This window comes from Zonotrichia leucophrys, chromosome 6 (assembly GCF_028769735.1).
Source record: "Zonotrichia leucophrys gambelii isolate GWCS_2022_RI chromosome 6, RI_Zleu_2.0, whole genome shotgun sequence".
Classification (NCBI taxonomy): domain Eukaryota; kingdom Metazoa; phylum Chordata; class Aves; order Passeriformes; family Passerellidae; genus Zonotrichia; species Zonotrichia leucophrys.
In genome coordinates this window covers 15,416,510-15,545,299 of record NC_088176.1, presented here as the reverse complement: position 1 = coordinate 15,545,299, position 128,790 = coordinate 15,416,510, and the positions used below count along the sequence as shown (strand labels likewise).

The following is a 128,790-nucleotide window of genomic DNA, read 5'->3' as shown; positions in this document are numbered from 1 at the left end:
AATTCCAACAGCCCGCCTGGAAAATGACTTGTCCCAACACCAGGGCTTTGTCCACTCCCAGTTCTTAGGGGTTGGTGCAAATCTTGACTTACTGACTTTACTGTCTTTTAAAAAATCAAGTTATCCAAATCTACTTTAACTAATAGTATTAGCCAGAAAAGAATGCTTGAGCTTGTTCTGATTAAGTGCTTGGATGTGAGCAGCCCTTATTGATAACACATTCCACAGTGTAATCACAGCATCTGGAAAAGTGTTACACACCTTTTTAACTAAATTTATTATTACCTAGCTCTTGTTTTAAAACAGGATCAGCAGAATTTTACCTTTTCTTGTCTGCTTAACTGCTTAGTGTGCTTTTACTGTAGGTCTGCTGTAAAGTGAAAAACCATTATCTTTTACGTTTTTGTACATTTTTCCCATGTTCTTTCAGTAGGTGACCATTGAGCTGACATGGTCATCCACAGTGACACTGGGGCCTTTGCTTGAGCTCATACCTAACGTGATATTCAAATCCAACTCTGAAATATGTGGTTTGCAAGTCAATTTTAAATATTGTTGCTAGTACAAGGCACCTCTGGGTATTTTAAAGCCAGAAGAGATCAGAAAGTCAGGCCCCTTTTGTACCTTGGAATTTTAAAAGAAGCCTGACTTACATAGATTCTGCTGAAAGGCTTTTATTTGAAACGTTTCTATTTACCATTCAAAGAATAAAAGTTACAGTATGTGTTGTGGGTGGAATATAATGGTAATAGTGGGTGAAATTTGAGTTGCAGTTCAAAGGAGCAAAGTGTATAAGGCCTAAGGCCCAGAAGATTGTCACAATTAAATCAACTTACTTGAACTAGCATCTAAAGAGAATTTAAGAAAAATATTTATGGCTTTCTAAATTAACATTTCTAAGCCCCAGTGCAGCATTAAAGGATGTAGACATCACATTGATGAGCATTTGTCGCTGTTAACTTTTAAGACTCTGTCTTTGGTGGTGCAGTGCAGAATTCCCCATTAAATCCCTTGACTGTGCAGTGGGTGGGGAAGATACAATGGATGGGATTGCTCCAAGTGCAAGGAGTGGCCAGGCTTAGCCTTTGGGAAACTCCAGAGAGAGGCATCCAAGTTTAAATCCTACATCTTTCTGGGGATTTGCCACCACTTTACTGGGTGTTAGATGTGCTTCCTTCTGCATCAGATTTCCATTACAGATTTTCACTGTCTGCTCAGCTTCCTTTTCAAAAAGGGAAGCAAGGAATTGTGGTACTTCTGCAGTGACTACCAAAGACATGTAAAATTTTACTGGGGCAGCAGCTGGAACTCAGGACCCTTTCCAGCCCTCTCCCCCACCCATACCCAGAGCTGGGTGTCCTGTGGTTTGTGTGGGCTCAAACACACATCTGCTCTGGTGGGGAACACGTACAGAATCAGCTCAGGTTCCACACAGGGGAGCGAGGCAGTCCTCTGTTAGTAACCTGGAAAGTGGGAAGAACAGGCTGGGGAAGAAGCTAATAGAGAATGGAAATGAGGGTGATGCTTTGGTAACTTCAGCTAACCACTGTGTTGTGTATCGAAGAGCATGTGTTTAATATAAAGTCTGTTGTAAAGGATGGCCTCCTGTGATGGCAGAGAAGGAGGAAGAGCTATTTGTGAGTTCCAGGCAGATGTAGGAGACCAATACTAGTTAGTGCATTTTACATGGCTAAGGCTGAGTCATTTCAGAGCATGTGCAAACATGGTATTATGGGGTATTGAATGTAGAAAACCTGGGTGTGCAAATGTCAGTGAAAAGGCAGCCCTTTGAAGATGTAAATTTTAGGTGTGATGCCTTTTAGTGTACAGAGATCTTAGAAATTTTCTGAGTAATACTAAAGGTGGTGCACTTGACAAGGCAATGTTGGAACTAGTTTAAAACACGGAAATACATAAACATTTCACAGTAATAGTACTCAAAAACAGTCTTTTTTAAAACTTTCCAGTTAGCTTTGGAATCAAGTAAGTTTAGCAGGACAGGTTTTAACCCGAACAATTATTTGTAGATGTTTGTGAAAGGCAGGGACGTTCACAGGCTTAGTGCCCATCAGTGCTCTGGAGTCAGTCAGCTGCCAAAAGCACCTCCTCCCTTTATCCCATTGGCATTACTGTAACTTTCAGCCTGCTCACAGTTCTGCAGGGCCTGAGGCATAGAAGTGTTCTTAACAACCAATTTCTTAAAACCCGTTAGTCCAAGTGAAGTTATTTGTTTTGACTGGGAGATACCCGTATCATGCACTGGCACATACCTGTTAAGGGGGGAGTTTCAAGAGTCTGAAAAAAATCTATGCAAATAATTCTGTTCACAGATTATTTCCAGATAAGATTGTAGGAAGAGAAAGTAATAGTGACAAATGTGTTTTAGGAAGACAGGAATCTGTATGTATAACTGGATCTGTCATCTCCACAAGCTGATTGTTTAGTTCTGCCACTCTGTGTGTCACCTTCAAAGGCAGAGATGGCTGCTGCTCTCCTCACCTTGCGTGCCCTCTCCCTGCCAAGGTGAGGTGAGCATGCACTGCCATTGTCACACCAGCCCAAAGTGTCACTGGTGTCCCTTTCGCACTGGCACCATGCATGTGCCCTTGGATATTTTTGCTGTGATTAGAGTTTGTCTTCTAACCCTGGGAAGTTTTACCCATGAAGCTGAACAAAGCTGGCACCTACAGTATGTCCAAGCCTGGAGAGCCACCCTGGGCTGCTGCTGGAGCTCAGCAAAGTGGGAGGTTTTAGCAAGTGAAACGATTGCAGAAATAATTTGAAAGCAGGTGCTACTCAACTGCAGCAGGAGACATCTGCTGATGTGTGCACAACATGATTCTATTGCTGTGAATAAGCTAAGAAAAATGTACCTTATGCAGCCTTTCCCTGGAAGGAGGAAGAGTAGAATATTTAAGAGTGGAATGGCTCGTAGGCTCTGTGTAACTTGAAGAATGCATATATAAAGAATGCTTGTAGTTTGGATTGTCCACTTGAGTTTAAATGTCAGTAATTGTTAGTTTAAAGATGCTATGAATGTGAAAATGCAAAAGATTGTATTAAGCTCAATGTATACAAAGTGTAAGTGTGAGCTGGGCTGCTGGCCCACACTGTGAGCCACTTCATAAAAATGATGTTGAAATGGAAGATAATGCATATGAGTTGCATGCCATTTTGCACTTCTTGTCTGATAACCATGTCTGTCTGTCATGTCATTGTGTAAAAATTATAAATTCCTGGGAAAAGGGGTTGTGTTACTGTGTGAACTACCAATGCACAACTGTGGTGCTGTACAGCTAATAATAATATGTGTTAGGCTTTTTTTAAATGTTGAATTGAGTAATTTAGAGTGAAGACAAGACCTTCATTTCAGGACAGTTTGTAGTGTCTAAATAGTCCTAAGTTTCTTTGAAAGCAACAGAATAAAATTACCAGAATTTCTCATTGACTTTATTAGCTCCACATTTTCTACCCAACCAGACACCAAAAAAAATAAAGGCAGTTGAGATAATTGATAACTAAATCCTTAAGCTGGCCTGACAGCTGGAGTAAATGTGTTGCCTTGTGGTCTATCGATAGCCCTCGATTATGAAATACGAAGCAATGGTTTTGGCTTACACTCTTGGCTAGTCATTTTAAATAATCTTAAATACTTTTTGAATAGCTAACAATCTGGGAAGTCTTGCAACATTGATTTTTTGTTTTAATGTGGAATCCACCTACAGGATAGAAAGTATCCACCTGTAGGATACACAAGTATCTACATAGATACATTCTTTCTTGGATAGAAATAATCAGACTCCCATCGTTTCACAGATTGTTGGACTGAGCTTTAATTTGGCAATGGTGTCACAGAGATCTGTGACAGAGATGTTACAAAGATGCCAGAGGAGCTGCCTTGCTAACCCCCTGGAGCCACCATACATCATGCAAGCAATACAATAATGTCTGTCTACTTTTGTGAAGTATGCATCTGTAGTGTAATGAATCTGGCACTTTTTCTTAAGCTGAAGTAAATAATATACCTTCTCAAAACTGTGTGGAAAGGTTTAATAGATCTGGTTGACCAACAGCTCAGCAGAAGCAATTGTTCAGAAAATGGACTGCAGCTCAAAATCAAAGCCAAGTGTCAATTTATGTGTATAATAAATAAGACTATAAGGGGTAGCACAGTTAATAAATTATTATACTTAGGCTGGTGGTAATTTCTGGTGCGCTGAACATGCTGAGGTGCCCCCAGCAGCCATACCAGAAATGTCCTGGCCATGCCATGCTCAGTCCTGGTGCTCTGGCACTGCAGGAGAGAGTGCCCAGTTTGGGGAGCTGTAATGAGAGTGGGGAGCTCTGCAGCACCCACAGAGCCACAGCAGCTCAGCACTGTTTGTGATGTTCCTTCCTGGTCCTGACAGTGAGAATGGCCAAAGCTCTCAGGAGAGGAGAGTGATCCTGCCTTTACTGGCCCCTGGCAATCTTGGATGCTTTGGGCAAGTGTAAAGTTCTGTTCTTGAGCAGCAACTCCATCAAATCACATCTCCTTACTCAACAGGTCTTTCCTTTGGCTCAATTTAATGTCACATGTTGCTACCTTTTTCTTATCAAAAAGGAAGTTTAATATATCTCCTCTTCTGCAGTATTTATAGTGCATTAATTAGAGCTATTTCCAACCAGCTACCTGTGCCTGCAGGTAATGGATGTGCATAAGTATTTGAAATTGCTTGTCACATCTAGTTCTTTGTCTTTGAAATGAGCAACAGAACTGGGTATTTTTTTTATGGTGATGCAAGAGAGTGAAAGATCTGAAGTATGAATTTTGGGGTCACTTGTTGAGTCTTTAGAGCTGGCACTTCCCAAAATATTTTTGAAAGTCAAGTAGAAGTGACTTATTGGACAGTACATTTTGAACTCTTTAGTGCCATTTTTATAGTAATAAATAAAGGAGCAGGACTGTAGGCTTAAATTTTCAGAGGAATGTGCAAGTTCATGATGTAGTTGTACATATCCAATAATTAGTTCCTGCTGTTTGACCAGGCTAGGGTAAGGGAAGACTAGGAAAGGAAGAATTAATTTTTTGGGGTTGGGTTTTTTCTTTTGTTAGATTTTCTTATCTGTTTCAAAGTTCAGAATATGCTATGCAAGAAAATAAGTAAAATCTAATATCTTAATTTTTAGAAAGTGTAAAGTTTTTAAACAGGTATATTTTAATTTTTTAATGAGAAGCTTAATTTTCGTTGCTTGGAAAACAGCATATACATCAGAGTAAAAACATCAGCCTAAATGATATACCATGAAACAAGAAGCTTTTGTGGTACCTTTCTTTCACACTGTAATTAAAATTCTTCTTGGTGCTATACATGCAAGGTTTGCTGTTCTTCCCTGTAACAATGTGAAGAGTTGTGCATCTCACCGTTATGCATGAAAATTATTTCCCTCGTTCCGCAGACGAAAATCGTGTTTGTACGATTCTACAGATGAAACCCCAAACGGAACTTTGAATGCTTAATCAGAGAAAATAAATCACTTTAAATCGCAGAACTGGTCCCGGTGTGTTTTCTAAGGAGCAGGACGGCGGGACTCCCTGTCCCCGCTCGCGCTGCCCGTGCCCCTCGCTCCCGGCCTTCCCAAGGGATTTCCAGGCCGGGGCTGCCCCGGCTCTGCCTTCCCCTCACGCCGGCGGCCGCGGGCTCCGTTCGTCACCGCCCCGGCCCCTGCGGGCTGCGGTGCCCGTGGGTTACCGGGGCCCTGTGGGGCAGCACCGAGCGCGGCCGCCGCTCTGCCCTGCGCCCTTCTCTGAGGGCGGAGCTGAACGTGCCCCGGAGGCTGTGCTGGGCACTGCTGGGCACTGCGACAGCTGCCACTGCAGGGACACGCAAGGAGACAGCAGCGGGTTTGCCCACGGAGCAGGTTTGAGGGACAGAGCAGCATGGCTCCGGTCTGTCCCGGCGCTTGCCATAATGGGGCCTTGAGGTAGCGTGCTCGCAGCACGGGCTGGGAGGTGCAGTTGCCGGGTGTTCCAGCGAGGGAGAGGGGTCAGTGCGGGACAGCTTTCGTCCCGTGGCACCCGGTGACAGCAGGCGCGTTATCTGGCGGGGCACGCACGGGCCCGTCACGTGCAGGACGCGTGTGCCCGGGCGATAAGGGCCGGGCGAGAAGGGGCAGCGAGGGGCTGAGGGGCGGGCTCGCTCCTGCCTCGCACGGTGACAGACCCGCTGTCTTCTCTTCCCGACCATCCCCTCCCCGTCTCCCATCCACGTCCTCATCTCCTCAGCCATTTGTCACCTGCCTCCTTCAGCCCATGTGTGATCAACATCCCCCCGCAGCCTCCTGCAGCTCCCGGCTCTCTGTCACAGATCAATGCCCGCCAGCTCTCATGCGCTTCTCTCAGGGATGGCTCGGTCCCCACCCTCTTTGTCCTTCCTTCATTACATGTGTTGCTAAAGCCACGTTTTATCTTTTGCCTTGGAGTAGGATAGGATAAGCAGGGAAGTCACCAAGAGCTGTGGAGAACAGCATTTTTGCTTTCAGGTCCAGCCATACAGCACTGCAGGTGGTGGTAAGGTGCCAAGGTCCATCTCTTCTCTTAATGTGGCTCTTAAAAAAACCCAAACCCTTGGGAAATTGCAGTTCAGTTTCATCCAATCCCACCTAAGCAGCTCCAACATTCACATTTTCAGGTTGGTTGGAAGATTCCTCATACTCATCCTCAATTCATAAAGCACACCACCTCAGTCAATCTGAATTCCCCCCTACCATGTAGTTTTCAATTCCCTGCTTCAAACTGTAAGACTGTCAGAGATCTGCCACCATTTCCCATAAAGTGTTCAAACTATGCCAGAAGAACTCTTCCACAGTTGCTCACTGAGGCCACAGATCATGGTGTTTAAAGCTCAGTATGAATCTTAGCAATTGGAAACATGGTCTTATTTAAGGAATTACCAGGCAACCATGTGGTGATAGCAGCATTCCTGTGTCAGGTGGAAGTAGAGGAGGAGGACAAGGAAATGTTGCAGAGCTCTGTAACTTAAGGCTTGAATGGAATCAAGAGTATGATTGCAGATGTGCAGCTTGCAGATCCTGCACATCTGCCTTCCCAAGGTCTGTGTAACAGCTCCTGTTGGCTCCTCACTTCCCAAGGGGGAGCTGTGAGGGTGCACAGGCGGAGTGCAGGCACACGGGCGCTGAGGGAAGAGCAGCAGGACGAGCCTTAGGACAGCACGAGAACAGAAACTGGCAGCAGCATCTCACTGACTGCACACTTTGCACAGTGAGCAAAGAGCAGAATTACAGAGCCACAGGCTCCTTCCTCTGTGCTTTGCCATGCAGCAACACCTTCCTTTTCCCCTGGGTCAGACTTTTCTGCTGGGTGTGAGCGTCCCTGGGCTGCACCTGCTGTGGTGACTCGCTAATACATCTGCTTGGAAGAGATGCCTTGTTTGCACATTGAAAGGATAAACTGCTTATCCTGTTTTCTGTAATTCTGTCACAGACAGAAAAAGCTCAACTGACTGGTTTAACTTAAGGGTAAATACAAGGCAATGTGGTTGAAGGAGATAGAAAATGGAGAAGGGACTCTGAATCAGCTGATTTGTATTTAAAGGCTTTATTCTGCTTGCTCTCCCTTTCTAAAAATAATTTTTCTGGTTTGGAGAAATAATATATAAATGATACCCTGGCAAGAAGTGCATAAAATCTGACAGATGAATAAATTGCACTCTCCAGAGCTGTAAGCTTGAAAAGAACATTGCAGAGATAATGAATGTTCTTGGCTTGAGAGAAATCCTGTCCATTAGAAATATACCTCTCTGAAGATTGATCTAAACTTTTGAGCTTTCAGCTCTTTGAGATTTGAAAAAAATGCATTTATTTAATTTCCCATTCACCAAAATTGAATAACACTGCAATTGGTGATTTAAAATGTTGTTAAATTAATTATGACATTTTGTTAAATTCCCTTTTGTCTTTCCTTTGTCCGTTTCTATTTCAAAGGCCTCAGTAATAGGCCAAGTGTATCACCCCAGTAGAGAGGAGAGATGAGTCAGAGATTTGTCAGCTTGAATGGCCTTAGACCTGCACTTATCCCTGCTGACTACCCAGATGCAAGTCTGAAGTGATGTTACTTGCATCTTAAAGAGCAAGACTGAGAAAACTCAAGCTCCCTTGCTCAGCTGTGTTCTGACCTTCTCTGCTACAGCCTGTCATGGCAAACAGGTCAGATTCACACTCACAGAGCTGTAATAAATAATCTAAATCTGGCAGCAAAGGAAATGGTGAGAAGGGGTGAGTCTGAAGGGTGGTTTCATGAGTGACTGCATCAGTCTCATGCTGCATGGGGAGGATCAGGCGTGTCTGCACCCTCCTTCCCAGCCACCCACCTCACATTACTGGGCCTCAGCCAGGACCTGGCAATGGACAACTCAAACAGCTCCTGCTAGGAAGGACAGTACCAACCATCGGTACCCACCATGCCCCTGCCCTTGCAGATTTATGGGAAGCCTAATATGATGTTACACACAGTATGAAAAGAGTAGATGAATCTGTTGTTTCAGCATCTTTCTTCATTCACTTTTAAATTCAGCCATGTAAATCTGAAGTCTCCTTAAATTTTCCAGTAGCAGTTCCATGAGTAACAGCATTAGCCATGAATGTACAGCCCTATTTGCAATCCTGGACACGATTATGGCACGGATTTGTATGACTTTGCAATATGAGAGTGCAATCTGTACACAAACAGCTGCTTTTGACGCTGGACTAGGCAGCTGCCTGAGTCAGCCTTTGACAGACTGTGCTGCCAGCACGTGAGCTCCAGTGCAGTCACCTGGTCAAAGCTGCAGCAAATATTAATGCTTCAGACCACAGTGACCCTTTCACATGGTCTGCCTCACATCCACCCTGCAAACCAAACGTGCTCCCCATACTGAAACAGGAAGGGCCTGCAGCCATGACTTACAGAATACATGGTGGGAAAGGAAATTACTGCTGAGCTGATGAGAGGCCTGTCAAAGCCTCTTAGGATGTGCTACATAGGTTTGCAACATTTCAGATTTCAGCTGAAGACAAATTTCTCTGCTTTTCTGTATCATATAGCTAATTTTTGTGTCATCCCTGCAATTTTATTGTTCTGTGGCATGATTTACAGCAAGCTATTTATGGGACTAAAATAACTGCCAGCTTGGAGAAAGGACACATTTCCTCCTGCATGTCATGGGGGTTAGAAGACTGTTAGAAGGTTCCTGTCCCAAAATAGACAGCAGGATATGGATGCCTGTACAGGAAAGGTGGAAAAATTTGTTTCTTACTCTGCTTTTTGCTGTCTCCTATTCTTGAACAGTTGAATTTTAATTTCAGGATTTTGTATTCTCATTCTGATTTAGGTTTGCCATGTTGCATACTCACATCATCAATGCACCTAATATTACAGCTGATGACTATTTTTAATTATGAGGATGATTGCTGCCATATAAATTTCCCTGAGATGCCATTCTTCATTTAAAAGGGCAGGCACATGTTTTGCTACTCCACTCATCTGCCCATTGGTGAATTGGAGCAAAATTCATTTCTGAGAAATGGGCTTTTAGATTTTTGTATTTTATATATAAAATATATCCTATATTTTATATAGGATATTTTAATATATTCTTTTAACACTTCATTAATTTGAAGCATGGTTTGGTTAGAGAGCATATCAAGAGGCTAAACAGTAATTACCTCCCACAAATCACCTATCCTTGGCAGAATAAGCCACCAGTGTTTGGTGGCACTCCCTTCATGATAAAACAGAATGCTGGATTTATGATGTACAATCCAAACATAGCTGTTACTGAGACAAATAACAGCTGAAATGCAAGTTTAAACCAATGAATTCATATTTTGGGCTTACAGAGAAAGGTGAAGGCTAGAACAAATATCTGAAGAAAACAGTGCATGCTCATCACCTTGAGGCTTGCAAGCAGATTGAAAAAAGCTCAGCTCAACAGCAGGTGCCCACATAAGGGAAAAAAGAGCCCTTCCCTTAGGAGTTAGCCCTCAGACTAACAACATCCTGCTGCTTTTGAGAGAGGAGTTATCCCTGGCACACTGCATTTGCATTGTGTCTGCTAACGTCAAGGCTTAGCACAGGACAAAAACATCATGAATTTAGCAGAAGTACTAATGCAGATAAGTACAGGCTCAGCTGTTGCTAAATTGGCAATTATAACTGGATAGTCTCTCTCCCCTGCCATCACCATTGTCGGCGCTGAAGTGTTGTCTCAGTTCAGCGAGTATTCTATTTTCTAAGCTCTCATTTGTCTTCTGTTTGACAGCTTACAGTGATTTTGTTTAGCTGTACTGATGAACTGCTGTCAATGGAAAAAACTCCAACCACCAGAGGCATATGAGGATTAGCCAAAATGTACAATTCCTACACAGTTGGAAAATGGGGAGATTAACTATAAAAGGACTGAACCAGAATATGAGATCAGATCATCTTCTCAGATACCGCATGTGTTCAGGATTGCAAATCCACATCCAACTATCTTTATCTCTGACCTTTTCAAATAACTTTCCAGCACTACTGCAGCTACTGGCAGGAGCAGCAGAAGCCAGAAAAAGAAAACAGTGCTGGCAAGTCCAGCATTTTACCTGCTGGGGACCTAGATCTGCTTTCAGCTGGTGCAGAATTCTGAATTCCAGCATCTGCTCTAGGCTTACATTGCTGTGATAAGGAGGGATAATCTTGTTCTAGACATTAGATGAAATCCGAATCTCTTTTTTCCAAGCAGTTGTTACAGTTCCAGAATTCTGCCACAACCCTCTCATTTCCATCTTTTGTTACTCTGCACACTCTGAGGCCAAACTGGCTTCTGTAAAGTTGTACTGTGGTCTGTCTGCACTGGTGTCAGAGCCTTATAATGCACCACTAGAGGATTTTTTAAACATGAAGTTTGTTCCATAGGTCAGATCAGTCTTAGCCCCATTCAAAGCAAGCACCAGCCAGCTCAGCTGGTTGCATTTCAGTTCTGCTCCCCCGGTACAGCCATGGCTCCCCGTGCCCTTGGTGCCGCTGACTGCTGGGCAGGGGCAGTCTGGCTGCAGGGCAGGGGCACTGCTGGGCACTGCAGCTGCTTCCTGGCCAGGAAACTGAGCCCAGAGGCTGCAGCATCAGGGTCTCACCCCAGAGATTCCCAACAGCATCCAGCAATCATGTGCAAAGTAGCAATGGGCAAGGTGCAGTAGGATTTGAAGCATCAGGTGGCATATCCATCCATGGCTCATACAGTCACAATTACTGTTTGTGCATCTGCTTGTCCAGGAGACATCATTCCTAAGCTGTGTAACTGCACCTTAAACCAGCTGAAATTTTATCTGCAACAACATCCAGCTGTGATAGATTTGTCAGAGGTGCTGGAAGAATCCCAGTCCTCTGTGATTGAGAGCTTATGTTGACAGGTGGTTGCTTTGTTTCAGTAGATGGAAGAGGGATTCTGTAGGACTTCTGGGACTGAGAAACCAAATTGTGCAGCTGAAGTGGCCCTGCAGTCCTGCCTGCAGCAATCACCTCCTACACTTGAGTCACCTGCAGATTTTGTCCCAAGTGGTTCTTCCCAAGCTCCTGCTGTGCAGCAGTGCTGCTTCCTCAGCCAGTGGGACCCAAAAAGGTGAAGAGAGCAGAACTGCAAGGGCAGCATGGCCAAGGCACCTGGGTCCCATTCTGGGTCTCACTTTTGGTTTGGCATCAGTTTTGAACAAAAAGGCAGGGTTTGTGTGTGTGTGTGAGCATGGGGGTCGTGGTTTATCTAATACTGATTAAGTGGTAATTTTTTAAAATGCAAATAGATTTTTAAAGACGAAAATGCAGTACTCAAGACAGCACCAAATTCACCTGTTAATACATATTAGAATTTAATTTCATTGTACAGTCTCTCCCTCTGCTTCCTTACCTACTGGACAGGGAACATCAAGTGTTGTTACTGTATTTTGATGGCAATACTATTCTGTTCCTCCATAAGTCAATTAGTAAAAAAAGATACTCGACTTTCAAAAAAGAGTTGTTACAGAAAAAAAAGCATATTTTGAAGCCATCTAATTACATCTCAAAAATGCAATCATAAGAAAAGAATTTGCTTTTAGAATACAAGACACGTTACAATGCAAAAATACACTTCTGGAGTCTGCCTACCATGAGCAGATTGTGGTGTAGATTTGACTTACCCTTGTTATGTTTCAGCATATTTATTTGCTTTTTGACTGGAGCAGAACTGCCACATGCTGATCAATTCAGCTTGCTTATGCCTTTTGTGCCTCTCCTGGGGTGTGCAATATGAAAAGCCTTGTTGTTTTAAAAACAGAAAAGCACCAACCCAAAACTAAAATCACCCTCCAAGCTGCACATCATGGCTGATGCAGAAATCCTCCATTTCTCCTGGTCCTGTTCACAGGTCTGCCATGTGTTTTAACATTGGCTCAGTGGAGGCCATTCACAAGGTGCAAGGAAAGGATTACATTACTTCCCAGATGATGACTGTGCAGCTGCCAAAAGGGATGAATTCATCGTAAGCACTACTTTTAAAAAAGCTTTGTTAATTTGCTCGTGAGGACTATCCAGATGCAGCTGATTACCCTGTAATGAGGTTCCTAAATCTGACAGTCTAACAGGCTTTTGAAGGTGTCCAGCTTATTATACAGCATGATTTTTTTTATTACTTTTTTTAAGCTCTTCATATGTGGATGCCATAAATGGATGTACTCCTCAATAATGAGACAGTCTAAGGGAGGTTTATGGGAGTTAATTAATGTGGTAACAAGGAAAAAGAAGATAACCATGAAAGACACCTTCTGCTTGTCAGCTGGAGGTTTGCAAATAGTTCCTTATGTAACATCTGAATGCCAGATGCAATAAAAAAGGACTGGGCCATCATTTTGAAATAAGAAGCCAGTAAATTGAGTTACTATATGCACCTCACAGAGTTTTGGGAGGCTTTGGCACTCTTGTTTCCTTTTCTAAGAATATTCTGTAGTTCCATTATCTGCAAGGCAGAGGTTTATTCCCATCTTGGTACATGGTTGAAAAGACCAAGGCACAGAGAGCTCAGCACAAGAAGCCCCATGATCCTTGCAAGGCATGGACTCAAGACTCATGCCCCGTGCTGCTCAGATTTTTGAAGAGACAAAATGATTTCCCTGACATGTGGGGCAACTTCCATCATCTGCTGCTGGAATCAGCACTAAAATGTTTCCCCAGATGCTATTAGTAAAGCTGGTTTAGTTTTTCTTGGTCCTAATCTGTAGATTAGGGCAAAATATTTCTGTGGGCTGCTAATAATTCTACTCTTCAGTGTTACATAAAGGGATTTCAACACACAGTGTGTGTCATTTAGCCCAGTGAGAACTGAAATGCTGGGGAATGTTATAGACTATCTATGGTCACTCACTCTGACCACCCAGAGAGCTTCTGGCCTCAAGGCTCAGGAAATACACAGATTTTCTGTCATTTGGCATACAGTACCCCTATGTAAATGTTGTACCTGTACTTCAAAAAAAATATAATAAATGGATGTAATGAGTCTTAGTACTTTTGTGCCCCTTTAGAAAGGAAAAAAAAAATCTGCGTTAAAAAAGGATCTAAAGCTGAAAAAAGAAATGGAAGCAGCCATACTTTGGAAATCACTTGTGAATTTACTCTTTAATTTTATCTGCATTTTAATTAATCTTTGAAATGAGATGGGAAAAGCAGCCTAATTATAAGTAAGGTGCTGTGTAGCATAAATCCATAGCACAATTCTGTGTCTGCAGTAGGACACACTTGGGGCTTGGTAATGGGGGAAGGTCAGTTATATTCCCCAGTACAGAATTTATGCTAAGTGGAAAGCACTTTCTTTTTCACATTACCTTGAAATTTAAAAACATGCTGGGGTAGAGAATCCTGCTGTTAGAAGATGCCATTTGCTTTTTCAAAAGAAACCAACACAAGAACACAGTAACAACCGTTTTGCATTTAAAAGGTGCCAAAAAATTTAAAACCTGAAATCTTTGTTTAATGAAATTCAAACTGAAATATTTTTATAGGTTACCACCAATTTTCTATGCTCCTCTCAGCAATTCCAAAAGAATTGCTCTTGTCTTTGGTTACAAGAAATCCCACTAGCCTTTCATAGCTTCATGCTAAAGGAATTGGGTCTAAGTCTCAGATTCTGTATGTCAAAATGGCATTTTCTTCTATTTCTGTTTTTATTCCTACACACATCCACCTACCCCAAATGCCTTTCACCATGTACCTTGCATTCCACAGAGGTAGTGCAGTGCTCTGGATCCAGAGGCAGTTATTGTAATATTTTATCTATACTTAACCAGCATCTGTCTTGGATTAATAAAATAAAATACACAAAGCCCCTGAACCTGAAGTACAAACATATTGGATAAGCAGGACTTTCCTCCTGCACTGTGGTCTTGCTTGAAACAGAATAAAGCAACAGAAATGCAGCAAACTATGATTAGTAACAAACTCTGAACTGCCCAAGGGAATGATCTAGGTTAACCTAGAACTGTGCCAGAGAGGTAATGTGGTAGAGACTTTCTTCCATCAAGCTAGTCAAACAGTTCTGAACCAGCCACCATTTTGCTGCAGAGAAAAACCCCAAAAATCATTCTTGCTTTTCATCAAACTAAAAATGTTTTAATTCTATTTTTATACATTCTATCTTGTGTGCATGAGAAGTATTTAGAAAATTAGGAAGGGGAGGCTTTTTCAGAGGTAGCTTCTTGTAGTGACTCATGTCAGAGAAATGACAAAAGCTGACAAAACATCCTTAAACCTGCAGTAAATACTCAGAGCAGTGTGTTCCTTTATCAGCTCCCATTAAACTGCAGCCAAGTGTTACTGAGTTGTAGTAAGAGCAGAGGAGCGATTGAAAAACACTAAACACCCCAAACATCAAGCTGTGCATGCTCTACCACAGAGTGGTCTGAAGCCAGGAATTGCTTTTATTTTTTATTTTAAAAGCACAGTACTTCCTATGGAGGACCACTGCTTAGGCAATTGCTTTTCCACGGCGTAGTCATCCAGCATTAAATGAGATGCCTGCACGATATGTTTTGACAGGTGCTGCTGAGTTGTTTGGTTGAGGCAGTTTCAAGTCATGTCTCATGTTTGCTTTTAGTGGTTCTGGAATGGAATTTTTCTACTCAACAACTCAGTACAGTACCCAGAAATAACTGCTTTATGCTCACAATATTCAGCAGAGCAAAAGCAATAAAATATCCAGAGCATGTGAACAAGCAACTGGCAAGAATGGAAAAAGAGGCCACAGGTCTGCAAACCTTCTGAAGGCCTAGGAGCCATGGCCCAATGGGTAGTTCATCCCCCTGTGCAGAGCACACTTTGTGCATGTGTACTGGGAGCTGCCCTTCTGGAGAGTGAGCTGTGTCACTCAAGCTCTTGAGTAAGCCTTGAAATCAATTGATAAAGCCTATCTGGATTTGTCTATCTTAGAGAGAAGGGGAGAAGCACCTTCTGTGCATTACCCAATCACAGTGCAGGTAATTTGTGCCCTTATGTCCATGTAATGGCAGTCTAAGAGAAACCACGTTACTTGTAAGGGTGTACTGAGAAATGCCAGACAACATTTCATAGTCCCTGTCCTGAAAGCAATGGGACATAAATTGGCTATCAGTGAAAAATACAATTCCTTCAGCCAGTATTATCTTTCTTGATGAGGAGGGATTCATCTATTGCCCAAATCAACGCTGCACATCAGCCAGCCCAAAGATACACAGTCACTTCCCCACAGTTCTGTGGCACTGGAAGTTGCCCATATTACAACAGTTCTTTTGCTTTAAATGTTTAAGAAACACATTCCCCTATATCATTTATTCATCACTACAGAGAAGGAAAAAAAAAGTGATGTCAGACTTGAGTCTTAAAGTAATTCTTTCTTCATCACAAAGATGAAGTCCATCAACTCAAAATTAAATATATAAATCTTTAGGTATGCATTAAAACAAAACACTTTCCCTTCAGAAGTTTTTGTTCAACTGACAAGTACACTAAGGAGTGTAAAAAATATTTATTCAACCTAATTCAACATAACTATAATTTTCAATACTTAAAAACAAGATTTACAGATTAATGACCTTTAACCACTCATGTGAAATCATCTTACAGTCCATACAGTATTTTATAATTGTATTTTTACAATAGCTTTAACTTCCAGAGGAGACAATGAGCTTTTCCATTAAACAAGTTTCAAACCCACTAATTTGCATCATTCAATTCTTTCCATGAGACTTTAAAAAACAGTAATAAATTGCTTGGAAATATATACAGTGAAGACCACTGAAAAGCTGTTTTCTTGAAACGAGGAATTCTGTAAGAAATACATATTATATTGTTTCAAGACTATCTTACAGAGTGTAGCAACTTTCAGAGGCTGCTACTCAGTTTAGGTTTTATATAAAAGTGAGCCTACTAAGACAAATATAATTAGCAGACTTACAAGGTTATAGTAATTCTTCCATTACAGCAAGAGCCTCAAAAGTATTTGATATTGATTGAGTGTATAATTTTTAACACCTGTATAGGTTTTTAATACTAACTGGCCTTTATATACACTTTTGTACAGTTTTAAAATATTACATCTTGGTAATTAAGATAAACATACTATAGAAAAGGTACCTTACTTTGAATTTCTCCTAACATACATTATTGCAGTCAAATAGGAAGTCCATTCTGCATTTACTTCATTTCTGGTGAAAAGAAATATTTACTAATGAATAATTCCACTCAAGTATTTTTAAGCTATTCTTCATGCATTTGACATACTAATATGAACAAGAGAAAACTCGGAGAAAAACAAAGAAATTGTTTTTAAGAAAGAACTTCAAATACGAAATCCAGATTAGGTCTGGTATGAATATGCAATATTCAAATTATGTTTGTCAGAATTTAACTTCACAAAACAATCAATTTCTGGTGAAATTAGATTTAGAAATACGTCAAATAATGGAAGTGCTAATGTCTCCCTCAACTGACTACTTTAGACATATGGGAACAGTAAAGCTTACTGTATAAATAAACTTTATGACACATTGAAGATTTATCCTGTAGTCCTTTACAAACTGGAGCCCGTTTACCTTAAGCCCAGGACCCTGTGCAGGATGCCCAGCTCAGGTACCCAGAGTGCAGTGTCAGCCCCCTGCAGGCAGCACTGCCAGCAGAGCCCAGTCCTGAGCAGAGCTGAGTTACACTCTCGGCTCTGGCTGCTTCAGGGGATGCCCTGCTGGCACTTCACATGGAGCTTTAGTGTTCAATGCTGCTTTCTCACAGGCTTCTATGGGTATTTACACAACATAAAGGAATATGGAAATTAAACAAGTGTTCTAATACTTAACTACAAAATAAGCAAGTGAAATTTATTTCCCCCTTGTAATTATTTTAACTGGAGGAAAAAATGCAATCCAGCACCAGTTACAAACCAGTAAAGCCATGAGAAAATTACACTAGGCACTGCAGAAGATACAACAGGACACTGAAAATTACCAGTAGTAAAATAGTCACCTGAAAGCCATGCTAATTTTAACACCTAATACTTAGGTGGTTAAAGCTGACATCCAAGTCCTGCAGAGAGTGATCTATCTTCTGCTTTCTCTGTCATTTGAGTATTTCACACTCCCTGTTTGATACCAGCAAAACTCAAGGAAAATTATTTCTCCTTGGTAATGACTCACACTCCCCTTCTAAAGCAATCTCCCTTCATTGTGTGAAATGCTAAACTGAATGACAGCGTGGGTACAAAATCACCTAGAGAAAAGACATTTGGATATAGCCTACCTAACTACACTTAAAATGTTCTGTAGTTGATTCTTTTTTTTTTTCCATTCAGTATATTGGCTCAAAGAAAATAATTCAAAAGCCTATTGCCCAACAGAAATACCCAAAAAATAATGAAAGCCAAATCACATTCTTAGGTTCAGTGGTTGCTGAAAGGATTTACCCTGCCACAAGACAGTGCTTTATTGTATTTAAAGGAAAAAAAAAATAGAGGAGCAGCAACTTATCACAATTTTCCACTACTGTGCAATAACAATGGAACCAATACAACATGGAAACCTGTTAGGTGAGACTCTGTGACATCTGGAGGTTACAGCCTTACGCTCCTTCTTGTTCAGGATAATTTAAAATTTTGCGGTGAGCTTGGCGCAAATATTGCTGCTGCTTGAAGTAAACCTTAAAAGCTCCTTTTATAGCAACAAAAGCAATTCCACCCTGAAATAAAAAGATATTTTGAAAACCTGCACAGTTCAGTGTCATATCACTGCAAATATTCTTAAAAATTTCCAGTCAGAGAAGATTTGTTTTCTATACATATGGTATTTTCTTCTAAAGATTAACTAATTAGTACAGTTTCAAATGAGTATGTCAAAGTTTTCTGTCACAATGCACTATTACAGAGGTTAACGTTACTTAAAGGGATTACAGACTGAATCTATAAAAGATTTTATTTCCTTGGAAGTCTCACCAGTATTCTAAATTTTAAAAATCAAAATCTTATTTCAATAACAAAGCAAATGCAGATATGTATCTGCTTTCCTCCCTTCTCTGAATGTATACTATACAAGGCACAAGGAATAGTACTGATAACCATTCTATAACTAGACTGTGAAAAATGGCACTTGCCAAAAGTGGGAGTAAAATAAAATCTATTTTTGTAAAACAACCTTTTTTCCCTCTAGAAAGCTTTACAATATGTTTATCTAAGTCTTCAAAATGAGACACCAAGAAGCTTTTAGTTTGCATGAACATTTGCAATATCACTGTTTGATCTGCATAAAAGAGAGGGGTGCACAAACATGCAGGAATTGAAAACGGGCTGTGGTGACAGTCAGATGAGCAGGGATTCCATATTACCAAACTCAGTGTACTTGTCCTTGAAAGGCTGCAACCAGAGAGGTTATTCACAAAGCAAGAGATTGCCATTCCCTCTCCATATGAACTCTATGGAGAGTTAATTTTGCTCTCCTTATTAAAATAAGAAACAAAGAGTTTCTCTCCAAATCAGTAAACAAAAGCTAATATGAAAAGGTTTATAATATAAATCCCAGTCTTCCCTTACAGAGACTGCTCTTAAAAGATGCTGGCTCCTCATCTTCACTGTCAGCATTAATTACTGCTAAGGCCTGCTCTACTATAGTGCCAGATAAAACTTTCATCCTTGTCATGAACTAAGATTAGTTTCAGTCATAAAGAGTCTTTCACACACATGATGTTTGTCCACTGCTAAGACAGGCAACCTTAAGAAAACCCTTCCTTTAATCAAATACTGTTCTGAAAATTCCAGATCAATTTGTGCTCCTTTTTCCTTTGCCTCCCTCCTTCACAACCCTTCATATTCCTCTCGTATAATAATTTATGAAAGAGAGTATTGAATCTTACCAAGATTGTCCTTTGTAAATTTGAGTTAACACTGCTGAACATCAGCTTGCCAACTATTGTGGCAATAGTAGGGAAAACTAGAGCTCCACACAGAATCCGTGTGGCAGAGACGTGATCTGCCAGGGGGTTGGCCTCTGCTGGGATACGAGGAACAGGACATCCAATGCCTGAAGGGAGAAGAAAAGGTTACATGGCCTATACTGCCTCCAAAAAGAACACAGAAAGTGCATTACTGCCCACTCCCCACTCCAGTACAAATCTACAGCCAACTGCTTTGTGACAACTATCCCTCTTCTCAGTGAATATTCTGTTTCCATTCAACGACTGCAGTTTTACTTTCAAGTAAGACCCATGACTTGTAGTAGCTTGTTTTGTTTAAAGCCTGAACTGAAACCATGCTCCTGCTACTCCTGCCACACCCATCTCAGGACATATTACACAAACACAATCTAAACAGAATGACCATGAATTAGAGGAAAAGTGTTAATCAACTCTACCTAAAAATAGCAAAAACTACTTGCCTATCCCCATCTCCTAAAGGCAGAAGTTCAATCTTGGCATTTCTTTTTTAATTGAATCACATTACCTGGAAATATGCTGTTCAAAATTTGTAGTTTATTGGAGTATTTGCGCCACAGTCTGAGCACATAGTCCTCCCAACGGATCATCTTGCCCAGTATCAGCATGACTGGGATAGTGGGAAGGCCAATCAAAAGGAATAAAGGATCAGCTCTCTCCATCACATCAAGACCTTCTTTGTGACCCACAACCTAGAAAATATGCATATAGTTGACAAATATAACAAAGGCCACAACAATGTTACAATGTACAAATGAACAAAAATGTAACTTAAAAAATTGAGTTTGTTTGAAGCTGCCCACGTGTTTTAAGTTAAAGAAAAAAAGAACACTGTTTTACCTAATTTACACTGTTTTCTCTTTGTATCCTTGGTTGCTTATAGAGGATAATGCAGGTGAGCTAGCAGCCCTGTTTTGCAAACCATTATTACTGCAGAGAGCTGTAACAGAATTCCCGACCATCTCAAGAAAGGTTTCATGTGTTTCTGTGTGAGTAAAAGCCTTAACATCTGAAACACTAATAATACAGCAAGCTTTCCAAAAGGCATTTAAGAATTTACAGTTTTATAACAATTAATTCTACACTCAGAAACTGATCAGACACTACTGTTCATAGGATAAATTGATAGTAGGTACCTCAGGATGTTTTTATCCATATTTTGTGGTTTTTAGGAATACCTTACACAACAGAGATCACAGTATTTAACTATTGTTTCTCTGCACAATGCAGGAAGATGAACATTATTTTCAACTGTAGTGGAAATAGCAGCATATCTTCACATGTACCTTATTTTCATATGTAGTTAGTTCAAAGATTTGAAAAGATCATTATTACTGCTGTGTCTGTACCTTTCTGCTGATATATAAAAAAATTAATCAGATTTTTCCATTTATAAAATGCAGATGTTACAACTGCAACAGAACAGTTCCTTATGTCTTTTAAAAAGTACATTGCTTTAATTTTAAATAAATCCAATAGGACTGAGGATAAAAAATTACATTAGAGTGGTACATATCCTCTAGATTTGTCTCAATTTAATCAGTATAAATGCTAATATAGTCCTTGAATTGCTTCCAGGAAGAACAGGCTCTTTCATGACTTTTTCTGTAAGAATCTGGTAGGACTAAAAACACTAAAATAATAATTATGTTTGTCAGGCACTGGATTTTCTCATGTGTTTCCATTGACTTCTTGTTTTCCCCACAAGTACAATAACTTATCAAGTCTTCAATTGCACAAAAATTAGAATTAGAAGGTAAGAACATGAAACAACAGCAAAATTGTAAAAAAGGAAAATAACAAACCCAGTACTTCTGGAATAGGTAGGACACAGGGAAGAAGCTACAGTAATGCACCACAGTACCTTCCAACTGTACACTTTTGCCTTGCTCTGAAAAGCAATCCATGTTACACCTCCAGAACAGGAAGCTGTGTTATATACCACAGCCTCTAAAAACAGGCATAACCAATATTGCTGCTGCCAACAGATTATTCCTGAAAAAACATTCAGCGTTTGTCTTCCAGCTTCTTCAGTATCTTCTACTCAAGCTGTGAAGTCTGACACTATCCTTTTTCTCCTTATAGCCATTGTCCATCAAAAATGCATCAGTATCTTGTCTCTTTCTGCTTCAGATTATTGTATTTCTCTGCTTTCAGTAACTCCATCTGACTTGTTAGTGACTTAGCTACCACAATGTCAATTCTGGATATATTTTTCTGCACCTGAAGTCTAAAAATAGCTTCTGTGCTTCTCTCTGGCCCTTCAACAAGGGAAAAGAGTCTGAAATACATCAGGAGAAAAACTGCATTAAACCTAGCAAGGCTGGGGTGGCAAAAGGGTTGGAACAGTTTCCCTCTACTACCCACTCAGTCTGCTCCTCTACAAGCAAAACTAAATTACTGTCTTGCCCAGCATGCCATCCATACAATCAAAACATTAAATCATGAAAATAGCTGATTCTTCATATCTGGGATTTGACCAGCTGCCTAAACTAATGTTTACACAGATCCTCACTTCAAAAGCAAAACAACTTCAGAACAAAGCATTTATTTTTCCATCTGGCTGCAGAGCTCTAGGGCAGCTAAAAAGGTCACAATTTCCTACAGAAAAAGAAGATCAATGTAGCAGTGAGCAAGGAGAAAAGGACTGATGCATTTCCAAAGCCTCGCTGTATTACAGATGGTTGTAATGCTCCTGTTGGAGCCACAACAACGAAATATGCAATGAAAAAATACTTAATTGCACCACTCTGTAATACACAGACTCACCCTCTGGAATGGAGGGGGCACTGAAAGCCATTGCACATCACCTATGCAGCTGCTGACCCTTGGCCACACTGGTACAGGGAAACTGCACCCACTCATTTGGGCTCCATTTCTGCTTTCAGATCACTCAGAGCCTGAACCAAAACAGCACACCATCTTCACAGGGCAGGGCAGTACCACACATCTCAAGGACTAGTGCCAAATGACTTATGAGAGAAGAACCACGTTGTATATTTAAAATTAGAACTGTGTAGAGAGGTATTTATTAACATATTGGCTTGTTAATTCTATCTACAGCTGAATTAGCATCAGAAATACTTTTATGCCTTCAGGCAAAACCCAGGTTATAGACTTTAGATAGGAATCAACAACTGAAAGAGTAAGGAAGTGCTTCTGATTGTACAATCTCTGCAAACTCTGGTCTGTGGTTGAACTAGAATCACCATTACCAAGTCTTTCCATAGGTAACAGGGTACCACCTGTCAACATTACTTTTCTATTTAAATAGTAAGTTCACAAGAACAGAAGCAGGAAAACTATTTTTCCCCTTTCAACTAATCGTACAGTCTGAAGTAATTAAAACATTAATTTGCAGTGTTTTGTATTTCTTGTTTATGAATGAATTGCATCATTCAGAGCATGTATTTTCCTTTATACAATTAAAAAAAAAATCACAATATCCAGAAAATAGTTTACCATCTTTCAATTTCAACACTTTGAATGTTACTAGCAAAGTTTTTCTCCAAGTAAAAGAAAAGATTACATCTCCTGTCTTTACTGAAGATACTCATTATTGGCAGCTAGGTGGTAATGGCACCTTTTCCCATGAGAACAGAATTGTGTTCACCAGTCTGCCATACACAGGGCAGCCAGCTAGAGCAGCAGTGCAGTTTGTCAGCTGCAGACTGAACCATGCCCAACAGGCAGACTTGCAGTTATAAACTATGGCCGGTTAAACATGAAAACCCATCTTGAATTGACTGGTAACTGCACTGAAAGCAGCTAAGCACGTTTGAAGCCAAGCAAAGAGGAGTCAGAGTGCCTTTGCTCTCAGGGGAGGCAGGAGAGGGAAGCTGTACCTGCATGACCGTCACCGCCCCGTACGTAACGGCTGTCCAGTATATGGAGCCCACCATGATTCCAGCTGCAGCAAAGGGACATGCCTTTGAGATCAGGCGATCTGCAAGATCCAAAACGTAAACAACTGGACCTATGATAAAGGAAAAGTAAGGTTTCAAGAGAGATATATATATATAGATACACACAGATAAAAGCATACTGTAGAAAAGTCAGCATCTATCACCAATAAGAAAGAACAAACGAGGCAAAGTGCAAGTCTGACATACCACACGTGCTGTTTAAGTGAATATATATAATATAATATATAATTAAAAAGCTATTAAGCTACACTTGTAACTTCTGCCTACCTACCATTTCATTCTTCCAGGAGATTGATACACTGCTTAAAGCACTAATTTACCCAGTGATTAGCTTCCTTTGTGTTGAGTAAGAATTGTTCTTTTGTACAAACCACTTTAGGCTTAGTGCCTTTTTTATTTGTTAGATATTTTAGTTTTCTAAAGGAAAAAATACCGATTTGTTGTAATGTACTTCATGTCCTTATCTTTGACAACTTCACCTGAAAATTCTGTCACTAAACTATCCTGCTATGTAGTAAAAAGCAGCAGTTAATACAAAAGATTCCTTCCACTGGAAGAAGCTGCATTCAGTATGTTTAAATGATCACCTCTCAAAACACTGGAGGAAAAAAATACTCCTATGCAGGTTATTCAGTGCCTTTGACAACAACACATGAATAGGTTCATTGTTCTGTCTATGCACAACTGCACTTTCCAGACTTACACAGGGCAAGACAATAAATACCCTGACTACCTTTGGTGAGGTAAACAAGGGCAATGCCTGCATCTTTTCTTTGAGGGACTGCAAGAGTATGAGTGAGGCAAAAGCCAGAACACTGAAATGTATACATGGAAATGAAAACCATCAGCACCATAATCCACATTACTTTTGTATTTGTCAACAAATTCTACATACAGACTGTCCTCCCACAGCTCATATGCATGAGCAATTCCTGTGAGCTCCTTCTTACTTTTTCCTACCAAAATCAGTGAAAATTCTCAAAACCAGCCTACAGGCATTCCTCAAGTTACTAATCCTCCATGTCTCTCAAAGTTTACCCACAGTGACAAAATTGTGACTCCCATTTCATGACTTAGTTAGTTCTTTTTCTAGAGAACAGCTCTACTGAGAATGCTTTCAAAAACCCCAGTTCCACTCAGCTCAAGTCAGCTGGTGGAAAAAAGGCAACAGGAACATCCAGTTCAACTCTTAATAGTTGTGTTTGACTTTCCAGAACACACTTAAGAAGGTGCTGAGATGTCTATCAGTATGCTGGAAGTAGCAACAAGGTCATAACTGCAAGTACTAAATGCACAGTAGTTTACACATCTTGACTGTTTCCCAGAGGCACTGAAAAAGTTGTTTGGTTTTACCATTTTGAAAACTTATGTTTGAAGACAGGAGACTCAAATGACACTGAAGGTTGCCTTATAACACAAGTACTAACAAATTACACCTACTGATACTTATCATTAAGAGAAACCTGGCTAGAGAATCAGGTATTGAATCTTGAGAAAATACTAGAAAAAAATTATTGAAACAATCTTTTAATTAGGCCTTAGGAAGGAAGTAGTGAGAAAGGAGGACAAAACTAGTTTTGCTTTTTAAGATGGTAAGGAGGAAGAAACAGAAAAATAAATATCACTGATACTCAAATTAAAGAAGGAAATATGAAACAAAAATATTTTTTATTTTGAAAAATAGATCATGCTTTAAAGAGTTTTTTTCTGCCAAAATGTTTTCTTTTTATTAAACTGAAATAATTATCTAAGAGATTCTTTGGTTCAAAGTGGTAACAATATTTTTTCTATTTAGTGAAAGTACTTGGAAGAGCAGAAAACAGCTCACAGGAACATAATTATCACCAATCACCAGAACTGATAGGCAGTATCAAATCTAAAATGGAATTCTGATTTTGAGATATTTCATGAGAGGTTGCTTTGAACTAGTAAATATACAAAGAAACACCCACCGTTACTTATATTCACTGATGTCTCCTCAAGTTGATATTACTTCTAAACTACAACCATAAATTAAATTTTGTGATGAGGGTATCCTTTCACAGAATTTTTAGAAAAAAGTTTCCAGTAGTACATTAAGGGAAGTCTTAAAAGTAAGTAAGTTTCTGAACTGTGATGCCTCAGGGAAGGGTATGACAAACACTGTCTTCAAAAGAAGTGTTCCAAGGCTTCTTGGAAAATTCTTACTGTCCTTACTCTGCCTGGTGTGACCCTGACTGACTTGTAGTTGAATTGTGCTGGAACAGCTTTGGGTTACTAGAAAGAGTTACATAAGGGCAAGACTGGCTCAGTTGTTTAAGGCACTTCAAGGTCATGGCTGATGTTCCATGGACCCAGATTAATTTCCCCGCTCTACTACCAATGTCTTGTGTACTTTTAGACAGGTCTGAATTTTTATGCCCTTATCTTTAAAAATAGAAGATGGTATTATGAGGAAAAACACATCAAAATACATGAAGGGAGTCTCATATACCTGCATGCAAGAACTGAACAATGCCATGCAAAAATTTTAGGCCATCTTCAGAATGCAGGAATATTGGAATCTAACCTTTCAAATACAGTTTGCCACAAACTGCAGGAACAAATGAAAATGCCTGTTATGTTAATGTATCCTGTCCAAATTATAGTTGCCACCCATTTTCGCCATTGTCAAAATAAAATGCAAACACATCTCACATTACAATTTCATCAGTAAAGACACAAACAAGAATTTCAAACAGTGGAAAGTTTCGTGGTGCGTTCTGTGTCCAGATGGAAACCCAGTTTTCTTCCCAAAGCCAATTGTAAATGTTATTGTTTGATGCCTTCTATTCAGCAAAGCCAAAGTGTGGCTGTTATATGAATAACTTGTAGTAAGTTTCATAAGGGTTTATGTATCTTTTATATCAACAATGCAATATTGTTGTGTATATTTTCTTTCCCATTACTCAGTGTTCTATCATGGAAGTAAATGTCATCACTCAAAATTCCCTTGACACCTTAATTTCATCAGCCCTTAAGCTACTAAGAAAGAGGTCCTCTCCCAAAGAACTGACAGTGAGTTATTTTCAGCTCTTTCATTACAGAAGTAAGATACTTTAAAAAAATCTTCTTTAAAATCCTCTGAATGCCTGCACTCAATTACTACATCACCCTTTCTCTAACAATCAGTTTTACTTTTAAACAAAATTTAGGTTTCCATGGCAACATTTCATTTTCTTGGTTTGCTTAATATATCCGATAGAACACATGGGCAAAGGAGGGCTGAAATAACAGCAAGCACTGCTAATTTAAATAAATGTAACATACTGTGCATTATCCTACTTGGCTACTCAAGTAAGGGACTCTGGGAGACCATGTCCAACTTTTTTTTTTGACCTTGACAAACAGAGCTACAGCAGTACCAGCAATCATAAATATTCTGCCTCGTGATCACAGGGCAATATTGTCTCAGAAACACCTCCTGACCAAAGTGAAAGTATGTTTTTCCAGTAATGCCACATGCTGCTTAGGAAATTCTCCTCTGAATTTCCTCTGATAAGTGTCTCTGCAAGCTGAGTCAAAAAAAGGATGTGTTTATGTGCTGTGTGGCAACTGCTGAAAGAAGTCACCTTCTGCTCAACAAGAAAAACAATCCCATCAGCCAGGAAATAACTGCAGGTCAATCACAAGATTTATCTATATACCTAAGTGGAATAGATCCAAAAGTTTTAGAAGGTATTTAACTAAGCCACCAAATAGGATGCAAGCAGAATATAAAGTTATTTCTTTCTGTCTGGGAAAGGGAATAGACAAGTTTCCAACAGAAGTGGTGCTCCGAGCACAAGAAAGGGGAAAACAAAGGAAGGCAAGAACAAATAAATAAGCAATAATTGAAATGATGAGTATCTTACCTAGCTTTGGAAATACTATTAAATACTCTGCATTGCACTGAGGACAAGCAACTCTGGCAGTGCTGTTTCCTCTCTGCTTCTCATCCACCCAGCGCTGCAGACAGGTCTGATGCACCCATTTGGTGGAGCCCCTGCAGCGGCAGGGCCGCACCCACTCTGCTGTCCGATCATCCTCGTCCGTAGCAAAGCAAACCCAGCAGCTCCTGCAAGCACAGGAAGGAAAAACAAAGCTGTTTGCTGCTACTTTTACATGCTAAAAATAAACATTCACATGTGAAAGCATACAGCTTGAGAAAATGTGCATCTAGAGGAGATGAGGGTTATTACTTCACTCTTAATCACCAGAAGTGTAAGTATTTTGTACCGGTTTTGCTATAAAATCAACATAATAAGCATAACTTTTCAGATAGCTAAACAACTGCTTTATACATTCTGAATTATTAATTAAAATTTAGATAATTTATGATTAAAAAGCACTGAGACTATAGTCCAACCTTTGAATAATTCAACATATGGAAAATCCATATTTTTTAATGTTTTATCATCTCCTTCTACAACATTTTGGTAAGTTTTTTTAATTTTAAAAATATAAGATCAATACTGTAGTCTGTTACTTGGGAAACTAAGTCCAATCCACTTAAATAATAAAACAACACAAATGATACAATATACCACAAAAAACTCTAAACAATTATATCAAATTCATTTGCTCTCTTGGAAAAAATGTTTAGTTCAAACAAGTTGACTTTGTACAATATAAATTAAATTACAAAGTACTTCAAGAATACTATTGGACCAGTAGAGGAGGAAATTTCTGCTTTTGACAATTATGTGGGCATAAAAATTCAAATATATTAATCTGTAAGGAGAAAACACAGGACTGACAGTCTATACAACCTCACCTGAAGTGAGCACAGAACCAGGAACTCCCAGATATCTGGTCTGATGATTAGGCCAGACTTTTGGCCAACTTATAAGACAAAGCAAAATATGGATCTAAACTAGGAAAATATCAGATATGTTCAGCCAGTAATTTTTACTGTGAAACAATTTGCTAATTCCCATACTGAAGATACTGAAGTTTACATAATAAACCAGAATCTAGCAAAATAAGAATATTACTCTACATTTTTATTTATATATATTTATAATGGTCTGATTTTAAAAAAAATATTTTATGCAAGTCACTACAATCATAGTTAAACCCTTATAAAGGAGCACAGCAACAGCCTCCTTATAATTCAACCTCCAAGACACAATCTAATTAGACACTGTGACCAAACTGAAGTTTAACATCACAATTTTGATGAAGTTTTGTTCTCTTAACAACTTGTGTAGCAACATTAAGACAAAACACTAAAAGGTTTCTTATCTGTAATGAGTAACAGACAGTAACACAGTAACTGAGGAAGAAGAAACTGAGAAATGCTCTGACTCTGGTAAACAAAACAACTTTATTATTTGAGAATAATGATTGTAGATTCTATGCCAGGATATTACAGTGCTCACAATGCTTTTCCTCTCACTTTTGCTTTTGTTTAACTCCTCTGAGGAAAAGGAAGGGGGAATTTGCAATGGGAAATTTAATTTTGTCCAGCTCCAACTTCATGACATGAAAAATATTGTTGTCTAACAGCTTTGCTTTTAAGACCTCGCTGTTTTGGGTAGTATTCTATTTGTAAATTGAAAGTGTTCCTTTACAGAAGAATAGCCATGCTTTTCTAATAGAAATGCCTGTGCCTATCAAGTACTTGCAAGCCATTCTTTAAAGCATGAAATATTTTTAACATCTACAGTAGTAGAAGTATGTTGAAAAAGCTGCAAGTGTGTCAGAGCAGAAGGCAACCTGGAGCAATTTTTTACTTGTAAAAAGGGAATATAATTGAGCACATTGTAAAAGGCATACATACAACTGGCATACTTGTAAAAGGGAATACAATCTGAGATTCAGATTCCAGGGAAGACCAGAGAGAAAGCAATTTAATACTGAACAATCCATAAAATGAACCTGTAATGTCCACTTTTAATTACAGAACACATTATCGTTGGTACAGATGTAAATTTAAAGTGTGGTGATCTAAAACTAGAGCTTTTCAGTTGATGACATCTGGAATCAGAACTGTAGTTTCTTCCATTCATCTTAATGGGAAGGTAAAATCAAAGGCTGACTTATTTACATTAAGAATCCCCAAATTTACTTTAACAACAAATAATACCACACAACACTACTGATAATTGTTCCTCTTCAGAAGTTTTTTTCTGCATTACAGGTAAACATTCACTCACTCATTCCATATCCTATTTAAATCTACAACTGCACTGAATTTGTAATTCAGATTTTTATTTATAAATTAAAGGCTTCACAACAGAGCTAGTTAGGTCTAAGGATACCATCACAAAATGCAAGTCTAGAGTTTATTCAAATAATGACAGATTTAAGCATGAACATAATCTTGCTACATTGCAATTTTAACTGAATTTGTCCGTGACAATGGTTATAGATTGAATTCTGTTCTCAAGTTCTCTGTCAAGGTTAGTAAGTCAAGAAAAATATGCACCTTTTCTTTAATTGCTTCTTGCCAGCCAATCATGCTTGAAAACCTGAAAGACCTATGAAATGAGTAACAAAATCCTTCACAGACTTAAACCTTCAGCAAGTCATGAATAATGAACAGTAAATTCCCTGTATACTGTCATCAGCTTTATCTCTTTCCATTGACAGCAGCTGTAGCAGAAAGGACTAAATAAAACCATTTCAAAACAGGTATCTAGGCTCTTGCCAGATTTTCCATTTTCTTGTACTGAATAAAATATGACCTTGATTCTTACCACTGAATCAGGCTGCTACTCAGATAACCTGAAATAGAAAGGGCTGAAAAGGTGGAACAAAGCATTGTTTCTGACAGAAACTCGAACCCTTTTCCTTGATGACTTTCTACATTGCCAAATCAATAACACCAATATATTTTTCCACACTTCCTTGGCTCAAAAAAAAAAATCAAAACAAAACATACAAAACTCCAGACCATATCACTATTGCAGCTCTGAATATAGGGTTACAAATGCCTTTTAGATTCAGCTCCCCAGCAGATGAAGCTTTCCTGTCTCAAAAATTCTATTCTGACCCTGAGAATAAAGCATTTTTTGGATCTGTTTTTTTTTTTCCCTCTAACAAAGCCAACTCTTTTCAGGGCACTGCTTGTATTAAGAGCAAAGCAGTTGGGGAGAAAGCTGTATAGAAGATTAGAGATCCTACACTCCAAATGTTACATGACTAAGAAACCAAGGCCTGCCTAAAACCAGGTTCCTCCAAAGCACAAGTTTCTTACCAGTAAGGAGCTTCTCTCTCTGGTACCTGCTTGGAGCTGCAGCTCCAACACATCCCTGAGACCTCCAGGATCAGACATACCTAGACTGCTCTGCTTTTTATTGAGCTACACCCCTTCTAGAGGTTACTTTTTTCCAAAACCAGTCTTGGATGGGAGGGAAAACAGTGTTTAATTCATGTTATTTAAATCAAATCTGACTCAATTTGTGAAAGCTGAATCCATCATGAAACAGTTTTGTTTTCAAGCAGGCATGACTGTGTAAAGCAACACAAAAAAGCCCCAAAAGCCCAGCAGGTATCCTTGTATCCACAACACTTAATGGAAGATGACTGGATAGACTGGGACAGTACAGCTGTTTTATGATCTGGTTTCAAATATTCAGTACTGAAGTAGGAATGGAAACATCTTGGAATTTTCCCCCTTATGTTCAGTGGCATACAAATATGAAGGATCAGTAATACCAGAAAACTTCTCAGAATAGAAAGCCCTATTTGACTTTTAGATCTAACTCTTACCGTGGGAAATGCAAATTTGAACATGCATGATGTGCTCTAGAATCATGAGCTAGAAACACATTTTCCCTCTCATTGCAGTGCATTCACAAAACAAAACATTTTCTGCATTTCTCTAAAATCATAAAGCTCTGTTCCTTAAAGTGGCAGGAATTTGCTGATATCTTGCTGCAAGAGTAAATCATCCTTGTCCTGCTAAACACAAGGTGTCAGAGCAGCTTATTGCAATTGAATTTCACATCCAAAAAGAAGAAAGTGAAAAGGCTGAAACACAACTGATAACAACAGTAGCACAGAGAGCCAAGTCAGTGAGGGGTGAAAAGGCACCTTGAAAGAAATGACCAAAAGCATTCCAATCACTAGCCATAAAAAAGGCACTGTTCTAAAGGATGACCCACAAGTCTGCTGTTTGGAAAAGGCAATTTTTCATGAGCTTCTATAACAACTTTTTATGCATAGTCTATGTCAACAGGTAAAATATCTTGGATGATGAACAGGGATAAGCTTTACACTAAACTTGCCAGCTACACTCTAAGCACTACAAGATCATGTTTAAGTTGGAAGACTAGGATGTCAGAAAAATGGAGTTACCAGCATTAGGCTGCGTTGGAGCTGGTTGGAATTTCAGCAGGGGGACAGCAAACTGTTCTTTCAAAAAGCAAGAGAAACACCTCATTGCAAATGCTACCACTAAGCATTTCCTCCTCCAGAGTGTGAAGAACCAGCAGCAATAAGATCTTGTGCTAGAGGCACACTGCATGGTCACAAGAGAATGTAAGCCCAGCCTACAAATCCCTGATAAAGGCTACAAAGGAATAACCTGAGAAATGTTCACAGAGGAGATGAAGTGCCAGAAGAGATGAACCCACCTGTAGGATGGAACACTGCTCTTTCCCCAGTATTTTCCCAGCCATCAAACACACAAAAAAATACTTTATTCTTCAATCCAACACCTGCCTATCAAACTCCAAACACCCTTCCACTATCTTAACAGGAAAAACACACAAGGGAAATACACTGAGTGAAGAACAGACACTGGTGCAAAAATAGTGGTCTTGGATGCTCCTTGGGGACTTCAGAGGGTGCTTTTAAGGCAGCCCGGCACAGCAGCCATATGCCAGCCTGTCTCACTCAGCCAGAAAACATGCTGGCACTTTGAAACAAAGTCTAAAATTCTCAAAGCAAGTCCTGAAAGTCATCTGACCATAGACCCAATTCTGCTCTGCCTAGTCATCAGGGATAGCCTGCAAAGCTGAGTAAAGGAGATATTGTTAAGAGCCCAGATAGAACAGTAAAGACACTTTACTACAAAAGCAATGCTTTCAACAGAAACAGCTCAAGTACAGAAAATCAAGCGAATGTTGGTGTGAACACACGGTCACACAAGTGGTATTTATATACAGGCTCTGACTTCCTCTAACCTCAGGATGACATCCTATAAACTAGATTTTAAAAAGCTTTATTAAAAGCATGTGGATAACTGAAACTCAGTAAACAAACCCATTAAAACCCCACAGAATAATTAACTAGAAACTGCACCAGAAAGATCTACTGATTATCAGAAGTTCAGTTCAAGCTTTATTATATTCTTAATTACAGCTTAAATCAAGGGGAAATACTTCACACTAGAGTTCACTGCACTATATAAAGGCAGAGATACAAGTAAAGACAGTTTCCCAAATCCTGCTGGCTGCTTTCTAGCTTGTGGATAAAAATACACCTTTGACTGCCAGGCATCACCTACTGTGCTTAAAATTGGCCTTATTGTTTTATGGTCTTTGCTTCTAGCCAGCTTAGAATAAGGAATCCCTCCTCAGATCTAGCTATCTTGTGTTTTGGTCTCTAGTTTGCCAAAATCTAGACTGTCAGTAAAACAAATTAGCTTTCATTCTGAATAAATTAAATTTTTGCAACCAGTTATTCACACGTTCCTTTCACAAAGTCTCCAAAATCCAGTTATCTTAAAGGTTTTAATATTACTGTACTCTCACTTTTTTAAAAGGAAAAGGTGAGAAATCAAAGCTTGGTGGCCTTGCTATCGGCCTTGAAATATGCAATGAATTTTGATGTTAGAAATATTTGTTTTACTTCCTAAGTAAGGGAGGAAAACTGGGGCCCTTCTACACGTGCACAAAGGACAAATCAGGAAAAACAACAACTTGTACAACAAGCACTTTATTACTAAAACATTATACATTTTTCTAACTGAACTCTTATTAATGTATATTAGCAGCTTGGCCTACAACTAACAATTTAAGCTACTGAGTGCCTGCTGGGGTGGGTAACACTGATTCTCACCAGCCTAGGAAGGAAAACAAAAGTGACTAAAACTAAGTGGAAAAAGAAAAACCAACCAAACAAAACCTAAACAAAGAACCACATATACACACACAAAACAATTTACTTCCAAAATGGAAACATGCCTTGAACAGAAAGTTGACATGTAGTCAAGTACATACATAGCAAATAGTGAAGAATTCTAATAGCATTAAGTTAATGCTTTAAATATTTAATGGTTTTTTTATAGTGCAGACAGCATGATACAATATAGGGAAAACATTTTCTCATGCCTTGTTTGACAAATCTGTCAATAATCACAAACACAGGAGATGTGAAGCAACTAGGAAATTATGCATTAGAGGCTATTTAAAGTTACTTCCTTGAATGTGACTTAAACATTTTAATTACTTATTAATTACCTCTAAGATGACCAGACTCCAAATGGAGACAAAAATATGTAGTTTCTATAACCAACAATGCTATTTTGCACTGGGGGAAAAGGGAAGGGATTGCATCAGGTGCTACATGTACAGAATGGATGACAGATGCTCCAAATACCAGGAGCGACCTACAAACAGCACAGACCAAGGCTGACCTGCCTAAAACTGTAACCACCCTGACATTCAGCTGTTGCTGTGATGAGCAAATGGAAAGAAACACAAAGTTATTCACTGAGTCTGTATCATGGGAGCTCAATCTCCTGCAGCCATTCCCAGTCAGTTAATGCAGAAGTACAAATGGATCTTTAGGCACAGCAGCTTTACTTACAGAAGTAAATCCATTAGCATAGACATCTGTTAGAAACTAAACATGGTTCCTTGCTCTACATTCAATTTTGAGGGACAGTACCTGAGAAATAGAAGTTTGATGTTTTTTATGTATTCCTAGAGAGTTTCATGGTTCAACTGACCATACAGGGTAAGCAATCTTCCTGTTGAGTTCTTCCAAAGAAAAGAGAAGGAAAAAAAAAAAGGAAGTGTAGTCCTCCAACTCCAAAGCAAGCAAATTGCTTTGAACTCAAGAGTTTATGACAGATATTACTCAAGTTATTCTCAGTTTATAATTTCTATTTTTTACCAGAAAATTTACAGTATAAGAGAACAAACCAAAAAGCTCTACTTAAGTCAGTCATCTTATATAATCCTAATAATAAAAATTGGAACAATTTCTGACCTAAAAATTACAAAAAAATTTAAATGCCAACAAGATAAATTCTTGGGATGTTAATACCTCAAGAACAACAAAAAACACCTATGAAATGTGGCAGACATTGAAAATTTGGAAATGTCTTTACTCTGAATAAATGTGAACAAAAGTGCAAGGTGTCTGATGGCAACACTGAAGTGACTCTCCTGGACAAGCTGTGCAACTGAGTGCGTGACTCACCAGCAGAACAGTCACAAGCACCCTGCACACGGGCTGCTGCAATTACATCCTCACAGAAAGCTAACTAAATGTTGGCACATTTCAGGCCAATAAAAAATATCCACTTCTAAACAAAAATATTCACATTCCAGGAGCACTTAGAAGAAACAAATGAGAAGAGATCTGGAAGGTACATAATGACCACACAGCAGGTTTAAAATAGAAGGTCTTGTCTTTTTTAGAATGTGAAGAAATAATTAATTATATCAACATGGCTTAAAAAAAATAGCACTGAATGCCAGCCCCTCTTGTCCATGACAACTCTTTTATTTACCATCTTCCCACTGCTTTAGCAGTTTCTTTTACTATGTGCACATTGAAGAAGAGCTGCATGGTCACAGGAGGAAACAGGCAGAGATACATAAACTGAGAACTAAACAGTCCATACTTTCCATCAGCAATCACCTGAAAACCTAGAAACACTAACAACACTTATCCAAAAAGTTGGTTTCTGTGAAAGTTGTTTCCAAACATAAGCACATACAAGGATTCCCTGGATAGCCCTTAAATCAACTGGTATTTACTTGTTATAGGGGAAACTATTATACAGCAGGCCATTTTAATTTTTAGGTTAACTTAGAAACAAATGAACAGCTAGCTCCTGATTTAATATAACTTCACTGCATTTTTTTAAAGCAGCATTTAGAAGTGGATATTTTGATTTTAAGTTTTCTTATCCTAGAGTAGCGTTAGGCAGGGAGTGTCTAATCCTTCCCCCAGAACATCACACAAAAATCCTGAGCATAAGCACTTCCATTCAGTTTTAGAAATTTTTGACAAAAAGCACTCATATTAGCATTAACATGACAGGAGCAAAAATTCTCAAGAGAAAAAAGCAAATTCCCAATCCAACTAGAGAGGAAGTTATCTCAACTTTTAGGTAAAAATTTCAGAGCTGGTGCTAAAAAAGACCAAGTGCAGATTTGCTAGAAGGTGCCAGTGGGCTGTACCTCCCCTGTGCTTGAGTTCTGCAGTGCAAATGCTGCTGTGCTGTTTTCCCTTAAACTGGGATTGCATCCAGACCTGGTATCACAGAATTACAGCTTGGAAGGGGCCACAGGAGATCTTGTCAGACCTCCTGCCCAGGACAGAATCAACACCAAATTCAGAGCAGACAGCAGAGCATTCTCCAGCTGGGTCCTGAAAAGCCCCGTGGGCCAAGATCCACATCTGCACTGGGAACTTGTTCCCAAGCTCAACTGCATCATTGCCATCCCCACATGCTGAAAACTTCTGTTCAAATTCCCAGCTGACTCTCACCATCCTGCACAACCTCCACAGTCCGTGTCCTGAACAGCCTCCTTGCCAGGCAGAAGGTCATCAGGCCTCCCAAGCCACCCCTTCTCCAGACAGGCTTAGCTCCTCCAGCTTTTTCTAGTAAGTCACATGCTCCAGCCCCTTCACCAACTTATGTAATCTCAACAGTTTCATTTAGAAACATCAGCCAGATGCAGTTTGCTTTAACCACTTCAGACTGACTCCTCTTATTCTTTTGCACTGGCAATGAATTTGCTACTTGTGGTAAACTACAAATGCCAGTAAAAACATGAGCAAGTCACACACTCTTTTGATAAAGGTAGGTATTTATATCCTATAAAGATCCAGTACTTTGGCCCATTCTGCTGCTGAGGGGAAAGCAAAAATGTTCATGAGAAAGCACTTATTTTCACACCAGGAATTTTCCACCCTCTTTGCAATGCAGAAAGGCCATAAGCAGGTTGAGATGCCAAAAGCACCAAACACGCCTAAAACAGCTGGCATATTTATTACCACTTTAAGGATTACTTTAAGAAGTTGTTGCAAAATTGATATCTTAACCTTTTGATATTTGTCTGTAAATTATTATACATATATTTATTCAACACATTTGCATTACCTGTCAGAAGTTTCCATTTCAGTGAGCACTCACAGACACCATGGCAAAGGAAACCATTAAAACTTTAAGCACTATTACAGAGTCTGAGCACTTTTATATGGAAGAGATCAATAAACAGGAGTTTGTACAGCCTTTTTAGATAAAGTGAATGTAACAAATGAAAATATTATCTGAATGCCTTCATAATACATGGGATGCCAAGAGTTTGAGTACAAAAAATTGTAAGTTTTCTCTCAGGAGTTTCTTCACACTTAAATAGGAAGAATAATTACCTACTGTCTGCAGGGAGAAGTTAATTGTTAAGCAACGACTAAAACACGTCCATTTGTTCCTAAGCATATCAAAAGAGACAGAGATAGAAAAATAACATACATTAGACAAGAGTCAAAAGGTTAAGGCAGTTTATAAACAACATGCTGACACCTGTATATTTCCCATGGGCAAAAGTCAATGTACAGGTGTGCATCAAGTCTCCATTAATCATCTTCACTGGTATGACACAGGAAAAAGTCAATCTGCATAAAACTTTCAGGATAAAGTGAAGCAAAATACTAAGGGATGTACCTGGGATGAAGCAGTAATGAGAAAACCAAGATATTATAAAGCTATTACTGTTTCAAACTTTCTTTCTTGAAACCCACTCTCCAAGATAGGTGTGATTTTGCTTTTTCCATCCTGTATCAACATCATCTTTCAAACAGTTGGGCTAAGGACAGGGAAAAACAGACTCCTTGTTTCCTTGGGGGAGATGAACTCAGCACAGTCCATTCTCTACTCTCACACAGCCTTTCCTTCTAACCCACTCTCAAGGAAGAACAGAAAGCCAGGTACTGCGAGACACTGAGAGACTTCAGCCAGAAGTTAGGAAGATCTCTCTCAAAGCAGTTTAACTCTGTTGTGAAGAAAGAAAAGAATTACTTGAGGTAGGACAAGGAAAAGAGACGTGCTTAATCAGCAGGAGTAGAACAAACAGACTGAGTAACTGCAGAGATGGCATTCTGTAAACAATAAAGATAATACATAAATCCCATACTGTGTTTTATGTTGCTTATTACTCTGCATTATCTTATCTGGGAACTCCACTCCTAGAAAGAGTCACTCGTGTGTCAACTTCCCTCAGTGAGAGAAATCAGAGCACAACATCCAGTACAAGTCTAAGATGTTCAGAATAAACATCTTCAATCAAGGACCACCCTGCACCAATTACACTACTGAGATTGCAGCATCAGGGTCATAATCCAAAACCCTGTATTAGCTTACTAAAGTATCAACAATTAACTGTGCAAATAAAACTAAAACAGTGCCTGCACTTTCAAAGAAGGAAGGAAATGAACTGATCTCAACACAAACACCACCACAAATGGTGACTGGAATGGAAAGAGAAACTGAAAGTCATGTACAATACCATACATATTCTTTATTCTTGGAAAAAAAAAAAAAAGAAAATTACTATGGAATCAGATGACATTTCAAAAACTGAAATAGAAAATCCAACACTATTTTGCAATTTTTGAACTACAATTGCTAGCATTTTCCCAATAAATCAGTGATCTGGAAAGAGAAAATTTAATTGCAACAGCACTCCCCTCTAGATAGTAAGAGCAATTTCTAAAGCAAACTACAATTTATTGTTTAATTGCTTTTAAAGTCTACCTGCAATTTCAGCTCTCATCTCCTTTGAATAGGGAATGGCAGAGACTTAAAGCCACATCATCTTGCTCCAGTTTTTACCAAGGATATTCACCACAACTGAGCAACTACCACCGAGTCAGAAAATTAAGAACGCTAATTCAAAAACTAAACCATGCTAAAATGATCACTGTGTTGATTCTTCAGCAGGTACCTGCACAAGCCTTTGAGAGATTATCCATCAAATGTTGACTAACACCTCTACAGCCTGAAGTAACGGTGAGCACCTTCTGGCCATGGTGGCAAATACACGGACAGAAGGGAGCAGTGTCTTTAATCTGGGTAGTACATGAAATACCACAAATCACTGCCACAGCATATGCTTGGAAAAACAGAACCCCAGCCATTCACTGGCATAACCAAGTGCAAGAGCAATCCACACACAATCCAACTGAAGTCAAGAGAATAAAGCTTAAAATATGAGTACATTTTAGCATTACAGCTCACATTAGCAGCACATAAAAAACCCACTGCCACATAATTTCAAGTTTTAACGAAGATTACTATAATTCTGTAATTTATGCATTAAACTAACATGAACAAAGGCATTAAAATAATGAAATAATAATAAAATCTCAGCATTTAGCCAGATTACTAATACCTGCCTTAAAAGTGTATGCATTAGTCCAGAAATATGGGGTTTTACCACAGACTGAAAAGATTTCTGCTTGCAGAAAAGGACAGCATTTCAAGAATTATTATCTGGAACTGTTATGTGAACATGAAAGAGAAGAAAAAAAATTACAAGAGGGATGGAAATTCCAATTTTCAGGCTAGAAAAGATGATGCCAATCATATGGATTAGTTTCCTAAAAGCTGCAGATGAGACAATCCACAATGTAGAGTCACTTCACTGTCATGCCTCTTGTATTTATGCTACAGCCAATCTTCCAGGTAAGTATAAAATCCTTAGGTAGAAATTTTGAGTAACTGACTCCTTACATTTTAACAGCTATTTACCTTCCTTACAAATCCATGGGTTGCTTCCTAGACTGAATTATGCAGGCAAATAAAGGATGGAGCACAAAATACATCAAAGAAAGAAGAATCCCAGGCAAGAATGTGGTGATGCTATCAAGTCAGTCCTTGCACTAGAGAAACCCAACTTTACTAAGGAAATAAACCTGTAATCATACAGGTACAGAATCTAAGAGTCAAGAGAAGAATCCAGCTGTTCCCTCTCACAAACAGAGAATCAAAGAACTTGCTCTGGGAGCTCTGACCCTTGTTCACAAAGCAGTGCATGCACTCAGACCTACAGCAACACCTAATTCCTGATACAACAGCATGACACCACTCTTGGTGGCCATCTAGGCACTGGAAACAGAAGAAAACCCTTCTTTTCCCCTTCCCCAACTATTAGAATCCAAATGAAAGTCATCTTCACTGGAAAGCTGTTTTCTGCATCCTTCAGTAAAAGATCTGTATTTCATTTTAAAGTATGCATTTTGTGTTAAGCTATAATCATTTGCAATCACTGGTTAAGATTTTGCATATCACACCTCCTTTTATGCTACTTAGGTACTTCAAATTCTTTCCCTGCTGTCCAATTGTTTTACATATCAAGCTACTCTAAGCATACCAGGAAAAGTCTTTAAAAAGAGCCAGAGACACAAATTATAATTTGACAAACTTTAAAGAATACAAGAATATTAAATGTACATCAAAGCCCACATCTCTATTACAGGTAACAACTGAAGAACAGTAAACTGGTTTGGCAACCAGATAACTAATTTCCCTTTCTCTTTTTAATTAACTGTTTAATTCAACTGTTGGTCACAACAAAGATTATAAACACAACCTCACAGCCACTTCCCAACAGGGTGAACCAGGACTTCAGAACCAGGACAATAGCCATGGGCATCAGGGCAGCCACAGAGAGTATTATGGCTTCCTTGGACTCTAAATATTACTAGACCACAAAACTCAGGATGCAGATGAAAGTTTGTTGTTTTGTTGGTGTTTTTATGCTTTTGTGTGTTTTTGGTTTTTTTTTTTTAGTTTAAGAGGAGTTGATTCAGCAATACTTTTATAACATAAATAATCCACTTGTCATCTCTTACCTTTTCAGTTTTTCTAGAACACAAACTTTCCCTCCCCAAATCACCTTTATCCTCTTTCTATATCAAACTGGAACTTCTCATTCCCACCTTCCAGGCTGCACAAGTTCCACCCCTGCCTCCCATAGTTTGTATTTCCATCACCTGCCTGATGACAGGCTGTATTTCATTAAACACTATTTCCTTAGAGGCGACCTGGAAAGGACAAAACCACCAGGGCTCTTTTTGATTCCTTATGATGAAAACGTGACAGGTTCATCGACAGAAGCCTGACTGCTTCTGGATCTCCACCTTCTGAGATACCAGGCTATTACAATTCCTGCAGTAACAGGCTGTGAATGTGCTTTATTGTTTGTAGGAATAGATTGCAAGGGCTTCATAGATGAGTAGAAATTACACTTAAGGAACCTGAAGCACTCAATGGAACAGGATGAAAGGGTTACGTATTCAAATAAAAGCATATATAGAGAAAACAAATATAATAAGTAGAATTTACAAGTTAGTAATTATAGACGAAGACAGATGCTTAAGTCATAATACTCCTAAGGTTGTAATTTTAATAAGCGCTCCAGAAAGCAATTAAAGGCTTTCTTCCGATCATAAAACCAGCAACAAAACACACAAGGCCGGCTATGCTTAGGTCATCTTTTGGTGCCTCACTTGACGCGCACATCAGTGCGTTCCCTTCCCGGAGGCTCTGCTGGGCCCAGGGACGGCTCCCGCAGCCCCCGGCCGGCCCAGGGCCCGTCCCAGCCCCGGCTCCCGCAGCCCCCGGCCGGCCCGGGGACACACACACACACACACACACATATACACACGCACACACACGCAGCTCCTGTTGGCCGAGGGCTGCGGGAGCGATCCCTCCTGGCCCTCAGCTGCCCGCGGTACTTTACGCGCTGCTGAACAGCGTTGGCACTTCAGTCAGGCCACCGAGGCTTTTAGAAGGCAAAAATCGAAACCGGACCCGCGACACTCATCCCAAACCCGCCGCAGGGGGTCACAGGCCCAGCCCGAGCGTTCCCTCCGCGTACCTGTCCATGGTCTGCGGCAGCGCCAAGCCCGTCTGCTCGGCCATGGCCCCGGGCGGAGGAGCGGGCCCAGCCGAGGGCCCGGAGCCTGACAAAGGCGTCACGCGTGCGGCGGCGGAGAAAGGGGAGCGAACGGGAGGGCGGCAAATCCGCCCTTCCGCGGGACGGCCGGGACGGCCCTTCCCTCGTTCGGCAGGCGGGACGCGGCGCAGGGCCGGTGGCCGGGGCAGGACGGAGCGCCCGGGCCGCCGCGGGGAGAGGCGGCGAGCGCTGAGCGCAACCGCGCCGCCGTCACCGCCGCCCGGCCCCGCAGCGCGCCTGCGCCAAGGGCAGGGCTCGAGCCCGTGCCCGGAGCGCCGGGAGCGCTGGGAGCTGTAGTCCCGCTGTAGTCCCGCCGCGGTGCCGCCGCAGTCCTGCCGCCGCTGGGAGCTGTAGTCCCGCCGCCGGCGCGGGTTTAAAGGTCCGGCGGGGCGCTCCCCCTGCCCTGCCCATGTCTCTCCTCGCCGCCGCCGTCGCGCAGTCGCTGCCCGGCTCCGCGCGCGGGGCAGGTACGGGAGCGCGGCGGGGTGACCGAGCGGGGTCTGCGGGGGGAGGTCCGCGCCCGGCGGCTGCCGCCCCTCCTGCCGCCCCCCGCCGCCGGCCGGGACCGCTCACGGGTGGAGGGAGGAAGGGAGGGAAGGAAGGAAGGAGAGGCTGGGCCGCCTGCTGTGCTCCCTCCCCGCTGCCGCAGGGACCCCCTCGGGCAGGAGCATCTCCCGTTCCCTCCCCTGCCGAACAGGTGCAGGCGGCCCCCGCCTCGGCTCGGCCGCAGGGCCCCGACCTGCCCTCAGGGCGGGGGGACCCTGTCCGGTGCCAGCCCCGACCGGGCTGCTCAGAAAGGCGGTGGCTGGAACGGCGAAGGGAAATGAATCCGTTTCAGTGGTGGTGTTGTCGATGACAAGGACAAGCGCCCTTGTAAGTGGCACTTGGTGCTCGATGGAGGCCCGGTGACCACTGGTTTCTATGTGCAAGTGGGGTGAGGGATAGCACGGCCGGTGGTAATGGCAAAGCTCTTTTTTGTTGGTGTACTTCCAGATGGGAAAAAAAATAATCCTTCTAAGGTGATCTTGGAATTTGTTGTATGTTAAGAAGTCAACTTAGAGCATCACAATCTGGAAAAGTGGAAATTTAGAAGCTGAAGAGCCTTTCTAGAGCAAAGAGGTGGATAGTATCTGGAAAGAAGTTGCCTTTCCAATTACCTCCACCGTCGGTGTTTGTCTCCTGCCTCCACGTCGTGCTCCCGAAGCAAGGGCAATAGCCTGTTTTTCAGAGGCTGTTGAGACATGACAGACTCTTGGAAAGATTAGTTAGTAAAAATCAACTTTTCATTTTCCTTTTCATGTTATATTTTTAAAGAATAGTGCTTATTTGCTATATGAAACTAGTTCCTCTACCTTGCGTAAATTACCCTGCAGTTGCTGTTCAAGGTTGTAATTTACAGGGCCAAGCCCGGGGTGCAGCTGTGCAGCTGCATCAACCTGGAGCTGTTCTTGGCTGAGGTCAAGCTTTTGCATGTACGTGACAACAGACATCAGATGGAATAGGAAGGCAAGTTTAGGGAATATACTGGATTCTTTGACTGTGCTGCCTTAGCTAGGGACAAATCAGTTGGGTTTTGAGAGTCTTTGGGGAAAGAAAAGTGTTGTCAAAATGTGTGTAAAGTACTTGGACTTGTAAGCAGTATTATGTGCATAATAGTAAGGGTGTTGTTTATTTTCCAATTGCTACAAATATCATAAAGAGGAATGCTGAAGTATTTACGGAGTTGTAAATGTTCCTTACAAGAGGTATAGAAACAGATAGGAAGAAGGCATTGACATTCTCTCCCAGAAAATGTATTTTGCTCTTATTTTTGGGACCATAAAATTCAGTGTTGCTACCACTGCTGAGGAGTGTTGGATGTACAGTGGGCTGACTAAACTACATGGGCATGACCTCCTGGAAGAGATCCTAATACACACTGTCCCAATTACAGCTGTCCGTGGCATGTAAGAGCAATATTGGATATCAAGATTTTCTGGTTCCTATTCTTGGTCTGGATTAAGCTCATTGCCTATTGGCCAGTACATTGAGCAGCTAGGCTAGCCTAGCTTAGGGTTTTTTATATTTATTCTCAAGTGTTACAATTGCAAGAGGGAAGCTGGTTTTATTTCTAGGATTATGTGGTTTGTGCAATTTCTGTATTTTTGCTTTGGTGTTGAAAGGATATGCTGGTTGCCTGCCATTTATGATAAATGTCATAGTGGCTAATAATAGCTGTGAAGAATATTTACCTGGAGAAATGGAGCTAGAACCCAGGATCACTTGGCTACCATTTGAGGCCACCATCTGTAACAAAGGTGGCTAATTTGCTCTACAAGACTGGAATGGACAAAACTTGAATATCAGATCAAATAGTGAACACTTGGTAGGTTTGAACCTTTTTAATTTAATTTTTTTCCAAAAAATGAAAAATAAAAAAATGAAAAATAAAAATGTAATAGGATACATAAAAGCATAATTGGACAAGCTTCAGTGGTTTCAAACTAAAGGATGGCAGATTTAGATTGAACATAAGGAACACATCTTTTACTATGAGAGTGGTAAAGCACTGGCACAGGTTGTCCAGAGAGAGGGTGGATTCCTTGTGCCTGGAAACATTTAAGGTCAGGTTAAGCAACCTGATCTGGTTGAAGACATCCCTTATTGCAAGGAGGTTGGACTAGAGGAGCTTTGAAGGTCCCTTACAACCCAAAGCATTCTATAGTGGTAGACCCCTGAACATTCCATAAATAGCATAAAGATTCTGAAATCCAAAAACTGATTTGAGGAAACTGTTGGCCAGCTTGGGGTATATGTTCCTTTTCTGCTCCTTCCAGAATCAAAGTGTGATCCCGAAATACATATATAACTAGCTGGTCTTAAGTTTGTCAAAAACTACTTCCTTATTCCTAGACAGAGCAAGAATTGTCATTTTATCCTTCTCTATTCTCCTTAACAAGACTGGATATGCAGCTGCTCTATTTAAATGCTTGCTTTTTATTCTCCCTACAATCTCTTCCTTCACTCTCCCTCATCCCCCTTTTCTCTCTCTTTTTTTTTTGTTGTTTTTGTTCTTTATGCTTCCTTCTTTGCATTGGCAATTTCCACTGTAAATCTCAGATTGCCTCTTGCATTTTGTTTTCATTTTTCAACTACTGCTCCCTATATCATCCCTCCATAGATCCTTCTTTGTTTCTTCCTTCCATTTCTGTGATGTTGGCTGCACTCTGCCTCACTCTGCCATCTCTTACCTGCACCTGGCAGTGAGTGGCTGCATTTGAGCCCAGAGAACTCCCCTGGGAGCAGGCTCTGTTTGGCCAGTGCAGAGTGAGGGAGAGTGGCTGCTCTTGCTGGAGCTTTGCCAGGCTCAGCTCCCAGACACTGACTGCAGGTAGCAGCCATTTTAAGTAAATTCAGTAAAACTGCGCAGTCGAAGGCAAGTACAGAACTTAATGAAAATCACCAAATATAAGCTATTGAGGGCTCAAAATAGAGCCCTAAAATTGGTTATTGGACTTACTACAAAATATAAACTTTTAAAAATACTAAATGGTTTGATAACAAATTTAAACAGATTTAAGCTTAATAAAGAAGTTGACAAGCAAGTACTGAAAGAATGACATGGAAGTAGATTAAATATGTATGTATATATGACTGTTCCAGGGAGGCCTGGAAAAGAGGACAAATAGGGAAGGAGCTGTACCTTAATATGGTCCTTCTGACCTGGCAGTATTAAAACTGTGGGAATTATTTGCTGTTTAAAACAAAGCTATGTAACCTGGCAATATAGGAATATTCTATATTTTGGCAAATCCATATGTTATCTGCTATGATAGTAATATGTCAAATTAAATTACTAGATCAGTTAGGTCTTTTTCAAGTAGCCCTCAAGTAGTCTAAAGTGAAACTAATACAAGTCAAAAACATGTTTCTACAATAAAACTTGGGGGTTTTTCCAGTACTGTAACACTTCATTTTAACCTTCAAGCTAGTTGGAATAGTCACTTTCTCTCAAAAAAGCTAGCATGGTTTGTGAGTCACAGGAGGCTTAAAGAGGCTTAAATTGCTTCATAATGAATTGCTTAAAATAAAAATACACCTTATACAATGTTAATTGAATTAGCTTGGCTTATTTTGGGCCTTTCTTACATTTGTTTCTTTGGAACTGGCCCAGGTCAAGTAGTTCATATACCAGATTGAATTAAGCTCCTGTGTTCTGATTCAGCTGCCATTACTATCTTTTAACTTCCAGTTATGAGGGAGTTGGTTGCTAGAAACAGAAAAAAAATTTGTTTCCTTCTAGTGGCTAGTTGATCAAAAACTGTCTTTATATCTTGATTTTCTTTGGTTCTGGAGTGCTTTTCCTTATCCTAATGATTGATCTATGAAGTGAAACTGTCTCCTGGGAAGAACCAACAGAAACGGTCCCTTGCATGTGGATCCCAAAATCACCTGAAAAGCAATAACCCACAAGTGAATAGGGACATAAAGGAGGGGCATAGAGTGCCTAGAGCCAGCCCTGTGACAGGAGGGACAGTTCACAGGGTTAAGTGTTTTCTGTTGCTGTAAGAAAACAGCTTTGCTGCCTTGAATGATTCAGAGTAGCACAAACAGGTTAGAGCAAGTGTTGAGAAATTCTTAATTACAGAGTTGATTTAGGGCAGGCAGACCATCCAGTCCAACATAACCAGAGTGCAGAAAGCAGAGATGTAAGTGTTAGGACAACTCACTTTCAACTGCCCTAATTTATCTTTTTCAGCTTTAGTCATCTCTCTTTCATGCACAAAGCTGTGCATATTTCATCCTTGGAAAATCAGCCTGCACTTTTATTAAACACTGTTATTTTCACACTTCTCATTTCAACGATGTATTTCCTTATGAGCATTACTATTTGGTCTGAATAATTAGTATTATGAATTACCCAGAATAAATATGCAGAATAATTCATGGACTAGTGCAAAACAGAGCACCAAGTGCCAGTGAATGAAATTCTGAAAATTTTACCCAACCTACATTAATGATCACTATATTAATATCTTATGAGAGAAACTCCTGTCAGGCTGTGTATTGATGTGAGGGCTGGAGATATGTAGATAGTAGTGAAAGGGAGGGAGGTGAAGTGTGGCACCACCATGTACAGAATAGATGGAATGTTAAATAGTAACATTCACACCTTGATTTTCTTCTGAGCAGCCGCTTTTTGTTGTTGTTGTTGTTTTTGGTTGGTTTTTTTTTTTGGTGGAATTTTCAGTGTAGTAACAACTCAGTAATAAAAAAGTTGTAACTTGAAAATTGGAAACTATTCAAATAGTGCAACTTTTCACCTGTGTACTGATTTTGATTTCTTTTTAAATTTTCATACTTGACCTATTTGTGTTTGAGTTTCAGAATATATTTAGAAATTATATTATGACACATATATTTAATATATTCTTCAGCTAAGCAACGTGGCAGAATTTCCTTTGTAATAGCTGTAAACTTTATAGCTGGTATGAACTTATAATTAATTATAATTAATTTCTTATGCTAGGAGTTTGTAAGGGAAGTGTGGAAATACTGGAACTATTTCTTTGTCTAGCAGTTGTTATGAATAGGTGGCTATTTGATCTGGGCTTCTAAATCAGACTATTTAAAAGCTCACATTTAGTTAGTCATTTTCAGCTCAGTCTGACAGATATTTCCTCAGAGCTGATGATTCAGATCGCAGCAGTTTTCCCTGGGAAGAGGGAGTGTGCACATATTTTTTTCCTGTCGAGCTCCCTTCCTTTCAGGAAGCAGCAGTGAAATGCTGTCTGTGCTAAGACTTCAAACCCCATGATTCCTTGGGAGAGCATGCGCTGAAAGCTTCCAGTTGTCAAAGTGCTCTTGCCTGTCTGGTCGACTATTCACATATACCAAACCTGAAAGAAGAAAATAAATATACTGTCCTTTTGTTGATCTTTAAATACAGAAAATCCAAAGGTAACTGTTCCTTAACCATTTCTGTGTTGGCTGCGTGGGTTTCTGCATGCAAATGGATCTGGTATTGCTGTGGGGATTTAGATTTTCCTGTACTGGATTGTAAATTTGTACAGATACTTACACCAAATAATCAAGAGTACTGCATACTAGTCCCACATTAGGCAGTGGCTGGCCTGGCTGTCAAAGTCACTTATTAACCAGTGTTTTTTCATTTGGACTGGCTTCATTCATTAAAGGAAGGTCTTGACCTTGACAAGAGGGTTGAACGGTGCAGTGATTTTTGCCTTTAAGAAGCAATATGGAAGGGAATATGAATCACAGTCCTTAGGATAAAGTTCAAAACCAGCTAGCTAAGTCAAGGTACATATTTGAAGCAACTGCTGTATTAGCCACTATAGATAACCTGGTGACTAACTCATTTAAATATAACTTTATTGACGACAGAATTTTAACATTTCAGCTGCTATGTTTTTCTCTCTAAATGTATTTTTATACTGATAGGTCAGACCCAGGGGAGAGGGATACACATAATCCTTTTCTCCCTCTGATGTGGAGTCATCAGTAGTTTTATGTAGCCTGAGCAGTAATAGTGATGTGGGTAGAAGTGAAGCTAATGGAAAGTTACACAGACAGAGCTTGGTGTATTGTGCTTTACTGCAGTGTTGCTTTAAAACGCCTTGCAAGGTTTTCTGCGCTGCCAGCAGCAGCAGCAGCGCTGCCTGGAACAGATGCAATGGTTTACCCCGTCCTTAGGAGCTTCATGTGGTCTCACAGCATGGTCTGCTCAGGAAGCCTTGCTGCTCCCTTTACATACTGAACTGGTAATTCAGGGGCAGCACTAGCCGGAACTTACTAGATACCAGAAACCTCTCCTGGAATTCATTTTAACTAAAATGTGTGTGAATGCCTCAGAAAATATTTAAAGGAAAGAACAAAAAATGCAAGGTACACCTGGATCATTTGATGTCAGAAAGGACAGTGTTGACAGTTTCACACTTTGCCACCTTTCTTAAACAGTTAATTGATTTGGCTTTACATTGTTGCAATACAAAAACAATCCTACAAAATGCAATGTAAATGTCATATGATTAACTCAATAGCAATGCAGTTAGATATTCAGCGATGGCCATCTTTGGTATAATTACTCAATTAAAGTGATTTGGGGCTCATTTAAAATACTTCTGAGATTTAGAATTATCTCTCAATTGACGAAAAGCCTGCAAAATGTGGAGGTTCCTGATGTAATTTCATACAATTGCTGTTCATTGATGTCTGTATTGTATTAATACTATTGGGTCTCAAAATAATTATAAAATTATATGATCTGCCCTGTTTCATATGGAACACCTTTTCTAGCAGATATAAGCCTCAACCATTCCATATATATTTCCTTTCTGAAGTTTAAACTTATGTATTGATTTAGCAAATAATTTGCGTCTCTAGTCTTTGTCTTGTGCATATAAAGATGATTTTCAACATGCAGCATGTCTATAGTGTAAAAATTTCGATTTTTCCTGGTTTTAGATTTCATTTGAAAGCATTAGAAAGATCATAGTCTAATAATACCTCCCCGATCTGCTGATTTTGACCTTAGGGTTTTCTAATGGAGAAATCACCGATGATTTCATATGTATGTGTATAAATAGAGCGGGTATGTATATAAATAGAGCGAGTAGATAGCTGTACCTTCAAGTAAAGGACTGCTTTGATGTAAAATAGCGTTTTACGCGGAGAGATCGTAAGGTCACCGAAGGCAAATGTGACACCCCTCGGTGGCTTTGTACGCGGAGTGTCCCCGCCCCCGGCCCCCCTTCCCGGCGGTGCCATCGCCCGGGCTGCCGGAGCCGGCAGGAAGCGATTGTGCAGCGAGCGGAGCCGCTCCCGTATCAGCCCGCGTCCCTGCGCGCCTGGGCTCCCATAAAGCCCAATCACTGCCAGCTTGCTTGGTAATTAAGGGAAATCGGTACCCGGCTCCTTTAAAGGTCCCCTAATAGAAAAGGGGGTGGAGAAGAGCGAAGACCGGTGTCTTTTTAACCTTGCTGAAGGACGCAGCAGTATTTATTGACGTATGCAAATAACCAGGGGGAGGAGGTGGAGGAGGAGGGTGCTTGGAAAAACAGGAACCAGAATCAGTTTCTCATTGCAGGGTGAGAGCTCTGAGTTCCGGTGTAAGAGAAAAGAGACGTGGCGAAATTGCTGTATATCTCTGCCCTATAAGCACATCTCTCATTTAGACTGAAGGGAAACAAGGCATCAAAAAGGGTGAAGCATCTTAAAAAATATTTTAAGGGCAATCTAGCACGATCAAAGGTTACATATTCCTAAATGGGGGAGGGGGAAGATTACGGGTTTGCCTTGCAATATGCTGTAGCATAGTACTAGCAATAGGACGAGATTTTTGGCCGGCAAATGATTAAAACAGACTGGCTTGTGGTATGAATGACAATGTTAATAATCTGTCTTTGTGGCTTTTTCCCCTACTGTTTCAGCTGCGCAAACCATGCAGGATGATTTACTGATGGACAAAAGCAAAGCCCAGCCCCAGCAGCAGCGGCAGCAGCAGCAGCAGCAAGATCCAAACTCAGCAGAAGCCCCCTCTACACCCATCTCGTCGGAGACACCCAAACCAGAAGACAACAGTTCAGTGACTAGTATCGGCACATCGGCTCCTTCCCAAAATAGCAAGGAGAAGATGCAGATGGAGTCTCCCATTTTGCCTGGCTTGAGCTTTCACCAGCCTCAACAAGAACCTGCAGCCGGCACCTCCTTGTCTCCCTCGTTTGGCAGCACCTGGTCTACGGGGACCACAAACACGGTGGATGATAGCTTTTTCCAAGGGATTACTCCAGTCAATGGGACAATGCTTTTCCAGAATTTTCCACACCATGTCAACCCTGTATTTGGTGGCACTTTCTCACCTCAGATTGGCCTAGCTCAGACTCAACACCACCAACATCAGCAGCAGCAGCAGCAAGCTCAGCAGCAGCAGCAGCAGCGGAGGTCACCTGTGAGCCCTAACCAGGCACCTTTCGCCCAGAGAAATGCTGCTTACAGCCATCAGCCCATCATGACCAGCAAACCGTCTTCCTCCTCTGCCTCTTCTTCTTCCTCCTCCAGCTGGAATAACCATCAAAACGCGGCTTGGAGTACACCTTCCAACCCTTGGGGTGGGCTGCAGGCTGGTAGGGACCCTCGAAGGGCAGTTGGAGTGGGGGTTGGCGTGGGAGTGGGAGTCGGCGTGCCCTCCCCCCTCAATCCCATTTCACCCCTTAAAAAACCCTTCTCCAGCAATGTCATTGCCCCTCCGAAGTTCCCACGGGCTGCACCCTTAACCCCCAAATCCTGGATGGAAGACAACGCGTTCAGGACGGACAACGGCAACAATCTGTTGCCTTTTCAGGTAAATGACTACACACACCTTTTGCATGATGACAGCTATCACAGATTTCTATTTTTCATAGGGCTGTGTTTTGTGTTACTGTTCTGAGTGGCATCTCCAGAACTCATATTTTCACCAGATAGTCACCTTATGAGAAAGAAGTGGGGTTGAACCTAAGGAGTGCATTCACGAAGATTTCCAGTTCTAGCTTGAGGTTTAAAATCTAATTTTTCTTGTACCTTGTTGTTAAATGTGGTGTATGGCCGTTTTTGTTGTTGTTTTTTGCTCTTTTTTTAGCATCTGAAAGGTAGTAGCCTTCATGAAAAACAGGTTCGGCAGACTGTGTTCCCTTGGTGCTGTGTTAGAATTTTTTTTTCTTATTCTCCCATATGTGAGAAAGCTGAGATGTTGAAATTGCTGGTTCAGTTTTCTAACTGGGCTGTTAATTTTAACCAAAGATGTTTCTTGACCTGAAATTCAGTTAATTATTTTATCACCACTGCAATAACTAATTGTCCTTATGTTGTGGTGGGATTTAACAGGGAGCCTGCTCACATAAGGCGTCCATATGAAAAGCTGTGTACATCCAACACGTCCACCCTGCTGTTAGATTCACAGTGGACGTTTTGAATACATCTCGAAGCAGCGTGGGTGTGTGTGGAAAGAGTGGCGTATCTGTCCTTTCCAGTAAGGAAATGCCTGATACAATTGACATGATTTAGAAATGGCAGGAAAGTATTGTATAAAATAAAGCATTTTATGCTGTTCAGAATATTTGCAGAGAAAAGAGACAATAGGACACGACCTTCAGAGCCATATTGCAATGGAGTCTATTTACTAGCTACATAGCTCTGAAATATTTAAAGCTGCAGTGCCCTTCACTGGTTTTTTTTTTAAATCTATGACGACAAAGCAGATCAATTGCAGCTGAAACTGGGCCAAATGGAAGATTTGCAATTTTAATGCAGAATGAAACCTGTCATGGTGTGAAATCCATTTTAAGTTGAAAAAAAGCAGAGCTTGCACTTGCAGTTATATCTATACTAGGTGAAGTGAATCTCAGACCTTTTCTAGGTTAGCTGTTTTGGTGTCCGACAAGTCAAAATTTTCTGTTTTGAAACACAGTTAAATCATTCATATAGGCTTGCTCTTTAGGTAGTTGTTTTCTCAAGAAATATGAACTCTCAAACATCTTTAACTTATCAGTTTGTTAAGAATAGCATTTAGATCGACACTTTAGTTTTAGAAACACAGTGAAAAAAAGAAATCAAACAAATGCATCCCCACCCCCATTATTTTAGGAGACTGTTGAAGTAAAATATATTCACTTTCCGAACCTATTCAAAGAGGACATCTTCTAGTCAGCCCTGAAATTTCATTTTGCTGCTTCATTCTGTTTAAAGGGAGAGTTGCAATTTTTTTATTGGCTGCCCTAAATGAAGGTGGGGTGGCTTCTGGTGAGCTGCTGGTTAATGTCTCTGAAGCACTGAAGGCTGGAGGAAGATTACACTTTAGGCACAATATGCCTGCTGTAAATACTATGTTGCACAGAGCACAGCACCATAAAAGCTAATAGCTCCCAGTCATTTTTTTAGGAGTGAGAAATGTGTTTCAATTTACAAGTATTCTGAATTGTCTACATGTAAGACATTACAAATCTTGGTATATTTCAATTAGTAGTGAAAACAACAGTAAATGGTCTTATTTCTGTGGTTTGGTTAGTGAGATACATCTTTAATGAATACAGAACTTTATTATTGTGACTGTAAATTGTCACAAATTGAACTGGCAGATATTTACTCATCACAAGGAAAAAATAGCTAACTGCTTTTAAAGAAAAGTTCTTTTGATTTTAAAATTAAGGTTTCAAAAAAGCTAAAGTATTAGCCAATATGTAAATTGGAAACTTGTTTTCTTCTCTGTGGATTTAACCTGGTATTTTCATGTTCAACTGAAAGCAAATGCGTAGGCTATTCTAAGCACCAGCTGGTATTACAGTCTGATTTCAGAGACTCAGAACACTTGTATTTTTTTTTCCCTATTAGGCTCCTTTTTTTTTTCTTTAATACAAGCTGCTGAATTTTGCTTATTAAAAACTGTAGTCTGGGTTACTGTTGATTGCTGCTGTACTTAATGAAATGCCAAAGACATCTTGAAACCATAGTATTGGTAGGAGGCGACTGTTTAGTTGCACTGATAAAAATGAAATTCAAATTAAGAGTTTAATATTTGCTGCCAAGGTTCTGGTTGTCATTTTTCTTCTTCCCCCCACCCCTAAACTGGGCAGTATGTTGACACAGTAAGTTCTGCTTGTCAGCACTATCAAGTAGTTCTGGCAGGTTTATCCGTTTACATCTGCCACCCTCCATAGCTGTGTGGTTTTGAGCAACTTTAGAAATACCTTCCAGTAAACTTCCTAGCAGCACACTTATGCACATTAGCAAGTTCTTTGTGTTAACCTGTTATGTTAGGATTATTAGGCTTTCTAAGAAAGAAGAAAACTATTAATATGTTCACTGTTTCACATCAGGGAGGGCCATTTTGTAGTTCAGGTCTTTGCAGTCATCACAAATTTTGACCAGAAAAGATCTGTAACTGAGATTGTGTTCTGAGTCTATAATATTTGAAAATAGTTGATACTCAGCTATTGATATATCTTGTTCTAGGAAAAAATGTTCAATTTGAAAATATTTCTCTTAAGACATGTGTATAAAGAAATATGCTATATATTTTCATTCCTTACTTTGAGTAATTCTATAGTGCATCTTGTATGTCAAAACCAATTGGTGTCTGTCCCAAGGAGTTGTGCTGCAGAACGTATCAGAAGATTTAAATACGACTTGGTAGGAACTCTGGTGTTTGCCTTGTGATTGGTGTGGAAAGGCCACTAAAAATACTTTGAGGGAGACTACATTCATACACTTCCTGGGAAAAATCAATTGCAATGTAGGTATTTTAAAAATGGAGATACAAAGCTGCTAGTTGAAAGGTAAAAAAGTGATCAGTCTGGAATGAAATGTAATGTAGCGAGTAAGAGCTGGAGACGAGATCATGGGAACGGGTGTGGAACTAGGCCAGAGAGGAAATACAAACGCATGGCCAGTTTGTTCTCCTGAGTAGCTTTTGGCTTGTGAGTGGTTCAGGCGAGGGTCTCTGGCTGTGGTGTGGCAGGCAGTGGTGTTTGCTGCTGTGTGAGGTGATCCTCAGCTCTGCCATCCGGGGCTGGCATTAACTGATTGTCCCTGGGCCGCGCTCTCCCGGCACTGGCTCGGCTCCATTTTCCAGCAGAGGGCTGGGGCTTGTGCAGAGCTGTTGGCATCTCCTGCTTCTCTCACCCCTCTCTTCTCTCAGGTAAATGGTGTATTGCTTTTGGCTTTTGGCCATGTGAAGATATTGGGACACAGCTTGTGGGGTTAGGAGGATTGATAGTGCCTGAAATAGACCCTTGGAGGCAAGGATAAGAAATTCCCTTTGCAGGGAAGATAGAGAAGGAATTAAATGTTTGCAGACCAGTATTCTAATTAAGTATGTCTACCTTGTGGATTTTTAATTATAGCAACACTGTAACAATTTTCCAGAAACTGTGCTGAGTTTAGAAAAAAAATGCGTTGCAGTTTGTGCTCTGAAGATTCTGGCGTGCATCAAACCATTCTTGGCAGCTTTACTGATAAATATTTCTCTAGCAGAAATAAAAAAGGTGGTGTTTATTGTGTATAAAGATAGTTTTAACATGCTATCTTTTGCAGGGAGACTGAGGGAGGATTTTTGGGCAAGTGTTTTGGTGTTTTTTCTTCGTTGTTTTCAATTGGAATTAGTCTGGACCAGATAAAATTATAAGCTAAATTTAGGAATTTTCAATGTTTGATGCTTAAACAAAATGCCAATTCTAGCATGCAATGAGTTTGTGTTTAAATATAAGTGCATATATCTGTATAAATGTAGAGTTCAAATATTGGATCATTCATGAGTGTAACAATTAATGTTCTGTGTTTATGAGTAAAGAAGTTTTACTGACTGATACACTCTGGTGACTAATTTTAAAAACCTTTTTTAAATCTAGAGGGTTTTTTCAGTGAGAAATAGTTGAATGCAACTATGTAATAAGTCTATTTAAAGATTAATTTTTAAAACACTATATTTCTTTAGTCTAAATTTCATTCTGGGCTCTAGCGTCTTGGCATGGTAAATGTCTGCATGTTCAAATTAACTAAAACATAATAATGGTACAAAAAAACCCATGACTGTTTTATATTCAAAGTATGATGATTGAGCACTAATTGCTTATTGATCAGAATTTTGATTTTTAAGTAATCAATCCTGGTTAATCTGTCAGAGTTAGTGAAGGTAGAGCAAAGGTCTGAGTTCAGTAGGCAGCTGATGTTCTCATCAGCTCTGTACACAGACAGGACTTCCTTAAAAACATTAAAAGTATTAATATCAAACAGTGAATCAACAATTCTGTCTTAAAAATTTGATAGAGGATTTATCTGTCTTTGAGAGGAACAGTAGAAGGGAAGGAGAAGAGCATGGAGTTAATATTGCAATTTCCCCTCTTGGATCATCTCTGCCAGTTTTCATCTATTTGCCTAGACTGCTTTTGTGAATGGAATGTAAGAGGAAGAGAGAGCTGGAAAAGGAGCGTTTTCAGGTTCCAGTGGTTCTTCAAGGAAAAAAGAGTTTGCTGAGTCAATGATGAATATTTCCATTTGTTAGCAGTTGGTAAAATAGCTCTCCTTTCATGAAGGTCACTCAAGAGTAATTTCTAGTAGACCTATACTAAGGGGAAGCTAAAATATAGCGCTGTTTAGTTTAAAGTTCAAAAATGATCTTACATTAAACAGAACACATCTGAATTTTGCTTCTATTCTAGACTTCACAGTTTTTTGGCTATTGTGAGATCTTAAATGTTCTGTACCTAAATTTAGGTAGCACTGCCGTGTTCTGTTTCATGATTTTTTTAAATCCAATTTTTCCATGTTTCACAAAAAGATTACTTTTAAGCAGTTGTTAGAATGCTGCACATGCTGGTACTAAGCAGTTGTCTCAGTAGTTAGAAGAATGTAAAATTTTTGTATATAGAATTAGGTCTTCATTTGTGTAATCATTTTATTAATATGTGTAAGTTTTAGAATTTTAAAAATGCAAGTTGTGAAAAGTCACAGAAACTTTGCTTGTGTTTGTTCAGACTTGGTCAACATTTTCATTTCCTTAAGTTTCAGTTATACGATTCTGCCTTTTCCTACAAGCTATGAGTAGATTTGTAAATCACAAGTAATTGATGTCTCCCTTTTCCTCCTTGTTGTGGAAAAGTGGCTTTGTCCCTTTATTGCGTGTTTCTCAAGCTCATTGCAGAGACAGAGCTGTCAATTTTTCTAAGATCTTACAGGAGAGAAGCACTGTGCCAATCAGGGTAGATACTGATCTGCTTTGTCACAACAGTGTTAGAAGGCATGATGTGAAGTTCATTCTGCAGAGACAAATTAGGTGCACAGAGTTTGGGAAATTCATTTTCTTCTCAATGCTCAATCTGAGAAGACTAAAAAAATCATAGTTTTTTTCTGAAACATTTAGGAAATAGGTCTTTGAACACAGAACATCCACTGCAGTCTCTTAAGTTTGCTGTTTCTGTGAATCTCAAGTTGGGCATGAAAAATTGAAGACAACAAATTGGTTCCTGTGAAAATATTCAGTTCACGCTACATAGCAAATACTCAGGAATTAAGAATTTTTCATCAGGGAAGAGAAAAGAAGCAAAATATTTAATTGCTTTGATACCAACTTTTCCTTCAACTGTGTATGTTTTTCTCTGTGCATATTCAAGATTCTGGAGAATTACTCCTGCTCTTCCTAAGTATTTTTTCTGTTTGTGAGAATTTGCAACAGTTTTCTTTTAAATTCCTGGAGTCTAAATATACCACTTAAGCAAAACACAGATTCTGTTGCATGTTAGAGTGATAAACTTCATGTGATTCATCACCCAAGTTAAAAAGCTTTTGATCAACTCTAATCTTTGTTCTTGATTTAACAAAGTTAATGAAAATTATGTGTACAGAGCACTGTCAATAGGTTTCAGTTGGCATGGCCCATTTTCTTTGTTTTATCCACTCTTGAATTGTTCAGCTGCTTTCAAACATCTATTTCTTCCTACTCCTGAATTTTGATTCTTTTTTTCAATGAGGCTTCTCATTTGAGTTGGCCTCCCCTATTCCACTTTCGGTGTCAAAGCTTCAGGTTACAGAGGAAAGCCCAATAAATCCCTGTAGTTGTGTTCACTTAGTCCTGTGCAAAATTAATAGCATGAGGGGTTTTAAAAGTAGGTTTAATCAAATTCAAGGAGAATGGAATTTTCAGAAATACTGGCTAGAAGTTCTGAATTCTAGAAATTTAGACATTTTAACCAAGTGATAACTTAGTCTGAACATGCAGAACTGATTTTCTTTCCCCATGCCCAAACTGAGCTTTGAAAATGTTTGGCTTGGGATGGATTTTCACACAGATTGACAAAGAACCACTTCTGACATGAATGAGAAAAGCATTTATTATGGCTTTTTCATGGAATTTTTATATATGATTTTTTTTATGTCATAGCCATAAATGGATTTTCTTGTGAAATTCACCTTTCTGATGTAGAATTGTTGTGAAGGTGCTCAGCTTAAAAAGATTCATCCTAAAAAGTTATTTTTGGCAACACTGTAGGCAACTTAAAGCTGATCATTTAATGAGAAATGTCAGACAACAAAGAAATTCACCCACCAAAGCTCTCTGGGTTTTATTCTCTGACTGAGGCTCTTTTTTGCAAGTAAGACTAATTTCCTAAAGAAAGTCTTTGGAATTGTAGCTTCTTCTCAAAATTGCTGAAATAAATAGAGCAAACATTTTGTTTTAAAACACTTGAGTGGTTAAATATTGTTTTGGATTAAATGAAAATTTCCTAATTCCTTGTTGAAAGTTGCTGCTTCATTCTGCTGAAGTATCTTGCTTTGTGAAAGAGATGAGTTTAAAGCATTAATGAATTAACATGGAGGTAGCTAATGTTACTCCCATTTACTGCATGACCTTAACATTTGTAAAGGGTTAACAAATTATTTATGTATTAACTGATTGTTAGCATGTTAACAGATGGCTTATAAGCAAATCTAATGTCATCCATTGATGTGCTTAGCAAATGTTAAGGTGTGTAATAACCAAGTGTGTAAAATGTTTATAGCACTCTTTGTGGGTTTGAATTTTTTTTAACTACTTATAAAGATAACTTCTAGTTTTGAATCATGATGCCCACAACAGTCTGACCTAATTATTTCACCTCACTAAAGAATTCTCTTGCTCATGTATTCTCTCCAGGATCGTATTGTTTCTTTCTGTGACAATAGAAAAAAAATTGAGAACAGTGAGACCTCTGACAGGGTTTTTCTTAAAACTCACAAAGCCTGAAGTAGCAGCTGACTGTGTGGCAGGAAGACCAAGAAAGAACAAGAGAGTAGAGAAAACAAAAGTCAGGAAGAAGAAAAAGTAGGACTTTTATAGTACAGAATGGAGGGGAGCTATGGCATTTTCAAATACAGCAATGCAACATGACCATATGCCCATGCACTTTCTGCGGGTGAGATTTTCTGCAAGTAAAATCTTGAAAAGGTTGGACCAGATTGAACATTGAGTGGTGAGGGTCCTCAGGTGGGTGGCTCCTGCTGCTTTTGGTTGCAAGTATGTGAAGCTGTACCTGTGACTTCTGAGTACAAAAATCAGCCATAATTCTCAGCAGATTTTACAGGTGATGTTTTGATGCAAGTTTCTGCAGACAGTCTCACTTCCCTTGTCTAAACAGAAACACTCTCTTCTGACATGGTTTTACTGAGTAGTAGATTACTTACATAACATTTCTTTCTTTCTAGGCAAGGGAGAAGTACCTGCTGTTGTGTATGCCATTCAAAACCACTTGAAAATGGATTGTAGTTAATTTTACAGGTTTTTTTAAAGGCTTCACTTTTGTATAGGAACTGCAAAGTTTTCTTGCAAATCATTTTGCTTGCACAGTAGCTTTGCTCAAATATAAACATGAACTGGTGAATGTCTCAAAATATAGCTCAGTCCTTGGCTCCACTGGACATGTAGAGCAAGGAGAATCAATTTAAAAGAACAAACACAATGAGAAGAACTTTTTTTATGAATACAGGCATGCACAGATTCAAAAGGCAATCATATGAAATGCATAGTTTTTCATACAACCTACAATTTTGTTTACCTTTTCACATATAACCTTTATATATGTGATTTATAGTTGTCCAGAAATCAACTAAAAAACTCCTGTATTTCTGTTTTCTGTGTCACTCTTACTGATTGATGAGGTCCTACTTGATGGTGAAGATTGAGTTCTTGAGGTCATGACCTTGTAGTTAGTGCTATTAAGTATCAGTCTGCTTTGCTGCAATTCTTCAGCTCTTTTTGTATGATGAGCTTCTCTCTTCTGGGTTGATGAAGTCTTGTAAATATTATTATTATGTTTCTACTTTAATAACCAATATTACTCATTTCAAGTATCTCAAGTGATCTCAAAGAAACTGGTCTCAAGATTTACCCTTGAGAAACTGCATTATTTATACTTCTTTAGCAGATTCTCTTGGGCACTAGCAGTTCTTTCCCGTTTTGCCATTTTCTTTCTTACCTCAATTGCACAGGTTACTTTTTTGTTTCCATTTGTGTGGTCACTTTGCCTGTAGCAGCATGTGAAATGCTCTGTGGAAGCCCTTGTTAGATCAGCCATGTCCTACTCTTTCAAGAAGCAGGAGCCACCTTTTCCAGGGTATTGTGTCAATAATGCATAATGCTACGTTATTTTTGCACTGTGCTTTGTAAGGGACGAAATCCTTGAATTTCAGTCATAAAAACTAGAAACAGTGTTTGTCATCTATAGTTTCATATCCTGCTTCAGTTGTTGCAGTTCTTTGATTTTTATTTTGCTGGTCAGATATGCACAGTGCTGCCATTGTGAGTTGGACTGGCTTTAGTGCTTCCACTGACGGCCTCACTGACTCTGGCTCCTTTTGATTACAAGGTTGCCATGCTCCTCATCAGGTGCTGAGTTGGATACCTGATATTGCTTTCTCTTCCTATTTATCTGTCTCCTCTGTTTACCCTTGTTTGCCTGATTTTCCTCTATGAATGTGAAGAGCAGTTATGGAGGCTACATTATTTTCTCCTGACTTCTGGTGTTTTAATTTTTTTTTCTCAGTCTTCCTAGACTTCTTCTAGACATTTGTTGTCCACGGTATTCATGCTGACCTTTTTACAGTTTCCCTGAATATGTGTAAGTGGCTGAACATCCTGGTTCTTTCCTTGTAGCAATATTTTCTTAAGGTGCCTGTCAGTTTTTATTACTCTGTGCAAAAAAAAAAAAAAAGAGAATTCTGTTGCAAATCAAATAGGCTTTTATTTCAAGACATTTTTCCTGTCTGTAGCAATCTTTGCTAAATTTGCCATGTGCTAATCAGTATAGCTCTTATGATGTAAAAGGAAAATGCTTTTCCTGTTCTTATGAATATGGTTTTCAATTTCTGCATAAAGAAGGTTTCCTTTTGGTTAATTGGCTGTTCACACTTGTACTTGTGTCTTGTAAGTGATTTCCGAATTGTTTTAATTAAATCCAAATGTGCAGCAGTAATTTGAATGCATAACACCTACCTGACAACACAACTGCTCATGGCCTCTTCTTATCTAAGGGGAAGAATTTCTTATTCTCGTTATTTTAAAGAATTTTAATGTAAGTGTTCAGGCATTTTATATTAGTTATTCTTTTCCTCATATCCTCTATGCCTTTAAGCCCCTTAGGCAATAAAAGATGGAAGTATGCCTAGCATGATTCAGTTACTATTTTAATATATTATCCTATGAAGGTAATATATTTAATAAATTAATTCTGAATTTGTTATTAAATTGAACTTTTTTTTCATATGTGGAATGATTCAGTACTTGCCACTGAAAAAATTATTTTATTTGTAAAATTTAATCTGAATTGGAATTGCTTGCATATAGTTGATCTGAAGAGTTGCTTCTAATTAAAACATAATCTTGGACTGGCATTTTTTTTGCTCTGCTTTTGTCCTTCCTTCCTCTAAGTGGAGCTTGATGTTACAAGTGGTTTTTGGATTGCTGCTGTGTGCTCTTTCCTGCTTGTTCAGTTGCCTATATGCAGCCTTTGGTAATTTTGCTGACAATCAAATAGCAAATATTTTTTAATTAGAGTTTCTGACATAATGACACTTCAGGAAAAGGTTTGCCTGGTATCCCACTGGCTATACAGGAGTTTTCAACTCGTGTTTAGAAGTAGGTGCACAGCTTGAGAAAGCCTGTAATTCTGTTTCCTTCACATGAAGGTGTCTGAGGCAGTTTGGGATTCTGTGATGGATTATGTCCTTGATAAAGTCCTAGGATGGGCAGGAGTTGCTACCTGACTATTCTCAATCCCCTTAGGAAGAATGTGGCAGAGAGGGTTGTTGTGTGCCACAATTATCATGCATATTAATCATGCTATATAATGGTATAAAGTTAGGATTTGGGTAGTTCACATGAGTAATTGGTAAGTAATTAGTAGTTAAAAGCATTATTACAACTAATAGGTTAAATTTTTTCTTTAAATCCTGCTGGATGCAAAGTGACATCACACTGCGAAGGTGATATCACCTCTTTGTCTTCTCTGGGAGCTGTTTTTCATTGCCAGTGTTTCTGGCCTGCTTTAGGCCTGTGAGTAAATATTGGTGAATAGCCCAGTGCCCCCAGGCCTCAGGAACAATCCCCACTGTACCATTTCCTCTTCTCAAATGGAGCATGACTGTCCTCTCTGTTCTCCAGACCTTTAGGTAGGAGAGGATCTTGTCCCGTGTGAGCAGATGAAATGTGGTATCTCTCTTTTGTTGAAATAGCTGCTGGAGTTCTGACACCTACCAGATTTTTGTTAGGAGGCACTATTTCCTGAGCACAACAGAAATGGAACAGGAGTGTGACATGGAATGTGCCAGTTAGATGTTATGTTAGTCACATTTTTCTTAAAAGCACTATGATTTATAGTGAGAGACAATATTTTATTTGTCTGCATGCTTAAACATCTCAGTGACACTTCTTTTCCCCTCTTACCAATATATTCCTTGTCACTGATGATCAGTAACTGCAGACAAAACCAGTTTCAGAGAAATCCTTGAGTCTCCTTTGCTTGGTGGCCATAGCAAATGAAGCCACTGGGCAATGGTGCTCAGAGATCTGTTTGACAGTGATTGCTTGTGTTCTTTTCTGTCTCCCATTTTGTCTCGTTATGCTCTCATACCACAGACAGACTGTACATCTTTGAGACAACAGCTTCCTTATACAACATGTCCATTCAGTCTTACATTCTGTGGTCCAGCCTGCAGAGTGGGATTATTGAGCTGTAGCCTCCCCAGTACTCTCTCCTCCTCTGCAGCTCTGCAGTGCTTTCATTTTGTGATTTGAGGTTTGCACTTGTGCTGATTTGTCTGGCAAGGATTTCTTAGGTCAATGTTACTTTTTCCTTGCAATGGGACACAGGCAGCATTCTACTGAGCAGAGAGGTAGAAGCCCAAAGGTGACTTATCAGTGCTGAACTCTTGCACAGCAGGCCAATGAACCAGTTAAATTATGTCATTCTAATAGCTCAAGGGTATAATGAATGGGCTTGTAAATTCTGCTGCTGACATCTTTTTTTTCCACTTGCTTGTTTTTGTGAATTGATGGTCATCTTGGGTGTAACTACTTTAATCCTATATTTTACAAGTGTTAGAGCTGTTTGTTACTGGAATCAGTCACTATAATAGAAAGTGGATACATCAGCTTTTTGAGATGCATTCAGCAGCAGGACTGATGAGCAGATTTTTATCTAAAGCATCACATTGAACAAAATATGACTAAACATAAATCCTGTCACTGAGTGTTCAGTCAGTTGTACTGTCTGCAGATCATTCCCTACAGCAGTGTAATGGCTGTAAAAAGAATAGATGTTTTGTTGATTCTTCTGATTTTTTTTAAATTTGTTGTTGTGGGGATTTTGTTTGGGTTTTTAAAATATGTTGTTCAATTGCTTTCATGGCAAAAGATGATGCTTGAAATAGTAATTGTATTATATGATCATATTTCTGTTTGCAAAGATGGAAGCACGGTAAAAGATGGTGTTCCCCATTGGAGCATTTGACTCTTGGTGCTTGACTGCCATTGAATGCAGAAATAACAATAGTGATCATGTAGAGTGTGCTTGGCATATTATAAAAATGTGTACTGGAAGAAGAACTAAGTTATCAGCTGTTTTCAGGAAAATGCAGTGGAAATTGAATTACTTTCTTCCTCCACTTTGCAAGCAAATATTGAATATTCAGGAACTTGACAGGATAGTCAAGTTTAGTGAGTGTGATAGCTATAAAACTGAACTTTCTTCTATATATTTTGAACATTTACATTAGAGGTGTGCAAAAAGGGAATCTCAACTGCAAAGTAAAGGGGCATTTGAACCAAATAATATAATTTTATTCATTTTTGTAATTCTGTATAATGCTGATTGTGATTGTATCTCTTCATATTTCTGTGCTTTTTAGTTAATCTGAAAATTTAAATTACAAACATTTCACTAAAAGATTTTAGAACTCAGAATTTATAGGCTGTTAAAGTTTGAATACAACTTTACCTTTCTTTCTGGAAAAATTGCTTGAGTAGGTCAAGTTTTCAAGGCTTTTGGATTCAGTCTGAGTTCTTGCATGTTAACTATGAAAGTTTATATAACACACAAAAGATGACTAACTAACTAGAGTTTTGAAATATTATTTTTCAGATTACATAGAAATGTTTCCATCATCTTTATACAGTAAGATATCATTTTATATGTGTATTAGTCTTCCTTATTTTTCTTAGAAGCCTTCTAAATAGGCTTTAAAAAATTCACCTTTTGCCCAGTGAACTTCTGAACACCTATGAAAATAAAATCTGCTACAGTTGGTAATCTTGAAAAACGAGAAATGTATAAGAAGTTGATGTGTTCTGTGCATACTCCAAGAGCAACAACAACATAAGAAAACATTCCCCAATTTGTTCCAGTAAAGGAACACAATAAATCCACCTTAAAAATTAACTGGAAAGGTAAAAAAGAAAGTGGAATTCAAATAAAATTCCATTAAGACTTGGTGTTAGTAGTTATACCTCACTATGGGCATAGACAAATTTACTGTATTGTTCCATCCTAGCTACATTTTATGTCTTCTAATTTGTTTTGGTTTATTTCATTTTTTACTAAATCCAATATAAGGAAGAATTACTGAAATTTCTGGTTGTTCTAGTTCTGTCTATCTGGGTTGTCAGTCATGTTGTTGGCAGCATTCCAGCACCAAGCTGCAAAGGAAGTAACACTTGCTATGTACAATTTTTAAAATTCTTTTGGACAGTGATAATTTTACTTTACCATGTGACCACATTGTCAGATTTCCTATATTTTGAAGGACTTTTTAAAACTTCTCTGAGAATGCAAGTGGGATTGGGCATCCATGTGAAGCTGTGAGGGGTGAAGGACTGCCCGGCGAGCCTTCAGAGCGTGCTGGATGTGATCATTCACGTGCACCATCATGGCATGTTGAGCATGTCCCAAGCTAAACTTCAGAATTTTTTTTTGCAGTTGTTGGTTTTGCTATTTTGAATTGAGATACTGAAACAAGACAAACTTGTTTTCCTTGTGTTCTTAGTAATTAATTACCTGTGCTGCAGGTGCTAGAACAGAGTGAGTGAGCCCTGTTGGAAACAGTGCTGGCACTTTACCCTGTCTTTATTCAAAGCTGTGCTTCCATTGACTTCAGCTTTTGTTGGCAATGCTCAGCAATCCTGTCCAGCCAAATCCAGGTTTATGGATAAATAAAATAACACAGCAGTGACCCCTGTGAAGAAGTTTGCATTGATAGGAAAGTTGTTTAAGCCATAAGAGTTTTAGCTGTTCCCTAGATCTCATTGTTCTGATCAAAATACTATGTGTAATGTCACGTAGTCAGGCTCTGATGACTCCTGGGAGCCTCACTGGAGTTGTGGTGTTCTGGAAACAGTTAATATTCCTGTGAGTTGAAGCCATCTTGTTGCTCAGCAGAGTTGGGTTGTGTTGTGCCACATACTGGTGCAGAAAGCTGAAAAATCTAGGGCAGCATGAAAATGAAGAGCGCTGAAATAAATTACTGGAACTGAGATAGTGCTCAGAATATAGGAAGCTTAGTAGGAAGTCGGTGAACTGAAATATGTAGACCCAGGGAACTGTGTCTTTGGGAAGGTCAAGATATCTGAGGATTTGTTGCTTGCACAGTAAAAAAATATGCAGCTGAGGGGTGTCTCTCAACTCCATGTGTATTTTATGGTATGGATGTAGATGACCATGCCAACAAGGATTAAAACATGCAACCTTGTATTCCATGGTTAAGGATTCTGATTATGGATGATAGCTGGGCTTGGGCACCATGAATGAGATTGCTGACATGCATTCTTAGGGTAAAAACTTGTCCCTTTTTAACTGCACTGTAATGAATCATGCTCAAGTGTCTTTTCTGCCATAATCCTCTGCAGAGTCAGAAGAAAATGATACAGCATCAGGTTTTGGAGCAAGATGCATATTGTCAGTGTCTCTGCCATGGGATAGGTCAGTCATCTCCTTTTGTAGCTCATTAGTTCCAATTACTTTGGGCTACTGTTCAAGCTGAGAGTTAATGAGGAAATCAGGCTGTATTAAGATCCACTTCTCACCTGTTAGGTCCTAGCTATAGATTTGATCTTGACATTGTCATTTGTGGTGAAGTCATATCTTTTTTTCTCATTCTCAATCTTTCCCTCTCAGCAGTAAAGACATGGTTTGTGTATCTACTGGGAGGGACCTGGAGTAGTGCTGGGTATGCCCTGCCCTTACATGCCCCTGCCGTGAGTCTGAAGGGATCAGAGCAAAGCCTACCATGTTACAGGGTACAACAAATTGGAAAAAGTTCTTTTTATTTCAAATGTTACAAATGTGTCAGTACTTCAGTACTTCTAAGTAATATTTGTTTCATAAATAAGATATCTTTCAAAATTACTTTTGCCTTCCTGGAATTTGGTGATGCATGTATTACAACTCAGCCATCTCCTGGAGTAAGTGACACAGGCATCTGTCCTGGAGATAAACAGACCTCTTCAAAGCACTGTTTTGATTCATTCCCAAGCTCGTTCATTATGTGTGTTGGAGGGAGACTGGAGACTTGTGAATCATTATCATGGCTGTGTAATTAAAGACTAGCATAATACATATGCACCAAAGTGTAAGATTCAGATAAAATGCACATTGGTATATTTTCTCATTTTATTTTAGTGCATTGACTCTGCAGTTATTTTTGGCACTTACTCTTTGGTTTTGATTTATTTTAGGTAAAATGTTATAGACACTGTGTTATGTGACATTTTTTTTATCAGACTTACAAGTAAGATATTTAGAGGTAGAAAGTTGAGACCCAGCTCCAACTAAAGGTCCATTTCACTTTGTGATTCTTCAAAATCTGATCCTGATATGCATTTGTGTTTTCTCACTATATTGATGTCCACTTTGAGGAAGTCCATGGCATAGATGAATGTAGAGATAGCAGCCATGAAGGGCTGGGATTTAAAGTTATGGGATGCATTTCTTCTCTAAGAGCTGTTATTACTAAACTGGTTTTCTTTCTTTCAAGTCTGGATAATTCTGAGAACTGAAATATGCTGCCATATACACCAGCAGGTAACAGGGAAGGAGCTGCTGTCTGCACACAGCAGAAATACAATCCAACATGGGCAGGCTGGACTTAATCTTTTGCTGACTTAATGATTATTGTGTAGCCAAAGGCAGTGCCTGGTAGCTGGAGATTTCTCTTTTATCCATAATGCAGTTTATCTAAGTAGGTCTTAGGAGCTTTGTCTTCTGTAGGAAGATATCCCAGCAAATCTTCCAAACTGGCTGGATTTTAAAACTTCTTTAGCAAGTTATTTATTATGCTTTATCACTCTGTATTTTGTATATCTTTTGATTTTAGTTCATGTTCCTAGTCCCAGAACTTTCTTGCAAAATCCTCATGTGCTGCTAAGGGCTTTTATGAATTGTTTATGTTGTTGGGATTGTTTGGCAATAGATTGGTGGCCTATGGAAACAATGCAAAAGGCAAATCCAGGAGCTGGAACAGTATCAGCTCACAAAACCAGGAGAACCTGTTTGTGCTGAGAAATGAGGAAACATAATTGTGTGTGTGTGTGCAGAAGCACCAGTCATCTTGGAAGAAATTGCTGAATTTAGAAAACAGTTTTCAAATCTGCTGAGTACAAATGAGTTGCTACTGAAATGAAAGCTACTGAGAAAAATGGTAATAGCCCTTTTATTTAGGAGCTAGAATGTTAGCCCTTACTTGTGTTTTATCACCCACACTGCAAAGTCTGTGGTCAGCACACGTTATACTTATGCACTGCCACTCGTAAAATCTGTTGTGTCTAAAATTTCTTTTACTAGATTTATCTTGCTCAAGTGCTATAATGGCAAGTGTTATAATTGCCTGGTAAAGGGTTTTGATTAAATTGATCTTCCTGTGTTTAATGTAGGTCTGTTTTAATCTTGAAAATATATTGCAGGTTTGTGTGCCCCTGAAAAGGTTAGGAAGATGCAGCATTCCAGCAAGCCTACCCTGCACAGCCTTGCTGCCATGCTACAATTTCTTTCTCCCTTTTCCCCCTTGTGCTCAGCTCCTTGGCAGGTTACAGAACAAAGCAGGACCTCCCAGGGATTTGCTACTATAGCAGCAATGGTTAAAATATAACATATGTATGTTAATAAAGGCTAATTAAATTCAATTTGTAGGCTGTGTCCTCTTCTGAACTCAAGCCTTCTGACCTCTAAGACTGTAATCTCAGGAATGTTTGAAGCTGGAATAAACTACCACTGTGGCAAAAGCTTCAGTCCTGCCCTTTAGCTCTCCTGCCAGTGCTGGTTTTGCCAGCTCAGCTCTGCTATGGCTGTGTAGTAAACCAGGTCAGGGCACACATCTGACTGAAAAATACTTCCTTACCTCCATTTAGGATAAAAGCTGTATCTTTGCATTCATATTTTCTCTTCAAAAGGATGGTGTAGTTGGGTATTGAAGCAGCTGACCTCTTCACTTACATGCAGTACATATATCTAAAAGAGGCAGATAGAAAAAGCCAACAAAAGTACTTCGTTTAAAGGAATTATGTAAAACCTACTTAATCAATTTACTAATGCATCACTAGAATGGGTTTTTTCATCAAAGTTAGTGCTTTTTGTTTTTGATTTACCCTTGCATTTTTTTAAGGAAGCGATTATGAAACAAACTCTTCTCTACTAGTGCATATTACTAAGAAGTGGGTTGTTTTAACCAAATAAAGTTTTCTTTTTGGAAAAAAAACCCCAACCTCAGTACTTTGGATGTTTTTGTTTGGTTTGAGGGTTTTTTTCCCTAGGATCTACTTTGAATTTGCTGGACATACATACATTTTATTTTATGTTTCAGTGTATTGCTCCATTTGGATAGGGGAGCAAGTACTCTTTTAAATGCAGTATACAAATGATGGAATTCTAAGCAGCTGTAGAAGACAAGAATCATCAACAAAGAGAATTGAAAATGAGTGAGCTCATTTGAACTTCAGTACTTAGTATAGCTTCTAACAGAAATCAAGTATTATTCTTTGAACATCATGTTTGACTGCCAGAAATGCTCAATAGATTAAATAAATGTGTATAGACAATAATGGTAGTCCACTTATAGAAAATACAACATTAGCACACTGAATAAGGGAAATTGGGTCTTCAGTTTAGAGTAGGCACTGTGGGAACATGAGACTTTTGACAGTAAGATTATCTGTATTTCAGAGTTTTCTGTAATAGCAAGCTTTTAATGATGTGTATTTATTTTAATTCCAGAACGGGAATATTAAAACAATGATGAATTTATGCAAGTATTCTCTCCTTTAGTTTTATTTAAAGACAACCTAAGAACAAGATGGTTCAAGAGAAATAGTATTTATTAAGACAGAATTTTATTACCTTTTCTACGGATACTGCTTTTTCTCTGAGGATTTTAAATACTAGTTTTGCAAGCAAGAATATCTTATAGTAACATGGAAAAACATTGTTCCAGGAATTGTGGGAGCATATTACAATGAAGGTTTCAGTTTGCAGGGTAGGATCTTATACCACTTTTTATCAGCTGTAGCATAATATAGTATACAACACCCCCCTTTTTTTTAATGGTAGTGATGAGAGTAGGCAAACAAATATTTTTTAACAGCTGGGTGACCATAAGGGGCCACTCTGTTATGTTGTCTGATAGTGTACAGTACTCTGGATACATGGGCATTGGTAGATTGTTTCCTCCATGGAATTGTTCCTGAACTTTGCAACTGGTTGTTCTAGTAGGCCTGCTGAAGACTGATTCTGGGGTTTGGTTTTTTTTTCTTTTCTTTTTTCCTTTTACTTACCAAAAGCAGAAGCAGAACTACAGTGAATTAAAAATGGGAGGTTCAAACATTGCAGACCAGCCCTTGCTCAGGTTTTTGAGTGCCCTTCAGTGGAAGTGTTATCCTAGCTTGCCTCTATTTGTTCTTGCACCTAGTGTACTTTCCTTAAACCCATCAGGTTAATGTTAGACATTTGAAGAATTAATTGGTAGTTTCTGGCACAAAGGTGCCTGCTGGTGTCTTGAGCATTGCTTGCTTCTGCTCTGATATTAAGGTAGCACAGTGACAGGAAGCAGATGATGAAGCTGTAAACCAAATATCTCTGAAATAATTTAATTTCTCCTGTGTAAGCATTAATACTGCTTTATTTCTAAGTTCTTATTTAAATGACAATATTTAGAATTAGCAGTTGCTTCTATGTATATTTTTAGAAATACTTAAAAGCCTCTTTGCATAGCTGTACTGGGGAAAACAGCAGTTGCAAAATGAAGGGTATAATTTTAAACTGCAGACATTTTTTTTTTCTTATAGAAAGTTCTATCAAATTCTATAATCTAGAATTAGATGCTAGAATTTATATAACAAGAAATGAGCCTATGTTAGAAAATTAAATTTTTCAATAACACTTGTCTTTTCTTCCTTTTTTTTTTTGTTTCTTCTAGGACCGGAATAGGCCCTATGACACTTTTAACTTGCACTCTTTGGAAAATTCCTTAATGGATATGATAAGGACTGATCATGAGCCTCTGAAAGGTAAACACTACCCTCCCAGTGGCCCACCAATGAGTTTCGCTGATATAATGTGGAGGAATCATTTTACAGGTTAGGAATATTCATATGTCCATGCTTGCTTGGTGTTTAAACAAAAATCAGCTTTTCAGTATTTCTATAAACTTTTTATTAATGAATGAGTTTCCAGTTTTGTGAAATTTCTGTTTTCCCATCTTAAGATAAACTTCTCTACTAGGAAGATAAAGTGAAATGTCTACCCATTTATTCTAAGTGTACAATCATAGTGTTATCTGGCTGGCGTATCTGAAACATGGGATTTTGTACCAACAAATTGTAGAGTAAGATCTCTTGCTGCAGTCACTTCAAAAATATTTCATTTGAGTCCAATTGTTGTGTTCAACATCTTTTTAAAAGGTTATACTAAAGTGTGGATTATCAGCTAGGATGCACTGGTCCTAAACCAACCAGTGTGTCAAGGTTATTCTCTATAGTTAATTTCAGGTTTCTTTTAAACAAATTTATCTTAATTTGGATTTCAAATTGTTAGGGGAAGCCAAAAGATATTAGCTGTTGTTAAGTGCTGGGAAAGTTGTTCATTATTTATGCTGTTAAACTCTGTTTGTTCTACCAGGTGTTGGCATTAGGGATGAAACCATTTGCAATACTTGGCTGATAGTATAGTAAAAGGTGTGGCAGCATTTCATTGAATTCCTGATCAACCTGCACCCTCCTTTGTCTTTATCTTTCACTGGTTGTGTTTAAAAATAGGTGCACATTCTTGCTAATATGCATTCTTGCTGACTTGTCAGACTGAGGATAGTTGTAAGCCATATACTAAGGAAGTATTGAACAAGAAATGATTTCCAAATACTGAGTCAGAACACAAAGAAGAAATCTAGTTATGTATAGCACTTCCTAGCAAAAGCTTATATACATGTTTTTTGACGTCATGACTGCCTCATTTACTCTCCTCTCCATTGTAAAAATATTTTTTCTTGGTCAAAAATACTGTACCTTTTTTGCCATATCTTCTAGATACAGGTTTTATTCACAAGCCAAACAAACTGGCTTCTTTACCCCTGTTGTCTTGAAATTTGCTGTGCCATAGCCTTCATGTGTCTTTAACCATTATTCATCTGTCTGAAATGGCAGGGAATACAGTCTCATGTCTATTCTGATCATAAACTCCTGAAATAAGGGTTAAAGTCGAACTTAAAAAACCATGCTCAACAAAATTGACATTTCCACTGGATATATGCTTCATGTGGCTGGCATTAGCATATTAATAAAATTCAAATGGCTAGTAAATACAATTTATTATTTATTGTATCTTGTTAGATATGTTGTAATTTAGCTAAAACTCATTATTTTTATGGGGTTTTTCAGTATTTATTTACATATACAAATAGAAACTAATTTTTTAAGAATGAATTTCCACATGAATCTTAGTATGGAAAAAGATGGGGTTAGATATTGGACTGGATATTAATTATTGAAGTTGGTTATTGTGTAAAGTTTAAATTGATCTTTTCCATTTGATAATGGGACCGTTAGCTTTACTTTTGCTCTAATAAGGGCTTCTGTCTCAGACTGGATGTGCTCTTTCTAACTATTTCATTTTCTCATTCAGTGTTTCTCACCCATTTTGGCCTTCCTCCCTTGCTAATGAGCTCACTTCCACTCAGCAGCTGTTGGAGAAGTCTGTTTTTCTGTTAGTTACCTCCCTGCCTATGGGTTTCCCCCCAGTGATACTGTTGCTTTCCCTGTTTCTTTTTTCTCTTCCATCTAAGCACAGGGCTGACTTTGCCAGCCCCCAGCCTGGCCCTGGCCTCGAGTGCCCTTTCCCTGTTCCTGTTTTCACACTGCAGTGTGGCTGGGAATATTCACAGGAGCAGCTCTTACAGGACATGTTCATTCTCCCTTGCAAGAGGTGTTGCTTTCCTCTGTGTTAAACAGATCTGTGTTCCTATTTTAGCTGAATCCTTTTCCTGAAAACCATTCTTCTGCAAAAATTGATTTAGTCCTGACATCACTTTCTTACTGTATTTTTGCTGTTTCTTTTTCTATGAAAATTGGTCTTGAATGTTTTCCTGTACATCCCACTACTTTTTCTCTACAAAAGTGCAGAAGGTTTTCAGCTGCTGTCCTTCTCTGCACCTTCCTCACATTTCACTTTCTTGTCTTATAAATTCACTTGCTTTTTCTTATTTATTTCACACTCCTCTGGCTCTCCCCCTTAAAGTAGCAGGACATTTTAGTCTGTTAGCACATTCAGAAAGTAAGTGATCAGTTCTGCTTGCTTTGGCTTGCTCTTAAGTCATTGCCAAATTTTCATTTATTTTCGCCTTGAAACTTTTTTAATATATTGGTTATGTACTTCAGCTTAATTTTTTCAGTTCCTTGTAGACAAGCCCATGTGAATGTCTCTTGTGTGAAATTTCTGGAATATTATTAACTTAACCAACCCTCTGAGCTAGTTCCTCTTCATTTTACCAACTCTGTCTTTCATAGTAAACTGCTTATTCCCTTTAAATCTTTACTTCCTCTTGCATCTGATTGTCCTCACTTAGGTTTGTGCACTATTTCTTCTGTAGATACAAAAATCCTAATATAAAATAAAAGCAATGAGATGGCTTTCAAATGACTTCTTAAAATTGTTCTTCTTTTGGTAAATGAGCCCTTTTTTCTCAAACAATCACAGTTAGCAGCACTTACAGGTCAGTTTGCCATACATTTACTATCCAAATTTTAAGTGGAAAGTATGAAAAGGGTGAGTACCAAAATCCTCTGATTTTGAAAATACAGGAAGATTTGATTCTAGAAAAACTGTATATTTCTTGAGGCCTCCAATGCATGTTACAGAGCCTGAAACAGGTCGATGTTTCAGGATCATTTCACCCTGCTGCTGCCAGCAAATACTTATTTTTAGAAGTACTGTCTGCATATGTATTAATGAGTAAAATATTGCAGGCAGTTTATATGAAGTTTGAAACTTTGCTTGAAACATCATCCTTCTTGGCATGTGTGCCCTTCATGTCCCAGCAGATACTTGGAACAAAAAATAATTCTCTTGGGTATGGAATGAGAGCTCTTGATTAGAATGTGGGTGGGAGGATTAACCATAAAAGATTCTGATGGGAAGACCAAACTGAAATGCTTCTGGGATATTTTGTTCTTGTTTTGGGGTCTGAGTTCCTCATGCTCTGTTTGGTTCAGAGGAGGTAGTGGAGAAGCTCAAGGTGAGAAAGGAAGAGTCTCTTGTTTGTAGTTGCTGAAGCTTCATACCCTTCACTGTCTGAGGTATGGTCAGGCTTTGTCCTGTAGGCCATGGAAATTGAGTTTATTTCAAGGTCACCCAAGCAATCGCTTCTTTTAAAGCATGATCCCCTTGACCTTGAGAGGACATGTGATTAAGTGGCATTTTTTGGGAGGGACCATTTTATTGCTTTCAAGTGTGGAGCAGAGCCAGTCTGAGAGATTATTGGTAATGATCTGACCCTCACTCCTGCAATGCTGAGTTACCCACATTGAGCCAGGCTGATGGGCAGGCTGGCTGGGTGCTCTCCAGTGAGGACAGCCAGGGTCACTCAATCACTCAGTTCTTTTTGTGTATTTTTGCTGTAAAAGAGATTTGAAATCTAGCTCGGAGTTTTCTGGACCTAAATTACCAGCATATCCATCTAAGTTGCATTTTATCATGAGCCCAGTCTTGGGAGAAGGTGCTCAGTGTCAGCTCTTGTTTTGTTTCTAAAACTGATTTCTTTTTCTCAGTTTTTCCTGCCAGATAGGGGAGCCCTTCTGTATGTTCCTGGCTTTCTGTCCTCATAGTCTGGGAACTGTGCAACTTTAAAAGTCATTTGTCATTTTCATACTTTGAGATTTAAGGAATGTAAATGAATTGAAAAAGAATTCTCATTTTTGTTTGTCCCAAGACTTCCCTACCTGCTTTCTCTACCATCAAGACCAGCTTCAACATCTTTCTTTCAGTCAATACTTGTAAATACTTTGCTTCTTTCAAAAGGAGGGAAAAAAGAGGGCAGAAGTTGAGTAAAGGAATTGTTAAGCTTCATTTGGTTAATGACAAATCACAGTGTACAGCCCAGGGTATCTGGCTGTTCCCCATGTCAGTCATAAGGAGACCTCTTGGACAGAAATGTGCAGGATCTCCAAAGATGTTTTTCTGAAAAGTCGTATTTATTTTCTGAATGGCCAATAAAATATATTATACACTACAAAAGTATGAGTGACAGTTTTGCTTTAATGAGGAAAGGTTATGTTTGCATTCTTTATTTGCATTCTGCTTTGACCTGAAGGTGTAGGGCAAAAGTAAATTATCAGAATGGCTATGGGTAGATGCCATTTATCACTGACCAGAACATTTCTTTCCTACATAAAAGTGTCTCTTGTCTGTGGTGTAATATGTCACTGTTGCAATATGTTTATCCGTGTCAAACTATTGCATTACAACACAAACAGAGGTATTCTGATCTATAAAAAATATTTTGATCAGAAGTAACTAGCAGCTGCCTTTGTTCTATTTTTAAATAATTAAATAAAATATTTCAGCTGTGTTAGATCATATGCTCTGCACATGTGCTACTGACAGGTCATGAAACTAAGTATAAAACTGAGGAAAGAAATCATGTCCTTCAAAGTATTTCTTTTACATTTACTGTTACACTAGATAACAGTAATATTTGCTTATTTATTCTAAATCAGAACAGAAGCAAACTTTGTAATTTACAAATTTCCACCTAACAAAAATTGTGGGTTTTTTAAAAGAAGTGTGACACAGCTTCAAATATAAATAATTGGAGACAACACATGTACAGGGAGATTTCAAGAGTAGGCTTTATAATAGATCTAATTTCAATGGATATCACACTGTAGAGAGATACACAAAGCATGTGTTGATTGTGTCACAATATTTCAGTAGAGATCAAGATGTTGAATATAAATGTACAACAGTTCACAGGCAGAAATAGCAACTGTGGGGAAACTTTTTATCTTGATTTTCTGTACTTAATGTCACTCATTTATTTGTGAAACATAAAACTGAAGTTACTGGATTACTACTTCATAACTTTTGTAAAGACTCTATCAGGTCATATGAAAACTCAGCAAAATTTAGGATTTCTTGTTTACATTTAAATTACTCACATTTTTGACAGCCAAGTGTTTGAAGATTATATGCAACTTAAGACTGTTGGATTCTGTTCCACAGAATGGACCTTCACTTTTCCACTTTAATTTCCATTCATTTCAGTACATACCACCTGATTTTGTTCAGCTGTAAGTGTTCCTAAGCTTTTTGTAAGCAAAGCACTAAGTTTGCCACATGACCCAAGAAAAGTGAAGGTGAATGGATAATATTTGTGTTTGCAGTCAGCAGCTGAACACAAAGGTCATGCAAATAGAACAAATGTTGTCATCTCAGTGCTGGGAACGGCGCTACACTGTTGGAGCTTTTTGCAACACTTTCAGCAGGAAAAATAGTGCAGTGTTCCAGCATTTCCCAAAATCTCAATGCTCATGAAAAACAGAGTGAGCCAACAGATGTGTTTGCACATGTATTTGTGTTTAAAATTAGGCCCCTCGTGCTAATCCTTTTGAAGGAAAGAGAGTATGTTGCTTTTCCATTTGAAACTCTGCTTATTTAAAAAAAATCCTCTTTAATTTTTTTTTTCAGGACAGAATAAGGTCATTAGATGGTTCATATTTTTAAAATTAAATAAGTGCCTCTTGCAACAATCTGTAGTATGGTCATACTTCCCAATTTGCTGCTGGCAAACAGCATGTCCTTGTTTTTGACCTGCTGAATCTGTTTGGTCAGGAGTGGTGGGGGTTTTTTATTTGCTTTGTTTGGTTTAAGTGATTATAGAGATAGCAAATTTTCCTTCTCTTTATTTCCCTCTTTTCATTGTGCTGGTGAAGACTGGCCTCACAGAGACCTAAAGCTGTTTTGCTTTTTTTCTTTCTCACTTTGCTGCTGTTTTGAGGGTTTTGTATATTTTAGTATAGATTGCTAATGGTAAAGTCTGCTTTGATATTGTTTTATTTTAGTCCTCCCAAGCCACCAGTGAAAAATGCCAATATTGCTCTTTTGAATACAGTTCTAGAACTTCATGTAGAATGAGCATATGTGTACAAATAACTTGTCTACCACTTATCAGTAATGCAAAATTTAAGTATTGCTTTCAAAGTACTATTAACTTGAAAATATAGCTGTTTCAAGCTAAAAATGTTTGCACTACTTAAATATGTGCAAGACTGCTGTGTTTTATTGCAGCAACGTAATTTACTTACAAAGTCTGCATTTCACTGTAATGTGTATGCTGTTTTATTTTATGCTGGTTTGTTTTCCCTACTGATAGGATATATTTGTGATAGGAAGAAGTTTTATTACTGATATTCATAGCTGATAATTATACACTTCTCTTCACTTTGCCACAATATGTTTTTGCACAGTTAAAGTATATACATGTGAACACAGTAATAGTTCTTCATATTTCCCTTCTGGCAAACAATAGTACTTTTGTTCTGCTCAGTATTTTAATTTTTTTAAAGATCTGTAAGTGTGGGTGTTTAAATTATGGGTGTGAACAAATGGCAAATATACATAAAAAAAGAGAGGAGAGAATAAAGTCAATAAACTTCTTCAGAGAGCTACCTCTTATTTTTACATTTTTCCATGTGGACCCTTGCTTACAACATTCTTGGTGTTGAAATTGTCTTGGGCATGTCTGCTAATGTAGCATAGCTTCACATATCTGTAGTTTTGGGAAAAAGGACAGAGAATGGTTGAAGGTCTACTCAGGTAAAAACTATTAAAATTCCTGTATATGCACATGTGCTTCATGCTTTGTGCCCATTTGTGAACCCTGGGGCACACATGGCTGAGCTGTTGTAGGTTGTGCTGTTGTCTGGGCTCCCAAATACATGGGAGTCAGATGAATAATCTTACTTCACATGTTTGGGGTAAGATTCTGGTCATGCTTTGCATTTTTTTGCACTCTGCTGTGTCTAAACTTGACCCTTCCCCACATGCTACCTGTCTATTCAAATAAGTATTGCTGGGTTTTAGTGCCTTTTGTTGGCAGTAACTTGGAAATGATAGAAAAGATAAGAGTGATAAAAGAGATATTATTACTAAAGAAATAGAGCAGACCTAGTCCTGTTGCCAGTTTCATTTGACCTTGCCACAGAATTCTTTAGTCATAAATTGTAATTGATATCAACAGTGATCTTAACAATTATGTGAGAGAAAGTTCTCATTCCAAGGAAGTTCTCGTTCCCAGAAAGTTCAGGACAGGTCAAAAGCAGACCAACTTTACCATTTTCTAGCAAATCTTATGCCAAATACTTTAATTGCTGAATTGGTATAAGTGGTCAATCTGGGGCAAATCATGAGGTATAGTAGTGCAAGTTTTTCTCAATATATAAGCAATGAACATTGTTTCTTGGACTGTTGATTGTAACATAAGAAAGGTTAAAATAGGTAACTGTAATCTTAAAAGGCCTTCACTATGTGAGTGTTCATATCCAGGTGCTGATTAGGGTTACACAAGTTTAAAATACCATGAAGCACTTAGGAAGAGCAAATGAATAAAACAAGAAATGCAATAGTGATAAAACTGTTTCTGATACTAATTTTTACTATTTTTGGAACAAAATTATTTCTTAAAACTCATGTAACTCAAAATTATCTAGACAATTTTCAAAATTTTATTTGCAAAAGAATCAAGAAAGATTCATATGTGGGAAGGGTATCCTTCCTTAAGTTGTTAGAAAGATTTCAGAATTCATTCAGGATCAGTATGCACCTTTACAAAGAACAAGGTAAAGTCAAATTTATTTATTATCTCATTTCCAGTACAATGCAGAAGAGAGGATGCACAGACTTGATGTGCTCTAAAAAGGAATTGGGCTCTCTGCCATGGCAAGTATGATATTGCACATGCAGCAGGGCACCCAGGCAGTCCAGCTAGAAAAGTCTCTCCAAATGTTGTTAGGAGAGATAATTTAGGAAATTTAATGATGTAAGCAACAGTGCAGCCTGGGCTATACAAGAATCATCAAGCCTTCATTCATGCTCTGAAGTGTTTCAAGAGCAGGAAGTATACAGCTAGAATTTTTTCTTTCTAAACTAGGAATAGAAAAGACATGGAAGAGTGATTATTGTTGTAGCCTAACTGCAATGCTCTAAGTGTATGGTAAAAAAGCATGTAATTGGAAATATACTCAGTAAATAGTTATGAAACCAAGACAGGCAGACTGAAAATGGCAGATGTACACTGAACACAAGTACTGGGGATGTAGTTACTGGAAGGGTTCCTATTTATGATTTCACTGAACTGCTGGAATCCATAACTTCTGTGCTCTTAACTTCCCTACATTTCTGTTTAGTGTGCTTAATATTCTTGAGAAGTGAACCCTTTATCTAGAGATTTTGTTTTATAACTATAATTAGTAATATGTGCTTACATAGATTTTGTAAATGTTCAGGTAACATACATGTGTTTTTCCTAAAATTGGTTGTTTTCTAGTTTTCATTTATGTGTTTCATCTAAAGAGGTCTTTGAGAGTACATATTCTTAATTATATTTCACAGTTCTACATTGCACCTTTAAATTATAAAATTTTAATTTCCTTTCTCTGTTCTCTTGTTGTTCCTTAGATAATTAAGCAGTTTTGTAATCTACAGATGGCCTCTTTTTTCAATTGAATAATTTGCTTCAAGCAACAAAATGTTAAAACATTATAACCAATATGAAAGGCTGTATAATTGTTCACAATTAATTTGTTGTCTCATGACTAGTATATTGCCAGTCTCTTTTGAATGCTTTTAGTGCAGGTGTGTTTTGAAAGGATTCCATTAATCTGTTTCTGTGGAGTGGCACGAGGGAGCTCTGAAGATGTACAGAATTATCCTGCAGGCTGGCTTAGCTCAGTGGGAGAACATGTCCTTCTGCTTGTGCTGCTCTGTATTTTCTGCTCCTCTCAAAAGATAGCTGACAAGAACTGTTTAAAAATAGCAGGCCAAGGGCAGGTGACAAAATGTCACACAAGCAGCACCTGGTCCAGTGACAGCCTGGAGGGAGGAAAAAACCAAACCCAGATGTCACAGATAAGATTCTATTTCTGAAGTTGGTTGAACAGCAGAATTTCAGCTTCAGCAAAGGAAAAGAGAAGGAGCCATTCAAGCATTATGCATTCAAATTTTACTCAATTTTTTCAGTTTTTTTTTCCTTCTATTCCAAGTATTAATTTTAAAGCACAAATTAGTACAGACACCTTTTCTCTTTACAAGTAATACCTGTAACCTCACACTCATTAATACACTGGTAAGGAAAAGGGGATTAATGTTCATCTGGAGATGGCTGACGTATTTTAGCAAAGGTTATACTAGATGAAATAATAGCAGCTTTAATGTTTCTGCAGTGCCAGATTAATGTGAAAATATGTATAGGAGAGTTATGTCTGTAATTAGGAAATGTGAAGTGGTTAATGAAGATCATCTCTTTAAGAAGCTTTGCTCAAGGAGTTGGAAAGTAAAAATGGAAATTCTATTTACCTTGTTCTTCACTTCTTTCTGGAGGTGCTCTTTGCTTCCTAGCCTTATTGTGGTGTCATTGTTTTCTAACAGAAGGAGAAAACTTCAATGTGAAGAAAAGATTGATTTACTTTTCTTAACCTGCTTATGACTTAGTTTCAGAGGTGTATTGAAACTTCATGCTGCATCTGTTCAGAAAGAATATTCATTACAGCACAGCAGTTTCTGTGACTGGAAATAGAAAGTTTTAGTTATCAATAGGAACTAAAAATGTTGGAGAGGATTGGCTTTAGTTCTGCTTTGCCAGAGTTTGTTAAAATTTGGGTTTGCAGAAGTACAGGAACATAACCATTATATTGGTTTTCAGTGTGGTGAAAGGATCTTGAGCACCCATATTTGAGTGTCCATGTAGTGAAGAAATGTAAAATGACCTCTTCCTTAGCTCCCAAAGTTAGCCACAGACCTGGAGATAGGACAAGCCCACGAAATGGAATTCCATTATATACAGGAACTTACAATACTTATTTGAAATAAATTTTTACCTGACCATAATTATCCTTTTACATCTTTTTCCAAGTAAGGACCAATGCAAATTACAGCTTGTAGATTTTCTTGGGTGGTTTGATATAAAAAGGCCTATGCCAAAGTGTCTTCAGGATGAGGTTTAATACTTCAGCTGAGTTAAAAAGCGTCCAAAATAAATCTGAACAGCACTAAAGGTGATGGGAGAGTCTTAGGGAAGAATGCAAAACCAGGGAAAGAACTCCCTCTCCAACTGTCTGTTAACTTGAAAGCTAAAGGTGCTGCATCTAGTATGAAAGAGAATGATTTATTTTTACCAATTAAGTGGAGTTTTGTAATGCTGTACTCGTTATTGGAAGCCAGCTATAAATGATGTAACTGCAGCAAGGCTGAACTCGAGGCCTTGTTTTGAAAGGGTAAGCATAATGCTTCCTTAGTGCAAAGTAAAGGAATGTATTAAAATAATTGTTTAGTTGTTTATGTTTTAAGTACATAATACTGAAGGTACTGTGGTGTTAAATATTTTAAATGTGTATTCTTGGGAAGTTGTCTCCAATCGGTGGAAGATTCAGCTACCCTGACTGTTCATTCCCTTTAGAAATTTTTCATATTAATGAATTTAATTCAGTTTTGAAATAAAAACATTGAAAATAGCTTTTACTTACATTGCAGGGCGTATGGGAATAAACTTCCATCATCCAGGAACAGACAATATTATGGCTCTTAACAGTAAGTAGTTGATGTCTAGTGGTTTATATTGCCATGTAGAATATTATTTCTTACATCTACTGTGTGTGTAGCTGTACAGTCAGACATAAATATGTGTAATGTTTGCATAGAAGTTCATGTTCACTCTCTGAGAATGTTTTTCATAAGTCAATCACCTCTGTTCTTTATATTAACTTGGTAATGGCTTTATGTGTTTCACTGCAAGCTTCATAATGCCTGCTATGGAGAATATTACAGAACAGTCTCTCTTGTTCCCTCTTTTGTGGGTGTGTATGTGTGTTAAAGCTGTTATTTTGATTTCTGATATCTCTCCAGACATATTTCTTCCTGTTGGGATGAGCTGTTACAAGTTTTGCATACAATTACATGGACTGATGGTGTTTGCCTTGTTGGTTTCCATTATGTAGATGGGAATTGGGAGAATGTTTAGACATCTAAATAATGAGGAAAACTGCACTTCACTGAGAGATTATTGCTTTTTTTTCTGTCAGGAAATAAAAGTAAGATTGAAAGTCCAGTCATGATCATATGGACTCAAAAAACCTGGCAGAATGGATGTGGAAGAGTTCCTGTGTGGGGAAGGTGGGGGACAGGGTGTGAGGCAGCACCAGCAGAATGCTGAACTGAACTCTGCAAATCAAAGCAGATATTTGTCTGTCTAATCCTGAGAAATGCTGACTCTTTCAAAATGTCCATTTTTGTTTACAGTGTTGAGTTAAACATTTTAGGATTACTTACGAACTTCTCTAAAATGTTTTGCCTTTGCACTGTCTATGTAGGTTAGACTGTGTATAGCTGAAAACTGCAGGGTTCTTTTGTGTAGTAACAAGCAAAGAATAATTCATAGATGTGAAGAACCAAAATTTGTAATAGATAAGATGCAAGGTGTTTAACATTTGGCTTTAAAGGCCAGCTTTTGAAAACTGGGACTTTGCTTGTCCTCTTCTTAGTTTTACACAGTTAATGGTGAGGTGATACTTTGGGGAGTTTTTGTTGTCACAGTTAGAATATAAACCCCATTTCCTTATGGCACATGAAATTATGGGAAACCATATAATTAACTAGGAAAAACGTTTTGTTTAATTAAAGAGGTTATTAAAGGAGGAAGCTGTTCATGCCTCTCGGTGTAAATAAGGTCTACACAGTTCAGGTGTCAGGTGTTTGACATGAATTCTGGTCTCAGAATGTATTTGTCCATTTCAAAAAGTTAACTGCAATAGAAATATATTTGTGAAGATGGGATACTATGATTGAATTTTGAGTTACCTTTAAAAATTGACAGTTATGATGAAATACATGGTAGCATTTCTTACAAAGTCTAACAGAGATTTTTGAAAGATGGGAATGAAAAACTGAAACAAGTTATACTATTTTGGAATAACTTGCTTTTATCTTAAATGAATGTTGTGTTTTATTCTGATTCCTTTTTGATGAAAATAATGAAAAAAGCTATTTTCCTGTCCAATTTCTTTGACCTTTTTACAACAACTATATACTCTTAATAGTTTATAAAAAACAATCATCTTTTGTAGCTATAGTCCTGTTGCATGGTGAACATATCAGGATAGCTAACTGAGGGACCAAAACTATATATATATGTATGCATTTGCACTATTTAAAATATGATTGGTTTATTCAAATATTAACTGTTTAAAGACTTAAATAAGCGTGGAATCATAAATATGCAATTTATGCAAAATGAAATGAAGCACAACACCCCCGCCTGAGTAAGTTCCCATATATTTTTCCTCTTCTGTGACTCTTTTCCCTTCCTTTCTCTACTAGGCAAGGCCACACCATTTTTGGCCATCAATCAGAGCCCTTAGCTAGAATTATTGTACTGTGAAACCTGTTGGGTTTTACTCTTAAATCTTTGAAGAGCTGAGAATAAAAGCCAATATTCAAGTACACAAGCTTAAAAATTACTTTCTGTGATTGAAATCCTTTTTTGTATGTAGCTAAACTTGAAAAATTTAGAACTAGGTAATTCCCATGTCATTCATTACCTTTTCCCTGTAATGGGGAAATATACCAAGGAAAATTTAGTTCAAGAAGAAACATTCTTTTATGTGCTGGAATGGCTGTGATTTGGGTTAAAAAAATTAAATAAGTAAAATAAAAATTCCCAAGAGATACTTCATCACAGTATTTTTTTGGAATAGTTTTGAAAACTTATGTAATGTCTTTAAATCATAATACTTGTCGTATCTATGTTTAATTTCTGTGAAACCAAACATTCTCTGCTGAGTCTGCAAATCCAACCTTCACATTCTATTTAAATGCATTGCTTCATAAGCATTTTTCTCTTTTCCTGTGAAGACATAGTAATAATCTTTAAGATTTATTACTCAGAGCTCAATTTCCCACTGACAATGTAGGCAATCTTTTGAAGGTGGAATAGAACATGTGCTCATGCCAAGAGCAATGCAAAACTTCACATGCTGTAGGGAGAGGGGAAGATTTTGGGGGATGTTTGTCTCCAGCTCCTCGTGCTCTGTGGCAGCACTTCTGCCTGTGCTTCAGCTGTTATTCCTGTTTGCTCATCCCAGCCCCTGGAAGCTGGGCATTTTCCTGCCTGCCTGCCTTGAGCTGCAGTCTGTGGGTGTTGGAGGGCACTGTTTGCTGTGAGGTGTTGCTCAGCTGGCAGCACAGGGGGATGTGCCACCACCCTTCTGCTCATTGTGCAAGGCTAAATCTTCAGCAGCTGAAAACTCTGAGTTCTGAAATTATGAAATTCATGGGGTAAAAGAGATTACTTTTAAATGCATAATTGTTATGAATCTCTTAGTGTCATTAGTGGCATTATGCTTGTGTACATACAGAGTTGAACATGTGTATAAACATGTTTATATTATAAATGCTCTGGAAGTTCAGAATTGGCCTTCTGCAGAAGAATGCAATGTTCAAATATTCAGAGAGATCCAAGCACAGTCCTAAAGAACAGCTAAACAAAAGGAAGATGCAAATATTAGATTGGAAGCATTTTTGAAGGGAAAAGGGTATAGCTTTTGTCTGTACTAGATCTAAATGGAATTTCTCAAATCGAAATAGTATTTAGAATCAATTAGTGACATAAGGTAATTTTTTTAGTTCATACTGGGCTAAACAGTGCAAGACTTTTTATAAACTTCCATCTACAGCACCTTATTAAATAATGGATACTGTAATTTGTAGGGGAAGTGTGGCATAAATTTAACTCAAAGGTGTCCTCCGTCCTTTCTCTTGCTAATATCCAGTACCATTTGTAGCCACACATTTCTGCAGCCTCTGCTTCTCTTGAATATGTGCTCCTTTCTGATTAGCTGAGAACCAGGGCTGAGTGAACAGCATGGATGCACAGTCAGCTACATGGCAGGTGGTGAGCTGTCTTCAGGGCTTCTTGGGAACTCCTGAAAGCCTCAGTGACTTCAGTGGGAGAGAAGTGTGGCAGGGGAAAAAGGAACATGGGAATAAATGAGGGTGTGGGATCTCTATAAAGAAGCACTGAAGTGTTGTGCTGGGATCCCCAACAATTTTCTGTAAAATAAATGTAGTCTAAAGGTAGTTAAATGAAACCCCTTTGTGAAATGCTGGAATATTGTTTTTTGTAAAGCTCCTCTGCACAGTGACTTTGCAGTCCTGTTGGGCTACAAATGTTCCATCTGCTTCCACTGTTCATTCTTGTCTCATATAAAAATGTGTCATCTGTGAGGTCTGGTACTATTTGCTCTCCATATGACTGTCTTTTCTTTTCATTAGTGTAATTTAGTTCTATTTATTCAGAGTAAAATAATTTGAAAAAGACATTAAGGAAAGGATTTGGGGCACTTTTTTAGATGTCTGTGTTGAGATTTTGGTTTTGTTTTGTTAATCCTATTTATGTGGGGAAGTTGTCATGCCATGACAGGAAATGTAATGCCAACAGAATCATTTCATTTTTTATTTTCATGTTTCTGTTGTTTTTAAAATTGCTTGTCTCCTTAAGAGCTATTGTACTTAGCTCTTCCTGATGTGCTGTTTTCAAACACATATAGTGTTTAGATGTAAGACTTGCTGAGGTAGCATTTTATATTTGAAAGTTTTGCCAGTGCTACCGTTATACCTTAAAATAAACTGCTCCAAATTGAAAGCTTCTTGAATTACTTTTGTCTTGCAAGATCTTGGGTTGGCAGTTTAACAGCCAATAAAAGCTTTCTTCTTGTAGTGGTAATATTCTGGGCAAATGTGTGACTAAATTCCAAGAGGCATCAATCTCATCTAATAGTTCCATTCTTGCCTGTAGGAATTTGCTGAGCTCTTTAGTCCAGTTGCCAGTTTGGGTTACTAATGTGTCACCATCTTAATGGCATATATAGAATAACAGAAAGGAATAAAAAACACTGAGAAAACTTACAAGGTTTGCAAAACTAGTCCTGATTTAGTTGTGAAGAGCTCTGAGTGAATATAAGTGGAGGGAAAACATGTCTGATGTGAAGTGTGAGCTAGCAAAGGCAGTGGGGTTCAGAGGAGCCCCAGAGTGCGGGAGCTGTCACTTTGCTCATCACCTTGTGAGGTTTTCCAGATGCAGCTGTGCAAGCATTTGGTATTGAGGCTGCCTTGGAGGCTGTGAGGTGGGCTTGCTGACATCTCAAAGTCCCTTCTATACCTATTTAAATTTTTAAAGGGGTAAAGGGGAAGCAGGGGAGCAATAGTAAGTACATGCTTTTTCTTCTTTCTTCCTTTCAGTTTTTTGTATTGGCATCTGCACTTCCAGAGTCTGGCTGTTAACTGAAGGCAGTATCTCTTATCAGTGGCTGATAAAGGCTTTTTCTAGCAGAGGAAGATTTGTTGTCTTCCTTTTAATCCATCTTGGTAGCTCTTTAATGCCTTCTTGTTTGTTTGTTTGTTTTCCCCACTGCTTTTCCTGCCTCACCACCTCACCAATGTGCTTTCCTTTCATCTTTGTGATTGTCTCTATTGTGGGTTAGTGCCATCTGTTTCCTCTGAATTTTAAGATTTGCCAGGCTACTCCAAGAGCATTATATATGATGCTAGAAGAGATGAAGCAGCCTGGCTGTTAAAAATGTGAGTTTTATTGGTAACAGATTTTTTAAACCAAAATGAGAAGATGAAAATAGATAAACCTTCCTTCTTGGGAAGGTTTATAGTTGCTTGGCTGCTTGTATGCCTCAGGAAAGGACACCTAAGCTGGTTTTGGATGTTGAATGCAGTTCATGTGTTTGATCAAGTGTTTGAGGCCCAGTGTGTGGGACTTAGCTGCATACAGCTTTCATGTAGCTTGTGATTTTCTGGTGATGAGATTCTGTTGTATATGTTAGAAGGGAGGTTGCTGCAACACTTGCATTGTTAATATTGGAAAAAAATCAACCACAAGGGACTGTTGAGGTTCATATAACCAAATCATTGTAGTGCCCATCTGCACATCCAGATGTGCAGATCTATTAATGGAAGTTGAGAACCACCTTTTGAACCACTTGTAGATGAATGTCCATCTTTGCAATTCTTCTGGATGATCCCTCTGTAGCAGAAAAACACATTGCATAATTATACTTGCTTGTGTCACCTTCCCTCAGTTCATGAATTCATTTCCCTGGTATTTTAATTCACTTGTAAACTTCCAGATCCTAAGAACTTCAGAGACCCTCTGTTCAAAAGCAAAAGCTTGACATATTTTCCTTTCTGATCTTAGAAAATCATTGCATAACTCATAATGTCCTAAAGCAAGTATTGTTCTGAACTGCTGACTGCTTCAAGAATACAAATGAGTGTTCCAAGCTAGAAATAAGATTCTGGTACCTTATAAATCAAGGAGGCTCCCAGTCTTGTCAAATAAACTTTCCTTTAGCCAGTATAGCTCCAAAACTTCTAGTCTGAAAATGCTGAACTCTTTTTTTTCATAGAGGTAATGCTATTTTACATCAATTTAACATGTGTCTTCAAGATTTCTTTGAAGTGTGTATCTTTGATATTGTGGCCACATAACTGCATGAACAAGATAAGTACCAGAAGTGAAGAAATAATGTTCTTAAAAATCTGAAAATACTCCCTATTAAGTCTTCCATAAAATATGATAATACAAATAAATGTTGTTGCCTATTCCTAAATTTGAAATTGCATGATCAAATTAATTTTAAATTATGATATGGAGAGCATGTAGATCTAGTCCTTTTGAGTTAATATTTTATGGATTCACAAATTTATTGTTTCCTAGGACTGCTAATTATTTGATACAAATACAAGGTGCAGTTTCAGTCCCACATTATAATAAAAGAGTAAAAAAAATCCCAGAAAAGCTCTTTTTCATCAGTTTCATGTAGCCTTGAGATGCAGTTAAAATTTGAGTGAGTTTTGATTTACTGCAACAATGGGCAATCTTAGCTGCAGGCTTTGGGGAATTCCAAAGCATTAACACTGAGTTTCCTTGATTGCATTACAAGATTTGAGGTTTGGGGAGTTTCTTGTGCTGGTTTGTTAAAAGCTTAAAGTTCTGTCCTTCATGATAGAGTTTCATGTTCATAAAAATAGGATTCGCTTCTGGGAGGAGGGGAGTTAATAGTTTCAGGAGAGTTATCAGTGGTTGAAAAAGAATCTGTTGTTCCTTTGCATTTGAGGCCATGCAATTTGGGACACAGCAGTTCTGTAACTTTGTACCTGACACTTGCAGAACGTTGCTAAGGATGGACAAACACCAAGGCAGGGGTGATCCTGCTGCACAATCCATCCGGCACTGTTTACATGGGGAAATGTGCTCATCCCCTCCTAAAGCACCTGGCTTTGCCTTAATATTAATGATCCAGAACGTACCTAGGAAGGAATCATTTGTGTTCAATTTAGAAGCATTCCAGGAGATGGTTTTCTGTGCAAAAGGACATTTATATGTGGCACCAAAACAGTACACGGGGAGCAGAGGCATTAGTGGGGGTACAGTTTAAGGAGTTGCTTTTTGTCTTCTGTTGGACAAAAAGAGAAAGTAACTTCATGAACATAGCTCTGGTAATTTCATTGTTTGTAATAGTGCAGTACTCTTATTTTCTTGCACCTGTCCTCATTCAAGAATAATTTCCAAATTGTTTGCTTTCTAAAGTATTTACTGGAGGCATTATGAAATTCACCTGATGAACTATTCCTGCTATTTAATCTGTTGTGCTGTTAATTTTGACTTGTGAGCAAGATGGGTATTTTTTATTTAACTTGTCTCAAATGACACATTCAAACTTCACATCCTAAGAAAGCAACATAATAAAATGTGCATTGACATTCTGAAGTTGTCATGCTGAATAACTCAGCTTCTTGGAAAAAATTAACATTTTAATATAAATACTAGTTACAACTGAGATAATTTTCAAATTGTGTGTATATGTATACAAAATATAATCAATAAGGGTGAAACCCTGCCTTCTTGAAGTATTTAAATATGATACAGTGTTTTTAAATCAGCAAAAACTAATTTGCTTGTCTTCCTGTTTAAGTGAATTGCACTATTTTGCCCCTGGAATTTACAGGCAAATATACCTTCAGGGAGTTTCAGTAACTTTTATGGACTTAAAGACTGTGTGTAAATGCAAATATAGGCACTGTTCAGAAATAAGAGCTGGGGTTGGGAAGGAGCAGGAGCACTGAGAGTGTTACAATGAGGAGAGAAGGAAACAAAACAAAGCTCTGCTGCCTCTTACCTAAGCTCGCTTCTGTTGGAAAACCCCTTGATCCCCGGCCTTCCATGTTTGATTGCCTTGGCAGGATGGATGGCTTTGTGATCCATCAGTGATCCTGTGTAAAAGATGTGTTTTCCAGATTATTTTCTGTTTTTCTAAAACTTCAGATCAAAAATTCTGGGTTTTGCATTTGCTACTACATCACAAAATACAGTTGTAAAGTTGTCCAACGTTGTGGATTTGCCATTGATGCATGTCTCATTGAAACGCTGTGTTTATTCTGGTAGTTATGAAAGCATTTTGTCAATCTAGTTTGATTCATAGGAAGGTACTGGCTATTGAGTTCATATTGTTTTAGTAGGATTTTAGAATTTACATATGGTTAATTATTTAAATTGAAACATAATTGGGAAATATGTTTTCCACAACTATTTAATAAAATGCAAAGCTGGTTCTTTTAAGTAGAATTACTGTTGATGATGTTTATTGCCACTTAAAACCATAATCCTAAATTATTATTTTATAATACTGTCCTATATGCCTGATTTTTTAAATACCTTTGCCCTTTGCTATGTAGAAACCTTCCACAGCAGGTATGTTCTCTTTTTTTTTTTTTTTTTTTTTTTCTTCCCTGGCTGTATCATCTTCAACTTTTTTTCTTGTCTTGGATTGTTTGAATTTCATCCTGCACTTTTAAATGTCTTTTCCTTCTTTATGGTGGGAGGGGAAAAAGAGAAGAGGTAGAAGCTACATTCTCATTGCTTTTGGAGCTAAATCTAATGACAGCTGTACCCACAATTTTCTTCTGTGTTTACATGCAGCCAGGAGCTATGGGCGGAGAAGAGGTAAAAGTATTTACTAAATGTTTTGTTTGCTGAATAGTGGGAGAAATAAATATTTAGTTTTCTTGTGGTAAGATGATGCTACCAATTTTAACAATATGTAGTTGATCAATTGCTTTGTATAAATCAATCTCACATTCTTCCTTTGCAAAACAGCTCCCCTTTAACAGCATCTTAAAGCAGTGATGATCCTGAGCTGATAACTTCAAGTGTTGCTATTACTAGAGAACTGGAGGATGGCTGAATGTAAAGATTCTCATGACATGTATTTGTGACTTGAAATGCAGTGTTCCAAAAAAAGATTGGGTTTGGGTTTATGTTTGGTGTTTGTTGGTTTTGTAGGAGTCCAATGTTTAACTGCTGCATTGAACATTCAAAAATGACTTTTTTTCTTACATTAAACAGCTTTTTCTGAATATTAGACTTCATTACATTGAATTGCCTCAGAACATATGTGAATACCAATGCTAGTAACTGTCCTCAGCAGTGAATATTGATAATCATTTTTAAAAGATACAGTATTTGAGCACATTTTAACAGTATTTCAGCACAGACAACCCTTAAAACATAAAAGCAAACTGAAAATATTTTATAAATGTACAGTGCTATGTATCAGTTTGTTCTGAGAGATGAAGGAACAAGGACAATAGCAAGTCCAACAGCTGTACTGAGCAAGCCACTAATGCAGCTTACATTTCTGTCCTGTGCTGGAGCTTACACAGACTGGTTGTTATTGAGAAAATAACAGTGAAAATGGCAGCTTTTAACAATTACATTTAGGCAGTGCCATCTGCAAGGGGTACTTTAGCATTAAACTTAATTTTATCTTCCCTTCCTGAAGTTCTCTGCCAGCTAGGCAGGTGACATTGCCCCCTTTTCCAAATGTAGAATTTGCATCCCCTTAGAGACAGATGCATGCATCACACAAACCAGTACGTCTGAGGGCTTTTGTCATTTGTATGGGTTGAGGTGGTGGGCTGTACATGCCATTCTAACATGGTTTGTAATACAGAATTTGCTCTGATTTTGTTCAAAGCTGACACATTTTAGTGTTCATTCAATAGCTTAATCTGAAACAAAAGATTCAGATTTTCCTCACAAACTTACTCTCTGTGAACATGAACACTGTTTAATTTAATTTTAAGATTGTGGCAGGTGTTTTCAGATTGATCAAATGCACCAAAGTAGGAAAGGAGGTAAGAATCAGTAGGATACTATGAATTACTGGCAACTCCTGTTTACTTGTAGAAGCAAAATACAATAATGCAGAAGTAATTGTGATGAATATAATTTAGGCTGTTTTATATAAATATTAGTGAAGACAAAACAGGGCAAACAAGTTCTGAATGTGCTGGCTTTTCAGATTTATTTTCTCACTACCAAGAAGCATGTTTCATTCCACAAGACTTGTTTCCTGTGTGAAATGCAGGCTTTTCCATACTAACAAGTAGATTTGTGTGTGTGTTTGTTGTCATTAATGTTAGGGATTTTGACTTGCCTCATTCATATTAAAGTCTGTGGTGTTCATGCTTTATCATTACCTTGACTTTTATAATGTTGGTTTTGAGCTTCCTTAAGCATGAAATTCTACAACAGTGTTTTAAAAAATGTGTTGGTTATCAAATATTCTCATATATCACTCTCTATTATTGCTTTTAACATTTGCATTGGGATAATATGCAGAGTAACCACAGGCAAGTCTGTGCAAGGACTCATTTTATGTTTGTTATACTTGGCTATTTTAATTAGTGTTTGATTCTGTCACTGTGACTAAGCCTCTGCAATGAGAAGAAGTTTTGTCAGACATTTCTTGAGGCTTGCCATAAACTCTCAGTTCCCTACTTGATTCTCTCTTTCCTTTGGGAAAAGAGATGAGCATTTCTTTGTAGGTATCATGCTTTGAGCTGTTGAGTCATGTTCTTGGTACCTTGTTTTTTAACTTTTACAACCAGTTTTTCAGGTACAGATTTAAGCACCGCTGTGGGAAATCAGCCCAAACTATTTTGCTACACTGACAACTCAGAGATGCCCAGGGAGGGGTACAGGAATATGTTACAAAAAAAGTGCATTTAGTGATGCTTTCCCATACTGTTCTCCCAGAAATTTGCCCAGGGAGTCTCTTGAGGTGATGTTTTAATATTTATTGCCTTAGATTGCATTTTTCTCCTGTTCTTACTCATTCCCTTTTCTAAGCCTACATAAATTTTTAAACATCCCAAAAAGTCTGTAGCAAGGGTTTCCAAAGTTTGCTTTGCTTTCAGCCTTGGCATGTACTGATTGTGTTCAGTGCAGTTCATTTTTCCCTTACTGGAGAAGAGTGTGAACAGTCATTCCCTGTTCCCTTGTCTGTATGCTTTCCATTATTTTAAATGTATTCTTACATTCAGCTCTACACTTCACTTAGCTATAAACTTATAGAACATCATTTGCATTTATTTGAGGTGAGTGTGGTGCCTGTAGACTGCCAAGTGTCTGGCATGGTGCTTAGAGGTGATACCTTGCTTTCTAAATTGCTGTGAATTTTTATTTCCTTCACAACTCAGTCTCCTCTGCAGATCTGTATTTTGGTTGAACACCTTGTTATTAATTTGATATGTCATCTTCCACTAATGGCTCATGTTACTTGTTTGTTTACTTTTTTACAAGAAAGTAGGTTCATGGGCAGGAATTAAAAGATGAATTATCTCTCCAGTAATGTCAATCTCTGAGATATTTTCAGATTTCCAGCTTTTCAATGAGTGTTCTGAATTGATATTTTTACACAGTTGTAGTATTCTTCTTTTTTTCTCTCATGCAAATGTTCTCTTTTATTTTGAAATGCATATGTTTATACATATGCATGACGTGTTTGTCCATTAATGGAATATTCATCAAAAGTCTTTTGTGTTTTATGCTCTGAACCCGCCATTTCTGACAACAAGTCTTTGAAAGGTAGCAGCTCTACGTCCTTCTCTGATTGTGGCATTTACCCTATTTTTTTATGTTGGTGTGTAAATGCATGGTAGGATTTTTACTTCAGTGGATTTTTGTGTCTGTAATCTCTTCCATTGTTTAACATTCAATATATTATTTTTAATATATTTTTCTGGTGCCTGATGTTTGTAATTAAAAATCAGGCTGATGTTGTGTGTCAGTGACTTTCCTGACTTTATTAGCTTGTTTTTCCTACACAGGATTACTGTTTCTTTTTTTAATCTGTCTTTTGCTACTGGAGACAATTACTGATATTTTCAGTGTATATGTTTTTCTGACTGCTGTCCCTCTGTCTTGATTTTTCACCTTGCCCCTGTTTTTATTTCCTTCACTTCCTGTGCTGTTAATACCAGTGTGGTATTAAACTGTAGGTCTTGCTGTGTCAATTTCATGTGATTCATTACCTTTGAATTTAATTATGTGCACTTACAAAAGTATAAATACATTTATACTTGTAATCAACTCTCCTATAAACTGTTTGTATCAATTAATTATAATTCCATCCCTGGGAGAAATCCTCCTTGATATGAGGGGACAAGTGGCCTTTTCAGAGTTGAGATGTGGTTCTTATTTATGCATCTCTCTATATTGCAGGATGTGTTTACTCAGGTATATTGTTAAATTCCAAAGCTGGCAAGTGTTGCTTATATGCAGTCTTAGAATATTTTTTCTCTTCCTTGTTAATATATCTGTTCTTAAGATAATATGTGTATTCTTTGTTAGTAATAGAAACAAGTTGCTATTGCATCAGATGGTTACAAATAAATTCTTTACTTTTCATTAACAAATTGAGTAGGAGCCATTAATGTTGATTTTGCCTGTTCATGACTGAAAGGATGTTTTTTTTAACTCAGTGACAAACAGGCTGACAGGCTGTTCTAGCTAACACTGTTTTCCTTCAAGTGCAAGTTCTTTGTGGTTTATTTAACAAGATTTTTTTTCTTGTTCACTGACTCTCTTCACTTCCTGTTTAGTATCCACAATCCAAAGCTTTTCCATGTTTATTTTGCTGTTTGCCCCCTACTCAGCGTGGGCCTGTGTTCCCTGGAGGTGGAAGTGCTGCAGCCCTTGCTGTCAGGATCCTGTACAGCACTCAGAGGACTGTCCTGCTCTGCAGTGCAGTGGCTTGAGGGATCTTGAGATCATTCCTTCACGATCTGTTACGGAAGGTGTAAATCTCTAACTGGTTTGAAATGTAAATCTTGCAAAGGTTATTTCTATAGCTGTGACACATAATTTCATCAGATAACTTGTTTTTCATTTCTGTCCATTCACGAGGGTTTGTTTTAAAGCTAAATTAGGTTTATTGTCTTGTAAGGGTAACACACTCTTGGAAAAATGGAAACAATACTAATGAACATGAATTGGAAAACTGGACCACCTAGTCCTTTAGTGCAAGTTCCGTTAAAGCAAAACAGCAAAAGGGAAAGTTTTTTACTGAAATATTTCCTTCTCCAGGAAATAGCATTAACTGTAGATCCTACAAAATCTGTTCCAGGTCGGTCTTCACTGTTTCCTTTTGAGGATGGCTTCCTAGATGACAGCCATGGGGATCAGTCATTGTCCTCGGGCCTCAGCTCTCCGACACGCTGCCAAAACGGGGAACGAGTGGAACGCTACTCTAGGAAGGTGTTTGTTGGAGGGCTCCCTCCTGACATTGATGAAGGTACTGTGAATCACTTGCATGCTGACATGTGGGAGTTGCCTTTCTTATAATTATTATTAAATAGGTGATGATATTTTCATAGAGGCAAATGAATTTTCCAGGTGTGTCTCTTGTAGTGCTTGTGGCGGTGCTTAGAACAAACACTCCCTGCCACCCCTGCAACACCCGAGCGTTTACCTGGCGTTCTTGCACTGCCTGGCAGGTCTTCTGATCTGCATGTCTTCCCACGACTGCCAAGTGGGAAAGCTGAAAAAGGGAACTTAGTGGGTACTGTCTCTCCTCTGTAGTCTTTTCCTATTCTTGGATGTGGTTGACTCTAAAGACTTTGTTAATGCAGTCCTTTCCAAAATACTGTGGGCTTTAAATAATCAGCTCTTATACCCAGCACGTATCTTGGGTTCAGATGATAAATATAGGGTAATAATATGGTTTCAAAGTAATGACCTACCCAGCAAGGATGGTCAGAGTTTTTCTCAATCATTATCTGCTCTACTTGCATGTGTCCCCACAAACTCTTACTCCCAAACTAAAATCATCACAGTTTTTGGTGTATTTTTCATGGCTGGAATATAGCTGGAATCCACCACTGTCTAGCTTCAATGGGCATACACAGGGAATTTGAGGATGCCCTGTAATGAAATGAGGGAGATCTCTTATCTACTAATCTGAAGCCTAAACCATGAACAGTTTTAATGAAGAAATAGCATGAGTTGCCAGTCTGTTTACAAGCACCTCAAGTGCAGTTCCCATGTCACACCAAGAGTTGCAGGGCTGTTGTATGGGGTCTGGTGGGTAATCTGGATTTGCAGCTGTAAGATGCAGCACCCAACAGGGACGGCTGATGTACACATTGCTGGGACACTCAGAGTCAAAACACGTGCCCAGTCTGTCCTGTGAGGGAGTAGCAGGGTGACCTGGGAGCTGTCACCCACTTTCCTGAGAGGTCTCCTTCAGTAACCCTTTACTCTTCAGCTCTTCAGGTACACAACCTGTGTGTTCTGTCTCCAGATGCTTGAAATTCTGGCATGCAATTCATGGGGTCAGTGAAACTGGACACATCTCAAACAGCAATCCAGAAACTGTAAAACCCCACTGCCTTTTCTCCTGATGGCTTGTTCTGATCCACCTAAGATCACATTAAACTAATTCTTTCTTTAAAGTACGTTTAAAATTGTATTGAGAAAATAAGACTTTTTTCAAAAAGAAGTTTAAATACTTTTTTCTGAAGGATTTGCATATAAAACAAAATCGTCCTATAGGATAGCTCTTAATGTGTGTTACATGGTGGTTCCAAGTTGATGCTTAAAAAGTGAAGAAAAAACTTGGTAATTCAAGGCAGATTTCCTAAAGGGCCTGAGGAAGGTGAAATGCCCACAGTGGCATGACCTGCTGCAGCCTCTTTCTAGGGCAGGCTGCAAGGAGCAGCCGTGCTGACATGGAGCTCCTCCATCAGTCCCATGTGGCTGCATCTGACCCTGCTTTGTGGCTATAATTAGAAATAGACCGCAGCTGAAGCATATTCACTTCTGATAGATCAGGTTTGCATTTAATCCTGCTGCAGACTTCCACTAGGGGAATGTAAAATCACTTTTTTAAGCAGCGATGTACAGCACAGAGATGAAATAATAGTTAGGCATTTGCTATGGACATCATGGCAGTTTTCACTGTTCTTGTTTTGTTTTGATTTTAAGTAAGACCTTTTTACCTTGCCATTGTCAGTTTTTATGTTCTCTCTAAGGTGCCTCATTCGTTTTTTTGTAGATGAGATCACTGCCAGCTTTCGTAGGTTTGGACCTCTTGTGGTGGACTGGCCTCACAAAGCTGAAAGCAAGTCATATTTTCCACCTAAAGGTAATTGGTTTAAAATGCACTTAAGAGGGCTGTTCTGGTAAAAGGAAATTACATCTGCCATGTGGTAAAGCAAAGTTTTGATTCTCTATAGTGAATTTTCTATCTTTCATCAAGCATATTTTCAGCCATTGTCCTGATGGGAAAAAAATTCACAATTTGGTAATTGAAACGTACTCTTCTGTGTGTACTTCTTCAGCCCACCTTGAACCCTTGAATTATGCCTTCATTTGTACCAGCAGTAGGTAGAATGCAAGCTGCAGAAATTTCATAGCTGATTTTGTTGTGGTTTGCACGTTGCCAAATCCAGGAGAGTAAGAGAGGAAGTGCCTTGGATTGGGTCCCTGGGGTGGGTGTGCAGTGTTGTGCAGGGAGGTGACTCCAGTGGGAGCTGTGAGCCAGGAGCTCTGGTCCTGCTCCACATCAGGGCTCCCTGGGTGCTGGAGCTCAGAGGGCACCCGGGGTGGGGCAGCCTCTGATCAGGCAGCACAGCCTTGTGCACTCCTGCTTTGGGTGCTGGTGGGAAATCTCTCTGGGAGGGTCACTTGGCTAAATCAAACTGCGCCTGCTGTACCCTGCTCTCTCTGATTTTGTGCAATACGTTCTGCTCTCTTTCACACGTGCCTCTTGCATGTAGTTCCTGAGTTCATTCCTGATCTGAAACAGTAGCAGGAAGTTGTACACGAAAATTGTGGTCTACATGCAAAGATTTTCATTTCTCATTGACCCTGGAAGCTCTTAATTGCTCATTAAGGCCACTGATTATTTTGGCAGAACAATGGGCTGTTCAGTCAGTGAACTAGCTAATCCTGAAATATTTTGATATGGTTTGACTGTAAAAACACACAAATAAAAGCCAATTTAATTTATTTGGAAGCTTAATTGCTGGAGGCAAAATAACACTGTGACAAATACTTGCCCTGTGAACAGTATTTGGGACACTTGAAATCAGAAGAGAAGCCCAGACATGCTTCCTCTTTCCTGTTCATTCTCACCACTCAGCCTTGCTGTCAGCAGTTATGCAGCATCTGTTCTTGAATTTGAAAACAAATCACACAGCCCTAAAAACAACAAAAAAAAACCCAAACCCCAACCCCTCTGCAATATTCCTAAGGACAGTTGCTAAAATATATGCTTTTCCCTTTTTATGTTATTTTTAATGATCTCTGGGGTCTTTCTGGCTAGTGAATTCTAATTGTGCCTTCACTTAGAAGTTTGGTTTTTTTAAAGTAGAAAGCCAGCTTCTCCTTGTCCTTATTATCTCTTAGTATTATCTCCTTGTTTCCCTTTTTTATTTTTTTCCTCTTATTAATTCAATAAGTAACTATTTGTTGAATTAACATGGGACTTCCAATTTTGATTTTGTTCTCTATCTGACTGTGGACTAGTTATGCCTTGACAATCTTGTAAAATGTTTTTGAGTAAGATCTATTTTAGCAGAAGACAAGGGAATGCAGCCTCACTTCTATTTTTGTCACAATTCTAATATAGGAAACAGCTTTCAAAGCCCCTGCCAGTTGCCCTGAACGTCTGTCTGAAAGTGCTAAACAACAGTCAATCCCAACTGTTCCAGATTTATTTATATCTGACTTCTTAGTTATCAGTCAGGGCTGCAGCATCAGACATCCTGCATGCCTGGCTCTGACATTCACTCACAGTCATGGGGAGCTCCCTAGGTCAAATGCATTTGATTTACTATGATCCCACACAGGCAGCACCTACACAGAAGACAGAATATTATTTCCAGGAGTCAGAGGGTAAAGTTTGAATGTCTAATTTTTTTTCACAGCTTTTTGGTATTTTTTTTTCAATAAAGTGTACTTGCTTTTCAAAGTTATTATGGAATCATTTTCAGAAGTACCATAATAAAATGTCTCCAATGCTCATTTTGATCAGAAGTTCCTTCAGACCTAAAATTTAAGTTGATGGGCTTTGGTTTTGGATTTTTTTGGTTTTGTTTTACTTTTTTATTTTAAGCTGTTTTGGTGCATTATTGGACATTCCCTTAAAAATACAAACAGAGATATTTGCAATTATGCTTGGTGCAAAATTCAGTGAGACTTATTCCACTGTCAAGTAGTCATGAATTCAAATGTTTTCTCCCCTCATTTTTCTAGATGCCTTGTCTTCCATGTTGCATTGCTAGTCTGTAAATTTTCTCTAGTTTTGAATATGAGTCTTTCAAATGGAAAGCATGTCCAAAAAACAAAGGACAAATGAAATTATGGAGGAGAGAGCTGGGGTTTCTGTGCTAGCAATCTTGAAGGAAAACAAGAGAAATGAATTGTTGGAGTGAAGTGGGCATGATGCAGAGGCTGTTCACACATTGATAAAGCCTGACCTTCAAGGCTTCTCCCAGCTCCCTGAATGTGCCCCAGAGGCAGTAAAATTGAGCCCTGCTCTTTCTGAACATATGTCATCACCTCCAGATGGACTTGAGTGTCCTTTTGATGGATGGCCTTTTCCATTGCTGGAGGGCCAGGTCATTGGGCAGTGTCTGGTCTTCCAGCAAGGTTCAGGATTTTTGTCTGCTTGCTTTGGTAAGTGTTCACTGAGAGCTTTGGGGCAGACAACATCAGTAGGTGATGCCATGGGTCAGCACAGGCAGTGAAGTTTGATGCTGCTGCTGCTTCACATCAGGGTTTTCTGTCCTCAGTTGCATCCAGGTGATGCAACATCCCCTGCAGTCCTGAATGCATCAATACAGATTTTCAGTATCTACTTGTTGGTATAATTTATTGAATTCTGGAATGTTTGCTATGCTGATGCAATACATGAATTCCCTGCAGTCAGCCTGTAATAGGAGCACTCTGTTGATATTCTTAGGGCTAGGAAGAGAAGGCTGCAGAAACCATTAGCCATGGCTAATCTGATCAAGCATGAAATCTGAAAGATTAAAATGTTGCTTACAGTCTAGTGACCTCCACCAACACCCACCACCCCCCCGAGGGCTTTATCTGGTTAGTTTAGTGAGTCAGGCCATAGATGTGTAGCCAGTTCCAGCAAGCCTTATTAGCTAATTTATTCGTTGGTGGGCTTGATTAGCTTAGCTGCAGTGGCATTGTAAGCTGTCATTGGGACCAGTTGGAGTCCAGAAACATTCCTGCAGCACTGAGCTTGAACAAAGGTTTGCCTGGATTTGGCATCCTGAGCAGGATGGTGTCACCACAGGTCTGCCTGGGCACATTAGCTCAGATTTAGTGCTGGGCCTGATGGACAGAAATGTTTGTGTGTGAAATGATGCTGAGCTGGGGTCTCCAGCATGGTGAGTAACACCAGGCTTATCCCAGTGTGAGCTTAACAGTGCCATTGTGGATCTTGGGGGATGGCACAGCAACACAGATGTATCTGCACCATATTCCTCAAGCACATCATTGCTATCTGTATATTCCAGGTTTTCCTGTTTCCCCAGATACTCTAGGGGTTTGTTGCCCTTACTGAATCTTGCCTGATGTCACAGAATACACTGATCAGTGTTTGTGAAAGCCTTTGTCAGTGTTTGAGTTTTGGGCATTGTAACAGCAAACCCAAAATCATTCTGTAGATCAAGCACAACTTACCTTACCTTGCTTGCCAGTGAGTTCCATATTTAGGTTGCTGAGAGAACAGGGATGCTCTTGTCACTGAAAGTGAATATTGTGCACTTGGGCAAGAGAAGCTGCCAACAGCTGACAATGTGTGGAAGAGGCTCCTATTTCTAGCTGTGAGCATCTGCATTGTTGCCTTAACATTTCTTTTTACCCCTCCTGTGCATTGTAAGCTTAGCACCGTGTTTGTATGTTTGTGTCATGCATGAGGTGGTTTTTAATGCTTTGCCTCTGAATAAGGCTAATTCATTCCCATTGCCTGAGAAGCCTTTGGATTACTTCCTTTGGCATCTGTTTGGATATGTTACTGACTGAACTGGCAAAATTATAAATGCCATGTGTTGGTCTTGGGTAAGCAGATGCCCAGTTCATAATGTGTTTACTTGGCTTTCACCCCAGAATTTGGGAATTAAATGTGGTTTTTGGTTAAGTATCTTTTGAGTACCTGTGAGACATTGAGAAATAAAGAAATATGAATTAAAGGATGCTGTCAGAAGTAGCTGCACATTACCATGTCACAGTCTATTTATCTCTGGCAAAATCCAGATAATTCATGTTTTATTTAAATATAAATTGATGGGGTTTTCACTTATTTGCTGGTGTGCTGAGTTAAGCAATGCTTATGCTAACTACAGTAATTTTTTTCTTTCCTTTTTTTTATTAAACAGATGGTGCCAACTGTTTCAAAAACATTTTTTTCAGTTGTTTTTTCTTTAACAGATTGCTAGCTTTAAAACAACTTTTTAAAAACTCTTTACTGGTTTTTCCTTGTGATAACTATGGTTTTTCTAGTAATCACTTAGAACTGCACCATGTGTTTTAAAATGCCAAAAAATATGCAAAAAAAATCCTTTTTATTTTTTCATTTAGAAAGATTGATATTTGGATAGAGATGAGAATTAGAGTTGGAAAATGAAGCATGGCAGAGCTTGAAGATAGGATGGGTTTGGAATGGGAGGAATGCTTTGGCTTTACAGCTGATTCAGATGTGTGATGCAGCAGTCTGATCCTTTTGTGTTTTCCCTGTTCTTCAGTTTGTTATGCTTTATCTGATAAAATTAAGCACATTTGTCCCTACTGCTCCATATGAGACACTAGGGTGAGGGAGATCTCATGAAAAGAAACCACTGTAAGCAAAGTTGCAAAAAGAAACATGAAATGATTCTCATGCTTTAATTTAAAAACAATTGGTGGACAGACAGTGTGAGCCTCTCTGATTCTCTCCCAAGTACTGTTTAGATGGGAACACTGTTGTTGTAGTCTTTTGACTGATGTTGATTTCATGGATGAAGACCATTTCCATGGTTAATTCCAATGCCACTGCAGTGGCAGTTGTAGTTTCTGCCAGAGGAACGCGAGTGAACAGTTCCAAAGGTAAATATGGAATCATAATTCCAATTTCATTAGTTATATTCACAAGAAGGTGTCTGGTGTGCGCAAATACAGCACTCTGTTCTAGAAAACTGCCTGCTTTGGCTTAACTGATCAAATATGATACCAGCACAGTCCAGCATGAAATGCCAAGCTAATTTTTGTGTGTAAAAAACTGAAGTCAGAGATGACAGTATTTGTTAGAATGGAAACTGGCATTCCCTATCCAGAATTACATTGTATGACAGAGAGTGATTCTGGAAGGGTTTTTAGATGTTTATGTTCCAACACAGGGACTGTGTGCAGTGTCAGTCGTTGTACCCCCTGACATCTGAGGCCATGTCTGTCATTTGTAGTCCCTGTGTCTTCCCACAGCAGGGCAGCATCATCCCAAATCAATGCAAGTCACAAAATATGTGGTGGCAAAATGCAGTAGGCACTCCTGTGCTCTTGTGTAGCTGAGTTACTTTAGCATGCTTTACAGAGAATTTTCTTTAAGGTTTTTGGTGACTTTTGTTTGAGTCTCCCTTTTTTAAGCTCTTAACACTGTTTCCTTTCTTGTCCTAAATGTTTGAGGTGGTGTACTGATAATGATGATTTTTTAATGTCTGCCTTTGAGACTGCTGTGCCAGGTATCTAAGAGCATTCAAGGAGCTTGCTTCATCTAAGAGAATTTCTGTTCTCTAAAATGATGCCATTTGCAACTTCTTTTTCCAGGGGAAAACAAGCATCTGGTGAAGCAAAATACAAAAGTATTTTTGAGTCATCCAAACCTAGGCAGAACAAATCTGATTCTGAAGTAGCATTGCAGGATTATTCTCCCCCAGCTTTCAACAGATCCTACTTTCTTTCAGAATTGCTGGGTTGCTATAGAAGAATCCACAATTTTTAGCAAGCATTTAACCCTTTTTCAATAATTTGAACATATCTAAGTACATTAAAAGCTTTCCATGTTTATCTGTAGAAGTAGCCAGACCACTTTTGTCAAATGGAAGGAGTTAAGTATTTGTCTTATTCCCATTAACCTTTCCTAAAACCCAAGTAGATTTTACTGTGGGTTGTACATGTCACCCCTCCCCAATACTATTTTTATTAAATGTCACATTTTATTTTGTTTTATAAATGGAGATACATGAATTGATCTGTAAGTATTATGGGCTTCAGGATAAAAGCTGTCCTTTGAATAGTGTTTAAGCTGAGGACTTAGTATTATTTTCTGCTTTGTAGTAACTTTTGCTATCTTGTTATGCTAATAATTTAGGAAGCACTAAATCATCCTTTCAAATCATTGAAATATGTTGAAAGGATTGTTGCAGGTGGTGGTGCAGGGACAGACTCTGTACTACCACTGCAGCATATTCATTGTTTAGATGATGGTCATCTAAAAAGTAAGTTGTTCCCTACTCCCACCCCCAATCAGTTGTAATTATTTAATGCATTAAAAACTTGAAGTCTTTAATTAAGTCCTACAGGCATTACATGTATAAAATTATGTATCTGGTTCCTAGGATCACTTCAATGATTCTATCCTTAAAATAATGATGCAGTAATCTAAAATTGGTGTAAGATCATTGGAATACACACATCATAAATTTATCAAAGCTAATACCCCTAGTTATACTTGTGTCCTCTCAGACGGGAGGTTAGGACTGGCAGTGTGAGTATTTCAGGGGCTGTGGGTGCCCAGGGCACTGCACCTGCCTCTCTCTGGGCTCAGAGCTGCTCTTCCCCTCAGCTGGCTCAGGGCTGTGCTTGGCAGCTTGTGGCTGCTCCATCCCCTGCAAACCCTGCCTGCCTTTGGGACCTGCAGTGCATCTGACTACTGATTGTACCAGAGTGTAACCAGTAGTCAGCTGCATGCAGTGGAGGCTGGGCTGTTTCATTAATAAAGGTAAACACATCATTTTTTAGAGGATTTGGTAAGCCCAGTATTTTTATTTTTGTTTTTTATATACTAATCTCATCTCCCAGGGAGATGCATACTCTTATTCACCAGAAACAGTTTTGAATTTTCTTTGGTTTTGAGAGGAATTTGTTGTTCAACATAATCCAGTTTTGAAAAAAAAACCCTTCTGTTATTGAGGGTTTTTCAAGCTGCATATTTTTCTTTCAGTCAACAAGGACAATAAATTTGAACAAACTGGAACCTAAAAACAATCCACATGTGAGTGAACATTCAAATGGTTATTAGCAGCACCACAGCAGCAAATGACAAATTGATTACTTGATACAGAGAAGGGAAGTCAAAGCTCAGTGCTGAAGCTCTGCATTCTGCCTTTAGAAATGTTCTACAGCTCACAGGAGAGTTAGACACATACAAAAATCAGAAAATATGTTACTAACTTCATCTGTGCAAATGACATGGAGTGTCTTTTCTTTTGATTGAAGTACTTTACTTTGAAGCTCTTGACAACAGTCTCAAATATTTTGGGATAAGCAGCAAGTGCTGCTTGCTTTCTTTGTTAAGAAAAACATATAATTCAAAGCAAAATCTATTTTTATTGTAAAACCCAATATCAAATTTAATTTAAAATAACTGAAATCGAGCTAGCCTGGATTTTTGGACCAGTGCTTTCTTCCTCTGAATTTTTTTACCCAATGCTGATACTGTGCTTGAAATAGAAGCTGAAATCAAGCAGAGCATTTCTCTTTCTGTAGAATTTTTCCACATTAATGTTGGTTGGAGTAGCACTGGAAGATGGTTTTCTTGCAAAGAAGAGTAACAGGTTTTGTTCAGACTTGGAAGCAGATGTCTCTTGAGCCATCTGTTCAGAGTAAAAGCAGCAGCAGCAGACCTGACCCCCTCCAGATGATGACCATGAGCCGAGTGGTCACCATTGCATATTGCCCTTGAAAATCAAAATTTAAAAAATTCAATTCTGAATTTATTTGGGTTTTTTATATTTACTAATTTGAATGCTATTTTTCATGCTGCTGACTCAGTAAACTTCACAAAGATAGCTTCCACCTCATCAAATATTTAGTCTTTCTCATATGAAATCCATGTGACTACTCTTACAACTACAGTAACCAAATTGTATATTAGAGCCTTTCTTTTATATCCTTTAATTCTGATTTATAGCTCCTATAGATCATGTTGCAGTCTGAAGTCTGATGTTGAAAATGGCTGTGACCTTTGAAAGAGGAGACAACACTATAAATTTGCTGTTGCAAATTTATAGTGTAATGTTTTACACTAGTTCAGAAGTAAAATGCCAGATAAAGACAGACTTTAGTATGCCTGTGGAATATTCTTTTGGTTAAAAAAACACCAAAAAATCCAAGTAATTTATTTCAGTCTTTTCTTTTTTAATACAGGTGGGTGGGAGTATTTTTACTACAGGACAAACTGAGATGGCATATGTATACTGTTCTTTTGGGGCTTTTTTTATCCATAAGTGGTGAAAGTAAAGTAATGATGCCTAGAAAATCTTTCTGCTTTTTTGGAACTGAAAAGACTTTATAAATCTTTAGCTGTAGGTATTTCCTACAGCACTATAGAAATGCTGTCCTTTCTTCTGAGGAAACACTGGGGCACCTCTCCCATGTCCCACAAATAATGCATGTCCAGAAAGCAGAGGTCCTGTGGGGATTGGGTTTCTCCTTCCACTTAAATTGGAGAAAAACACTGTAATATTTATGGCAAAATAGAAGTAAATATTTGTGATATGGTAAGATCATTATTAGTAAGGGTTAAGTGTTTCAATTCTTTTGGTGATCTTGTGATGTGGGCTGTTTAGTGCTAAAAGTGGCGTTATGAAGACGTGCAATTTATTTTCCAGAAGCTACTGACACAGAACCTCAGTTTTCATTCAGCTCTTTTCTATGACCCACTCCATTGCTGACTTCTCTTGTTATGTCTCCTGGCTTCCATTTGATATGTACACTTCATTTTATTGCTATTAAGATTCAGGCTCCAATTATTTTGCAGTGTAACTGAGGATATGGAGTACAGTCCTTTAATTAAAATCAAACAAACCCTTCCCCATACCTGTCTGTAATGTGGCATAGGAGGAATTTCTTACATATCACAGCAGCCAGGCTTTGTCTGGTATTCATGAAAATGTAAATGTGCAGAAATAGAAGAGTCTCTGTAAGATTCTGGACTGTTCCTATTTCTTATACACCTTTGTTTTTTAGAGAAAAGAATCAGCTGACAGGGTCAAACACTGCCATATAAAATTAGACTGACTAAAAGAAATTAATCTTTGCAGCCCTGACTAATACATAATTTCACTCTTCTGCAGTAGCTAAGTGAGATTACAGCCTTTTCTATTTTGAGGTTTCTTAAGTATTTAAAGCCTTTGAAGTTTTTTTGAAAATGCAGTCATGTCACTGCAATGTTTAAAGGAAAGTCTGCAGTTTTTTTAACACCTCGGATTTTTATTTTTCAAAAATGAGTTTAATTTTTAATAGTAGTTTAGTCTTTGGATTTTCAAATGTGTTTTATTCATGTTCAAAGCATCTTCTAATAAGATTACTAAGGTGACTTTGAGCAATGACCCTTGTCATCACATTAACTGATTTAGAAATTTGGTTCACACTGTTTCTAAATGTTCCTTTCCTGTGGGATTTTAAAACAACTTTATTCTAAAAGTTCTAGTAAATACCACCATAATTCAGTTCAAAACTATTTTTTAAAATCTAGTAAAAAAAAAAAAGAAAAAAAGAAAGTGAAATATATATTTCATGAAAATGTTAAGTCTATTTAAATTTACTTCTTTGAGGCAGCCATCTCAACCATCTAAAAATAACCCTAAAGAAATGAGACTAGAACATTAATTTTCTTTGCCATCCTTTTTTTACATAATATGAGATAGATTTACATATTGAAATACTTCTGTAAGAAATCTGAGGTCGATGCTAGATTTTATTGTAATCTTGAAACTTATAAAAACATCAGAAAAGACACTGTCTAAATGGCAGAAAGTTGTGCTTCCAAGGTAGTTCAGCTTGTTTCAAGCATAAATGGTCCTTCCCTTTGGAGATGAAGTCAGTGCATGTGACTGCCCAAAGATGTTCCTGACTTGCTGTGCACACTGTAAAGAGGAAGTTCTTCTCTTCATTCTCCTAATTCTGCCACCCAGCCTCAGTGTGATAAAGCTGGAAACCTGTGACCCCTAGATTATGATTCCTGTATCTGATTTTGCACGTGGGCTGAATTTTGGGAAGTATGGATTTCAGATCAATTACATATGAAAACAGTAGATGATATGCAGACATGTGACAAGGAGATTAAAATACCCTTTACCTTATATATAACTCTTCACTCTTCATTACAGTATTTCACTTTGTTTGAAAAGAGCCCAGATTCTAAGAACCAGAAATAGGTTAATCCTTCCCTGTTGGCTATATAACATTTGCATGCCAAATGCTGGCTTTGTACCAGAAGATTCAACTCATGGTTGATGCATTTGAACAACAATTTATCTACTGTTGTTCTCAAATGCAAGAACTTAAATTATTAATTGCATTGAGTATTCACAAGTTGAGCATAAAATGGTACCCTTCAGGTATTATGATAAAATTGAACTAATTCACAATTAATTGAAATTCTGAAGAAAAACTCTTGATTAAATTCAGTCTGCTCTGGACTTCATTAAGTAAGAGACCTGTCCTTTTACTCCATTAGTACCTTTCTGAAATATTCCTGTACCACTGAGTAACTAGAGACTGTCCAGATAACCTTTACTCTCACAGTGTTTGTAATGAATCACTTGAATGGAACAGAGTATAAAAATTCTAATATAACAAACTTTCTTCCTACCTTCTCCCATGGGTTATAAAACAGTGATTTCCTTTTACTCCACCAAACTGTGCCCAACCATGGAGCTGTAAAAGGAAGGTGTTACTAGATTTAGAAGACTAAAAGAAAACCTTTTCTTTTTGTAAACGTGCTCTTCTCATGAATGCTGTGAAATGCAATCAGGCGTTTTCTGGTAAGCCATGGCAGGCATGAATCTGGATAATCTTTAACTCTTGAGAAATTTTTGCTTTAGGTCTTTTCTCACAAACTCTGCCAGCTGTGGCTTGCTAAGTTGAATGGTGTCCGCAGGGCCAGTAAGTTTATTTTCTCTCACATGCCTAATACATACAATGCACGTTCTGCTATAATAATGGTGAACGAGTCCTTATTTTCAGTTAATAACATGAGGAAAGATGGGCAGAATACAAATATAATGCACTATAAGCTAAAACTGCAGTGTGACTGCCTGGAATTTGTACCAAAATGCCAGTTTTTAACATCAAGTATGAATATCAAGATCTTCTTTTATTAGAAAGGCAGAACAGGCACCTTAATACACTTTCCATCTAGCATGTTGTTTTGAAGAAAGAGGTCACTGAATCCTTATTACAAACTGCTTTCAGTAACACAGAAAGGTTCCCATCATTGGAGAAGATATGCCAATGTTGGTATTAATTGGAATAGAGATTTTTTTTTTCCTGACTGGCTGGTAAAAATGCTTTTGCCAAACTGTAACAACTTCATTTAGTTCCAAGTGTATCTTGCATTTCAAGTGGCAACCTTGTTTCAAGTTTGTGGGACACAGTGTACATGCCAAATTTTTCAGTTTATTCTCAGCAAGGTTAACTGAAATTAGACCAACTGGACTAAATTACCCTTTCATATGGAAATTGTGTCACTGTTTAGATGTCAGAATAGGACATGTACAAAGGAGCTTAGTTCTTACACTGCTTTCCATAAAGTAATGAATCTTGGAGCTCAGGGTCAAGGATCTCCTAGGTTGGCTTCTTAAATTAGGGAAATTAATTTTCTCCTTATCCTTCCCCTGCTGTACCCTTTGAAAAGTTGTAGTGACTTTTCTTACACCAAAATACATTGTTGCCTTTTCCCCAGAGAATTCCAATATTTATTGGCAGCATTGTGGTGATGTCTTGCACCAACAGCAGAGGAGGAGCTGGATTGCTTCTCCTCTGCCAAGAATCCAAATATCTGTGGATAACCTCAACAGTATTTGTAATTTGTATATTTTACCCACTTCTCTGGCTTGTTTGTTTAAAAATGTTCTATAAATTAATCTGTTACTTTTCTTTCTTGTGCCCTTATCTTTTTCAAGGTTACGCCTTTCTGCTGTTCCAGGAAGAAAGCTCTGTACAAGCTCTGATAGATGCCTGTCTGGAAGAAGATGGAAAACTTTACCTATGTGTGTCAAGTCCCACAATCAAGGATAAACCAGTAAGTAGCTTATGCCATGACACTTCTGCTGGTTGCTAGCCCATTTGCTGTTACTCTTCTCAGTTAATAAGTTAATTATTTGTCATTTCCTGTTTCTGACCTTGCTGTTGCATTGAATTGACTTCCTGTATCAGCATAACATGGCTTTAACATTTGCTTTTTTCTGATAAATGCCATGTTCAATTAACTTTTATATTTGGTCCTCCTTGTATGCTTCAGGAGTGTGCATCCTTTTACAGCTGTAAAACAATGGAATGGTAAAGTTTCATCTATTTGATTTAAGGGAAAAGAAAGCCTTATGTGATGAAATGAAGAAACTTAACCCTGCCAAATTATGATCCAGATAGCGCCAAATATCCCCTGAATCTTGTTAGGTTTTTTTTATTATTATTTTTTATGCATTCAATAGCTAATCAATTTATAATTTAGGCTTCATTTACCTTATAGAAACTATGGGGTAATTTCAACTACTGCAGACAGCTATAGCAGAGTAGAAGACATACAGCGGCCTGTTTTTATTATTCACATCTCTAACATTCCTTAATGCTGGTCTTTTTTTGTGCCCATGGAGATATAGAAATGAGGTGAAAACTGCAGGCAAATAAGATAAGATAAAAAATGTGCTACCTTTTAAAAGTACTATTAAAACTCTTGCAGAGATGAATGAACAACCCAGGATTGCAGCACAGTGAGCAGTCTTGTGTGATTCCATGGATCAAAAAATGGATTGATGAACAGCTTTATCTAAATAACTTCTGAGCAGTTTTTTCTGTTTAATCTAAAGATTTCTTATCAGCTGTATTGCTTGCTGCTCAGTAGAAATAGGAATTCACATATTATACAAATTCCTTTTGTATCTAAGCACAGAAATTAATTTTATCAGCTCCTATCAATGCTTTTAAATTTGTGGATCACTGTATGTGATTTCAGGAAAGCTGGAATCCCAAACTGCAACTGTAATTGCACATACATGGTAAAATGTTCTGAAAGCCCTTTCAGGTTCCTTCCTGTGATGGCGATTGGGGGCAGGGAATTAATGAGTGTAGGACATTTAACTCAAGCCTGGCCTCTAGAGGTCATGAGTGAGTTGGCCCCCTTCTTTCAGATACTTAGATAAGGTGTGTTCTCTAATTGTCTTGGTTCTTATAAAACCAACTTACTGCTTTTGAAAAGTTCAAATTTTGTTTTTAATTATAGGAATATTTGGTATGCTTTTCTTAATTTTAATTAAGTGGCCAAGTTCCTCTGTTAAAAATGATCCTTAATACAGGTGCAAATTCGACCTTGGAACCTAAGTGACAGTGACTTTGTGATGGATGGGTCTCAGCCTTTGGATCCAAGAAAAACAATCTTTGTTGGAGGAGTTCCACGGCCTCTCCGAGCTGGTGAGTAGAAGGAAAATGTAGGACATGAAGCAGATTAAGTAGAAAAGATGAGGAAAGAGAAATAGCATCTGTAAAAGATCAGAAAATGGACTCTGTGTTTTCCAAAGATCACAACTTGCTTTCTAAGACAAGGAGTATCTTCTTGTTTACAAAATACAAACAGTGAACTTCTTTATCTTTTAAATAGGTTACTAATTAGGACTGCCAGTAGAAAGAGCTTTCCCCAGCTTGGCATAATATCCTGGAACTTGGCTGATTTTTTTGTAATGTAGACTGTGTTGATCTGAACTCTGATTTGTTTGCTGAGGTGCAGACAGGTTTCCTTTTCCTTTGACTAGAAGACAAAGACCAGACCCTTCTCCCAGACCCTTTCCAAACCAATTCCAACCTCAGCCCTATGATTTCTGTTTCCCTTTTATTCAACCCTTACCTTAATTTTTCCATGGACATGACCTCTCAGCTATTGTCCCCAAAAAAATTTCTCCCAGCCCAGGTCTCTTGGTGGCCTCACATGGAAGAGCATTTTCCAGACTTACTCCTAATGTAACTTTCCTCACTCAATTTTTTTTTCTTCGCCCTTAGCTCTTTTTCTTCACTTTTATTTGCAGAGCCATAAACAAGAGTCCTTAGCTTTTGGCCAGAGGAAAGATTTATCCCAGCCCAGGATTCCTGGCAGTCCTCATTTTGTTATGAAGGCCCTATTTGAGCACTGCTCCTAATTGCAGCTCAACCCTAATTTCTTTCTTCTAAATTCTGACATTTTTGGTGAGCCAGCGACAAAGCCATGAAGCAATTTAAAACATTTCTCCTAGCCAGATCTTTTGGCAGCCCTCACTTCTGTTTGTACTCCCTTTCCAGCCTCACTCCAAGGCAGCTGCATGGTTTGTCTTTCTTGTCCTCTCAACCCAAATCCTAATCCTAATCCTGGGAAACTGTAATAGACAAGGCCTCTCAGTCACTGTCTGGAAGAAAGACTTTCCTTGTAGGGCTCAGTTTCCTCCAGCAGCCACTTTCCAGCCCACTGGAACTTCAGCTCCTCACTTTATATTTTGCCTAATCCTAAATCTTTTGGGAAGCTGTACCAGCATCCCCCAGACGTTGCTGACAGTAAGATTTCTCTCATTCCACATTTCTTGGCAGCTTTCACTTTCTTCACCATCTTAAAAAAAGGCCCAACTGTAAGGTCGTAATTATGTAAATAGTAACAATTAAACCTTAGCTCATTCCTAATGAGTGCCTTTATAAAACTGTATGCCATTTGGCCTGTCACAGATCCATTTGAAATGCATTACATTTGAAAACTGATGCCTTTAAATAGGTAACTTCTCCAAAGCAGATACATAGTTTCCATTTCTTCTTGTTTGCAGCTTTAAAGGTCAGATACAGAAGTTTTCCCTAAGATATTTGAACACTGTCTGCTTTCCTTACCCTAGAATCCTATATATTCTTTCTCTATTGGCAAGAGTAACTTAGTGGAGCTACTATTGTAATTCTGTTCATGATGTTTATTCATTACTGACACTTTGAGATCACTACCCAAGGGATGATTCCAAATCACTAGAAAGCAGAACAATCTATTGATCACTACATTATGCTGGTAGTTTTTCCTTACTCCTTGGAGCAGAAGTATTACCTGGTTGGGTAGAATGAGTCAGGCATTGGTTTGCTTGTTGCACATGGACAGGTTAGCATACAGTCTTCCCTGCACACAGATCTATACAAACACATACACATCAGTCAGTTTGCTAATGAGAATTTTGGGAGAATGATGGGAATTTAAATGTTTAGTATTTGTGAGTTTAAGTTTTATTTTGGGTAGTTAAATGGCATCTTGCTACAGAAAGTGTTTCCACACATTAGCACTAGAAAATGGCTGACTTGGCAGGGCCTGTGCAGGTCTCAGTTCTTGCATTGGCCACCTGACAAATTTGTTGGCCTGGGAGGTTTTACAGAGAGTTTGGCTCAGTGGCCATACAACTTGCACAATTTACATGGCTCTTCCCTGCTTTCTTCAGCCTCTTTTCTACTTCCTTCAGTTCTTTCCCTTAACTTTCCTTCTGTATGTGTCCCAGCCATGCATTCAACCTGTCTGATTTTATGAATGATATTTATAACTTCTTTAGAATTATTGTTAATATCACAGAAGCAACAAATAATTTCAAAGGATCCACAACCAAGATAATGTTCTACCAAAATACTATTTTAAATTGCATCTATAATGTAGGCTTGCTTTAGCTGGAGGAACTTTGTGGGTTTCACAGATTTTTGTTTCAAATGTGAAACACATCTTTGATATCTTTTGAACCTTAGTACTTAGGGCAAAATATCAGATTCTAAAAACAGGAATATCCCTAAGTGATTTTACATGTAAACTAGCATTAAAAAGCCTACCAAGACTAGAGCTTTACTATGCAATATTGTAAATTCTTGTTCATCTGATACCTATTTTAACAGCATAACTCTGCATTTTTTTCACACTTCAGCCACATCAACTTTTTACAGATTCTGGTTTTTGCCTTTATATTTTACTATAATTCATGTAAAGTTGATTGAATCTGTGTTTCACTCTGGAATTTTAGACTTTGGAAGACACATCTGATAAGGCAAATGGTGCTTTTTAAAATGCAACAATCCAAATGCAACACCATGATTTATGTTAAATCTATGATATTTAACAATTGACTTCTTGCAGTTGAATTGGCAATGATTATGGACCGTTTATATGGAGGTGTCTGCTATGCTGGCATTGATACAGACCCAGAGCTGAAGTACCCCAAAGGTGCTGGCAGAGTGGCTTTCTCCAATCAGCAGAGCTACATTGCTGCTATCAGTGCTCGCTTTGTCCAGCTCCAACACAATGACATTGATAAACGGGTAAGTAAAACGGCATGGAGCACAGTGGTGGTTGCCAGACTGTACAGGTATTTAAAAAATCTTTATTGGAATTGTGTTCAACATTAAGTTCTGTTCTTTAAATGATATTTGTCAATTTTTTAAAAGCTTATTTAAGCATCTGAAGCAGAGTGAAAAAATACTTTAAACATCTTAAATAGCTGTTTAGTGCTAAACTCAGAAAATAGCTGAGTGTAAGTTTATTTGTCCTTGTTCTCTTTTGAATTCCGTAAGTCAAATTCCATAGCATTTCCCAGCTTCTTCCTCCTCCTTTAGATGTTTGCTCATTGTACATCAGTGATTTTTCATTTAGTGACTACTTGTGTAGCTTCTGACACTTTTGCTATTATTAGGCCATTTTCTGTCAGTAGTGTAGGCCTAGAGTTGAGGTCCTTAAAGCACAGGTTTATTGTAATTAAAATAGGTAATGCTGACCTCAAAAGTCTTCAGAATTATTTAACTAAAACCAAATGCCAAGAGATGCTTGATAGGCAGAAGGGTGAGAAATGAGATTCTTTTTTTCAGTCCATATGAAATCCCTAAAGGGTTTTTCAAATATGGAGTGAAGTTACAGTATTCACTGAAATTTGACTTGAACACATTATAAGATAGCATTACTTAATTTCCAAAAATTTTTTTTTCCTTTAGACCTTCTGTCTTCACCTCTTGATTATACATACAAACAACACCCATGTTTTGAGGGCTCTGCATTTAGAATTATTCAAAAGGACACATGACATGGACTGCTGCTGTGTATTTTTCTGATAGGAATGGCTTGTTTTTCCTTAATCCAGTGTAAATGGTTTCTTCAGAAGTCAGTTTAACAAGTACTAGGTGTGTCTATCATGTGCAGTATGCTTATAAACCTGCACAGCTGCAAAGTTCAAACTATTTTGACTTTGTCTTTACAAATCAGAATTGTACTTTTTGTCAGTTTCAAGGAGGTCATAGAGTTATATGTCCTCAAGCAATTTGTGTATGGTGCTTTACACCATATTACATTAACTCAGACAAGGCTATTCCTAAACATTTCTTGTCCGTTAGATTCTGAAAAATCTTACAGAGAGATTGAGAAGATTACTTTTGGAGTCTTAATCACACATTGAACCCTTTGAGATTTATATATTAGCCGTGCTTACTAGAGGGTACTTTCTAAGCTTTAGGCTAAAGCCACAAAAGGTCACTAGCTAGTAATTTTTTTCATCAGTCTATTCTTGTTTTCATTTGGTGGACTGATAATTGAAGTTTATTTAGTTATCTTTTTTCTATTTTAAAAATAGATTTATGCATGAGTTTGAAGAAGTGTCTTAATGAGTCCTTATATTTTAGTCTAATAGATTCAAATCTCTGAACTACACAGCCAACTTTATAAAATTATTTCACTAGTAACCAATGCAAGAAAAGATGAGAGAGGGAGACAGAAAGAGACTCTCTTTGAGACCTTCACAATTCATGCTTGGGAAATTTGAGTAGGTGGGGATCTAGAGCTGTGCTGGACATTGGACCTGCTTTCTTCCAATTTCATTTGAGACAGCGCTGTTTTATTTTACATGATGCTTCTAATTTTAGTGATACGGCATTTGATATGCAAAATGGCAGTTACTCAGACTCGTTCCATGCAATACTAGTAGCAGGGTGTAATTAAAAAAAATAGATTGGCAGCCCAAGCTGTTCCTTAGGCAAGAAATACAACTCACTACAGAAGCTTTACTTCAAAGGAGTAACATTTATTGAAGTGTGATCAGGATAAGCTGAAGTAAATTCAGCATAAAGCTTTCTTGGAGAATGTTTCTTGTCTTTCAGCTTAGCATCTCATTCTATGTTTCTTTAAATCTCTGTGTATTTAAATATTGTTACTAGACTCAGGTTTTCCTCACAATATACAAATTGTGCTGAACTAGCAGTTGCACAGTTACAGCAAAATTATTCATAATAAATGTATACTTCAATTTTTTCTGTCTTTTCTAGTGCAGTTGACTGTACTTAAACCACTTTATAAATAGCATCAGAGAGCCATAAGAATTAGACATGCATGAACTCATGATTTCCCTGCAATGAATGAACACTCAATTTAAATGTGGAGGCACAATTCATAGGAACATATTCAAGGTCTGTAATAGCATTATTGCAAGTGCCTAATCGTGCATCAGTCCTGCTGTGTTTGGCACAAATGCTTTAAGAACAAAAGGCATTCCAGCCCTAAGTTGTTTACAAATGAGTGTAGGACCAAAGTCAGCAGCTCTCCAGACTGTTTGTAATTGATGGCAAGGCCCTAGTTGGAACTACAATGAAATTTTATTGCACCTCAAGAGCGAAAAATCTTTAGATAGTGATTTTGCCCACAAAATTGAGAGTGTTTCATACAAGTGCATTTAATTTTGTTTAATTTGAATCTCTTATTAGTCTGGTCCTGCATTTTGCAAATCATGAAAAAATAAAGAGACCAAAAAAATATTCTGAGGGAAAAAAGCCTCTGAAACTCACTAGACCTCTGAAGTTTAGAAATATACTTTTGTTTCTTATAAGTTTTCTTCCTAAATCCTATTCTCATGGCCTGCCCCTCTTGTTACTCTATTCCGATTCCTGGAGCTTTCTCAGTGGAAAATCCTTGGAGATTTTTACTGTACTTCCATCTTAGTACTTTTCCAGACCCAACTTTTCCAAGGAATGTTGAATAATTACTAAAGCACACCCTTCTTCTTTGAGATTTTCTGACAGGTAAAGCGCATGGTATGAAAATCTACCTACCAGCCTCTTGGATTAATCCTGCATCAGCTGAAACCCTTCAGTAGAGCCAGAAAGAATTAAAATATTGGGGTTTGTGTTGTTGCTTAGCAAAACTATGAAACATTCTTACAGTTGTTTTCTTGTCCCTGGTGCAGGTGGAAGTGAAGCCATATGTGCTGGATGATCAGATGTGTGACGAATGCCAGGGCACTCGCTGTGGTGGGAAATTTGCTCCATTCTTTTGTGCCAACGTTACCTGCTTGCAGTATTACTGTGAATACTGCTGGGCCAGCATACACTCTCGTGCTGGGCGGGAGTTCCACAAACCACTGGTAAAGGAGGGAGGCGACCGGCCCCGCCACGTCCCGTTCCGCTGGAGCTGAACCCCGGCCGCAGCCAGCAAGAAGTACTGGAGTAAATAAAATTGAGTGAAAAGAGAGCGCTGCCTCAGGGCTTAGTGTTCTGGAAATCTGTGCATTCGTCCTCGACTTTAATGAAGATATGGGTCTTTTATTACTATTATTATTATTTACAGTCACATTACTGAACTCAGTGTCCAGTATAATACAAACCGGCAGAGTGTAACTGTACTGATTTTGCACTTTGATTCACACAAACATCTGCTTGGTACCTTAATTTCCTACACAAGACTTGTCACTAGTGACATTATGTAGACTGCCATTCTCATCAGTCTTCATGGGCTGATGCGTATGTGATGAAGATTTTTTTATTGTAATTATAATTATTTTTATTTTTAAACTGGAGCATGCACTTATTTTCAGAAATTTAGACTTGCCCCTAGCAGATGACTTACCAAAGGTAATATTCACGAGTAGGTGGCAGATGTAGCAAAAACTTAAACAGATATTCAGCAATCATTAGTTTGGGTCATTTAGAATAGTAATAACCCTTAAAGAAAATAAGCCTTTAGTTGCTCTCGATTTTGACTTGTAAGGATGATACCTCATAAGCTGGATCAGACTTTTTTCTTTTATTTTGCTGAGGGTTTTTTTTTTTGTTTGTTTGTTCTGTTTTGTTGGGTTTTTTTGTTTTGTTCTGTTAGGTCTTTTAGTGTTATGTAAATGTATGCTGCAATAGCTTTTGCTGCTATTAAAATGGTATTACTAATACCATAATACTCTATTCAGGCTAGGGTATCAATTAAAAATGAATATGTGATTAAAATAGTGATGGCTGCTGAAAGGAGATCAGTATAGCATACAGAAAAGCTTCCAAGGAAGGTCAATATTTTTTGACTGCATGTTTACTTAATCAGGTTGCTGCATGCAATAAATTTTATATATGTCTAATATAAAACCTGCCCACAATGCACAAATTATGAATTTACGTAGGCTACAAAATGCTCAGTAACAAAAAAAATTGATTACTGACTGGAGGAAGGCATGCCTCAGTAAATGTAATGCTTCTGAAATTAGGATCAGCCCATTACAGAATGACCTATATTACAACAAATATAAAAACTAGCTGTAGGATATTCTTAAAAAAAAATTTGTGGATGGTAGATGAAGTACTTTGCGGTGCTCTGTTATATATCGTGCAATTTATTTTATATAGTAAAGTGATTATGTCTAGTACTGTGATCAAACTTAACTGTTAAAGCCTCTGTATCTGACATTAACACATTTTTGACAGTTCATAACAGGTACATAAACAGAAATGAGCTCTTAGTTACAATCTCTTTCCTAATGCTTGCATCATTTACGTAGCTGCAGACCTTGTCCAGAAAACCAAAGAGCTCATGCTGGCGTACATACACTACCGATTAGATAGTCTGTCAAATACTAACCTAGGCACATTTAAGGAAGTTAGGAAACAAAGTGGTGCTAAAGAAATGTCTGCATATTGAAGTAACATGAGATGTCTGCTCTGTGGATGTGGTGTTATCTCTCTAATCCCTGGATGTATCCTGTGAAGCTTGAATACAATTAAGACCTGCTAACACAGTGGACATTTTTTTAGCATGAACTATGGGGCTGCAGATAGCATATAAATATAAACACACTTGGTATACTAATGATTGTGAGAATGTGTACACTATTTTTTTTTTCTTTTTCCTCCTTTGTTTTTGCAGTTCTGGGGACAATCTGACTGGATATGACACCGCATAGTAGATTTAAATGTTCTGGGTTTTGTTTGTTGTGATGTCCTTCTTTGTGTCTAATTTAGTAAGTTGGTTTTCCCGATGTTTAGTTGCGAGTATTGGCTTTGAAAGGATTTTTTTTCTGTTTTTGGAGAAAAAAAAAAGAAAAAATAGTTTTTTACTGGTTTAAAATGCTTATTATAATTATCCCTTTTGAAGTTACTTCTGGGCGGTTTTGTGATATTGCTTTTCCCAGCCCAGGTGTCTTTTCTGTTTTTTTTCATCTGTACAAGACATTTTGTTATGCACTACTTTTTGTATCTAGACAGTTTTCAACAGTTGGCTGATGATTTTTTTTAAAGAAAAAGGCATGCTTTCTGACTGACATGATCTTTTGCAATACCTCAATTTTGAAATATAGGAAAGAAAATGATATTTTCTAAGTAAGTTTATTCAGAAAAATATATATTAATTTAATTCTGCAAGAAAAATGATTTAACAGATGGGTAACTTTATTTTTTTCATGCTTATTTGAGTTTTTTTGAAAATGAAGAAGTTAGAGCTTTATAACTGTAATATTAAAGATCATAGCTAACCTACAGAAGTCTACCTAATTATGTGAAAGAAGTAAACCTTTTTGAAGAAATACCCCTCTTTCATGTAGAAAAATACTCCCAGAGAGAAAGAGAGCGAGAGCGAGAGAAGCTGGAAAATGTACAATATAGCATAATGTTGGATTAAATCTGAAGCAAAATCATCATAAAGAACAGGTGTAAACACAAACTCCATTTGGTGCTGAAAGTTGTGAATAGAAGGTGAAAAAATATTTTCCCTTAATTTGTATATTTATAATCAAGTGTGATTATGCACGACTGACCAGAATTGTGAGAGTTCTTCTGTTTGTATTTTTTTAAAGAGAACTTTTTTTAGTTTATTAAATTATGACATGCTCCCTTTTGTTTTGTAAATGAATGTGCCCCTGAGTTGTTAATATGTTATATTAAAAGAGGGTCCTTCAAAAAAAGTTATTTTTTAAAATATGGAGTTCTGAACTGCAACTTGACTAAGAAGCCCCTGGGTACAACAGGTCCTATTGTGGCCTTTTCTGATGTGAGACTTGAACTAGTCGATTTTTTTGAAGGCTAACCTAACCTCGACTATTTGTTGTTATGTGCAATACTGTTTGTACTGTTTGTATAAAAAAAAAGAAAAATGAAAAGAAAAAAGGCATAAATCTTTATTGCAGATTTATTTTCATTGCAGACTTTAGACATTGTGATTCACTAAAATCATTTTTCTACTGTCAAATATGTACCTTTTCTTCATGCTGGTATTTTTTCAATAGTAATGTAGCCTTTGTACTGAGACAAATTTTCATTGTTATTTTTAGAAAGATTTTTTGCTAAGAAAAAAATTAAACATATTTACATATTTTTCATTTTTATTTCGTATTTTCTTTAAGGAGTGCTTTCTCAACCATTAATATAGTTGTTTCTGGGAGAGACTTTCATATCTGGTCAATGTCATTAATATTATTTTGTATTTTTACTTGGAATAAATTAATTTTATGATGCTGATTCTTTAAAAGTTTATTTTTTTCATTTTCAGTTATTTTTGAAGCTAAAATCTTTGTAATATTGTTACTAAAGTGTCTAGTTTTTTGAAATGCAAAGCTTTATGTATTAACTTGCTGATGTGGTTTACAATAGTGTGGCAATGATGAAAATGGTTGGTTATGTAAAGTGATTGGAAAATTGTAACAAAGAATTGGGCAATAAAATGACAGAATGAAGCAGAAAAAACGTGATATTTTGAAAAGCCTTTTCCTTTATCAAAATGATTTAGGGAGATAATAGGGATGTCACAGTACCAGTTCGCTGTCTAGATTTATACACCACCAGTGTTGATGAAATACTATTGCCGTTATAAGGAACTAAATCTATTGAACAATGGGTTTTTGACCCTGCCCATTCAGCATAACTCTTCATTACTTTTCTTGTCATTAACTCAATAAACTCTCTTTTCAATAGCCTTAGAGTGAACCTCCTAAGATATATATTCTTCATTGTATCTTGCCACCGTGTTATTTATTTACCGAAATTGCCCCTTTCCTGCACGAGTCCTCTCTGCATGTGTTTCTCAGTGGCAGCGTGGAGCAGACTGTCGGTGCCCACAGCACTTCCTAACCCAGCCACCCCACGTGGGTGCCAGCTGCCAAGTTAATGGCAAACACTCTCTGTCCATCCCCTGGTAGCAATGAGTAACTCATATTGCCACCACGTCTGAACATCCGTTCAGCTTCTTTGTCTTTCTCCGTCCTTCTCTGCCTCTCTTGTGTCTTTGTCCTTTTTTTCTTTTGTATTGGCGATACCAAGGGCCAGTATCAAAACGCTTGTCACCTCCATTTCCATCACCTTTGTTTCCCTATGCAGCCAGAAGAAACCCCTTCCTGAAGCCAGTGACTGTTCTGGCACCTGAAACAATCCAGACTAAGACTGGTGTTGCGTAAACAGGGCATACAATGACTTTCTCTAGACAAAACTCTCGCTTCCACAAGTTGCTGATGACCTTTTAGAGTTACCTTCTGCTCGAGTGTTAGAGTGGCTCGTCCGTGACTTGTGGGAAGAAATGTGCCCAGAGTTGGTCTATTGTGTATCCTCTGTGTGTTCAGTTCTGTAAGTAATGTATAGACTAGATCAAATAGTGAAGTAAAATTTAGACTCAAATTAGGTACTACTGGTTGGAATGTACACAAATTGCAAACAAAGGAGATTAAGGAATGAAGAGGGAATAAAAAATTCCTGCTAAGTGGTACAAAGTTTATGCTTATATTTCTGCCGACATGCTTGTATTTTATAGCCTGCTAGCAAGGCATGGGCTAAAACAAATTGTATTGCAAATATGCAGTTAGCAAATAACTTTGCTGATTTCACTATCTGTTAGAGTAGTAAAAAAAAAAAAAAAAGAAAAAAAAGAAAAAAAAGGCGCTTAACTGGGAAAAGCTCCCATGTTAATATTTCAGTATTGTGACATCTCTACTTGCAAGGTATGAGTGAAAGATTAGTCACAGATTTGTAGAAATGTCTCTTTTGTTTAATCTGGCTTGTATGTAGTTGCTTTTATGCTGGTTTGTATGATGTCAGCTAAACCCTTTTTCTTTTCCTTCCTTTCTTTTTTTTAAACAGACAAACTTCTTAATCTCTGCTGCTATAGTGTTCTATCATACCACGGAGTATTTTATATTCATGTTAGTGACTACTCTATACCCCAAATGGGTAGCTGGTCAGAAATCACATTGGTCACATAAGTCTGACACACTCAAATTTACATGACAAAAAGATCATCAGTAAGTAGAAAACCAGGGTGCTAACAAGAGATAATTTTTGCTCTTTTTTCTTTCCTGGATGTAGTTCTGTTGGGGTATAAAGTATTAGATATTTGTAATTTTACTGTCAAACTAATGGACATAACTTTTAGAGCATTCACAGCTAAGATCTCTGTACTTGTTTTTCAACTAATTTTAAATGTACTGTATCTTTTATTACATGTTCTCTTAGATTGTTTTTGCTAGTAATTCTAACAAGGCTTCTTCCTTTTTGGCTTGGACTAATGCTTGTATGGAACTGCAGTACTGTGACTAAACATGGAGCTCAATGCTGCTATTGCTTACAACTGCTTAAACTTTGTAGTTTGAACTTTATTTTTTTCTGTAATAACTTATTAAATATAGTTGTATGAAGTACTGATATTTGTCATCCTTTGCACATGCTAAGGAAATCCTGGGATATGCATTGTGGGAATGTAAACTAGATACAAAACCCCCAAATCTTGTACTGGAAAAGGTTAAGCAAAGACACACCTTACATGCACACACACTGTCTTTTCTGGTTATTTTATAATGCAAGTATATGGTCCAATTATCTCTTCTCTCTAAAATAAAAAGCCACCTTAAAGAGGTATTTATTATGCTAAACTGAATATAAATACAAAAATATATATAATGGAAATATTTCTGGGGATGTAGAATGAAGTGACTTGAGAAAAGGAACTGTTGAATTATTTTCTCTGAGCTGAAGAGAAGTTGCTGGCTAACATATTGCACTCTTTTATTAGCAGTTTAACAGTGGTTGCAGGCAGAAATTAGACTGATCAGTTAAAAAAAAAAGAAAAAAAGCACTGCAACAGAAGTTTGTAGAAGTTTAATTTTTAAGAATATATGACAATTAAAGCTCAGCAATACAGCTGTTTGGAATGCCACAGGACACTTCCTTGAAAAAATAGGAATTCTTCTATGTCAGGCCAAATGAAAGCCCCAAGAATACTGCATGGTCTGTCACTGCTTGCTTTCAGTGTCTACATAAACACAGCTCAAGAGCCCTGCTGAACTATCAGCACTAGGGATTACAGGCTGACTTGTTTCCACACTGGTAGTGAGTACCTGTAACTACCAGGAGAATGGTCCAGTCAGAATGCTCTGCCAGGAGAAGTGCTTTCTGTGAGCAGTATTGTGATCTGTAATACTCATTCCTGGACTGAATGAATATATGAGAAGCTGTGAGCTTCTTACTTCAGAGCTAAATTTGAGAAGGGAGTTCTTAAAAACACCTTCCAATTAATTGCTTAGTGTAGCTTCTCACAGTACAATATTCCAAGTCCATCTGGACAAAAATCAGTCTGATTTTAGCCCCTCCTAAATTAAAGAAAACAGTTGTGGGAAGAAGTGCAGCTCCTTTGAACCTTCTAATCCTCGGTCCTCCTCTTTTTGATAAAGTCAGCCATGCTGCTGGCAAGGTACACTGATACTGCCAACTCCCTTCTCCAGCTGATAACAGCAGTTACCTCAGCCTTTGCCTGCACTTAAAAAAGGCTGCAGTAACTTAATTTAAACCAGTGCACTTTACAAAAGGCTGCACGGCTTCTTTTGCTTCTGCTTGGTATGTGTTATTTTGGCAAACTTCAACTGAACTAAAATAGTCACCTATGTGACTGTGAAAGTGTACAAAGCTCATTTAGACACGCTCCCAAGAGAACATTTTTGCACTCAAGGCACCAAAGCAACGTGTTCCCCCTCACACAGACCTGCAGAAAAGCTGAAGCTTAGCTCTTAAAAACCGTAATCTGCTTTCCTCTGTTTAGCAAAAGATAAACAGCATGAGCACAGGGGCAGAATTGCTGCAGTCTCTCCCAGGGATGAACCAAGAAATGGGTTTTAAAACAAGAAACCTCTGTAACCTGTTTTCACAAAAATGAAAACAAGTTTACAAGGTACTTGCAAAACCCTTCTAGCACACAATTCAATTCTGAACACAGGATGAATTTGAATGCACCAGCTGCACACACAGATGATGCCTGTTCAAATGAATCCTCTCTCTCCCCTGGGGCAAGCAAGTTTTTGCAGTTTATTTTGGGTGACAAACTGCTCATACAGCAGTTAGAGAAGGAAACATGATGAAGGTCCAGAAATCTCCTGTTTTCCTGTTTTTGAAGGAGAAAAAAACTATCAGCAAGTATAAAGTCATATGGCAGGTCCTTGGCAACAGCTGGACAGAATTTGTGCTGTCCCACCCAGAGCACAGCAGCTTCCCAGTGTGTCTGTGCCTGCATTACCTGAGTACTGTGGGAGGCACCTGGGGCTAAATCAGTAAAACCAGGTCTCCATTTAGGAGCTTGAGTTATCTTTATTTGCTACCAACTTCCTAAAATCCCCTTTGAGCAGCTGCCCTAGCATGTTGTGAACAGGAATATATAAACCTGCTTGTGTCATAATACTTCACAATTGTTCAATAACCCAAGATCTACTTAGATTCTCAGGGTATTCCCCTGCATTTCTTTTCACCTGCAGGCCTAAATACAGAAAGCACTTGCAAATGTATTTATCATGTTTCACATACTGGAGAACAGAGGTGTATTTCTCCTTCTCTATCCAATAGTCTGAGTGGTCAAAACACTTGGGAATATCTTTATTTTTTACTATTTTCTTTTTCAAAATTTCCTCCACTATTGAGCAAGAACTGAACCTATTTAGTCATGGTTGTGGCAACTACTCTTAACTATTATGTGATATGTATTTTGCTCTCTACCAAGTGAAGAAGAATGGTCTCTGGAAGAGCACAAGCATCACCATTAAGGTAAAAAAAATGAAAGCGCTTGTTCATAAAATTATATGTAACAAGATTGTGCCCTCTGATACACCTTGACTTCCTTGCCAGTTTCAACATGTATCCACTGAAATGTCAGCCTGAAAAAGAGACAGAACTGGTGCAACTCATATGCAAAATAATTTTGCAAAACACTGTCAAAAGTTATGGCAAAGATATATGATCTCATCTCATCTGTCCTCCAAAATCTCTGCCTTTCAGAATTACAAAACACCCTCTAATCTCATTGTCAAATACAGAACATGGTCAGAGTCAAATAACAACCATGAAATTCTAGGAGATGGGCAAAATCTTGTTTACAATGAATCTAATTCCTCCAGCTGTGCCTTGTGCATACTGTTGTACTCAGGGCCCACAGAATGCCAGCACAGACACATTGCCAGAAATGCCCTGCTGAGCAATCTGCCTCTGCCTTTCTTACCTCTGACTGGACCTGCATGCTACCATTGTAAATGGGCACATTTCAGTCACTCTGGCTGAATTAAGCAAAGTATTTGAGGATTTCATTGAATTCAGAAACAGGACAGAAACCAGAACCAACAACTCCCTCCCAAGTGGGTGTCCAAGCCTTTCAGTTAGTAAATCATTCCTATGTTCCACCCTCTTAGTCCAGAGAAACTTGATTTGTTTTATATAAATTGGAACAACAGAAAGCAAAAGCTTTACTCCCGTCACAGGCAGCATAATGCAAGTAAGCACTGCTGTTGTAAGTATAAAACACTCTGTGTGATAAACCACCCTGAAAAGAAACTAAATTAGGCCATGCTAAAGCACCTTGAGTAGCTCTGCCTCACATTTACTTACAGGTGCCTAACTCAAGGACAAGGATTATGCTGTGGCCACCCCAAGCTAAACAATTAGACACAGTGATGCTCAAATTCAACATCACCAGCTTAATTTGGAGATTCAGCTTTGAGACCTTGACTTGTTTTTCTTTTTCTCAGTTCAGATTTTTAAAAAAGCACATTAGGTGCTTAGGTTGTCCTATTCAAACATGCTAAATATTGATGCCAGACAACAGCAGAAAATACATATTCCAACAAGCACAGAGAAGAAATTACCTGCCACACAAAGGAAAATTACTCTGAAGTGTTGAAGTGCTGAAGACCTGCACTCTGTGAGGCAAAACATAAAATAATTGATAATGCAATCACACTCCTTGCATCCCTCCATGCCCCTCACCCCAATCCTACAAAGGACAAAAAAAGAAAATCCAGAAATAGAATGTTTAAGCACTTTTCTGTCAAGAGAGTTTAAAGGCAGAGAAGTACCATTACTTTATGGCCATGTAATGAAAGCACCACCCTCAGAGCAGGATCAGATATAAACATGACAAACTGTAACAGTCTTTTGCTAATGTTTTGTTCTGGAAAAATCCATCAGATACCAGGAAACTTCAGTGCTAAAATTCCTTCAGTAAAACTATTTCAATCACTGCCCTGAAAAAAAAGTTTATATAGACTATGCAGCCAGAAGGCCAGAAAAAATCCTGGTCATGAGGAGATATGACTTACTGTGGCTGGAAATCTGGAAATCACTATTATATAACCCAGAACTTCTGTAATTAACTCCCTGCTGTGTAATGGCTCTTGACATCTAATCCTCAATGAAACTGGGAGTTGTATTAGACAAAGGAAAACAAATGCTAAGATATGTGATACCTTCTGCATTTGTCAGACTATTCTTACACAACATATTAGATAACTCTTAAATTTACCTCCATCCTGTGAGTCTTAGCTCCACTGAACAGAGCCTGTAGAGTGTAGGGTACATCTATAAACCAAGAGGAAAAGCAGAAAAGTGTGGGGATGAACTTCTTCTGCAGCTTAGATTTTCATTAACACAGTAGCTGTGACACACAAAGGACTCTTCACACAAGCACAGCTCAGTCTGCCTTTGACAGAGCAACTGCAGCCCTCAGCTGAAGATGTCTGCCACTGCCCTTAAATAGGACAACCACTTTTGTTTGGAAAGGGATCTTAAGGACCATCATTTCTATCTTGTGTTTGATTTCTTGTTTCTGAACGACATATGAGGGCAGATAGGTGACAATGGCCTTTCCACTGAGGAGTGATGCCAGAAATAGGACAACACTACATGACATTCTCCTTTTACTCTTTTAACTACTACTCAAGCTTATGCTCTCCTAACCTAGTTTTGAGTAGAATTTAGAACTATATTTATAGCAGCTTTTCCACTCTGGAAACTGCCTTCACTTGCAGAAAGGATGTACTCTAGTAATTAAGTTGTGTATTATAAGATGCAGTATTGCCCCTGAGCAAAACAGATTGGGCTAAGCCTGCCCACTTTTGATCCCAATTTCCTAATTATTATGGATCACCTGCTTCACTTGTGTTTCTGTCAAGTGTGAAGAGTTCATGGGGATTGGTTGTATCAGTTCTTTTCACGAGGAAATTAAGCTGCATTCAAAATGCTGCAGGAGGTAACACAGAGTCAGCAAGTTGCAGTGCCCTTCTCTCAGACAGTCCTCTTAAATCATGCTCTGAAGGAGGGATGTAACAGAAATAGCATTAGCCAGAAGTGAACACTTCATATCAAATACTCAAGCTGAATCTTTGCCCAATTTCCAAACCAATTCCAAATGCGCTATCAGATTAGGAATTTGGGGGGGGGAGTGAGTTGTCATCCATTTTGTGACTCTTGCAGAAACTGTGAGGACAACTCGTTGGCCCCAGGAAATGGAGTCAGTGGAGTCACTCAGCTGCAATATGCAAATTCTGAAAACTTGGTTCTCTCAGCTTCCTAAAGCTCAGGCTGTACAGCTGAGCCAGAGCCATGTGACTGTGAGTGTGCCCAGCTCTTGCTAAAATGGGTTCTCCCTGGCTATCTCCAGCACACACACTGTTCCCACAGGCTGAGCCTGTCATCACCAGCTGTGCCACCTGCTTGGGCTCCTGGGGCCCTTCTGCAGCTCCTCCTATTACCCAGCCTTTCACTTGTAACAGCCTCACCCTGGCACTGGGACAAGGCAACTGGGGAAGATGCTGGTTCTCTCTAGATCTAAAGAACATGATATCCCTTCTGAGGCTTTGGAAGGTGCTGACATCACCCCTCTGTCAGCTCCACCTCTCCCCACGAGCACAGACATGCTCTAGACCCTTACACATACCTCTCCTCAGATCATCCTTGCTCTGAGTACGAACAGAAGCCTCAAGAGCACAGCTGAGGAAGGGACAGAGCAAAACCTCACTGGGCTCTCTGATGCAACCCACCGAGCTGCATGCTCCCATTTATTCTAGAGTAGACAGGAAAATGTGTCATAAACTGAATCCCAATTCTTGCTGCTTTGCTTGGAGATATTTGGGGTGCATCTGGGAACAGCTGTGGATTTGCTGACTGTAGTTCTGTCAGTACAGCTGACAGAAGCCCCCAGCTACTTGTAGCTTTTCCATCTGGAGGAAGAGCTGAAGATGAGGAAGTCAGCCAGGATGCAGTGAGGAGGGTGGTGTCCAAGGTGCTCATTTAGCTAGACCAACTCTGATGTGAAGTTACACACTTAGCTGTAAATGGGAAAAAAAAAGCTTCCCAGGGAAATCTGCTTTTGCCACTCTCCCATCTTGACCTGGGTCAGGCTGGACAGGCTCTGCTCTTCAAGGGGGAGATATGTTTAAAAAGGAAGAGAAAGGAGTACACTATAGGGCAGAACTGTCTTCCTATTATAGGCCCATTCTTCCACGGCCAAAGGAGAAATGGCTGATGGCCTGCAGACATTTCTTAGTACGTGAGAATAATAATTAAAAAAAAGATGCAAAAAATCACCCCCCAAAAGAAAGAAGAAACTCCCTCACTCATACAGGTTATGGTGCAATACAGTGAAGGATCCATTTTTAAAAAAATCAGGACAAGGAATAGCACCTTACAAATGTCCCAAACAGTCCTTCCTCTCCCTTAATATTTAGGCTGCTGTATATTCTCCCCACTGCCATGAACAATATTATTTCACATACAGCATGGAGCTGATATAGCTTCATGTACCAGTTCAAAGAGGCTTACACATTTCTCTCCCAATCCTGGTGCAAAACCAATTCCATTTCCAATGCATCTTCTGGCTCCTGCACTGCCCTACTTCTAAACTTTGTGGAACAAGCACCCAACTTTGTAGAAGTGTGTGTAAAATTTTTGCCAGTTTTCTGGGTTACACTTTCATTCAACCTAAATAACAAGTCTCAGCTTCAGCAACCCACATTGTATGGCCTCTCAAGTAAACCATCCTATGTTTATTCCCATCAAGGTCTCTGTCCAATGCATAAATGACAGAGTCTCACAGGATAGAAGCTAAAGCAGATTTTCTGTCTGTGCTGACAGAGCAAAGCAGGCTACCAATTTTCTACCGCGAGAGAGTAAAGCAGAAATGTTGTTAAATTTGGAGGAAGACTCCTGGGAGCCAAGGTTTGAACAGCTATAGAAGCCAGAAATTCCCCAGTCAGCAATGCACTTTTAAAGACAAGCCTGACTGTCTGGAATTACTTATGTGCTTAAAATTACATGGGCACTGAAGTAATTGCCAAACTGGGGCCAACAGATATGTCTGACATGGTGAGCCAAAACATTCCCTACCCCAGTATGTCCCAATGTTCCTGCTCTTGGACCTGCACAAAGACCTGTGCCATTAATATGTAACTGAAGCCCTTGACTGAAAGGCTAGGAAGGACCTATTGCTAAACATTAAACTAGAGATTTGTCCACCTGGACAAAGATCATATGCATGTATGTGCAGCTCATCAAAGCCAGATGTAAGCTGTAAAGACAAACGGGCTGGCCAGCAATCCTCTCAGATTTTCTGGACAGCTGTGTGCGTGCTTTCAAAACGTACTCTGATGACACCCAGGACAAGCAGATCCCAAACCCAACTTCTGAATGAGGTCATGAACCTTGGACTGAAGGAAATTCCTCTGGTTTGTTATCTGTTGAGCCTTTCATCTGCATTTGCTCCCGGCTGATGTAAGGACACCTCATCCAAATGGTTTGTAAGAATATCACACACATTGCTCTGAGCGCCTGCCACATCATTCAGAGCTGTTCATTTCCATTTGTGGCCCTTAGATGAGAGAGTTGTTAATTCAGCAGTTCATTTCAGAGAAAAACTAATATCTGCCCCTTTTCATGTCAGGTGGGGAGCTGAAAATTCAGGGTTGGCAGATCAAGCAGACAGACTGCAGGCAGAGATTGCACACAGAGTCAGGATGTTCTCTGGCATGATCCTGTTTACGAACAGCGAACATGAATTCCTTCTTCTGTCAGTACAGAAGAAATATATGAAATAGGGACAATATCTGAGGTCACAGCTGCAAATGCCTTTGAAGGTGAAATTGTTGGTGTGGAAAAACCTTTAGTACTGTCTTAATCAAATTTCACTGTAGGGCCAAACAGAAAAAATTTTAAAAGGATGTAATTAAAAATTGAAGTCCAAAACTGTTCCTGAAAATTCCTACTCAGCTGCTGCATAACCTTGAAGCTGTCTGAACACTCTGGCTGACTTAGTTGCCTAAAGGTGCATCTG

At 38.5% G+C, this 128,790-nt stretch overlaps 2 protein-coding genes across 9 annotated transcripts; one reads left to right on the top strand and one right to left on the bottom strand.

The window, feature by feature from the left end:
• Positions 1 to 16,022: 16,022 nt before the first annotated feature.
• MARCHF5 (membrane associated ring-CH-type finger 5) lies at positions 16,023 to 41,960 on the bottom strand. Its single transcript, XM_064716106.1, has 6 exons — positions 41,484 to 41,960; positions 27,279 to 27,481; positions 23,326 to 23,456; positions 19,989 to 20,172; positions 19,403 to 19,569; positions 16,023 to 18,235 (listed from the first exon to the last, which is right to left on the bottom strand). Exons 1-6 carry the CDS (start codon positions 41,525 to 41,527, stop codon positions 18,119 to 18,121), a joined length of 846 nt encoding a protein of 281 aa, XP_064572176.1. The 5' UTR covers positions 41,528 to 41,960; the 3' UTR covers positions 16,023 to 18,118.
• CPEB3 (cytoplasmic polyadenylation element binding protein 3) lies at positions 41,872 to 120,854 on the top strand. Of its 8 annotated transcripts, none has more exons than XM_064716104.1 (11): positions 41,872 to 42,028; positions 49,991 to 50,901; positions 70,017 to 70,107; positions 80,834 to 80,890; positions 89,343 to 89,366; positions 93,835 to 94,002; positions 95,764 to 95,853; positions 107,888 to 108,006; positions 109,277 to 109,391; positions 112,084 to 112,265; positions 115,166 to 120,854. In XM_064716104.1, the coding sequence occupies exons 1-11, from the start codon at positions 41,971 to 41,973 to the stop codon at positions 115,391 to 115,393; spliced, it is 2,043 nt and encodes a 680-aa protein (XP_064572174.1). In that variant the 5' UTR covers positions 41,872 to 41,970; the 3' UTR covers positions 115,394 to 120,854. The 8 variants fall into 8 exon arrangements, with proteins under 8 accessions (XP_064572174.1, XP_064572167.1, XP_064572175.1 ...); XM_064716097.1 differs by having other exon boundaries at positions 70,017 to 70,176; XM_064716103.1 differs by lacking the exon at positions 41,872 to 42,028 and adding an exon at positions 47,465 to 47,501 and having other exon boundaries at positions 70,017 to 70,176.
• Positions 120,855 to 128,790: the final 7,936 nt, after the last annotated feature.

What these genes read in the sequence shown, in the direction of transcription:
- MARCHF5 (XM_064716106.1), bottom strand. Translation starts at nt 41,527, where the DNA reads ATGGCCGAGCAGACGGGCTTGGCGCTGCCGCAGACCATGGACAG. An exon ending in GGGCGGTGACGGTCATGCAG is followed by an intron (nt 20,173 to 23,325) that starts GTACAGCTTCCC and finishes CATATTTTCTAG; the next exon opens with GTTGTGGGTCACAAAGAAGG. An exon ending in ATTTACAAAGGACAATCTTG is followed by an intron (nt 18,236 to 19,402) that starts GTAAGATTCAAT and finishes TTTTTATTTCAG; the next exon opens with GGTGGAATTGCTTTTGTTGC.
- CPEB3 (XM_064716097.1), top strand. Translation starts at nt 41,971, where the DNA reads ATGTCTCTCCTCGCCGCCGCCGTCGCGCAGTCGCTGCCCGGCTCCGCG. An exon ending in GTCATATTTTCCACCTAAAG is followed by an intron (nt 95,854 to 107,887) that starts GTAATTGGTTTA and finishes ATCTTTTTCAAG; the next exon opens with GTTACGCCTTTCTGCTGTTC. An exon ending in TCCACGGCCTCTCCGAGCTG is followed by an intron (nt 109,392 to 112,083) that starts GTGAGTAGAAGG and finishes GACTTCTTGCAG; the next exon opens with TTGAATTGGCAATGATTATG.